A 144,179-nucleotide genomic window follows, 5' to 3' on the forward strand; every position below is an offset into this window, starting at 1 on the left:
TTTTGAGTTCTTAGTTAACACAGGGGCAGATAAATCCAGCACCATTGGGAAGAAGGTCTGAGAGGTTTTAGAGGTGAAGGGAAGGCCATTCAAAGCATCTATAGCCAAAAATATAAATATCAAGGAGAATTCTAGACAATTTTTGGCAGACTTTACCTATCTGCCAAATTTAAAAAGTAATCTCTTAAGAAGAGACTTGCAAGTCCAAAAAAAAAAGGGTAAGGATCATCCCACGAGATAAAAAGATAGGAGTTCAAGTTGTGAATTGACCTACTGGGGAATCCAAGGTTTGTACGACCACTTTTTACTGGAGAATTTATGTATTAGTGTGTATGACCTGGCAAAAGCAGTCACAAGAGGGTGTGCGATTTGCCTGAAAACTGACCAAAAGGTAATTAGAAAAACAACACATGGGGGAGGAAAACTTGCTTTAAGACCTTTCCAGAACATACAAGTAGATATCACTGAAATGCCCTCTGTGCAGAGGTACAAGCATTTACTAGTGATCATAGATCATCTCACTCACTGGGTGAAGGCTTTCTCAACCAAAAAGGAAACCACACAAAAAGTTCCAAGAATAATCTTAGAAAATATCATACCTCAATGTCGGCTAGTCAATAAGATTGACTCGACCAAGGTCCACATTTTGTTGCTCAAACTTTGCATCAAGTAACAAAAAGCCCTGGGGATAAGGTGGTGATTGCACACCCCATGGCATCCTCAGAGCTCGGGAAGGGTAGGAAGGATGAATAAAACTCTTAAAAATGTAATAACCAAATTAATTGAAGAGACAAAAATGAATTGGCTCAAGCGTTCACCTCTCGCTCTCTTGCGCGTCAGAACAAGACCTCGGTCCGACATAGGGGTTTCTCCTTATGAAATGATGTTTGGACTCCCTTTTCTAATCACCCCTTTCAGTACGGCAGATTATTTAGAAGGGGAGGCAGCAACTCAGAAATATTTAAAAATCATAGGAAAATCCCTAGAAGGCCTCAGAAAGAAGGGGTATCTTCCCCAGACCTCCCCTCTGGATAGCAATGCCCACAACATCAGTCCTGGAGATTATGTGTTAATAAAATCCCGGAACACCACCACTCCACTAACCCCCAAATTCGAAGATCCTTTTCAGGTGTTACTCACCACACACACTGCGGTGCGAACCCAAGAAAAAGGCTGGATCCATATCCCCAGAGTAAAAGGACCAGTGCCACCCCCAGATGCCAGACCAGACCCAACAAGGTCACCCACCTCCTCTTGTGCATAGATGGTAATTAAGGGACTAGAAGACTTAAAATTTACTTTAAAGAAGACTTGCTAGAAGCTGATATACGGTAAGGTGGTAACCGCTTCTGAGTTAAGGTACCATGGTCAAAGTTTAAGTACTTTGTAACTATTTAATAAGTATCCTTTAGAGGGTCACCCAACCCACCTCCTCTTGTGCATAGACAGTAATTAAGGAACCAAAAGACTTAAAATTAGCTTTAAAGAAGGCTTGCTAGAAGCTGATATACGTAATTAAGAGAATTACCCAAAGAAGCTAACCCTCAAAAGCCAGAGACTAAGTTGATGCGGGCTTAAGCCCAATCAAAGAAATAGAGAAGGGATTTGTTATGAACAAAACAGCCTGGCTGGGACACTTGGCTCGAACTAAGTACTGACATTGAAGTGTTAATTACCTAATTGCTCCTGGGAATCACCTACCCCCACCCAAACTAGGACTGGGATGCAAAATAATCCAGTGGAATCATGGGAAGGGGTTTTGGGGATGAAAAACATCCCAAAATGAAAAAGAGGTGCACAGTGGAGGGGGCTAGATGGGTGTGCAGGGTGAGGAAAAGGGAACCCCATCCCTAGTCTGTGTTTGACCTGTCACCATGACCTGCAGAGAACCAGATTGGACTGGGCTGTGGGAAGCAGGCACAAGGAAGACAGACACTCTTCCTGGTGTTACCAGGAGGGAAGGAGAGGGATAGCTGCTGCTGGACCTCGGCAGCAGGCTCTGCACATTCCCCCACCCTTCGGCTACCAGTGTGCCAGGAGGAAAGGAGAGAGGACGGTCTGCTGATTGGGACTTCAGATACAGACTGGACACCTCTTCACCTCCAGCTACCAGTGTGCCACAGAGACTCCAGGGACAGACTCTGCACGCCTTCTCACCCTTCGGGTACCGGAAGAAGCTACAACACCCCCCTGCCGAGCTGAATTTTTAATAAAGAGCTGAACACGAATAAAGGCATAGACCCTCTCCATGTCATAGACCCTGTTCATTTCAGCCACCATGAGGGGGAAGAACCACACAAACTCACTGGGAAAGGTGGTATCCCTTGAAGTGCCCACTTTTCTCAACACAACACAGCATACAACACTTCAGCACCTATCCACATCATCTTCCTCTGGTCCCCACACACTCTGGTCACAATCAGAATAACAGCATGCGGTAAAATTCCAGGAATCAGCTCCAAACCACTGGGGCAGAGGAACCCCCTAAGTTCGTCTAGTCACGGTCTACACAGATCACCACCTTTAAACACAATAAATGTCCTCACCCACATTTCTCCACTTGTTTCACTTCTCCGTGGGGCACTCCCTGCCCCCACAGCTTGTCCCAGCCGGCGCCTCGGGCCTCATTTGGCTGGTTCAGACACGAGTAGAACTTCCCTCCCTCTGCACCGCAGGTACACTCACTCGTTCGCTCGTTCACTCTCTTTTTACACCACGCATTTACACGATTACAAACACATGAACCACAAAATGTCCGGACACCACAAGCATACAAACTTCGGGGTCATTTGACTCACCACCAGAGTCACTCACAGTCACTCTATCGAACAATGAACCCGTCTCTAGCTTCTCTATCAGCTATAGAACCCATCTCCAGCTGCCCTATTGGCCGGGCTGCCTACAGGCCCAGGAACAAGGCTGTGCAAGGCTGTGCACTCAGACGTCTCTGAGTGTCTTACTCAGCAGTCCTGTCTCTGTCTCCCCCGGGGTCCTTTAATATACATATTGATTATCCGCACACCAGCAGGTTGTTGTCTGTCTCTGGAGGTGGCAAGCCAAGACAGAGCGGAGCCCCCTCCAGGGAAATTCCCCAGGGTGTGCTAAGGAGGTCCGTTCTCCCCTCTGTCCCTGCGAGGACAGAAATTTTCCTGGCTGGCACGTCATAATGAAACATGGATGAAAAATCAAACCCCCACAATCCCTGTAAAGATTTGCAGGGACGGTATGTTTATTACAGCACTGGATGTATGTGGGGGATTGTTCCCCTTCAAAGGACATGCGTGCCCCTGAGGACTCCTGATCCATTTTTATCACCCCTTACTAGTTTACATATGCATAGAATTTCACAATAGGTTCATGCATATTCATTGTACTGATTTCATTTTACACTTCCAGCTAGTTACACTTGTAGCCAGTTTTTTATCAGAAAGTACAGAAAGAACTCCTGGGTCACCCTGCCCTGTCTCTTTCAAGGTTTAAGGAGCTTCTCTTAGCTCTTCAGCTTGGAAAAACACATTCTTTCTCCTTAGCTGGGGCAGTTTTACTAGTGCTGCATAGTTACCAGGCTAAACAGCATATTTTACTTATGCTAGCAAGCTCAAAGCTGCACATTTCACCTAAATCCAAATGGATTTCTACCCTGTTAAATTTTCACTATTTCACTGTGATTAATAATAATTTGCAAAAGCCAATACATAATAGCGAAAGCCAACAACTACATAGTTATTTATAACAGGTTTATCTGTCTGGGGCTGAAGAACTCTGCCATCACCTCTGCCTTTGCTTTCACCTTTTCCTCATCCCTTCCTACATACACTTTTTAACCAGTTCATCCAGGGCCTTATTCTGCCCTTCCTCTTGCGGCCCCTGTGGGTGCTAATTCTCCCACAGCTCAAAATCACTAATTTCTCTGGTGACAAACAAAACCCCTCCGTGTATCAGGCCAGGCTTTGGTGATTCATTGTCTCTTACACTACATACCAAAGTGTATACCTTTATACAGTGTATACCAAAACTCTATCTTTACACTGCACACCAAAGACACTCCCTGTCCAGTCACAGCATCCAGACACCCCCACAGCACACCCATCTGGGCCCCTGGGCCACTCTCACACCACCACAAGCTCTGTAAAGCACCAGGTTCTGGCACAACTCAACAGATGGGCACAGCCGAAGGTGCTACAGGGACAGGCAGGGGGCTGGGGAGTCTTGCAACCTCATAGGGCCAGAGAGCCACTGCAGCCCCTGCCCACGGGGCTGGCAGCATTGGGCACTGACCAGCACTGAGTCCTGGCTGTCTCACAGCCTCAGCTCAGTCCTGCACCTCTCCCACAGGTCCCCCAGCTTGTGCTGCTGGTTGCACCTGGCCTTGGACAGAAACGCCCCTAAGTCCTGAATATCAAGGAAATAAACCCAAAGCCTCCACTGTGGCTCCATAATAACGCAGGGAGGGGTGGGGTGTAGGAACAATACCTCCCTGTTTTCCCTATCATGGAAGCCAGGAATAGAAAAGACTTGCAACGGGCCCTGTATTAGACTACAGATTTTTAAGATAAAGCAGGGAAATTCACAGTCCTCACTGTTAGCCTCCCACTGCTTAACGATATTTCTCCACACTCCCCTTCAACCTGTGAAAAACGCTAATCACTTATTTTTTTAAATTTTAAAAGCTTATTAGTAATAAAATAGTTATAAAAATAGTAATAAAATTAGAGTAATAAATATTTGGACAATAAGGATTAGGACACTACAAGACAATAAAAAGCAAAGAATTACGGATGTCTGGATGTTTTTGGGCACTAAGCTGCCAAAAACATACCTTGCGAGCAAAGGAATAACTCTTAAAATCAATAGCCTGTTGCATATTCATATATCTCATACATGATACATAAATTCCTTGCGAATTAAGAATTTTTCTGTTTTTTGTCAACTTCTTCCCCTTAATCCTGGTGGTTCCATAAAGATAGAGAGAAGAGGGAAGAATGTTTGTCTTTTCTGATAAGGAGGCAGTAACTCTTAATGTGTCCATCGCTGTTATCTCTGTGTGAATAATTTCTTGATTATCTCTTCTCTTTCTTGAGCTAGTACAAAAAATCTTACATTGCATAGTTTCTATTTTAACATTGTGTTATAACCTAAAACTATATTTAACACACTACTTTAGAAAATTAATACAGCATAACCTTCTAACATTACACATATAATATTCATTGTAATATCTGCAAAAAGCCAATCATAAAAAATGCATTTTTCACAATCCCTCCTCTTATTCTGGTAAAAGATTTACAATAGTACAGCCAGGATGAAAAAAATCCCCCCTACTGGCTGGACAATACCCTTACCTACAGATAGGTCCAAAAGTCAAATGGACTGTTCCATCTCAACCCCCAAAATGTATGGTTCATCCCACACCTGTAACCCTCCCCTGAAACATCAAGTGTCTGTAACCCCATTGGCCCAAGTCTTGTTCCAGCCCACCTTGAAGCCCCCTGATAAGGGTTCTCTGAGGGGCCAGACACCCTCTTGGAACTCCCCTCTCTTGGATCTTCCCCCCTCTTAGAAATTCCACCCTCTCCTAGAGCATCCTCTCTACCCCTTGTCTCTCCCCTCCCCCATCCCCTCAGGCCTTGCCATGTGCTGCATCTGGCAGCTCCAAGCAAGACCTTTCACCATCCCTTATAGACCTTATATTCTAAAAGCAGCCTTCAGAGATCTCTCGTATCCATTCATCAAAGCCGTCCTGGAGCACAGCTTTCCCTACACCTCCCTATCCACAAAGCCAGACAGAAATTTTTTTCATTTGAATAGAAAAGCCCTAAAAGAGGACTCAAAACCTTGTTCACATGGTCCATGTGCCTCAAAGCTTCAAAATTTCCCACTCTATTTAGAGAACAACTTGCAAAGATCCAGAGCCTTGGGAAATTCCACAGGAAGAAGGAAGAAGCCTTTCAAATTTCCTATAACACCGAAGATACAGGGTATTAAAGAAAAGGCACAGGCATGGCAGGGTGGTGCCGGGTGTGTTCTTATAATTACAAATTGTTTGTCAGACAGAGATCTCCAATGGACAGAAGAAGCCACACGGGCTTTTCACCAGTTAAAGAGTGCCCTCATATCAGCTCCAGCTTTGGGATTCTCCCATGTGGCTCAAAAATTGTATTCATACCAGAGAGCAGTTGCTTCCAAGCAACTGATGCAATGCCAAAGGATGGCCAGACTGCCTCAGAGGTGTAGGACAGTGTCGCTGTCGAGGCAGGACGGGAATGAAGAGGAATATGATTCAGAAGGCTGTGAGAGTAAAACTCCGGTTTATTCAAAATACACTGCTCTTTTATACAGAGCTCCACAAAGACAAAATCCATTGGTTCTGAAGTGAAAACAACCCACCACCATTGGTGCAGAGTGCTTGATGCACAGTGATAGAACTTAACTATAAACAATGTGAAAAACAAGATATATAAAGAATTATTTACATTCTTTCCCAGCTCTTTCCCAGGCCTCTGCCTGGATAGAAACTCTCAGTTTCTTTCTTTGACTGAATCTGAGTCCCACAGGACAGTCATGCTGAATAGTCAAGAAGCACGCAAGTTTACCCAGGGACAGAAATTGACTCTACTAGTGTCCCACACAGTGTCCGCAGTACTGGAAGTAAAGGCTCACCACAGAGGTTCCTGAAGTACCAGGCCATCATGGTAGAAAAAATGATATAGGGACAGTGGTAACTAACATTGTCAATCCAGCTTCTTTTCTCAGTAGAAATCAAGGAAAAGCAGTACACCACGATTGCCCGGAGACTACTGAAGCTACTTACTCCAGCTGCCCAGACTTAAAGGACACTCCACTCCTTTAGGCAATGCAGAGGCCTGATTCACTGATAGGAGCAGCTACATTGCCAGTGGAAAGTGACATGCTGGATATGTAGTCACTACCTGCAGAGAGGTAATAGAATCCAGACCCTTACCAACAGGCACCTCTGCGCAGAAGGCCGAGATTCTTGCACTGCCCCATGTCTTAGAAATGGCAAACAGGCTCTAGATATGCTTTAAGAGTTGTGCACATGTTGCAGATGATAGATAGATATGATTGTTCCCTTAGCTAGTCAGATGTCACTTCTGCCCTTGGATGAGTCCTGGAGTGAAATGGACTGTTCCATCCCACCCTCCAAAAGATTGTATGGCTCATCCCACACCTCTGTACCTGCCCCTAAAACATCAATGTCTGTAACCCCATTGGCCCATGCCTTGTCCCGGCCCACCTAGGAGCCCCTGAAAAGGGAGCTCTGAGGGGCCGTGCGTGCTCTTGGACTTCCTCCCTCTCTTGGACTTCCTCCCCCCCTGGGGCTTCCCCTCTCCTACCTTTTGTCTCTCCCCTCCCCCGTCCTCTTAAGCCTGGCCTCGTGCTACGATAGCATGAGGCTCAGACCTTCCTACACCCCCAATAAACCTCTTTCCCCAAGAGCAAGCTTCAGAGATCTCTGCCTCCCTCCACCCCCACCGTGCTGGAGCATAATCTTCTCACAACTGACACCCAACGTGGAAGGAAAAGGATTCCACGCATCTCGACACCTCTCTCCATGCACGGTAATTACCTGTGATAGCCTCCTCTTCACACTGAGCACAGGCTGTCGTTGCTAAGCAACGTAGAAGCCTTAGCTCTTTAAAGATTTGCCGAGGCAATCTACCCTTGAGCACCATAGCCAGTGAGTAGCTGGCTTTTGGAGCTCTTGGAATTGCCTCGAGCATCTGGTGGCATGTGGCCACGTTAAGAGAGCGTACTGAGCACTGCCTAGCACTGCCTGCACTGGAAGCCCCGAGGGGGGAGGTCTGAAGGTCCCGAGCACGGAAAAGACGTCCTGAGAGACATCCGAGCTCTGAGGGGACCTGTGCAGAGCCCTGAGGAGAGGGTCTCTGCTTTTGTGAACTCGAGGTGAGCTACACAGGTCTAAAATATGGGACAATCCCACTCTGCCCTAGATAGAGATCTCTATAAGCAACTTAACCATCTTTTACGTAGTCATAACAGTACTTTGCCTAAGAAAGAGTTAAAATCCCTCCTGGAATGGGTCCTGCCCAACTTCCCTCATGCGGATCGGTCAACCGCCTTTACCAAAGAATTCTGGGACTCAGTAGGTGATAAGCTTTTTATTGACATTTGTAGAAGAGACCCAAAAGCTTGCGATTTGCTCCCAGCTTTTAGAGCTGTGTCCGAACTGTTTGTTCCGCGAAAGCCGGTCCCGGCCATGTGGCCGGCCTGCGCGGCTGCTGATGACCCCGCCGCGATCCCCTTCCGCCCTGCCCCTCCCCCACCCGCCTCTGCCGCGATCCCACCCCCTACCGCCGTGGTTGACCCCTGCCGTGCCCCATCACCCACGGCCGCCGCTCCTGTCCCGGCCCCCGCGGCCGCCCCACCCCCCCCACTGGCCGCGGAGCTCGTGCCCGCCCCGTCTCCCCCCAAAACGCATCTGGTAGCAGCGGTTGCTACTTTCACTGGCCTGTTACAAAGCAGCTTTGCCGCGTTTCTACAAACATTCGAACCGGCGCTTGCCGCCGCCGCCTTGCTGCCGCCACCCGCGCCGGGAGAGCGTGTGGCCACGCCTCCAATCCCGGCCACGTGGGGAAACCCATCGGGAAGCCTGGCGCTCCCACCCCAGCCAGAGCTGCGGCCGCGGGGCGACACCCCGGGGCCCCGCGCCACGACCCCGCCACCCCCTGCCCCTCGGCAACCTCCCCGCGGCATGGCCCCAACCCCAGAGGGCCCCGGCGGCGCGGCAGACGCAGCCGCCATCTTGGCTCAGCCGGCGGACCACGTGGTGCGCCCCGCGAATGCGCAGTTCGCGGTGCCCCCGGTTCGGCCGCTCCCCGCCGCTTCTGCCGAGCCGCCGATGGAGCCCGCCGCTCCCTCCGCACCCCGTGCCGCGGTCTGCGATCAGCCAGAACCCCCGAGACCAGCGACGGCGGCGGTGGGACCCCCAGAGCTCGCGGGTGGAGCTCCACCGCCGCTGCCGAGGCCGGGGACTCCTGCGTCACTTCTGGGTTCGCCACCGGATTCCTCCGTGCCGCATATATGCCCGGACCTCCCTGCATCCATGCAACAAATAGTTCCCTTCACACCGCCGCCGCCCCGCAGCTCCTGGACGCCTCCGCTTCCTCTCCTACGCTGTATCCACACTCAACAGCTGCAGCCTCATCCTCGATACGTCCTTCCACACGTGCCGGTTCCTCCCTGGTGGCTTCGCTTACAGACACCTCTCCTCCTGCCCCTCCACCCCAGCTATCAGCAGCTGCTGCATCTGACTTACAGCTTAGCATGCAGCAAGGGAGAGAGGAACAGAACCTGGCAGCTGCTTTGACGAATACAGGACCCACAAAGAACTATACTATCCCTACCAATACCACCCCGGCTACCCCAGTTTCCCAAAATTCCCAGAAAAGCATTGATAACCTCCAACTGATAGACAGTCATAGATTCAACCCGGATAGTCCCAGAGAATGGACAGCTGTCCCATCTCAGGACGAGAGAAAATTCCTAAAAGCAGCAAAAGATAGTAGTTTCCCTTTTTCCTATGGTTACCAGCTGTTGGGAAGTACCATGGAAAAGACATCTGAGGCCCTAGAATGCAGCTTATTAAAACAGAAGAGGGGAATGTATCAGGCCACACCCCAAAACAGGTTCAGCAAAGCCCCATATGCATACAATTTTTCAAATTGCTGTATAGGAGGGCCTGACATCTCGATTTACAGACACTTTCTGAACAACAAAAAAGCAAAAATAAAAGTCTTAATCAAAACCTCAGTCACAGGACGAATAGAAAGCCCATGCAACCTTGTAACATGGGAGAGAGAGTTTGCTTGTGTTTTCACAGGCGAAAGATCCAAGGTGGTCCCAGAAAAGAATGTAAAGTCCTACCACGCACCAGAATCTAGCAGTACCCTCACAGATAACGGTGACTCTGCAGGTGCAAACCAAGAAGCAAGTGCTCAGACTTCAACTGTGCTAAGCTGAAATGAAAACTGCCCGCCAGAAACAACTCAAGACTATGGACATTCGTTTACACATGTGTGTTGCTTTTGTTCGCTTGTTGTTACATTTGTTCTCTTGTTTCAAATTTTGTATTGAATTTTCACCTATAGGTTAACCAAAGACAAATGCCTGGGTTACTCTGGCCAAGACTGCAAGCTCTGGTACCATATCTCTAACTGATACAAAGCCCTAATAGACTTTTTCAACCTAGTCAATTATAGAACCTTCCCCAAAAGGTTTTGATAACACTACCTCAGTTAAATTCTTCCATTAGACTAAAGCAGTTAAAAGGTTAAAATGCTCAATCAGTAAAGAAATAAATTCCATCTCGATTACAATTAGTAATCTAGCTAAACAGTTTATCTAAAGGTTTGAGCTCTGCATCTTGGCTGAAGGAACTCTGTAAAGTAAGCTTGATTGTTTTGAGAGTAATAAGTATAGTTTCAGTGCCAATATGTTATATACCCCAAGTTGTGCAAAAATAGTAATTAAGTCAGTATTTACCTTTTAAAAAGTTTAACGAAAAGGGGCAATTGTTGCAGATGATAGATAGATATACTTATTCCCTCAGCTAGCCGGATGTGACTTCTGCCCTTGGATGAATCCTGGAGTGAAATGAACTGTTCCATCCCACCCTCCAAAAGATTGTATGGCTCATCTCACACCTCTGTACCTGCCCCTAAAACATCAATGTCTGTAACCCCATTGGCCCATGCCTTGTCCCGGCCCATCTAGGAGCCCCTGAAAAGGGAGCTCCGAGGGGCCATGCGTGCTCTTGGACTTCCTCCCCTCCTGGGGCCTCCCCTCTCCTACCTTTTGTCTCTCCCCTCCCCCACCCTCTGAGGCCCAGCCACGCATGAAGCTCGGGACTTCCTAAACCCCCAATAAACCTCTTTCCCCAAGAGCAAGCTTCAGAGATCTCTGCCTCCCTCCACCCCCACCGTGCTGGAGCATAATCTTCCCACATGCACACACATAGAGCTGTCTAGAGAGAGAGAAGGGACTGCTGACCCCCTAAGGAAAGAACATCTGACATGCACAAGAGATAATCCGGCAGCTGGAAGTATGCATATTAAAGCACAGCAGAGAGTGAGCTCAGAATTGGGAAAAAGAAATGAGCTAGTGGATAGAAAGGCAGAGAAAGCAGTAGAGGGTGAAGTAATTATGGACAGATTTCCCATAAAGGTAAGCCAGAAAAGAATCATACAAATCAAAAGGGACATATAACCAAGAAGGATAAGCTATAGATTACCATTGAAGGAGAGCTAGAAATCCCTTCCCATACGTGTGGTCACTAGTAAGGGAAGAGCACCAGAAAACACACTGGGGCTTAACTACTTAAAAGCTTTTATAAAGTGTGGCTCCTTTCCCAGAATGACCAAGGTTGCCAGTGTTACAGAGTGCATCGAAAGTAAGTGGTAGCTTCCACAGGCTTTCTATAACACATATCTGATTTAAAGGATAATTTCCAGGAGCTTATATGCCAGGTGAACTGACAGTGTGATCCCAGCCTCCAAACTAACCCCAGGAATACCCCAGACAAAACTTAGTCAGTATGGGAAGGGCCATGGATCTAAACAGCAGTCGTAAATTGGCTTTTCAAAGCCCCCATGGAAAGGGGGGTGTCAGTATTTATGAATATTAGCAAATACATTTTCAAGGTGGCCAGAAACATTCCCCACCAGAACTGTCAAAGTGACCAGACTAAATAATACCGCTTTTGGAGTTCCAGTCACAATATTACATGTAACTAGAACTCAGAGCTAGGAGCTAAATGAACCAATACATAACATAGAGCCTAGGAATTAAGTCTACCTTAAGTCTCTTACAGAAAAGACTTTAGAACCACAGTGAGAAAACACCATTCCAGATGCTTCTCACCACCCTCGCCGCAATCAAGATTAAAAAGCAAAATGCCTAGATCCACCATGCTTGAATGAAGCAGACCCCAGAAGCCGCTTAGAAACTGACACCAAGAGACAATGAACTGAGACTAAAACTTATTCAGGCAAAATAAGTGTATTGGGGAAGTTAGTTTATAATTTTATTTATAGAATTTCTTTGTGCATAATTATAATTGAAATCCTAGAATACCTCTATCCAAAACAATGCTCAATGGCCTTAGTCCCAAGTTCTAATCAGTATACTGGATCTATGAGAGAGCTGGCCACTGCAGCAGGTAGACTGGCAAAGTTAAAACAACCCCTACAGTTATCCCTAAAAGGCCAGGGTCCAAAATCACAAGTTAATAGTAGAAGTGCTTAGTATAGTTCAAGATAACGTCTTTAGCTTTCAGTTTTAAACAAGTACAGTTTTAAGTACAAGCAACAGCAGCTTTGGTCATACAGGAGGGGGTGAAAAGCATCTGTGACCTATGATCCTGCTTCTAATGTGGCCACTGCCTTGGTACTTACTGCACACAATGCCACTGTTTATCTGCCAATTTGAGATTCATCCAGTCACTGATCAGAAAACTGTGCTTGTATATACTGGTAAAGATTGTGTATGCTTGAAAACTCCATGTACTACTGTAATTATGCCTAGTAGGTCAAATGTACATAGTAAAGCACTAAAGGGCACTTACTAATGTAAAGATTTGCATTAAGTAAAAGAATTTACTTATCATCTTAGGCAAAGAGGGGAATGAGACAGAGTGAAAATTTAACAGGGTAGAAATTCATTTGGATTTAGGTGAAATGTGCCACTTTGAGCTTGCTAACATAAGTGAAATATGCTGTTGTCTTGGTTCGACAAGACAGGAGTCTGTGAAAGAGGGCAAAGCCTCCTGTGCAATGGAGAACGGCAACCCCCCCTCCCTCTGAATTACCAGGATCTTTAAATTAAAAGGCTCTCAGGCAAAGATATGGGAATGGGAGTAACAATTCTTTACTAGGAGAAAACTAGACAACAATTTAAAAAGGCAAATGCAATCGGTACAAACAAAACCAGTGAAAAAGTCCAGAACCTGAGGATTCGGGGTGCCAGTAGCAGTCCTGCTGGGACGCTTGTTCCCCTTGCAGTGGTTGATGAATTGCAGCTGAAGTGGTGATCTTTAGAAGGGTATAGTTTTCCTCTGAAGATCTGGTGGCAGTGGGGCCGGTCTTCCTCTGTGCCGGGGTTGCCTCCGAGCTCCGCCGCCGTCGCCTCAGCGCGCTCCGGCTGCTTCGCTGCGAGTGCCGCCGAAGAGCTGCTTCTCTGGGAATCCCGCGAAGAGAGAGAGCCAGCTGCCTCTCTCCCCAAAAGCTACCCCTTTAAACAATAATAGAGTGCTTGGCTTCCCCCTCTGGGTGGGACCCCTCACAATAGGATGGTGTTACATTTACCAGCCCGGCAGTGAGTCAGTCAATAGTGTATAAACAAACCATTGCCTCTACGGGGCAAACCATTGTCTTTGGGAGAGATAACAAAACCTGTCCAACAGGTTTGCCTTCAACAGATGGCAAATAGAATACAAGTTTATCTTACAACCCAGGACATTATCCACCCCTTATTCTATTTCCATCTGCACACCATGAAATCTTACACCCAGTTCTCTCTTAAGACCAAGTTTCCCTGTGGTACACAGCGGGTATCCCCAGCTTTCTGCATTACCCACCAAGTGTAACCAGGTCCTTGAGCAAAGACAATCCCACGAATGGGTTGGTCTTTGCCTGAGGTGGGATTAATCCAAACAGTTTTCCCTAAAATACCTTTCATATGTACTACAGGGACCTTATCTCCATCTACTGCGTGTAAGGGTTCTGACTGAGCAGGGCCAGCTCGATTGACAGACCCCCGGGTGTTGACCATCCAGGTTGCTTTTGCCAGGTTAATTTCCCAGTTTCTAAATGTTCCCCCACCAAGTGCCTTCAGGGTAGTCTTAAGGAGTCCGTTGCACCGTTCAACTTTGCCGGCAGCTGGAGCATGATAGGGAATATGATATATCCATTCGATACCATGTTCTCTGGCCCAGGTGTTGATAAGGCTGTTCTTGAAATGGGTGCCGTTGTCAGACTCAATTCTCTCAGGGGTGCCGTGTCTCCACAGGACTTGCTTTTCCAAGCCTAAGATGGTGTTCCGGGCAGTGGCATGAGGTACAGGGAAAGTCTCCAGCCATCCAGTGGTGGCTTCCACCATGGTCAGCACGTAGCGCTTGCCTTGGCGTGCCTGGGGCAGTGTGATATAGTCAATCTGCCAGGCCTCCCCATACTTGTACTTGGACCACCGCCCACCATACCATAGGGGCTTCACTCTCTTGGCCTGTTTGATGGCAGCACACGTCTCACAGTCATGGATAACCTGGGAAACACTGTCCATGGTTAGATCCACCCCTCGGTCTCGTGCCCACTTGTAGGTGGCATCTCTGCCCTGATGACCTGAGGCATCATGAGCCCATCGAGCCAGGAACAACTCCCCCTTATGGTGCCAATCTAAGTCTATTTTTGACACCTCTATTTTTGCTGCCTGATCTACCTGCTCATTGTTTCGGTGCTCCTCATTAGCCCGACTTTTGGGGACATGGGCATCTACATGACGGACTTTCACCGTCAGCTTTTCCACCCGAGAGGCAATGTCTTTCCATATATCAGCAGCCCAGATTGGCTTTCCTCTACGTTGCCAGTTGGCCTTCCTCCACCTTTCCAGCCAGCCCCACAGAGCATTGGCTACCATCCATGAATCAGTATAAAGGTAGAGCTTTGGCCACTTCTCCCTTTCAGCAGTGTCCAGAGCCAGCTGAACGGCCTTGAGCTCAGCGAGCTGGCTTGATCCACCTTCTCCTTCGGTAGCTTGTGCAACTTGGCGTGTGGGGCTCCATACGGCTGCTTTCCACTTCCGGTTCATCCCTACAATGCGACAGGAACCGTCAGTGAAAAGAGCGTAGCAGGTCTCCTCTGCTGGTAGTTGGTTGTATGGTGGAGCCTCTTCAGCCCTTGCCACTTGTACCTGCTCCTAATCATCAGTGAGACCAAAGTTTTCACCTTCTGGCCAGTTCGTAATTATCTCCAAAATCCCAGGGCGATTCAGGTTTCCAATACGGGAGCGTTGAGTGATGAGGGCAATCCATTTGCTCCATGTGGTGTCAGTGGCATGGTGGGTAGAGGGAACCTTTCCTTTAAACATCCACCCCAGCACCGGTAGTCGTGGTGCCAGGAGGAGTTGTGTTTCTGTGCCAATTACCTCCGAGGCGGCTTGAACTCCTTCAAAGGCAGCCAAGATTTCCTTCTCTGTGGGAGTGTAGTTGGCTTCAGACCCTCTGTAACTTCGGCTCCAGAATTCCAGTGGTCGGCCTCGAGTCTCCCCAGGCACTTTCTGCCAAAGGCTCCAGGACAACCCATGGTTCCCGGCTGCAGAGTAGAGCACATTCTTGACCTCTGGTCCCGTTCTGACTGGGCCAAGGGCTACGGCATGAGTGATCTCCTGCTTGATCTGGGTGTAGGCTTGTTGCTGCTCAGGGCCCCAGTGGAAATCATTCTTCTTTCGGGTAACCAGATAAAGAGGGCTCACAATCTGGCTATAGTCAGGAATGTGCATTCTCCAGAAACCTATGGCACCCAGGAAAGCTTGTGTTTCCTTTTTGCTGGTTGGTGGGGACATAGCTGTGATCTTGTTGATGACCTCAGTGGGAATCTGGCGCCGTCCATCTTGCCATTTCACTCCCAGGAACTGGATCTCTCGGGCAGGTCCCTTGACTTTGCTCTTTTTGATGGCGAAGCCAGCTTCTAGTAGTATCTGGATTATCCTCTCACCTTTCTCAAACGCTTCTGCCACTGTGCTCCCCCACACAATGATGTCATCAATGTATTGCAGGTGTTCTGGAGCCTCACCCTTTTCTAGTGCAGCCTGGATCAGTCCATGGCAGATGGTGGGGCTGTGTTTCCACCCCTGGGGCAGTCGGTTCCAGGTGTACTGCACGCCCCTCCAGGTGAAAGCGAACTGAGGCCTGCATTCTGCTGCCAGAGGAATGGAGAAAAACGCATTAGCAATATCAATGGTGGCATACCACTTTGCTGCCTTGGACTCCAGCTCGTACTGGAGTTCCAGCATGTCCGGCACAGCAGCGCTCAGCGGTGGAGTCACTTCATTTAAGCCACGATAGTCCACAGTCAATCTCCATTCTTTGTCAGATTTGCGCACAGGCCAGATGGGGCTGTTGAAGGGTGAGTGGGTTTTGCTGACCACCCCTTGGCTCTCCAGCTCCCGAATCATTTTGTGGATGGGGATCACGGCATCTCGATCCGTCCGATACTGCCGGCGGTGCACTGTCGAGGTCGCAATTGGCACTCGTTGCTCTTCCACCCTTAGGAGTCCTACTGCAGAGGGGTTTTCTGACAGTCCAGGCAAGGCGTTCAATTGCTTAATGTCTTCTGCCTCTACAGCGGCTATTCCAAAAGCCCACCTGAGTCCCTTTGGGTCTTTGTAATAGCCGTTCCGGAGGAAGTCTATGCCTAGGATACACGGAGCATCTGGGCCAGTCACTATAGGAGGTTTCTTCCACTCCTTCCCAGTCAGGCTCACCTTGGCTTCCACCAGAGTCAATTGTTGTGATCCCCCTGTCACACCAGCAATGGAAACCGGCTCTGTCCCCACATGTCCCGATGGTATCAGAGTACACTGTGCACCAGTATCAACTAAAGCATCATATTTTTGTGGCTCTGATGTGCCAGGCCATCGGATCCACACTGTCCAGAAGATCCGGTTTTCCCGTGCCTCTCCCTGGCTAGAGACAGGGCCCCTCTAACACTGGTTATCATTCCTTTCCTGTGCATACATACTAGAGGTCCCTTCAAGGGGGTCTGACAGATCGTACCCACAAGCTTGGTCACGGGAGGTTGAGGCTACCTTCACTTTGGTGGAACTCCCCCGGTTAGAGTTTCCCTCCTTGAGTTGACGGACCCGTGCTGCCAGGACAGAACTGAGTTTCCCATCCCACCTCCCCATGTCTTCCCCATGGTCACGCAGGAAGAACCACAGATTAGCCCTTGGGGTGTACCCTCTCTCTCTAGCTGGGGATTGTTGGGCGCTTCTTCTTGGGCCTGTGACTCTCACGGGTGCTGTATTAACCTTCCTTATCTCCTCCCTCATCTCCTCTTTAAACTCCTTAATCACAGCTGAGATATGAGCCTGCATTGGGCCATTAATCATACTCTCATAATTCCTAAGTTTGTTGGCAACAGGACCTATTGTCTCCCGGTGGGCGTCAGCATTGATTGTTGCAATGAAGGTGGTGTATTGAGATGGCCCAAGATTTGCCAGACTCCACAGCATTTGTCCCATACACCTGACCTTGTCAGGGTCATTATTGTGTCGTCCATCCCTCCCAAAGAGTACCTCCAATACTGCCACTTCCCTCAGCTGTTGGATCCCTTCCTCGAGGGTCTTCCAGCGCATTCTATGATGGTGCTCTTGCATTCTCTCTCTGTGGACAAACCTCTCCCTGACACTCATTAAGAGCCGCTCCCAGAGAGAAAGGGACCCTGGTTCCCTTACAAAAACCTGATTTATACCCGAGTCCTGGGTCAAGGGTCCCAAGTTCCTTGCCTCACCACCATCCAGCTGCACGCCTGTACCCATAAGATCCCAAACCCGGAGTAGCCAGGTAGCATAAGCCTCACGCCCTCATCGTACAATGTCTTTATGCAGATTACGAAGACTTTCGTACGTCAGGGACTCGGTGATGATAGCAATCTCTGGCTCCCCTGTGGGTTGTGAGGTTCCTCCATTCCTGTCCCTATCTGCAGGGTGCTCTGCTTTCACCTTAGACTTCCTTGTTTCTACCGGGGCCACTGCTGCTGACCGTGACTGCCTTTGTGGTTCAGCTGGAACCTGGACAGATGTAACATTAGTGGGTTCCACAGCTGTACTATTAGACTGTCCCTCCTCAAGGCAAAGGGCCGGTTTCTCACCAGCTGGGGAAATGCACTCCTTCAGCATCTCTCGTATCTCCTTAACCAGAACCCTCACCCACTCTGGGCGGTTCATTTCTGAGGTCGGCTGTGGGGCAGGGTCAGGCTCTGGAGCAGCAGCATCTCGAGTCTGTGGTGTAGGTGTGAGGGTAGTTATCCAGGTTAATCTTCCCTTATCTCTGAATGCTAAATATAACAGGACTATCAGCAACACCACCCATTGTATGGTATCATTAGCACTTAGAAAGGATCTTAACCCTTTGAGAACTGGTGGAGCAGACCCAAAAAGATGGTTAAAAGGTTGGGAGAAAGTTTCCCCAGGTGCTATTTCCTCGCAGTAGGTACCGTTATTAAAGTAACCCCAAAAACATACAGTTAACGTGTGATAGCTATGAATCCATGTACCTGCCTTCCAGAGGAAATTAAAGATCCATGAATTCCTCACCCAATTAACCCAGAAGCCAAACTTGATAACAGACACAGTAGCCTTAGTTATAGGACCCATTTTTAGATAAGGGTCTGCAAATGGGAAAAGTATAGCTACGATCACATGCCACCCAAACCAAGGTAAACTAGACCACATGGTGATGCTGAAGATGTTTTTACACACAACAAAAAACCAAATTACTTAAGAACTGTTAATCCTTTTTCCCTCTCAATGCCCTCGGGCCTCACGTTGATGCGCCAAAATCTGTCTTGGTTCGACAAGACAGGAGTCTGTGAAAGAGAGCAAAGCCTCCTGTGCAATGGAGAACGGCAACCCCCCCTCCCTCTGAATTACCAGGATCTTTAAATTAAAAGGCTCTCAGGCAAAGATATGGGAATGGGAGTAACAATTCTTTACTAGGAGAAAACTAGACAACAATTTAAAAAGGCAAATGCAATCGGTACAAACAAAACCAGTGAAAAAGTCCAGAACCTGAGGATTTGGGGTGCCAGTAGCAGTCCTGCTGGGACGCTTGTTCCCCTTGCAGTGGTTGATGAATTGCAGCTGAAGTGGTGATCTTTAGAAGGGTATAGTTTTCCTCTGAAGATCTGGTGGCAGTGGGGCCGGTCTTCCTCTGCGCCGGGGTTGCCTCCGAGCTCCGCCGCCGTCGCCTCAGCGCGCTCCGGCTGCTTCGCTGCGAGTGCCGCCGAAGAGAGCTGCTTCTCTGGCAATCCCCCAAAGTAAAGAGCTGCTCTGTCCCCAAAAAGGTACCCCCTTATATCCAATAAAAGAGTGCTTGGCTTCCCCCTCTGGGTGGGACATCTCACAATAGGATGGTGTTATGTTACCAGCCCTGCATTGAATCAGTCAATGGCCCACTAACAAACCATTACCTCTTAGGAGCAAAACCGGTTCCTGGAAAAGATAACAAAACCTGCCCAACAGGTTTGCCTTCAACAGATGGCAAATAGAATACAAGCTTATCTTACAACCCAGGACACCTTCAAAAGCCCTTTTAGCATTTTGTCCTCGGGGTGCTGCCTATTTTATTCCCTTGATTATCAAATTACAATAATCATTCATATGTTTCCTCCCCTTCTCATCATTTTGATCCCATTAGGAGTTGCTATTGGCATTTTCTGATCTCCTGGGGGGCCCTGATGGTTTTCCCTTTTCCAAAGTTTTATTCCAGCAGCCCTGATCAATTGCTTTTCTTCCTGAGAAAAAATACTATTTTCATTATAGATTGCATCTCTTCCCAAACATAAGTGTTCAGACCTAAGAATTGGTCTAATTGCTCAGCGTTGCCTATGGGATCTTCTATTAATCCTTTAATTTCCTTTTTAAAATTTATGACTTCAAAAGAAGTCAACGGGGCTTTTATGAACTCAGTTCCACCTCTTCCCATTGCACCTTCTTGTATTGGGAATAAACAAATCTCTCCATCCCTCTCTTTTTGTTTTTTATCCTTTATAAGTTTTCTCCCTTGTTTTGAGGAAAGATCAGATCAACCTCCTGTTGCTTTGTGAAGCCTCAGGTTTCTTGAACTTATTAAAGTTCTTATTTGTTTCATATGATGGTGCTGGTTGGTTTCTATTTTTTTTTATTTTTTTTTTTATTTTTTTTTTTGTAATGGCCCTGGTCTATTCTAACTTGACTAAGATGGCAGTGCTGGTGATCTGTTTGCTTTTATACTTTCTCAAGCACCTATGTCCATAATTCTAGCTTTAGTTTTTAGCTTTTTCTTCTTTCCTCTTTAAATATACTCTTAGGGCTTCTAGGTGTTGGTTTAACTGGTTACACATCTATTGATTTCAGGTTCCATACCATGGCCACTCTCCCTTTAATTTTAACTTCGGCCTTACTTCTGTACTCTTGTCTAGACCCTTTGTGGTCTCGCAAGAATCCCATTGGTCTAACAGTTGCCTTAAGGGGCTGTTAGGGGTAATTCTCTTTGCTTTTTCTTTTGAAGGATCCACTCATTTGCTATAACCTGTTCCCATTTCCAGGTCTCAAAAAGAAAAGAAAAAAATATACTTTAAATGGTTCCTGCCTCTAAAATGGAATATACATATATGCAACTAAAGTTCATCTGGCTTTTTTCCACATCTTAGTATTTTAAATCTCTTGACTGAACTTAATCTCTTTTAGCTAAACTCCCACTCTTGGTACTGCTTTCTGGACACTTCACACTGTCTCTTGGCCAGGATAACTACTAATCACACTCATATCCACTGTTTTCTGTTCTCTTGTTCTTTGGTCTAAGTTTTTTGGACTTCTTGCTGGACTTTCTAGGCTTGGACCCCTGCTAAGTCTCACCATAATTTTTACTTGGCCTTTGGCCCAACCTTCTTACTATGCTTAGGAAGCTTGGTCTCCCTGCCGAGGTAAGGTCGAATGTCCTGCCAAGCCTCACACTGGAACTCCCACCAAATTCCCCTCGCCTGACTCCTACTAGGCTTAGCCTGCTTGCCTTTCTACACGCTTCTTTACTTGCTTACTTATTCTGCCTGCCAGGACATGCCCCCTTCTTGCCAGGACCTGCCCCCTGCCTGTTAGGACATGCCCTGCCTGTTAGGACATGCCCTGCCTGCCAGAACATGCCCCCTGCCTGCCAGAACATATCCCTATCCTGCCGGGACCTGCCCCCTGCCTGTTAGGACATGCCCCCTACCTACCAGAACATGTCCCCTTCCTTCCAGGACCTGCCCCCTACCTGCCAGGACATGTCCCCTGCCTGCCAGGTTATGCCCCCTGCCTGTCAGGACATGCCCTGCCTTCTATGACCTTCCTCCTGCTTGCCAGAACATGCCCTGCCTGCCAGAGCATCCCCCTTTCCTGGTGGGACTTGCCGCTCCTGCCTGCCAGGACATCCATCCCCACCTGCCTGGGACATCCCACCTGCCCTGCTGTGGACAATCCCCTTGCCCTGATTGCCAGGGACTTACTTTATTCCTCGAATCTCCACACACCCAGAGTAGGGCCTTTACCTCTAAGGAGAGGTCTCAGTCACTGCTCTGTTCCACTCGCTTCCCCCCATTCCCGGCCAGCCCCTTCGCAGGAGTCCGGAAACGCGGTACTAGCGGGTCTCTTTCACTTTGGGTGCCCGAGCTGCCAGCCCCCGTCTCACTGACTCACTCACTGGTCTCCCGGTTTTTCTCACCAATCCGTTGTCTCTCCGCGTTGCTCCTCTGCGTTGCTCGTCTCACGCTGATCCTAGGGTCCGGTCTGGAGGTAGCCAGCAAATCCCGAGGGTCCCTCGAAGCTGGTGGTCGAGCTGTCCAGCTGTCCGGGCATCCTCTGAGGGTCCCTCAAAGCAGGTGGTCGAGTTGTCCAGCTGTCCGGGGGTCCTCTTCGGGTGTGGCTATCCCCAACCAAGCCCCCAAAATTGTAATGAACAGGGTGTATGCCTTTATTAATGTTCAGCTCTTTATTAAAAAGATCAGCTTGGCAGGGCGCTCGACACGGAGCTTACCCCCGCTGTTGTAGCTTTTTTCCATTTGCCGAAGTGGGAGAAGGCATGCAGACTCTTTCCCTGAAGTCTTCATGGCACACTGGTAGCCGGAGGGTGAGGGGATGTGCAGAGCCTGCTGCCTAAGTCCAGCAGCAGCTGTCCCCTCTCCTTCCCTCCTGCTAACACCAGGAAGAGTTGCTCCTTTGTTCCTGCTTCCCACAGCCCAGTCCAGTCTAGTCATCTGGAGGCTAGGGTGACAGGTCAGACATAGACTAGGGATGTGGTTCCCTTTTCCCCAACCAGCGCACCCATCCAGCCCCCTCCACTGTGCCCAGCCTTCCATTTAGGGGTGCTTTCATCCCCAAAACCCCCTCCCATGATTCCACATGCTCCTCTATTTGCATCCCAGTCCTAGAATTGCGGTGGGGGTGGGGATGTAGGTGATTCCCAGGAGCAATTAGCTAATTAACATTTCAGTGTCAGTACTTAGCTCAAGCCCAAGTGTCCCAGCAAGGCTGTTTTGTTCATAACAGTGACCACAAACCTCGTGACAGGCGGGACCCCCCACACGGCCAGTGGAGTGGCCACGGGCCAGGTGGCTGGGACTGAGGAAGACAAATTCACCAGCGGGGCCGGAGCCGGCAGAGGGGCTAGATTGAGTGGTGCAGCCGCAAACGGTGGGGGAGCAAGCGGAAACGGCGGAGGCAATACATGTAAGGGATTCCAAACTTTTTCTTTCTTTTTTCCTCTTGCTCCCAGCCCTTTTCTTTCCCCCTTTTTCTTTTCTTGCTTTGTCTCGGGGGTTTCTGATATTTTAAAGATTTTTATTATCCTACGATTCCTCATCCAGCCCTTCTAGGCATGCGTGATTTGCTGTGGTGGTCTTGAGGGGGTCTTCTGGTGGTCTTCCTCATGGTTGAACTTTTGAACATTTCTCTTTGAACGTGTGCTTTTGGTCCTTTGGTGCTTATCTGAGTAGTCAGTCAGTCTTGATAGGCTTGGAGACAGGGGAGTAAGATAAGTGGAAAATAATTTGTTCACTGTGATATACTCGCTTACCTTGGTTTGCATAAGAATGTACTAGTGTGTCTTTGAAATGCTTATTTGCTTACAAGGTGATAAGGAGGTTGAGATTAGAGCCCTGGGCGTGTGTATCTGGTCTGCTCACTGTATCTCAAAAGAAGAGACTTAGAAGCTATCACAACGACCAGACTCAGACTACAGCTGGAGAGTCACGCCTGCAAGGAGAAGGGGGGGGATAAAAGGAAGGTTGGGACAGAACATTTTTGCGCGCCGTTGGTGGAGCAGGAGACTCCCCGGCCGCCCAGCGCTGTGCTTTGCCTGCCTTACTCGCTTGCTATTTTCAATAAAATTGCTTTATTGGATTAAGACACTTCAAATTGCCGTGTCACAATTTATAACAGGGAGCTTCTTTATCTGGGTTCTTTGCATCCCTAGGCATTGTTCTTTATGCAAGAAGCTCCAGAAATTTGCATTTTCTTATGCCCTTTGTACCATGGCAGAGGTTTCTTAAGTAAAAGGTTAAAATTCAACACATAACTCTACAAGCTAGAATATAAATGCTAAATTCATTTTGTTACCTTAAGTGAACTCCAAAAATCTCTATTTCATCTTGGCCAATAAAAGTGGTCAGGTCTTATTTCCTTCTTTGCCCATTCTATCATGCAAAATTGGATCATCTTTACCTTGTCCTTTCTCCTTGTACAAGGATTTGCATCCCAGTTATCTAACATAACTCACAGAGGGCTATCTTGGGGTATCTTCACTGGTACACTTTTACTCCCTTTTTTTCCCCCTGTACCCACCTTGCTGGTTTTCTGTCCCATTTTTCAATATCTTATCTATTTGTCCCCTGCCTCTGTTTCCCACTTTCTCTAACAACTTAAATACCACCTTCTTTCCACAACACAAAAACCCCTTTCTCTCACAATGCAATTCAATACAATACACCTCCCTCCAAGGAGATAAAGTGAAGCTTCAAATAAACAATCTACATTACATATACTTTAATTCATCTACATTTACTCACTTTTATTTCTCACTCACTCTCATACACAAGACAACAATAATTTACCTTTTACTTTCAAATCACTTGTTAAAATCTCAGATGTTATTGGCCATTTCAAGGTGCTCTTGGACCTCACATCCTGAGTCTCTAGCATTTCTACTCTCAACCTAGCAGCTTTTAAGCCTAGATGCTCTTGAGTTTGGCACTCCCTAGTCTCTTGTGTGTTTTAGACCCTCAACCTGGCAAAATTTAGAGAGGCCCCTCCCTTTTGTCCTGTTTCCTAGTGGATTGTGCTAGGGAACTCCTCTGCTCCCTTCCTCTGAGGGGTCCAACTCCTCCCTGGACCCTGTCCCAGTCACCCCGGGCGTCTCTCTCACTCATTTTTCATTCACTTTGTTTCCTCGCTGGCCGCATTTCTTGCGAAATAATGGAACCGCAGCACTCAGAAACTCTGCACCACTTCGCAGGTCTGGAGTAGCTGGCCCACATCTCATTTCCATATCTCACAACCTCCGCTCCCCCGCCCCCCCCCTCCCGTATCCACCCCCACAAAAAGTGCTTGAAATCCTTTTTTCTTTCCGGGTGTTGTGGTTTGACATGGAAGGGAATTTTCTTAGGAAGCTGGTAGTCAAACCAATCAGTGTCACGTTTAGATATTAGCACCTGGAGTGACCACTGAAGGCTGGACATGCCTCTGAGAACACAGAGGGTTAAAAACTAGAACTCCCAGGAGAACTGTCTCTTTAGTTCTGGTCATCAGAGAGTGCAGACTCTCCCCTGCCCAGCCACGGGCTGGGCGGGGGAGGGGAAGCCATGCGGGCTGGCTGAGGTAGGCTGAAGGGTGGGAGGACTGGAACTGGGCCAGCTCCTGCGGACAGAAGGGTGGAGGAAGGCTGAGATGTCTTTGTTACCCCCCTGCCCCCCAGAGGGGAAGAGATAGAGAGCTTAAAGACACCTGGAAATTCTCTGGATGTGGAGGAGAAGGGCGGGGGGGGGGGGGGAAGGTTCCCAGCATGGGAGCTGGAGTCTGGGATGAGAGTGTCCGGGGAGTTGGGACTTTTAACCCTTCCTTAAGAAATGAAAGCTTTGTGAAATATTACTCCTCCTCGTTTTGAAAGAGAAGAAGAGAGCCTGGGACCTGAGATGTTGGGAAAAGAAAGTTGGGGTGGGAGATGATGGAGTGGCTTTTGGCTGGACTTTTCTTGTTAGCCATAAACTGAACCAATTTCTCCTCCAAGAGAGACTGCATTTTAGGGGGATGCATAGTGAGCCAAGAGACCTACTTCAACAACTACCAGTGCAGGAATGAACAGAGAAAGAAGATCTCTGTTCTCACCCTCAGCCCCAGGGGAGGAGGAAAATGGGGGGGACTGTGGTCCCAAAATAAGACACTAAACTGTTGTTGCTGTTAGTCCCTGGCAAAGCATCCTTAAAGGAGCCCTATGAGCAGTCTATCCATACATGGTAGTGACAACACTGTGACATGGAAACACAAGAAGTGTTTCCTGGTGGGTCTATAGTGCAAGAAAGACTCCTCTCTCCCCTAATAGACTTAGTATTGATTATATTGAAGAGTGATAACTTGATTAAGAGTCCAAGTTGTGTCTCACTGTAGTTTGTTAGAGTTGGGTGGGGGAGGAAGAATTTTTTAGAAAGTTTTCATTTTAGATTTAGTGTGTTTTTTCTTCCCATTTTTTCCCCCTTTATCATAGTAGTAGTTCAATAAAGTTTTCTTTCCCTTTATTATTAAGTTTAAGCCTTCTCTACTCTGTTCCAGATCACATCTCACATCAGTTATTTAAGAAAGTACATTTTCATAAGAGCATTAACATTACACTAACATCAAATCATAACACCGGGTCTTCGTGTACACTAGTCTTAGGGGGCCAATTACCATGGTTTTAGGGAGCCTTTTCCCTTTTTTTTGTTTTATTGTCTCTTTTTGTCCACCCAGTAGGAATCTGCATCTGCCAATCATGCCAGAAAAAGAAGAGCGAAGCTGCCAAACTTGACAGGGCGCGTCTCCCTTACTGGGAATCCTCTGAGGTTTTGGAAGCAAGGTGTTAGATCCCCGTACGAGCCATCAATCGTGAAAAATGCCATTCACTTGTGTTCAAATTTTAGAAGTTAAATAGAAATGAAAATAGTAATAAAAATTAGGACAATAAGAGAAAATAAAAAGCAAAGAATTACAAACATCCGGGTGTCTCCCACTCCGCTAAAAAGCACACCTTGCTAACAAAGGATTCCCCCTTAAAAGCAATACCCTATTGCATTGAAGCAATACGCGGAATAAATAAATAGACTCCACAACTCGATGTAGTTATGAAGTGGGTATGTATGTCAGCGCCCGGCACAAGGGAGATAGCTCTCCAAAAACTTGTGCCCCGAGCCGCAGTCTGTCCTATATCTTTATTCACAAAGGTGTTCCATATGCAATACATTACACAACTTTTTTATGCATATTCAACCCCCGGCCTCGCCTGTCCTCGCCTCTCATGCTAAATAGGTCCACGCCCTTCTGGACATGCGTGGTTTGCTGTGGTGGTCCCGCGGGGGTCTCTGGTGGTCTTCTGAGGCTGAAAATTGTAGTCTTCCTCTGGATTGAACTTTTGAAATTTCTGCCTCTGCGCATGCGCTTTTGGCCCTTTGGTGTCTTATCTGAGTATGTCTGTTAGCCTTGATATGATTGGAGACAGAGGGGTCTCTTTATCTGGGTTCTTTGCATTCAGGGAAACAGATGTGCCTTTGTCTGGGTTCTTTGCATTCCCTGGTCTTCTCCGGTATTGTCTTTTATGCAGGAAGCTTCAAAGATTTACATTTCCCTATGCCCTTTGTACCATGGCAGAGGTTTCTTAAAATTCAACACAATTCTACAAGCTAAAAGTTAAATTTGTTTTGTTAGCTCAAGTGAACTCCAAAAATCTGTATTTCAGCATATTCATATATCTCATACATGATTCAATCATTCCTTTCAAACTAGGGTGCTTCTGCTTAATTTTAGCTACTCCCCCCCCATCTTGTAAATCAACCTTCTTGGTTCCTCGAAGTGTGAGCTTTCCCGATAAGGAGGCAATAATTCTTCTCTTGGAATTTTGGTGTCTGTTGCTGTTATCTCTATCCAAATAGGGTAATGCAAAGAATTTCTTGATTATCTTTTCCATTCCTTGAGCTAATTACAAAAAGTATCTTTGTCCTAGGGTGATATTATGATGCTTCTATCCCTAGTCATTGTTACAGAATGACAGAGAGCATGATTTATGTCTGGAGTGAGACTTGAGCTACCCAGTCAGACTAGGCCCTGATAAGCGGCCTTGATGGGGCCTGGAAGCCTTTGATACAGTGAGAATTCAGTTGTGGCGCAGTCAGAAGTTATGCTAAGGTAACTACAAAGTAATCAGCTATCCGAGCATAAAATAGAGTAGAGCTGCAGTGTGAAATGTCTGACCACCTTAATGCAAAGGTAAACAATGTTAGCTTGCCAATCAGAATGCCTTTGTAATTTGTAAACTATGTAGAAGCTTATATAAACTACCATCTTATCTCAAATAGAGGGAGAACATTTGATTAACCACATTGGTTCAGATCTGCGTTTGTCCTGTCCAGTTTCCCGTTTTCCTGAGATTCCCTAGCTTTTAGTCATCTGTCCTGTTTATGCTGGATATTATGTTCTGTGCCTTCAAGACTGGCTCTGAAAAGCAAAGTTTTGTTTTATTATCAGCCTGCTCACTCTCCCACAGTCTGCTGGACAGAGACAATGGTACATAGTGCTGCTTTTGCTTTTTGCTTTTTGCTTTTGCTTTTGCCTTTGCTCTTGATCCTGCTTGCTTTTGCTTTTTTCTTGTTAGTTTAGCTGGGCAGTCCGTATTTTCCCTGGACTGTCTTTCTTTCCCATTTCCTTGGACCTCCTCTGAACTGGTCCTGGGAAACACCGAGAGTTTGCACTTTGTGGCCTGCAGCAGCCATTCCCAGCGCCAGAAGGACCGATAACAGAGCGACCACTCCCAGGAGAGACTTTCTGAATTTGTCATCTCTTCAGAGCAGTGAAAGAGTTTTGTCATCTGGTGTTGTTAATTTTTTTTGTGCTGGGGAGTGCTTTGCCTGTTAAATAAACAGGATTTTTTCCACTACTCTCCAAGGAAATTCTTCCCTAACCAGGTGGTAGGAGGGGCTGTGGGGGTTTGCTTTCTAGGGGCTCGTTCCAGAGGTTTTCTCTCAAATTTGCCCTAAACCACGACAATCTTACATCACATAGTTTCTATTTTACTATTATGCTATAGCCTAAAAACTATATTTACCACACTACTTAAAAGAGACTAATGCAGCACTACTTAAGAGATTAATACAGCATAACTTTCTGACATAACACATATAGTATTCATCTTAATATTTGTGAAGAGCCAATCATGTAATATGCATTTTGCACATAAACTCAGAGTTTTTTTTCATGGGTTGTAGCTCAGCTTACTCAGTCTCTTATCAGTCCCTCTGGTGCTAGAAAAATGCCATGGCCCAGGCCAGGCCCCAGCGGGGCCACAGATGTGAGCTGCCGGTGCTTTTTTGGGTTTTCAGTCCAGAGCAAGTTTGAACAGTTCCAAGAAAAAGAAAAAAAAAAAAACCCAGTCCAGGGAACTTCTCTGCCTCAGCTAGCTAAAAACTAACTAAAAAGCAAAGGAGACCTCTGTCCCACTGTCTGTCCATGCTTCAGACAACACAGTCCAGAAGGAATGTGGAGGAGGAGTGAGTGCAGTTTCTGATAACAAACTCCACGCTTCTCTCCCCCCTTCGCTCTCGGAACCAGTCTTAAAGGTGCAAAACTTATTTCTGGGCTAAAGAGATGAATGGGGATACGAGCATCATAAAGTCACCCCAGGACAAAATAGTTTAGGAAAACATACCTATTAAGGACTACAACCGTTAATGAGGAACTTTGCTAAAGCAGACATATGGGTATTCTCAGTTCAGTCAGAGAGAAAGGAGAGTTTCTGCCAGGCTAGAGCCTGGGAAAGAGTTGCAAAAGAATGTAAATAATTCTCTATCTCTCTTGTTGTTCACATTGTTTATAGATATGTTCTGCCACTGTGTGTCATTCACTGCACACCAATGGTTGAGATGTTTTTACTTTAAGACCAATGAAATTAGTCTTCATTATGCTCTCTATAAAAGAGCGATGTATTTGAAATAAAGGTAGTTGGGTGTTCACATTGTCTAGCCTTCTGAACTGGAGTTCTTTCATTCCCATCCTGCCTCAACAGTGACACAGACATGCTAAGGCTAGATTAAGCAGGAAAGTGTGCACCATACAGGTTAAAAATCCCCATCAATAACTTCCGACCAGGTATCCATGAAAACCAACGAACTTTACCGTTAGGAACTTTACACATACCACATATTGTTAGGGCAGAAGTTCTTAAAATGTAAACGCTAACCTAACAGAACGCAGTTCAATAACTTCAAATTTTCTCAGTACTAGGAATATATATATATGTGGACTCAATGATCTAAGAGGTTTTTTGAACCTTAATGATTCTATGATTTGCACATTTTCATAAATCTAAATGAGAAAATGGAACAAAACTGAAGAATACAAATCAACAGATATTAACAGAATTAAGCCTGATTTTTATTTGGATGTAAATAAAAACCATTGTGATAATACTGTTGATGACACTCCTTAATTTTTTTTCCTCCTCAAAAGACTAGGTGTATGTTTCATTTTAAAAAGGCTGAGAAATATCACAGTACAGGAAAAGAGAACTCTTGAGAAGATTTATAAAAGTATCTCTCAGAAGAAATCTAATTTGCTAGCCTTTTTTGCCTAGGAAAGCTCTTTGGCTTACAGCTTTCAGAGGAAAAAAAAAAAAAAAAACCACCCAGAAGGAAAACATGTTCTGGTTGAATCTAACACTGTACTTTGTAAACCTATAAGAAGAAAAAAGAACAGATTGAAAATTATGCCTCCCAATTTCTTTTTTTTCCCCCCTCTCTATTACTAGTGGTATGCTGATAAAATCTGTTTGGAGAGTGCAAACAAGTCTTGTTTAATAAAGAAATTAATTTGGCATTGTACAAATTCTTCACAGACCCATCATCACCAGATATTCATCAAGCAACAGGAATGTTAAATATACATGAAAATAGCTGTAGGAATATTTAAAATAGATTTCAACTATCAGAAAGTTTCTAGGTACAATTTTAAGTAAATTTTAAATCACTTCTGAGTAGTGAAATAGGTCTAAAAATAGAAGCAGCAAATGAATCCATCACATTCAATAGCACCATAAGGTTAACAATTCATATAGAATTCTATAATAGGGTGAGATGTTGATGGAATGTATCCAACAGACTTGCATTTCTATCAATGCCCCTATAGGAACCCATGTGAAACCACAATGCTCACAGACAGCACATACTTAAAAATTAGGCAGACAAGTCAAAGCTTGAAAATACTTCAAAACAGAACAGCTCTCATTTTACTAAATTGTTCCTCTGAAGTGAGCACTGAGGGGAAAATTCTTGCTGTGTACATTTCTTTTTTGTGTATTATGACTATAGTGTCTGGCACTTTGAGATTTAACACACAGCATTGCTGAATAAGAAAGGCAAACACTGTTTATTAACAAACCAATAGCATTATTAAAACATAGGGTATTAAAATGGTTATTTGTTTGTAAATTGATTACTTGGTCTTAACTTTATCTTCCTAAGCACACAATGTAATATTTAAAAACAAAGCTCACGCTTTACTTTTTAAAACCTGGTTTTTCCATTATTCTTAGCTTAACAAGAATCAGGAGTTACATAGTTAAAATAGCCCATTAAAATGGGCAGGTAAAACAGAAATAATCTGCAAATTCACTCTTCACCACACAGTACAAAAATCATAGTCACAGCTTCATATTTAATGTGGAATCACTTTAAGTATACAATAGTTCAAAAGACCCAGAAACTGGTTAAGAATTAAAAGCCAGTAGAACAAAATCACAGGAAATCCAAAATACATCTTTGACCTTTTTAATCCTAAATTTTAGGGTCAATCACATGCCCAAATAAACATGTTTATTTTATGGAGAAAGAAACTTTGGTATGGAGTTGAACTAGCTGCATGAATAGCACCTGTAGCTTTCAAAATAAACAGTAATGGTTTATCAGACATCATGGCAGCAAGATATCCCTTTTAAAAAACCAACCAACCAAAAAAACCCAAACAACCAATACCTACCAAGACCAAGCACATGCTTGGAGCCACACATCAAGGCCATACAAAAGAAACTAGCATAATCCTTTTTAAAAGTAATTTTAAAGCATGCATTAATTATTGCATTTCTGATTGGTAAGAAATCTTTCCTACAATGAGAAAGCCTTCCTTTTATTTGATAACCACTAATAGCCACTCCTTTTAAAACTGCACTCTAATGCTTGAAGAGTGCTATTAATATATTTCCTTAAGGTTCTATTTTTCTAAAATACTGTATATTTCTATTTTACAGGCCCATGCTGTTAGTAGTAAGCATTGCAAACAAAAACACCCCCCAATCCTACTCCAAGAGGTATTTATTAAAAAGGTCAAAGATAAATTCAACCTCAAAATGGAACAAAAAGGTTTTTTAATTGTACCAGAAATAACAAATGATCTTTGTAATGTGTGATGCACTCCTACAGCCATCAATAGTTACCAGAATGTTAGTCTATGTTTATCTGCAAGTTTTATGGGTTTGCAACAAAGCATAATACACACTGAATAGAATGAGGGGAAATTTCAGTTTCAAGTGTATAATGAATTTTAGTAATTTCATAAATTTTAGCTCTTATTTGCATATTCCACAGTAGTTCTGTGACAAGAAATCACACCTGTGTACCAGAGCATACATCAACAGTATGGTGTAACATTACTACACCACTGCTATACTTAGCTTTTTGAAAGAGACATAAGCATACATCAATTTTCAGGGTTACTTTTTTCCTTTAATAATGTTCACTTTTTCAGTTATACTTCACTTTTTAAAATTTTAATTATTGAAAAAAAAATCAATGAGAGTTTATACAGAAATACCTATAAGGAATACCCTTACAGGCACTGATATGACAAAAAATTATTTTAAGGGCTGAGAGGCATTAATATCAACAAAGTGGACTGAAAAGAATTACTAACTTTGTCTAAATGAAAAATGCCTGCTTCTGCTTATATGTTGAAAAAGGAAATTCAGAAAGTTATATTTTGACCTTCCTATGTCACAAAGTCAATCATAGAAAGACCTACGCATTTAACCTAAAATGATAGTTTTAAGAGCCCGTATATTAAATAAACTCAAAACATCATGCAAAACTTTGATCAATTATGCAGCTGCTTTAAAACTGTTGCAAGACCATACTGTATATATTAGCTTTTATACTGCTAATACACAACTAACAGCAAAGTTGATTAGATTAACAAAAATTTGTATTAATATCACACTTTATATCACACTAAAGAGACAAATGCCAAAAGATTGGCAAAAACTTTTAATTCTGAGCACTCACATGGCAGGATAATTAGGTGTTGCAACTCCTTCACATTTAGTAAAACAAAAGCAAAAACATAATCCTGCAGTCTCACTTTACAAAATGAAGTTTAGTAAACTATTAGTTGGGAGGGCAACAGTTTATGCTAACACAATGTAACTTATACAACTAATGTCAAAGGCAAAGAAAAAATACCTTCCAAATAAAAAAAATAATCAAAATACACATAGGAACAGAAGCGCAAACACTGCATTAAATACAGTCAAGATACAACAATTCACAAGAGAGAGAAATGGAGACTAAAGTTAGCAACACATTTAAAGAAAATGTAATGAGGAAAAAACACTATTTTTTCCAACAGCAGTTTCCATTTGCACTCTTTCCATTCATAATCTATCTGATACAGTATATCATTAAAATATTCACAATCTCACGGAAGAGCTATATTTTTTACTTCCAAATCTAATTACTAAGTTGTTTTTGGATATTTTAAACATACATTATTATGTCCATTTAAAAGCAAGGCAACAAATTGACTTTTTATTACCTTCAATCTTAGCACTAATGACAAACATTTTTAAAAGTTATAATCTTTTTTGTCTTTTTTTCCCTCTGCTTCAAATCCATCAACCCCATCACTGTCCCTTCTTCTTTTACGATTATTATGGATGTTGAAGCATTGATTCATCTGTGGTAATGGATCCATTCCTAAAACTTTGTGTATTTGACGGAATGCAAGGAGTCTCAGAGCAAACTAGAAAAAGGATAGAAAGAAGATATTTCTGTTAGAAGCAAATGTCAATTTAAAATGCTTTATCAAACAATTAATGAAGAACATTAGTGGTATATGATATAGTTAGCTCTTATTATCCTCTCTTTCTTCCCCCAACAAAGTCAACACAATAAAATTTGCTGCTTCGATACAAAATACAACATATTAACTTAAAAATAATATACATGTGTTTTAGCTTCTGGATTTGCACTGAAGCAGCTAAGGCTTGTCATGTGTCCCAATATGCATTAGCAATCTTTGGCAAAAGGATTGAATTAAGAGGTAGGGGCAGTAAACTCTTAAGCTGCAAGCATGAATAGCCAATACTGTAAGTAGATACAATAAATATTAAAATTTAAGTTTTCACAGATTTCTTGGGGTGACTTTATGATGCTGTGTCCTGGGTTGTAAAATAAGCTTGTATTCTATTTGCCATTTGTTGAAGGCAAACCTGTCGGACAGGTTTTGTTATCTCTCTCAGAGACAATGGTTTGCCCCGTAAAGGCAATGGTTTGTTTATACACTATTGACTGACTCCCTGCCGGGCTGGTAAGTGAGGGGGGTCCCGCCCAGAGGGGAAGCCAAGCACTCTATTATGGTATAAAGGGGTAGCTTTTAGGGAGAGAAGGGGCTCGCTTTTTCTCTCTTCGCAGGATTCCCGGAGAAGCAGCTCTCTTCGGCGGCACTCGCAGCGAAGCAGCCGGCGCGCGCTGAGCCGACGGCGGCGGAGCTCAGAGGCAACCCCGGCGCAGAGGAAGACCGGCTCCACTGCCATCAGATCTTCAGAGGAAAACTATACCCTTCTAAAGATCACCACTGCAGCTGCAATTCATCAACTATTGCAAGGGAAGCAATTGTCCCAGCAGAACTGATACTGGCATCCCTCAGGTTCTGGACTTTTTTCTTTCACTGGTTTTGTTTGTACTGATTGCATTTGCCTTTTTAAATTGTTGTCTAGTTTTCTCCTAGTAAAGAATTGTTACTCCCACTCCCATATCTTTGCCTGAGAGCCTTTTAATTTAAAGATCCTGGTAATTCAGAGGGAGGGGGGTTTGCCGTTCTCCATTGCACAGGAGGCTTTGCCCTCTTTCACAGACTCCTGTCTTGTCGAACCAAGACAGAATTTGGCGCATCAACGTGAGGCTCGAGGGCATTGAGAGGGAAAAAGGATTAACAGTTCTTAAGTAATTTGGTTTTTTGTTGTGTGTAAAAACATCTTCAGCATCACCATGTGGTCTAGTTTACCTTGGTTTGGGTGGCATGTGATCGTAGCTATACTTTTCCCATTTGCAGACCCTTATCTAAAAATGGGTCCTATAACTAAGGCTACGGTGTCTGTTATCAAGTTTGGCTTCTGGGTTAATTGGGTGAGGAATTCATGGATCTTTAATTTCCTCTGGAAGGCAGGTACATGGATTCATAGCTATCACACGTTAACTGTATGTTTTTGGGGTTACTTTAATAACGGTACCTACTGCGAGGAAATAGCACCTGGGCAAACTTCCTCTCAACCTTTTAACCATCTTTTTGGGTCTGCTCCACCAGTTCTCAAAGGGTTAAGATCCTTTATAAGTGCTAATGATACCATACAATGGGTGGTGTTGCTGATAGTCCTGTAATATTTAGCATTCAGAGATAAGGGAAGATTAACCTGGATAACTACCCTCACACCTACACCACAGACTCGAGATGCTGCTGCTCCAGAGCCTGACCCTGCCCCACAGCCCACCTCAGAAATGAACCGCCCAGATTGGGTGAGGGTTCTGGTTAAGGAGATACGAGAGATGCTGAAGGAGTGCATTTCCCCAGCTGGTGAGAAACCGGCCCTTTGCCTTGAGGAGGGACAGTCTAATAGTACAGCTGTGGAACCCACTAATGTTACAACTGTCCAGGTTCCAGCTGAACCACAAGGGCAGTCACGGTCAGCAGCAGTGGCCCCGGTAGAAACAAGGAAGTCTAAGGTGAAAGCAGAGCACCCTGCAGATAGGGACAGGAATGGAGGAACCTCACAACCCACAGGGGAGCCAGAGATTGCTATCATCACCGAGTCCCTGACGTACAAAAGTCTTCGCAATCTGCATAAAGACATTGTGCGACGAGGGCGTGAGGCTTATGCTACCTGGCTACTCCGGGTTTGGGATCTTATGGGTACAGGCGTGCAGCTGGACGGTGGTGAGGCAAGGAACTTGGGACCCTTGACCCAGGACTCGGGTATAAATCAGGTTTTTGTAAGGGAACCAGGGTCCCTTTCTCTCTGGGAGCGGCTCTTAATGAGTGTCAGGGAGAGGTTTATCCACAGAGAGAGAATGCAAGAGCACCATCATAGAATGCGCTGGAAGACCCTCGAGGAAGGGATCCAACAGCTGAGGGAAGTGGCAGTATTGGAGGTACTCTTTGGGAGGGATGGACGACACAATAATGACCCTGACAAGGTCAGGTGTACGGGACAAATGCTGTGGAGTCTGGCAAATCTTGGGCCATCTCAATACGCCACCTTCATTGCAACAATCAATGCTGACACCCACCGGGAGACAATAGGTTCTGTTGCCAACAAACTTAGGAATTATGAGAGTATGATTAATGGCCCAATGCAGGCTCATATCTCAGCTGTGATTAAGGAGTTTAAAGAGGAGATGAGGGAGGAGATAAGGAAGGTTAATACAGCACCCGTGAGAGTCACAGGCCCCAGAATCAGCACCCAACAATCCCCAGCTAGAGAGAGAGGGTACACCCCAAGGGCTAATCTGTGGTTCTTCCTGCGTGACCATGGGGAAGACATGGGGAGGTGGGATGGGAAACCCACTTCTGTCCTGGCAGCACGGGTCCGTCAACTCAAGGAGGGAAACTCTAACCGGGGGAGTTCCACCAAAGTGAAGGTAGCCTCAACCTCCCGTGACCAAGCTTGTGGGTACGATCTGTCAGACCCCCTTGAAGGGACCTCTAGTATGTATGCCCAGGAAAGGAATGATAACCAGTGTTAGAGGGGCCCTGTCTCTAGCCAGGGAGAGGCACGGGAAAACCGGATCTTCTGGACAGTGTGGATCCGATGGCCTGGCACATCAGAGCCACAAAAATATGATGCTTTAGTTGATACTGGTGCACAGTGTACTCTGATACCATCGGGACATGTGGGGGCAGAGCCTGTTTCCATTGCTGGTGTGACAGGGGGATCACAACAATTGACTCTGGTGGAAGCCGAGGTGAGCCTGACTGGGAAGGAGTGGAAGAAACACCCTATAGTGACTGGCCCAGATGCTCCGTGTATCCTAGGCATAGACTTCCTCCGGAACGGCTATTACAAAGACCCAAAGGGACTCAGGTGGGCTTTTAGAATAGCCGCTGTAGAGGCAGAAGACATTAAGCAATTGAACACCTTGCCTGGACTGTCAGAAAACCCCTCTGCAGTAAGACTCCTAAGGGTGGAAGAACAACGCGTGCCAATTGCGACCTCGACAGTGCACCGCCGGCAGTATCGGACGGATCGAGATGCCGTGATCCCCATCCACAAAATGATTCGGGAGCTGGAGAGCCAAGGGGTGGTCAGCAAAACCCACTCACCCTTCAACAGCCCCATCTGGCCTGTGCGCAAATCTGACAAAGAATGGAGGTTGACTGTGGACTATCGTGGCTTAAATGAAGTGACTCCACCGCTGAGCGCTGCTGTGCCGGACATGCTGGAACTCCAGTACGAGCTGGAGTCCAAGGCAGCAAAGTGGTATGCCACCATTAATATTGCTAATGCGTTTTTCTCCATTCCTCTGGCAGCAGAATGCAGGCCTCAGTTCGCTTTCACCTGGAGGGGCGTGCAGTACACCTGGAACCGACTGCCCCAGGGGTGGAAACACAGCCCCACCATCTGCCATGGACTGATCCAGGCTGCACTAGAAAAGGGTGAGGCTTCAGAACACCTGCAATACATTGATGACATCATTGTGTGGGGGAGCACAGCGGCAGAAGTGTTTGAGAAAGGTGAGAGGATCGTCCAGATACTACTAGAAGCTGGCTTTGCCATCAAAAAGAGCAAAGTCAAGGGACCTGCCCGAGAGATCCAGTTCCTGGGAGTGAAATGGCAAGATGGACGGCGCCAGATTCCCACTGAGGTCATCAACAAGATCACAGCTATGTCCCCACCAACCAGCAAAAAGGAAACACAAGCTTTCCTGGGTGCCATAGGTTTCTGGAGAATGCACATTCCTGAGTATAGCCAGATTGTGAGCCCTCTTTATCTGGTTACCTGAAAGAAGAATGATTTCCACTGGGGCCCTGAGCAGCAACAAGCCTTCACCCAGATCAAGCAGGAGATCGCTCATGCTGTAGCCCTTGGCCCAGTCAGAATGGGACCAGAGGTCAAGAATGTGCTCTACTCTGCAGCTGGGAACCATGGGTTGTCCTGGAGCCTTTGGCAGAAAGTGCCTGAGGAGACTCGAGGCCGACCACTGGGATTCTGGAGCCAAAGTTACAGAGGGTCTGAAGCCAACTACACTCCCACAGAGAAGGAAATCTTGGCTGCCTTTGAAGGAGTTCAAGCCGCCTCAGAGGTAATTGGCACAGAAGCACAACTCCTCCTGCCACCCCGACTACCGGTGCTGGGGTGGATGTTTAAAAGAAAGGTCCCCTCTACCCACCATGCCACTGATGCCACATGGAGCAAATGGATTGCCCTCATCACTCAACGTGCCCGTATTAGAAACCTGAATCGCCCTGGGATTTTGGAGATAATTACGAACTGGCCAGAAGGTGAAAACTTTGGTCTCGCTAATGATGAGGAGCAGGTACAAGTGACAAGGGCTGAAGAGGCTCCACCATACAACCAACTACCAGCAGAAGAGACCTGCTACGCTCTTTTCACTGACAGTTCCTGTCGCATCGTAGGGATGAACCGGAAGTGGAAAGCAGCCGTATAGAGCCCCACACTCCAAGTTGCACAAGCTACCGAAGGAGAAGGTGGATCGAGCCAACTCGCCGAACTCAAGGCCGTTCAGCTGGCTCTAGACATTGCTGAAAGGGAGAAGTGGCCAAAGCTCTACCTTTATACTGATTCATGGATGGTAGCCAATGCTCTGTGGGGCTGGCTGGGAAGGTGGAGGAAGACCAACTGGCAACGTAGAAGAAAGCCAATCTAGGCTGCTGATATATGGAAAGACATTGCCTCTCGGGTGGAAAAGCTGACGGTGAAAGTCCGTCATGTAGATGCCCATGTCCCCAAAAGTCGGGCTAATGAGGAGCACCGAAACAAGGAGCAGGTAGATCAGGCAGCAAAAATAGAGGTGTCAAAGATAGACTTAGATTGGCACCATAAGGGGGAGTTGTTCCTGGCTCGATGGGCTCATGATGCCTCAGGTCATCAGGGCAGAGATGCCACCTACAAGTGGGCACGAGACCGAGGGGTGGATCTAACCATGGACAGTGTTTCCCAGGTTATCCATGACTGTGAGACCTGTGCTGCCATCAAACAGGCCAAGAGAGTGAAGCCCCTATGGTATGGTGGGCGGTGGTCCAAGTACAAGTATGGGGAAGCCTGGCAGATTGACTACATCACACTGCCCCAGACACGCCAAGGCAAGCGCTACGTGCTGACCATGGTGGAAGCCACCACTGGATGGCTGGAGACTTTCCCTGTACCTCATGCCACTGCCCGGAACACCATCTTAGGCTTAGAAAAGCAAGTCCTGTAAAGACACGGCACCCCTGAGAGAATTGAGTCTAACAACGGCACCCATTTCAAGAACAGCCTTATCAACACCTGGGCCAGAGAACATGGTATCGAATGGATATATCATATTCCCTATCATGCTCCAGCTGCCGGCAAAGTTGAACGGTGCAACGGACTCCTTAAGACTACCCTGAAGGCACTTGGTGGGGAACATTTAGAAACTGGGAAATTAACCTGGCAAAAGCAACCTGGATGGTCAACACCCGGGGATCTGTCAATCGAGCTGGCCCTGCTCAGTCAGAATCCTTACACGCAGTAAATGGAGATAAGGTCCCTGTAATACATATGAAAAGTATTTTAGGGAAAACTGTTTGGATTAATCCCACCTCAGGCAAAGACCAACCCATTCGTGGGATTGTCTTTGCTCAAGGACCTAGTTACACTTAGTGGGTAATGCAGAAAGATGGGGAGACCCGCTGTGTACCACAGGGAAACTTAGTCTTAAGAGAGAACTGGGTGTAAGATTTCATGGTGTGCAGATGGAAATAGAATAAGGGGTGGATAATGTCCTGGGTTGTAAAATAAGCTTGTATTCTATTTGCCATCTGTTGAAGGCAAACCTGTCGGACAGGTTTTGTTATCTCTCTCAGAGACAATGGTTTGCCCCGTAAAGGCAATGGTTTGTTTATACACTATTGACTGACTCCCTGCCGGGCTGGTAAGTGAGGGGGGTCCCGCCCAGAGGGGAAGCCAAGCACTCTATTATGGTATAAAGGGGTAGCTTTTAGGGAGAGAAGGGGCTCGCTTTTTCTCTCTTCGCGGGATTCCCGGAGAAGCAGCTCTCTTCGGCGGCACTCGCAGCGAAGCAGCCGGCGCGCGCTGAGCCGACGGCGGCGGAGCTCAGAGGCAACCCCGGCGCAGAGGAAGACCGGCCCCACTGCCACCAGATCTTCAGAAGAAAACTATACCCTTCTAAAAATCACCACTGCAGCTGCAATTCATCAACTATTGCAAAGGAAGCAATTGTCCCAGCAGAACTGATACTGGCATCCCTCAGGTTCTGGACTTTTTTCTTTCACTGGTTTTGTTTGTACCGATTGCATTTGCCTTTTTAAATTGTTGTCTAGTTTTCTCCTAGTAAAGAATTGTTACTCCCACTCCCATATCTTTGCCTGAGAGCCTTTTAATTTAAAGATCCTGGTAATTCAGAGGGAGGGGGGTTTGCCGTTCTCCATTGCACAGGAGGCTTTGCCCTCTTTCACAGACTCCTGTCTTGTCGAACCAAGACATGCTGGTATCCCCATCATCTGTCTTTTTGCTCAGAAATGGGTCCTGTAGTTTTAAGCTAGGCCCAGAGAGACAGAGAGGGCGAAGGGGAGGGGGGAAGAAGCAGCACGCAGTTTATCTGCAGAAGCTTCACTTTACTCCCCTGGAATTCTTTCTCACAGACTGTGCTGCCTAGCTTGGACAGCAGGAGACAGATAAGAGATCAGTGCTCTCGGAGTTCTCAGCTTTTGCAGAGAGAGAGAGAGAGACAAGGTGGTTTTCTTTGCTTTTTTCACTGGTTTTCCTTGTTAGTTAAGGCAAAAAAAGTTTTCCCTGGACTGTGCCTTCTTCTGGAACTGTTCAGCTTCTCTCCAGTCCAGGACATCAGGAGAATTGCCCGGGAGCCCCCCAAGCTGAACGCCAGGCCTGGCACACTGGGCCCAAGCCCCAGAGAGACTGAGCCACATCCACAGAAGAACTCTGTGAATTTGTCATCTCTTCAAAACAGCAAGAGGTTCCATTGTTTAATATTACTTATTTTTTTCATGCTTGTGAGTACTTTTCTTGTTAAATAAACAGTTTTTTCCACTTCTCTCCAAGGAGATTTTTTACTCACAAACCACTTAGGGGAGGGGCTGCTGAAATTTGCTTTCTAGAGGAGATCCCTTTGGAGGTTTCCTCCCAAAATTTGCCCTAAACCAGGACAATTTATAAAGTATTAAATGCTGGTGCAATTTTAAATCTAATAACATACTACTGTAGAGTAAGCATCTTTACGGAGATTATATATATGTAGATGGGAGTGCTTCAAACTTTTCAGGAAAATATGTTAATTTTCATACAAAAATGAACACTATTATACATTCTCTGTTGTGACATTTTTATTGCCTAGCTTAAGACTGATCATTTGAATGACTGGACTACATTCTAAGAAAAGAAAATTCATGTCCATCATATAGTTCCATTAATAAAAACACCCAAAAAAATCCCCAAATCAACCAATCACTCACACATAAAAACTATCCATCAAATTTAGTTACTTAACACATATTTTCTGTTACGTGGGGTTGTGGGTTAGAGACAGACACATGACACAACACACCAATCGTCATCAGCAAACAGCCCTGAGTTTAATATGGCTGCCCTTTTTATGGGGGCTTTGAATTGCCCAGGTCCAGATAGCTGATTGGATGGGACTGCTTTCTGCCCAGCTCTCTGGCCAGTGGTTTGCTTGCATTTAAACTTGAACAGGGTTGGCTGAGGGTCCCTGTATCGTACTGTGACACTTTTCCTTACCTGTGCACTTGAAGTAATATCCTCTCGTTGCTGATCTGTCATTACAGCAAGTGTATCAAAAGGATCTTTCTCACAAGGGTCCAGAAGGCCAGGACCACCTAAAACAGGCTAATTAGTAGCACATCTCCATCTTATTTCAATCAAGATGACAGATTTTACATTACTTAAACATAAGTATACAGACACTGATCAACTTCAACTTGCCTTTAAGGATGATTCCTGAAGATATACACTCAAAAACTCTTCTTAGTGCATCCCCAGGACTCTGTGGTCCAGTAGCACTGCTAATTGCTTTTTCCACAAGCAACTCCATAGCCTAGAAGAACAATAAGAAAATCCAGACAATTTAGAAGATTGATTTAAAAAAAAAAAGCTACTACTGTTGTTCAGTACAGAACTTTTGATACTGAAATTTTGAAGGATATTACACATCACAGAACACTTTCAATAAAAATTTTAAAAATCAGATGTTTGTTAACAATTAATAAAAAGAAAGCTACTGTAAGATTAACATTGAATGTTGAGTACCGATATGCTGCTTCTAATGACAAGTTGTCCAAAGATTTTCTTAGAAATTTATACAGTAGTAGCCTACTTGGAGAACTTGTCCAGTCATTTTTTGAGAGCATGAAACGTGGTAGGTCACTGGAATATGTTAGCCATGGGAATAAACAGCACACAGTATGAAATTATGAATTTGATTAATCTAATGAAATTAACAGGATGTTACAGAGAAATGATTTTTTTTTTTCCTACAAGAATACAGAAACTTAAAGTATCCAACATTTAATTACCTTTTAACATTTAAGTGGTTACTAGTTCTTCAGTTTTGTAAAACTGAAGTTCACTGCAATTTTTGTTTTCTGGGTATACGCTAACACTAACTTAGATGTTAAACAAGTGTAAAAAAAAACCTTAATGATAAACAGGTTTTCTAAAATTTACACATTTTTTTCTGTGAATATTTCCATTTTTTGCCTTTATTAGACACTATTTTAAAAAAACTATAAAATTTTTTTGCAAAAGTAAGCATTAAATAGATGTTTCAATACCACCTCCTTGGCAAGTTTTATTTTTAAACAATATGTCTCTCTTGTTTTTTGGTGGGATTTCTGGGAGTTTGGTTTTTTTGGTTCCTCACCCAAGTTTACAGTTACTCTAATGTTGCCTTCTCTTTCTATTTTTCAATAATAAATGTCCATTCTAATGCATGCAAGTAACTACAGGCAGTGCTGATTACAATCACTCCCTAAGGTGTGGGAGGGGACTTGGGAAACTGTCCCCCCGAATTACCCTGGGAGGTGACAGGTGTGTAGTTCCCCGCCTCCCCTGTTATCAATCAGTATGTCTGTCATCCCTTGGTGCTAGAAAATTCTTTGTTCTTTATACCTCCATTGGTTCCTTCCCTGAAGCCGCTCCTTCCCCTTACCCTCATTGGTTATAACCCTGCCACTCGACCCTGACTCTGCCCCCGAAGCCTTCCTTCACTGAACGCTTCATGCCTGGACCCTCCCTCTCTTGTCCCAGTTATAATCCCGATTCCGCCCCCTGTTCGAGGCTCTCAGAGCGAGCTCCCTCCCGGAGAAGTTGTTTTCCCTTCGCTCCCTGAATTGCTGTTCCTCAATAAACCCTCCTGGAAATAAAGCCGCCTGTGAGCCGTCCCGCCTTCATAGAGGAAGATTTCATTACGCTATCCGGCTTTCGAGGACTCGGCTCTCTGACAAGCAGAGTGGTCAGAGACCCAGAAGCCCTCAACTGGCACCCGAACAGACTGGCCCCTCTCAGGAGTCAGCCGCAGAGCGTCTCCTCGGCTGCCTCGGCTCTGTGATCCGGCTGCCCGAGGACTGAAAGCGCCGTTCGCCGCCAGTTCCACGAGCGGCTGCTCTTCGTTGAAGAAGATCGCCTACCTCGCGGGCTGCAGACACCTCGTCCTGGTTCGACTTCGAGTTTGGGAGCAGACTCCGAACGGGACGAGATCTGCAGCGCTTCCTCTCCCCCTCAGAGGCTTTTTCGTTTTGACAGCGGTCTTCTTTGTGGTGAGTTCCTGGTGCCCTGTCTGGCACCCGACCCTGTCTCTTTTCCTTTTCGTTTCTCTCTTTGTCTCTTTGGGGATTTCCTTTTTTCTGCAGTGAGAATGGGCAACCGCCTGTCTCCTGCCCGGCGGGATTTTTACCTCCACGTTAAATCCTCCCTTGTTTTGGGTAACATTTCTTTTAAAAAGAGGGACCTTAAGGCTTTTGTTAATCTTATTTTCGATAACTTCCCTGACACCTCCAGGGATGATTTTTCTTCTCTTATTTTCTGGGGAAATATTGGGAAACTGTTATACGCATTACAAGTAAAGGGGAATTTTTCTGTGGGGCATTTTTTTCCACTTTTTCATTCTATTTACACTTTATTTAAACAAAAGGGTGAGAGTTGGGTCCCCGGTTCTCCTAACCTTCATCCCGCCCCCCCCACTCCTAACTCGGTTTCCCCTAAGGGTGGGTCGGGCAGCAGACCCTGCCATAACCAGGCACAGGGCTGCCACCGTCTCCCTGCTGCTCCCCGCCCCACTCTGTCCTCTCCTCGTCCTGGGACTGGCCATCCCAGTGCGACTCTTTCCTCTCCCCAAAGCCCTCAAACCCCTGTACCCAGTTTAAAACCATGTTATTCGATTCCTGATCTCTGTCACCACACCTCACAAAATGGCGCCGGCCACATGGCCGAGCAGCCCGCCACCGAGGGACAAAATGGCGCCTCCTCTCCACCTCCTCACTCCCTTCGGGCCCCTGCCAGTCCCCCTCAGGCTCCACCCCCGTCGAGTGCCGCCCCTGCGTCGGGTCCCGCCCCTACCACCGCGTCGATTGTTACGTCGTCGGGACCCGCCCCTCCAGCCCCCATGGCCACACCCCTGGGTGGGCCCCCGGTGGGAGGGACCGGCCTGCAGGAAGGGCACGCCCCTGTGGGAGGGAACCCCCTGCCGGAAGGCCACACCCCGGTGGGTGAGCCTGGCCACGCCTCCCCTCAGGCCTCTTCTGGTTCCCACTCCACCGGAACCGGAAGTCGGCCTGGCCGGAAGCAGGCCATCTTGGCCTGCCGGGCTTCATGCCACCGAAGCCCACCGGCCAAGGGGAAGGTCCGAGCCCTTGCTCGTCCTGCCTCATCCTCCGATGAGGATGAGGACAGCGACAGCCCCCGGCCCACACCTAGGCCGGGAGGTGGGTGGGCCCGGATCAGGGCAGAGGCAATTAAGGATGGGGATTTAGAATTCGCAAAAGATCTGGGGCCGTTCGCAGCACCTGTGGTGAGGACCAGGGGGCAGCGGCCACACTGGGAGCAACTCCCATATGTGGAGATTAAAGAACTGAGGAAGGCTGCCAAAGACTATGGTCGAGACTCTCCTTTCTTTAAGAATGTATTGGACCTCACTTTCTCGGGCCATACATTGGTCCAGCATGACGTTAAATATATTGCCAAGTCCCTGCTCACTCCCACCGAGCTTTTATTGTGGGACATTCAATGGAGAAAGCTCCTCAAGCCTCTTCTGAAAAAACACAATTTAGCAGAGGCAATTGGAGAGGGAGAGGAAGCCATAGAAGCCCTGGCAGGGGAGGGGGAGTTCAGCCAGCCAGAGGACCAAATACTGTTACCCACGGAGGTCCTAGATGACATCAAGGAGGCTGGCCGAGCGGCACTGTTAAAAATCCCCGATGGGAAAACCCCGCTCCAGAACTTTTCAGCTATTACCCAGGGCCCAGAGGAATCTTTCATAAAATTCGTGGACCGGCTGAGGGAGGCCATCGACCGGCAGATAGACCATCCTGCAGCGAGGGAAGAGCTCCTGAGAAAGATGGCCATGACCAACGCGACAGCCGAGACAAAGAAGATATTAAGGACTTTACCTCAAGACCCCGAACCCACCATCGCACAGATGGTGGAGGCCTGCACGAAAGCCGCCTCCACCGAGACCACTGTCGCCCTTGCAGTAAGTAAGGGGATTGGGGAGGCGATGTTGACGATGAACACCATCCGGTGCTTCGGGTGTGGCCAGATGGGCCACATACAAGCCAACTGCCCATACTGGCCCCCGGAGCAACCACACTACTCGTACACACCCTCCCCAAGACCAATACCCAGGAACCCGATGCCCTACCATCAGCAGGCGGGAAACGGGTCGCGGAGCGCGGGGAGGGGCCGCGCAAGGACAACAAGTGGCCCCTCACAGCGCCCAGGCCTCCCCACCATCCAAGAGGACCGGTGGCCCAGCGGACAGTTCCGGAGGGTTGGCGGAGCCACGACGACGGGCTCCGCCTCTTCCGTAGAATCCGCAACTTAGATTCAGACACTCACCGGGTCCTCAAAAGCTCCATCACTGTGACTCTCCAGGATGAGGACCTGGTGAGAGTTCCCGCTGGGTTCCTGGAACCCCCTTACCGTAATTGTGAGGTAACAGTGTTAATACTCGGAGATTGCAGGCTCACACCAGACCGTGTTACCGTCGTTCCTGAAGTGGTGTGTTTTCAGCCGGGGTCCGAGGTCACCGTCTCAGTCGTCTGCCATCAACCACCTTGCACCATCACCAAGGGGCTCCCCTTCGCTGCCATGTACCTCCTCGACGTGGCCGACCTCACCGATCCACCAGTACAGGACTATTTCGCTGGACATGACTCCGGGGAAGACAATTTTGTCTTCCTCACACAGAATGTTTGCAAATCCAGACCAATGATTGAGACTGTTTTATCGCTTCAGGGAAAGTCCATCAAACTGGACCTGATGGCAGACACCGGGGCAGACGTCACCATCATACCCCGGTCAAAGTGGCCCCGCGACTGGGAGTTGGTGCCCCCTTGTGGCACAATCTCCAGAGTGGGAGGAGCTGTCAACTCCATGCGCAGCAAACACCTGGTAAGTGTGGAGGGCCCTGAGGGACAGATTGCCACCATTCGGCCTTTTGTTGTTTCATCTAACATCATGTTATTAGGTAGGGACGTTTTGTCCCAATGGGGTGCCCGCCTCGATATCCCTAGCCCTGCATGGGATTTTTAGTATGGGCCACTGCGGAGCGCACCTCCCCACCGCTGAATTGGAAGACCGATGTTCCAGTGTGGGTGGACCAGTGGCCCCTTGTGGAGGAGAAATTAAAAGCGCTCCATGAATTAGTAGAGGAGCAGGTCCGCCTGGGGCATTTAATACCCTCCACCAGCCCCTGGAACACTCCTGTCTTTGTTATTAAAAAACCTGGCAAAGACAAATGGCGCCTGCTCCAAGACCTGCGCAGGGTCAATGAGGTAATCGAGGACATGGGCCCCCTGCAGCCTGGCCTTCCCTCACCCTCCATGCTTCCCCGGGATTGGCAGCTCGCAGTCATTGACATCAAGGACTGCTTTTTCAACATCCCATTGTATCCCGGAGATGCCCCCAGATTCGCGTTCTCCGTCCCTTCCATCAATAGGGCGGAGCCTTATAAGAGATACCAATGGGCCACTTTGCCCCAGGGAATAAAAAATTCTCCAGTGCTCTGCCAAACTTTTGTGGCCCAGGTGCTTTCGCCGATCAGGAAGCTGTTCCCTGAAGCGATCATCCTGCATTATATGGATGATGTCTTGATCTGCGCTGAAACACAAGCTTATCTGCAGATCACACTTTCCAAAACTGTTAAGGCCATTAAAGCTGCAGGGTTTGAAATTGCTGAAGAAAAGATCCAGCTGTCAGCGCCATGGAAGTATTTGGGCTTTCACATTACGGGAAGGACTGTCGCGCCCCAATCTGTCACCGTCAAAGACGACCCACGGACCCTGCGGGATCTCCAGCAGATCTGCGGTACCATCACGTGGATCCGACCTCTCCTGGGACTCACCACGGAGGAGCTGGCGCCGCTCTTCAACCTGCTACGAGGAGATGGCGACCTAGCTTCCCCTCGCGAGCTAACACCTGCCGCCAAAGGAGCCCTGGAGAGAGTCGCTGAGGCCATACGATCCCGTCAGGCCCACCGTGTGGATCGGCTCCTTCCCGTCACCCTTGCCATACTGGGTAAGTGCCCAAACTTCCATGGTCTGCTTTTTCAATGGGACGCTGGGCGGAAGGACCCACTCCTTATCATTGAGTGGCTGTTTCTCCCGCACCAGCCAGCGAAAACTATTTCAACTCCTGCAGAGTTAATGGCTAGGATAATAATAAAGGCCAGACAACGCCTCCGGACCCTCGCAGGGTGTGACCCGGCGTGCATTTACTTACCTCTTAATTTGGAACAATTGGAATCCCTGCTTCAGACAAACGAAAGTTTGCAAATTGCTTTAGACAGTTACCCTGGACAGATTTCCATTCATTACCCTAAACATAAAATATTCAAAGACACGTTATATTTGGCCCAAAAGTCATTCAAAAATAAAACACCTATTAAAGGTGCTCTCACGGTGTTCACCGATGGGTCGGGAAAATCCCACAAATCGGTGATCACTTGGAAGGACCCGGAGAGTCAGAAGTGGGAGTCTGACATCCAACTGGTTGAGGGTTCCCCCCAGATCGCAGAACTTGCTGCGGTCGTGAGAGCATTCAAAAAATTTCAGCAACCTTTCAATCTGGTAACAGATTCGGCTTATGTTGCCGGGGTAGCAGAACGGGCAGAACACGCCCTGCTCAAAGAAGTTCAAAACAAACAGTTATTCGATTTGCTCACGGAATTAATCTGGCTGATCTCCCACCGAGAGCAACTCTATTATATTATGCACGTCCGGGCTCACACAGACCTGCCAGGAGCTATTGCAGAGGGGAACCGGATGGCCGACCTCCTTGCAATGACATCTCATTACTCTGCACCTGCACTTTCATTAACCTTACCAGACATTTTTGCACAGGCAAGGCTCAGCCATGCATTTTTCCATCAAAATGCACCTGCCCTTGCCCGACAATTTAAAATATCAAAAGAACAAGCCAAAGCCATACTAGCCACATGCCCAAGCTGTCAGTCCTTCGCCCTTCCACCGCTGCCAACGGGGATAAACCCCCGAGGGTTGGCAGCATTGGAGCTGTGGCAAACAGACATCACTCACTATAATCCTTTTGGCCGCCTGAAATACCTGCATGTGTCCATAGACACATTTTCTGGGGCCGTGTTCGCGTCACTCCACACTGGTGAGAAAACAAAAGATATCATCAAACATCTATTCATGGCATTTGCCACATTAGGAGTCCCAAAAGCCATCAAAACGGACAATGGGCCTGGATTCACCTCGACAAGATTCGCACAATTTCTACAACAATGGGGAATTGCCCATTCCACCGGCATTCCCCATAACCCCACAGGACAGGCAATAGTGGAACGCTCCCACAAAGAGTTAAAAAGGCTGCTAGAACAACAACACGATTCGGCTCTGGCCATGACACCAGTTGAAAGATTATGCAAGGCACTTTATGTTCTTAATTTCTTAAATTGTTCTGACCGGGAGCCGAATCCCCCTGCACTCAGACACTTTTGCAATAACACCAGGGCAGTTTTGAAAGAGCGTCCGCCAGTCCTCATCAGAGACCCAGAATCAAAAATCATCTCAGGGCCGTACCCTCTGATAACGTGGGGGAGAGGGTACGCTTGTGTTTCCACAGCCCAGGGTCCCAAATGGATTCCTGGAAAATACGTCAAACCGTACCTGGAGAGCACTACCACAGACCCCCCAGCGAGGAGCAACCCAGCGACCCCATCACAATCACCACCAGATAATGCAGTGGCGTGGCGACGGAGAAAAAAGAAGAGGACCGGAAGACCACCCAACATCGTCTCCCGGGTCCTCATCACAAGGACATACCTACCTCTGCAAGACTTAACAACTTCCGCCACCCCATCCCCTCCTGTGCCGTTCCCTCTACCCTCATACCTAACCCGTCATCCCTTTACCCCTCCGTCCTGAAATTTATTTTTATTTTAACCCAAAAGGGGGAGCTGGGGGAGGGGAGGGAACCAAATGTATGTTGGTAATATTGTTTTGTTTAATTTTAGTACTAGGATGGCTGCCAGAACATCATTCACCCAAAAGAAACAACAGAAGATGTCCCACTGCGCCCAGCTGGTTGCAGCCACGCTTTCCATCCTCCTGTGGCTGCATGTAGCAGATGGCTGGGTGGTACCACAGCCGAAAGAAAACGTCTGGATCACGCTGGCAAAGTCCTTGCAGCAGGATAACCTATGTCTGGCCATGGGCAACGTGGACAATCCCCTGTCCACTTGCCTGGTAGGGGTCCCCTTGGTAGCTGATGATTGGCCGGTATCCAATTCCGACCTGCTCCGAACCACGGGTAGGAGGCCTAACCCGGTCGATACTTGGGATGAGTGGACCAAAATTTTGCCCAACAGCAAAGAGGAACCCCAAGAATTGGACTTACTGGGGTCCTCCACAGCTAGATATTGTGTCAAATTTTATTATAGGAGGCCAAGTCAAAATTGGCACGGAATTGACTTGGCCAAAGACACATACCGGAAAGATGTAACACCTATCAGTAAAAAATATAACAGCCAAACCTGGTGCAATTATACTAGCCAGGTGATTTCAGTTTCATCCACTCATCCCAAGACATTGCCCAGGGGGATGTTTCTTATCTGTGGGGACAGAGTATGGTCGGGAATTCCATCTCGGCTCCAGGGAGGCCCATGCAGCCTTGGCAAGCTTGCTACCCTCACTCCAAACAGAACTCAAATTCTAGATTGGAAAAAAGAAAGACAATTGGCACGCACCAAAAGATCATATGCTCAATTCGACGAAAATTGTGACTCCGAAATTTACGATTGGGGAAAAACAAAGAGGGTCGCTGTATCCATCTTTTTACCATGGTATGCAGCAGCTAAGGCCCTCGGTGAGCTTTCTCACCTGGAGTGTTGGATAAGCAAGCATGCCAACGCCTCGTCTGCCGCCCTCTCCGATCTTCTGGCAGACCAGCAAACCACCAGGCAAGCCACATTACAAAACAGAGCGGCTATTGATTTCCTGCTGCTCGCCCATGGCCACAGCTGCGAGGACTTCGAAGGATTGTGTTGCTTCAATTTAACATCACGGAGCACTTCCATCCAAGCCAACATCCAGCGGATCCGGACCGAAGTACAGGACATCAAAACGGAAACTTCGGCTGTGGACCCCGTCCACAAACTATTGATGCAGTGGGGCATTCCCGGGTGGGCAGCCTCCATTTTAAAAGGACTCTTTTGGATTTTCATAATTGTCCTTCTCATTTCAGTTGCCTTAACCATCTTCAAAAAGACGCTTACCAAGACTTTGGCAAATATTTATTTAATTAACAAGAACGGGGGAGATGTGGGAGGGGACTTGGGAAACTGTCCCCCCGAATTACCCTGGGAGGTGACAGGTGTGTAGTTCCCCGCCTCCCCTGTTATCAATCAGTATGTCTGTCATCCCTTGGTGCTAGAAAATTCTTTGTTCTTTATACCTCCATTGGTTCCTTCCCTGAAGCCGCTCCTTCCCCTTACCCTCATTGGTTATAACCCTGCCACTCGACCCTGACTCTGCCCCCGAAGCCTTCCTTCACTGAACGCTTCATGCCTGGACCCTCCCTCTCTTGTCCCAGTTATAATCCCGATTCCGCCCCCTGTTCGAGGCTCTCAGAGCGAGCTCCCTCCCGGAGAAGTTGTTTTCCCTTCGCTCCCTGAATTGCTGTTCCTCAATAAACCCTCCTGGAAATAAAGCCGCCTGTGAGCCGTCCCGCCTTCATAGAGGAAGATTTCATTACGCTATCCGGCTTTCGAGGACTCGGCTCTCTGACAAGCAGAGTGGTCAGAGACCCAGAAGCCCTCACTAAGGGTGCCTATTCCCTTCTATTTTAGCTCAATTTAACTGAAAAATTTCAATTCTTGAGCATGATATTTTAATACTTAAACTGTATCACTCAGTGTCAAGCTTTTGAGTTTTAGCAACAATTTAGTTGTTTTCGAGTATGAAGCAAATTACAGCAGGAAAGAAAAAAAGCAGATCACATTATTTATTCAAGTCTAGTTCCTTTGGATCCTCATACAATACACTAAAGTCTTCAATTTCATAATAGGAAAATGTGAATTATGATGCCCCAGTGTTTATGTGCACAAATGACTAGATTTCAAGTTTGGAAAATAAATAAAAATAAATCAACCTTGAATATTGGTTCCTTCTAACTTGTAGGAACTTGACACAATTATTCTAATTTAGTTTTTATTTCTAGGTATATAAAGAGACTGATACTAATGTGTATGTTTAGATTTCCTAATATTTTCTATTATTAAAACTACTTAGGCTCTTTCTGAAAAGCTCTGGCATCTCTGGCTTGTAACAGGCTTCTAGCATACAGGTCAGAAGTTCTGTGTCTAGAAAAATATATTTCTTCAATCTACAAAATGTTATCTGTAACTGTCAGAAATCATATATATTTTAAATGTCTTTTTTTTTTTTTTTTTTTTTTGTCAGTAGGACTTTGCCAACAAGCCAAAAGAACTGAATACGCAAACTTCAATGGTGATTCGTGGCACTGGCAATGCATCGGGTACAAGACTGTCACTGAACAAGTTAAATTTCTTTAATAAAAAGTCTATGCAGCATTGGAGGCAAATGTTGGAACATTCTTTAACTTTAGCACAATAGTGTATGATCCTTGTATTCGTGGTTAATGTTTACTTTTGTACCATAAAGTGCTTATGCAAATACCAGAGATGATTGTGGCCTTGTGTTAACTCCCTATATCTGTGACTAATAAGTCTTCTGCCAGCTAATGCTTCCTTGTTTACTTCTATTAGTGATTAATATGTATTAGCTGATGCCTTAGTTTTGAGAACAAGGATTGTGTGTCAAAGAATCATAAGTGAAGTACATTATGACCTGATGACATATTTGAGATACTCTGAAAGAGAAAAGATTAATCAAAAGATCTAGAACCATATCCAAACAAATCCATGGAAATAATTAGCATATATGCACGTATTCAGGAAATGTGATGAATATGCATTAGTTTCAGGAATATAACCTGGTCTGTTAGGTTGCTGCTCATGCATGCTTTGAGAAGAATCCCCCATGTATCCAGCACTGCTAATAAAGTAATGTTGGCTTTCTAACCTAGCAAATTGGTTGGAGAGTTTATTTCCCATTTTTCAGAGACAAGAGCAAGACAGGAAGCACTTTTAGAGAGAACTGAGACACACCTAGGCCTGAAATCTTTTATGAAATCCTCATAGGCAAACTCAGGAAGTATGGACTGAATGAGTGGACAGTGAGGTGCATTGAGAACTGGCTGAACAGCAGATCCCAGAGGGTTGTGATCAGTGGCACAGGGTCTAGTTGGAGGACTGTCACTAGTGGTGTTTCCCAAGCTTCTATACTGTATCCAGTATTGTTTAATGTGTTCATCAATGACTTGGACAAAGGGGCAGATGCCTCCTCAGCAAGTTTGCTGATGGCACAAAGCCGGGAGGAGTGGCCAACACCCCAGAGTGTTGTGCTGCTCTTTAGAAGGACCTCGATAGGTTGGAGATATGAACAGAGAGGAACTGCTTGAAATTCAACAAAGGCAAGTCCAGGGTCCTGCATCTGCGGAGGAATAACCTCAGGCACCAGTACAGGCTGGGGGTGACCTGCTGGAAAGTAGCTCTGCAGAGAAGGACCTGGAGGTCCTGGTGGACAAGTTGTCCATGAACCAGTAGTGCCCTTGTGGCCAAGAAGGCCAATGGCATCCTGGGGTGCATTGAGAAGAGTGTTGCCAGAACATCGAGGGAGGTGATCCTGCCCTTCTGCTCAGCCCCTGGTGTGCTGGAGTGCTGTGTCCAGTTCTGCACTCCTCAGTACAAGAGAGACATGGAGCTCCTGAAGCAGGTCCAGTAGAGGGCTATGAAGTTGATCAAGGGTCTAGAGTATCTCTCTTAGGAGGAAAAGCTGAGGGAACTGGGCCTGTTCAGCCTTGAGAAGAGGCAACTGATAGGGGACCTCATTAATGTCTATAAGTACCTAAAGGGTGAGTGTCAGAGGATAGAGCCAGGCTCTTCTCAGTGATGCCCACCAATAGAACAAGAAGTAATGTGCAAAAACTGATGCACAGGAAATTCCACCTGAATATAAGGAAGAACTTCTTTATTCTGTGAGTGACCATGCACTGGAACAGGTTACCCAGAGAGGTTGTGTAGTCTCCCTCACTGGAGATATTCCAGATCCATCTGGATGCAGTCCTGTGCCATGTGCTCTGAGATGACCCTGCTTGAGCAGGGAGGCTGAACCAGATGACCCACTGTGGTCCCTTCCAACTTTACCCATTCCGTGATTCTGTGACACATCGCTTCCTTTCTGGCTGTGCCTTAGAACAGATATTATGAGAAATAAGAAACAACATTCCTTGTCCTTCATCTATGTGCCTGCTGTGTGTTGCAATATTTTAAAGGAGGCTTTTCTAAAAGTATGCCTGGGTTTATTCTTTGGCTACTTAGTCAGTAATATTGAGGGTATTTACATACTTCTGTGCTTCTGTTAAACTATATTTGTACAGTATATCTTTCATGAAGTATAGCACAGAAACTGGATTTTTTTTTACTTTAAATATTTTAAAAAACAGAAATAATCGCTCCACATTTTTTCTGGTCAGCAAACTTATTACAATTGTAAAACATTTCTCATTGCAACAATGACAACTATTATAACTGTCTCGACAATGTTAGCACTCTTCATGCCAAAACTGAAAAGTCTACATTAGGAAGCAGCACAGTGCAACAGGATTTGGTCTATGAAACAAAAAAGTCAAAGTTGAATTTACCTCCACATATATACGCTTCAGAGATTTTGGTTCAGACTAACTTTGTGCAGTCCACAGATTGAACATTTATTAATATTTGGAACACAAGTTGCACTCCTGGAGAGCATCATTTAAGATAGTCAGTGTAAAAGAATGCTCCAAAACCATTCAGCTGCAAGAATTGAAATAGGTAACCAGTTACAACCTAGAGAGCTGTGTCTAAGTGACACTGATTAAAATGCCAATGGCTATGCATCCACAGACTAGTACTGTGGTATTTAATCTTACAGAAACAATATATTAATGATTGAAGGAATTGCTGTGAATTATTCTTTCAAGCAGCTTTTCTGTTATCACAGAGCTATCTGGGCACAGCTGACATTATTTTCTACCAGTTTCAGTAAATTCTAAACAATTCAGAGTAGGCTGTAAGAAAAAAATAGATTCTTTGATACAGAGTAAAGGAAAAAAATGCTAAAATATAGAATAAGAATGCTAATCTCAAAGAATTCCAAACAAGAAAATTCCTTTTGAAAAAACATTTTCAGCTCCACATGGCAAAACCACAGAAAATTACAATTTTAGAGGTAATCTGGATCATTTGTTGGGGAAAACCAAAAAATCAACCAACCAACCAACAAACCCCCCAAGCAAAACCCTACATTACTCCTTTTAAAAACCCAAATTTTAAAATGGTAGTAACACACTCCCATGCTTTATTTGCAGTGGATTAAAAAAATCCCAATGTGCATTAAAAACTCATTCAGAAGAACATTACTCACCCAGCTTGGAAAATCAGACCAAGTTGGAACCCGCTGACAGAGGTCACGAAGAATACGTATGATAACCACACAGGACTGCAGACCATTAGCTCTAGCCTTGAGAACAATGCAAAATCAAATTAATCCCAGCATATACAGCAAACAGGACTTGTTGAAAGACTAAAAAACACCACTGTTAAATGGAAGCTCAGATACAAGACCGAAACAAATAATTCTACAACTTTATTCTAAGAGCTGCCATTTACAGTAGTATTTTATACAGGGTTAGTAATTTAAAGTGATAGAAGTCAAAGTGCACAGGTTATACAAGAATAACCTTTCTTGATCTCCTATACACTTTGACCTATGTTCACCTGCAACAATAAATACAGTATTTTTCTATATTAGAAATATAAATAATGGTCTAAGAAATAGGTATAGAGACGGAAAGGTGAAGTAAATCTGTTTGGTTTCTTTATTGTGCCTTTGCCAGAATGCAAAGTCACTAAACCAAACAGTTGCTTCTTGCCTTTCGTTCCCTACACTTAAAGAAATAGGAAAAAAGTCTTAAATCTAAACACAAAGCTTTAAACACATATTTCATTATTTAAAGCAAAGTTACTCTGCAGCCTTATTGAACACATAACAAATATACAACATATGATCACCCCAAGTGAGTTAAGCTTTCAACATTGCTTTCTCGATAACCAGAAAAAGAAAAAATAAGGTCAAATGAACAATAACTGCATAGAGCAGTTCCTCTCTAATCAACCTTCTACACTTAAATTCAGGGACCAGAAAAATATTAAGCATTATTATCATGAACAACACTGAGTGCTTTCACACAGTTAAACATTTATATTGCAACTGAACTAATCTCTCATAAGGCTACAAGAAGAAAATAAAATTATGTTCCGAACCTGGAACCACTTAGCGTGGCGTAGAGCAGCCAGAGCGTCAAGGCATTTTTGCCTGTCCAAGACGTCCGGTGGGTCTTTCACCATACCCGAGATTACATCTAAAATGGATTGAATTGGCAAAATGCAGTGAGGAATGGGTGTTTGACCATTTAAAGTAGCTTCAATGTCACACATGCCATTTAAAGCTTGAACCCATGAACAACAAATGCAATTGTTCAATAAAAGTCATTCAATTAGTATTAGGGCATTAACCCAGTATGAAGATTGTAGAATCATATTAAACTTCAGCTGTCACATTATTTTCAAATGCATTGCAGATTATGCAATACATAGTATTTCTTTCTTTAAGCTAACACCGTAAAAACATATATGCCCTAAAATTAAATAGCAAAGGAAGAATGGTTGGACACAGTACACCAGCACAGAGACCACAAGACAGAAGTAACACTAAAAAACCACTTTAAGAAAGCAGAAATATTCACACTTAGTTTCATGAAAATTTTAATGGTCACATGCTATTTGGGACCTACTCTTTTTAAGAAAAGCTAAGAATATTTTAAAAAATCCACTTAAAAGCACTAGATATTTTGTAATGTTATTTTTATCATACCTTAAACTTGAAATGGAAATTATGCATTTTAAAAAACTGACTAAAGGAATGTGAAATCTCTTCAGTTTTAAGAGTTCCATTACTTTTTAATATCCTCTCTTACTCATATAAATTCCTCAATCCATGATATATGTGCTTTAATAACATTCAGGATGCAAGGAAGGATCTGAATAGGGATAGCTTTACTTATGATTCGGCAAGAAAAAGAAAAGCCATAAAAGAAAAAAAAAAAACAAAGCAGACTATCTGAAAGAAGGGCCAGAAGGAAAATCTGGGGAACTACAGGCCTGTCAGCCTGACCTTGGTACCAGAGAATGTCATGGAGCAGATCATCTTGGGTGTCATCATGTGGCACATACAGGACAACCAGGGGATCAGGCCAAGCCAGCATGAGTTTAGGAAAGGCAGGTCCTACTTAAATGACCTTATCTCCCTCTATGACAGGGTGACCCACTTAGTGGATGAGGGAAAGGCTGGGGATCTTGTCTACCTAAAATGCCTTTGACAGCATTTCCCACAACATTCTCCTGGAGAAACTGGCTGCTCATGGCTCAGACAGGTGCACATATTCTTGAGTAAAAACTTGTCTGGACAACCAGGCCCAGAGTGGTGGGGAATGGAATTACATCCAGCTGGTGGTCAGTCACTAGTGGGGTCCCCAAGGCTCACTACTGGGGCCAATCCTGTTTAATATCTTTATCAATGATGTGGATGAGGTGATTGAGTGCACCCTCAGTAAGTTTGCAGATGACACCAAGTTGGGTGGGAGTGTTAATCTGCTCGAGGGTAGGAAGGCTCTGCAGAGGACTCTGGACAGGCTGGATTGATGGGCTGAGGCCAATGGTATGAGGTTCAACAAGGCCAAGTGCCAGGTCCTGCACTTGGGTCACAATAACTCCATGCAGCACTACAGGCTTGGGGGATAATTGGCTGGAAAGCTGCTTGGCAGAAAAGGACCTGGGGGCAATGGTTGATAGCGGTTGAACATGAGCCAGCGTGTACCCAGGTGGCCAAGAAGGCAAATGACATCCTGAATTGCATCAGCAATAGTGTGGCCAGCAGGACAAGGGAAGTGACTGTCCTGCTCTACTTGGCACTGGTGAGGACACACCTCAAATCCTGTGTTCAGTTTTGGGCCATTCAAAATAAGACAGACACTGAGGTGCTGGAGTGTGTCTAGAGAAGGACAATGGAGATAGTGAAAGGTCTAGAGCACAAGTCTTATGAGGAGTGGCTGAGGGAGCTGGAGGTGTTTATCCTAGAGAAAAGGAGGCTCGGGAAGGACCTTATCACTCTCTATAACTACCTGAAAGGAGGTTGTAGCAAGGTGGTTGTTGGTCTCTTTTCCCAAGTAACAAACAATAGGACAGGAGGAAATGGCTTCAAGTTGTGCCAGGGGAGGTTTAGATTGGATATTAGGAAAAATTTCTTCAAGGAAAGGGTCACCAAGCATTGGAAGAAGCCACCCAGGGAAGTGGGTGAGTCACCATCCCTGAAGGGATTTAAAAGAAGTATAGATGTGGCACTGTAGATGCAGTGGACTTGGCAGCGTTAGGTTAACAGTTGGAGTTGATGATCTTGAAGGGCTTTTCCAACCTAAATTATTCTATTATTCTAAAATATGGTATATCTTTTATATTTAAATGTTCAGAAAATTATTAATTACAAAGCAGATTGCTTTGTTACCAAAATGGAAAAGACCACAAGGCCCTTTTGGAAATGGTTTAAATCAATGAAACTGGAACCACTGAACAATATGAAATGGTACCTTCAAGTTTCTTTAAAAATTGTAAGGATATAATGTAATGATCACTTTTTAAAGTATTTTGTTTTACTAATTATGAAAATGGCTATTGTGACTAGTGACAAAGTATACTGGTAGCATAACTGGTGATACACCAGACGATGAAAAAAAAAGCCTTCACTCAATGGCACTCATTTCACAGGAGATGGCTGAATGGAATACAATTTACTACAGCAAGATATAAAGTTAGGTAACTCCAAGAATATAGTTATATATAGTTATATAATTAGTCACATGAAACATGCCAGCAAGTAGAGATGCTGCAGAGAGACAGCCCAGAAACCACCTATTTATACACAAATGCAAAATAAATAGTAGGATACTTTAAATAGTAGGATACTTTAGAGAGAACTAAAAAGCAGTGAATGAACATGGTTCTATAACTTTGCAAAACTTAAATCTGAAGTACTCCATTCAGATTTGGGCATTTTTTATAGGATAATCCCATTGCTCTGCACAGGGCTAAAAGGGGGAAGATTTCAAAATAAGAACAAAGCTAAGAATATAGGTATCTTCTCAAACAGATGTTTAAACATATGGACTCTATGTTAAAGTGGAAAGAAGAATAACTGAACCAACAAGGTATTTACACAGCAAATGAAGACATTTAAAGTGGCATTTCATTTAAAACAAAACAAAAATCAAACCAACACCTATATAAGAGGGGTGCCAGGTAAGATAATTGATAAAATAAGTAAAACTTGGATATAAAAAGACAAGGAGTTTATTTAAAGAAAATGCACAGCAGGAAAATAAGAGGCAAAATAAGGTTGAGAAATTAAAAATGTGTCTCTTCTGTCCAGTAGCCTAATCAGTCCATTTTTTACAGTCTTTTAAATCTACTATGCAAATAGATTATACTGTGCAAACTTTAATCACAGTTACTCACTACATAATTTGAAACTCCAATTACTTCTAGTTCCAAAAAAATTCAATTTGGAAAACAATTTTACTAAAAAGAATTACAGTTTAAGTGCGCAGAAGGAAATCATACACAGTGCTGGAAATGTCAATCTAAAATGTGCTACTACTAGGTATCATATGAATATCCCTGAAACTTAAAAAGACTAAGAAGTTGTAAGACACCTAATTGCACTGAGAATATATTGACTGGAAAAAATGCATCAAGGAAACTCTTGTAATACTTAATCTGTGAATTTTTGCATCTGTTTTACAGTTTAGGATCAACCCCTTAAAAAGTCTTTAACTAAATTCAGATGCCTAACCTACCACCCTGTTGAGCTAAGACAAAAAAAGTTGAACTAATTTACAAAACACAATCACAAATTCTTACCCTATATAACATAATTTATTAATACCCTAAATATAAGGGGTTAATCTCCAGTTAGACGTGCTGTGTCCACACTACTTTGTCATTAAAAGTTAACAGGTGTATCAATTTTACTAAGTTTTATGACACAGAATACATTTTACCCAGTCAACTATTTGAAAACTAGTGTGAACACTGCTTAATTCTAGGATAGAGACAAAGACAAAAAGAAAAAAACCTAAAGTAACAGTAGGTCCTAGGACTATGTGTCCAAACACCTCCTTTGTAAAGTATGGCAGGTGTGACACTGAGCTTTAGAAAACCTTGGTCAAAAATCCTTCCGATGTCTTGGTAGCAACCCCTGACAGGACTCAAGATGCTTTGCTAGAAAGCTTAGGACTGGGGCTGTTAGCTAAGGATAAAAAAATAAAGACACACACATATATAGACATGCTTTTATAAATATGTACACTTTGCTGAAGGAAAGACTCCACAGCTGGGTTAGAGTCTTTTGAATATATCCAATTTGGTAAACTGTCAATGCACAATACTGTAAGGAACATTAGCTATGTGGTTAACAATTTTATTTCACACTGGTTTTGGTTTGGTTTTTTTTAGCCTTTTATCATGTAATGGGATTATTCAACATCAAACATGTTTCTATTTCTCATGCAAGTCTCAGTCTCATCTTTACTCAAACTGCAGGCTAAAAAAAAAAAAAAAAAGAAAACTTTAAATCATTGTAAAACACAGAGCATGAGGAAACCAAACACATACTATTACTCTGCAGCAAAAAAAGCAGAAGTCTTCATAATAAGGCCTCCTTTGCTGCAATAATTTGCAATTCAGTCTTCTATTTGCTTTAGTTTCAGAAGTGAACTTTTTATACTGCTCAGTGCCTTGAAAAGAAATCTAACTTGATTTTGCTTGCCTAGAGGCAGTACTTCAGCAGTGAATAAACTCATTTTAACTCAAGTGTGGGTCAGACAAAAGTATAGATTTGTTTCCTTTAGGGGGCATAAATTAAGGGTTTGATCATAATAATTTGAAATTTTGTTTTTAGTCTACATCATAGAATTTTAGGTCATAAAATGGAAATTTAGTATTGTGGCAGGATCAGTATTGCACTTTTTCACAGTATGTTAATAAATAAACATAGTGTTTAAGGTTAATTTAATTTAATGCTTAATGTAATTTAAGAATCAAATATTTTAAAGCATTCTTTATGAGCTTAAATAATACATGAAGTCTGATTCATCACAGACAAATTAAAAGCCATGTTACACTTAAGATTTTCAAAAAACAAGTAAACTGGTTGAGTGTGACAGTATATGTACAAAGACTTTATAACTAGGAATAATATGTAAAGCTCAAAAGTCATGTACAAAGCACTCTTTAAGACTTCAGAAGTCATCCAAACTAGAGAATGTATCTTGACATTTTTCTTTCTGATTATGTAGGATGACTTTATTAACACAGCTTGCTTACAATGCATTAGTCATAGCTACAGAATATTTACTAATGCAATATAAAAATCTCAAGTAATTTAGAGGACATGTAATGATGAGATGAAATTTAAGAAGTCTCTGTGGCTGATATAAATACATATATACATGAGCACAAGTATACATACATACAATTCTTTTTCAATCTGCATAGAAGGGTTGACTGCCTCAGATTTGCTATACATAAGTTCACTGTCAAACACCAGAACCCTGTTTGCCGTGATCTCTTCAACTATGAAAATACAGGATTAAAAGGAAACAAAAGTTAATTTTATCTGACCCGTAAACAAAAGGAACCAATGTACCGTAAACATTAATCATGCTTCTTGGCTTAAAAGCTTTTAAAGCTTGGAAAGCATTACAAAGCAGACCATAAAGCAACATTGCTGGCACCAGAAAAACTGTGAACTTCAGAAATGTAATTTTATTTACAAACTTCACTTTCTGCTGCAGCTGAAATGACAAAGCCATTTCTTATTTTTGTAGTCTGAGTTTGCTAGTTGGATAGAAAACTAGTTGCAATATCAGGAGCCTGAATATATTCAAAAATAACTCCAGGCCAAAAAGCAACCTCAGAGTGCTGGAAAAAAATTACATCATCTTTTAAAATTATAAGCACTGTTACCATCAAAAATACTATAAAAGTAAATTTTAAGTGGTGCTGCTATTTGGAATATGTAAATGATGGTAATACTGATCTAGCTAAAACTTGAAAATGTGATCTTACTTTTAGGGCAGGACTGCATTAGAAAGGCAGTTTATAGCCACTTGTTATACAATAATTAGTTTTACCTGTAATTTTATAAGAGGGGGGGAAAAAATAATCAAGTTTGTACCTTTTCCAGAAAGCTGAGGTTGGACTTCAAGTTAGAATTTTTAAAAATTAAATGCATTGTATAAGCATTTTTTATAGGAAATTGTTCTCTACTGAGACTGCTTGTTGAAAAACAAGGTTTTGATCAAGTACATTAGGTATGCCAGCATGTTGCCTTCTAGGACCTCCATGTCATCTTAAGCAGAATAGATAGAAGTAACATCTTTAACAACTTCCCAACCTCCATCCCTCATGTTCTCCTCCCGAATGACTGGAGATGTCAGTGTGATTGTAACTTGCATTTTGGGTTCCACACATGAATTTAAAATTATTGCTGCTTCTGGGACTGCACATTTGATATCATATTTCTCGGGACTTATTACCTAAATATCAAGAAACAGAAACTTCTATTAGCATGTGGCCAAGAAAAGGGAAGAAAATGGATTTCAACATAGCCTTTTTTAACAGAAAGACAGAAACGCAATATAATTATATGAAGCAAATACCTGTGTGTTCAAAGAAACAACAGTATACACAATTAATATATATATATATGGACTTGCATACTGTTTCCATATCATTAATGAAAACACACAGCAGCTGCCAAGCATGTAAACGAGAAAAAAACAACCAAGTGAAATTCATATAGATAAGTAAATTACATAACAAGAATCTTGACAACATTTGAGACAAATAAAAGCCTCAGTGCCACTTTAAATGCCAGTTGAAAGTTTTTCTCATTGGAACATAGGAGCCTTTAAAAAGCACCAAAATGCAGAGGTGGTTCTTCAAGCCTGCAATTACAAGATGAGTACTGCAAGTCACATTCTATGCTTGGCTATCATAACATCCTCTGATGAGAGCAAAGGACAAGATTAACACCAGGGGAAAAAAATAGTAAGAGTAACAAGGTGGTTACTCAGAATTGCTTCTTGTGACTAGATTTAATAACTCTAAATACCCCCAAAATAAAGTTGTAGGCACCTCTATCACCTTATTCCACAAACTAGAGGGACAAGTGAATTCTCCACAAAGCCAGTCCAAGATGCACAGTTTTTAAGTTTTCTTCTGTTATTTCAAACAAGAGCAAACCCAGGATTATTTTCTAATTAATCTGATCCTGTTAATGTTTCTACCATGCCACTGATTCTGTTGAGCATTTTACCAGACTGCATTGAAGTACTAATGCTGTGAAAAGCATCCTATAACAATAGTAGACAGGCTTTGTTCAGTAGAGAGTACTCAAGCTAAAAACTTTATTCTGCACTTTCATTTATTGTAGAAATACAGCAAATGGTTTATATTAATTTTGCTGAATGGTTTAAGACTACATGTACTTTTTTTTTTTTTGTGCCAAATTTAAAAAAACACATACAAGACTTAATTAACTACTTCTGGGACTACAAAGCACTGACACATACAAACTGGAAACAAGACAAGTACAAAGAGACTGGCATTAATGAAGAACTTTGACCTTCAGGCAGTGCAAGCTTCCTGTAACACCACACAAATTACATCTATCACTGCTAGTAACTGGATAATAGTCTTTTTTCTGCTCATTTCTATTTCCCAGTTGAAGGAAATCTATTAAATGATGATTGAAACTACACTGCTAGCATAAGCGCCTAGACACTTTTATGGATTTAATATACAGAAAGCAAAACATGCAGCATAGTCCCTGAATTCAGACACAGTCAGAAAATGAAAAGAAACTGTACCTGAGCTATGAAATGTAGCACAGTCAGCCCTACAGACATTTAACTTGAGGACAGACTTTTACAGTATTTTTACCAAAATTCAGATCCAAAAATCTAAATATTACTTACTGCAAGTTGTTTGGGAAGACTTTCAGCAATAAAACCAAGTAACATCTTTGAAGGCTTCTCAGCACATAACAAAACAAGATTGACATTTCGGTCTCCACGGAGTAACAAACCTTTAGCCAAAACGCCCACCCGTAAAACTCCTTTCAAAGCTCTGTGAATTATAGTTAAAAGCTGCATTTAAAATACTATAAAAATCATAAAACTAAATATGAAGATAGAAAAATTAAATAAAATAGCAGCATTCCATATACTCTTGAGGACACAGTGACATATGCCATATTAAAATCCAAACGGAACAGAATTCCTGAAAGCACTGATAACAGTACAAGGAAAAACATAAAATGGCTTCAGAAAGAAGTAATAAAATTCTTAAAATATAATAAGGAAAAAAAAATACCTGTCTTTACTGCTGTCTTTTTTGTCATCTCCCTCTTTGCTCTTGCTTTTTTCATGGTCAGTCATATTGTCAGAAACAAGTTTCAAAGCACGCTCAGTAATAGAGACAATTTTTTGGACTGCTTGAAGTTCCTCCTCTGTTGGATATATAGCTGCATGTTTGGTCATCACATAGCGGTCATCAGAGGAGTCAGGGCGGCGTAGAGGCTAAACAGGTGAAAAAGCACATTTCTGAAATTTAAGTACACAACAGGTCAAGGCAGGTGACTGTTCTGCTCTCATGAGGCCCCACGTGGAGTACTGCATCCAGCTCTGGCAATCTCAACATAAGAAGGATGTGGACCTACTGGAGCAAGTCCAGAGGAGGCCACCAAGATGATCACAGGGCTGGAGCACCTCTCCTAGGAAGACAGGCTAAGAAAACTGGGGCTGTTCAGCCTGGAGAAGTGAAGGCTCTAGGGAGATCTTAGAGCACCTTCCAGTACCTAAAGGGGGCCTACAGGAGAGCTGGAGAGGAACTTTTTACAAGGGCATGTAGTGAAAGGACAAGGGCTTTAAACTGAAAGAGAATAGGTTTACATTAGATATTAGGAATAAATTCTTTACTGTGAGGGTGGCGAGGCCCTGGAACAGGTTGTCCAGAGAAGTTGTGAATGCATCATCCCTGGAAGTGTTCAAGCACAGGTTGGATGTGGCTCTGAGCAACCTGGTCTAGTGGAAGGTGTCCCTGACCATGGTAGGGGGTTGGAACTAGGTGATCTTTAAGGTCCATTCCAACCCAAACTATTCTATAATTCTATTATATACTTTCAAGTTCACAGGTGATGTGTGACCAAAAACCAAACGTGGCTAAACAACAGAATATTCAAACCTCAAATTATTGAGATGTAAGGAAACATGAACTGAAGTATCCTTAATAACTTACACTGATCACAATCAATCATATCTGTAAAAAACATGAGATGCATTAAAAATAAACAAATTGGGAAATCCCAGGATCAAAAGTACCTCCCCGACATAAATATATATTGTCTTTCTGTTAACTAGGAAATACTTGCATACTGCCGCAAAATAAAGTATCCATGATTGCTTTCATAGAATCAGAGAAGAATTCAAATTGAAAGAGACCTCAGGAGGTCCTCTAGTCCAGCCTCCTGTGGAAACCATGGTCAGATATAAGACTATATCATGTTGCTCAGAGCTTCATCCAGTCGGTTCTTGAAAACAGCTAAAGATGGAGCTTCACAACATCTGTGTGGAGAAAAAAAAAAAAAAATCCTGTATTCAGTTTGCACCTTTTTTGTCTCAGCTTAAGCTGGTATAGGTCACCCTCTCACTGTAAAGAGCCTGGCTCCATTGTCTTTATAACACACAGGTATTAGAAGGCTATTACATCCCACTGAAGCTCTCTTCTCCAGGCTGAACAGGCCCAGATCCCTCAAGTCTCTCCTCACAGGGCACACTCCAGACCCCTGATCCCAGTAGCCACACCTGCTATAGTTTATCAGTATCTCTCTTGTACTGGAAAGTCCAAAACTGAATGCAGTATTGCAGTTTGGATCTCATGAAAGTGGACCACGTCCTTTTATCTACTGGTTATGCTCCTGTTAATATCACCAAGGATGCTATTAGCCTTGCTTTCTGCCAGGGCACATGGTTGGTTCACATTCAGCTTACCATCTGCCAAGAACCCCAGATGCCTTTCAGCAGGGCTGCTACCCAGCCCTTCAGTGCAAGTGGTTATGCCCTCCCAAGTGTAGCATTAGGCATTTGTCCTGGCAGAATTCTATAAAGTTCCTGTTGGTTCATTCTTCCAATCTGCCTAGGTCATGCTGGATGGCAGCCCTGCCCTCAAAGGTATCAACTGTTCTCCCTACTCCAACCAATTCAGTTTCATGTCAGCTGCAAACCTGATGAGCAGTGCACTCACTCCATCATCACCTTTCAGATCACTGATGAGGCGCTAATGAGACAAATCCCAGGATAAACACATGCAGCACTGCACTTGTTTACTGACCTCTAGGTAGAGTCCACTAAACCATTATCCTCTGGGACTGATGATCCAACCACTTTTTATCCATACATTTGTCCACAATTAGATAAATAAAAGTATAATGCAATTAAATAAGAAGTAGTACACAAATCCAGAGTGACTTGTATTTCAGAAGAAACAATATTTGTCTTCAAGGCATCCTTTTGTCATATAAGTGGGTTTATTTTGAAAGACAGGTCCAATTACAGAGTTTCATTAGTATATAATTTTTTCTTCACTTTTCCATATCCTTTATTAAGAAACTCTGGAGACAACTGAAGTAGCACTGAATAATTTATAGTTCTTAACTGTGCCTCTTGGTAAGTATTTTTTCTTTTTTTCCCCTCAAGCTAAGAAACTCACGGCTGGTCCTTGGGACTGAGGAGGCATTCCTGGTCTAACTCCCAGCAGGCCTAAAGATCCTGGAGGACCATGAAGATATCCTCCATCTGGTATTCTGCGACGGTCATCCCAGTGATGCTGCTCTTCCTCCATTCTCCTCCAGTACATGTCCTCTTCATATCGCCTGAAGTGCATCAAAATGTCCTCTTTATATAGCAGTTAATATTTCCAACCACTCTAAATAAATTCTTGGATGTTCTCACTAACTCATTTTTAGTAATCAAGAACAAATACCAATGAACTCCAGAGGATACCTAAAATTAATGGTTATTTTGAAAGCAGGTCTGAATTCATAGCAAATAATTCTAGTGAGTCTGCATTCCTCAGAAAGATTGAACAAAAACCCCAAAACAAAACAAATCTTGAGAGATAATGACAATTTAAAACAAGACAGTATAGAGCTCCGAAAACAAGTATTCAAAATAAGTAATTACAGAAGAAGAGTTAATTTTACATAATCTGACTGCAACTTTGTCTCATTTGCTGATAAAACAGAATGCATTACCTCATTTCCATCCTCCAGCGCTCTTCCTCTTCTCGCCTTCTCCAGTATTCTTCTTTCTGCATCTGTTTCCTCATCTTCTCTTCTTGAATTTTTCTTGCTCGAATACTGGGCTTTACTTCTACTTGTAAATCTGGGTTTACTTTTTTCTAGTGAAATGCGGACGAAAAATTAAAACTTTACAATTCTTATAAAGATTTGTAGGGACAGTGTGTTTATTACAGCGCTGGATACATGTGGGGATTGTTTCTCTTTAAAGGACATGTGTGATTCTGAGAACTTTTGATTTTTTTTATTCTTTTTTACTAGTTTACATATGCATAGTGTTTTACAATAGGTTTATGTATATTTATTTTACTGATTTTGCATTACACTTAAAGCTAGTTACACTTGTAGCTAGTTTTTTATTAGAAAGTACAGAAAGAACTCTTGGGTCACCCTGCCCTGTCTGTTTTAAGGTTCAAGGAGCTTCTCTTATCTCTTTAGTTTGGAAATTTGCATTATTTTTCTTTAGTTGGGGCAGTTTTACTAGTGTTGCAGAGTTACTAGACTAAACAGCATATTTTACTTATGCTAGTAAGCTACTAATGATTCAAAGTGGTACATTTCACTTAAATCTAAATGGATTTCTACCTTGTTAAATTTTCACTCTGTTTCACTAGTTCAGAAAAATAACAAATGAAATGTTGGTTTGCCTCTTATCATCTCAACGTTATGGATTTCTTCTGACATGTTTAGCACACACTACTGGTCTATGATAAAATCAAGGTGAGTAAAATGCAGTTTTAGAACTGCACTGAATGAACAGCTGAAGAAAAATCTGTGTCCGGTATTTTAAAGGAAAGAAACAGCAATGTACTACATATAGCATGAATTCCTTTTTCACCTATGTGAGAACAAAACAATCTAAAATTAAAATGCTACATGAAATACTAAGTAATTTGCTGTTCTTTCTGTAGCAGGATGATTAAAATATAGCCTGAAAAAAAACCCATTTATTCTGAACTACAGTGTGCTTCCTGATGCCCTGTTCCTGAAGGGTCCCTCATACTGGAGTATAATCATAAGCCACTAAATATATTTTTCTGGCAATTTTTTCCTCTTCTTTCATCCCTTTCATGATTATGCAGGCCCATTGTATCTCCTGTGACCACAGTAAATTCTTCTTATATAATCTTATAATAACGAAAATGCACACCATGTGTCACTATAGATGTCTCTCCATTCATGACTAAAATGTCTGCAAATACTTGTTTCTCAAATGTCTCCATAAGGGGTTTATGTGGTTTATCCTGCCAAAAACACTGACCATTTGAAATTTACAGTAAACAACAAAGCACCTACTATTGCTTGCACACATTGTGCAATATTTTAATATTGAAAAAATGCCTGAAAGAAATGATCAGAATGTTTAAAGCAACACCCAAACCAAAATGCAGTTTCAGTCTGCATTACAACTTTAAAGGCTATACTCTCTCAGAAATATTTCTCTAGATTTTTTTATAAGCTGTTTACTCAGAGCACCTACTTCTGATTAGTCTTTAAATATAAGAACATGTAATCAGTCAGCTGACATCTGGTAGACTTCCAGATAAAAGTATTAGCATTTTTACCAACCTTATACTGAAGTCTGTGCCGCCTCCCTTTTAAGTGCATCTCTTTGGCATTAGGATCATTAAAACTGCATTCACAAAGTTTACAGTGAAAGCGAATCACCTTTCCTTCATCATTTCTTACCTGGAAAATTAAAGTTATAAAACATATTTACTTTTTTTTTTATTTTTTTTTAACAAAAGCTGATTTAAAAATTAATTCAGTGACACTGGATAATGTCTACTCATCTCAAAACATGCTTAAAACTTCACACAGGAACTGAAAAAAGGCAAAATAGAACTTTCAATTGTGACAGACACACCATTGTATTTGGTAAGGAACAAAGATCTTTGACAGCTTTAAACTTGAGCCCAAACATAATGAGTTGAATAATTACAAACTATGAAAAATTTACATCAGATTTCATCCACATATCTCATTCCACCAACATGAAGAATGCCCCACTGAGGTCAAAAGAAACATGCACAATACAAAAATGTAAACATATTCACAAGCCTTTGCAGGTTCAGTGCCTTGTCACTCTTATCTTCAAGAAGGACCCAGGGAATTACAGGCCAGTCAGCCTCACCTCAATCCCTGGGAAGGTGATGGAGCACCTAATTCTGGATACCAGTTCCAGGCACATTAAGGATAAGAAAATCATCATCAGTAGTCAGCATGGCTTCACCAAGGGAAAGTCACGCTTGATCAACTTGATAAACTTCTGCAATCAAGTGACTGGCCTTGTAGATGAGGGGAGAGCAGTTGATGTTGTCTACCTGGACTTCAGTAAGGCCTTTGACACAGTCTCACCATAATATCCTCAATAGACTAGCTGTTGATGTAAGGGCTGGATAAACATAGTGAGGTGGATCAAAAGCTGGCTGAATGGCAAGGCCCAGAGGGTGGTGATCAGTAGAATGAAATTTAGTTGAAGGCCAGTAGCTAGTAGTGTATACCAGGGCTCACTGTTGGGTCCAAATTTGTTTAACATATTCATTATTGATGTGGTGATTGGGCAGAGTGCACCCTCAACAAGTTTGCTGACGACACAAAACTGAACGCAGTGGCTGATATGCCAGAGGGTTGAGCTGCCATCCACAGAGATCTCAACAGGCTGGAGAAACGGGCTGACAGGAACCTTGTCAAGTTCAACAGGGAGAAGTACAAAGTCCTGCATCTGGGGAGGAACAGCCTCATGTGCCAATATATGCTGGGGACCACCCAGCTGGAAAGCAGCTTGACAGAAAAGGCCCTGGGGGTCCTAGTGAACACTAAGTTAAACTTGAGTCAACAATGTGCCCTTGCTGCAAAGGCGGCAAATGGCATCCCAGGCCGCATTCAACAAAGTACTGCTAGCAGGTTGAGAGAGCTGATCCTTCCTCTCTAACTCAACACTGGTGAGGTCACACCTGGAGTCTTGTGTCCAGTTCTGGCCTCCCCAGTGCAAGAGATAGATGGACATACTAGAGAGAGTCCAATGAAAGGCCACAAAGATGATGAAGGGACTAGAACCTCTCTCCATATAATAGTTAAAAAATAATCCATGTTTTCATATCAATACCTCCTCCACATAGTCATGGCCCACTGGCTGGACATCACTTTGCAAGGCAGCAAGAGTCGTAGGTGTCACTGGTTCAGCTGCTGTGTCTGGTTTTACTTCCTGTGTTTGTATTGTAGCAGCGGTTGTTGCTTTAACACTTTCAGCTGATTTAATTTCTTCCAGTTTACTTCCTGTTGTCTGAAGTTTATTTCCACCTACAAATCAAAAAAGTTAAATCTTTAACTTTCATAAAATGAGAATTATACATGATGTGCAAACTGAAGAGTTTATTTGCAAGTATCAATGTTCTGGTCAAAGCATTATCAGTCCGAAAATTAGTTAAACCAAACATTTTTAAATACTAATAAAGTTTTTTTTTTTAAAAAAAGTTAAACAAAAACTTATTTAAACACCTAGTTTTTTATTTTAGTAAGAAATCTTTTGCTTTATATAGTTGCAATTGTCATCATTCATTTTCATGCTTTTTCAAGAGATAGGAGTGAATGGGAACAACTCAGCAAATATATTTTAAAATTTTTTGTCATCAGATTTGTTTTCTTTTTGTTAATGGATCCAAGAAAGTAGAAACATTAAAAGGTTTTGATATACTAACAAAGCCAGCATACTTTCAGAGTTGCAACTGCATAGGTCTTTCCTTTGAGAGCAAGTTAGCTTACTGTTGAATAACTGCTTTGTGTCTCTAAATGCCTGTCATGCTTATTTCAAGTTTCCACTGTTAAATTTCCAGTGTTACAACGTTTCAGTTTCCCAGTTACCAACTGCCAACCTACTGCAGGCTGTCTTAATAGGCCAGGCTGTGAACTGAAATTAGAAGCAGCTGGACTATAATTTGCAATACTCCAGCAGCTACTACATAAGACACCAAAGGTGGGAGGCTTTTTCTGAAGGTGGGAGAAGCCTCCAGGAGAGGTCAGGTGAAGACAAAAGGGCAGAAAACAGTATAAACTGTGAAGCAAAAATTTTATATAAATTCTTATTTTCTCCATTAGTAATAATTCCCATAAACACAACAGAATTACTCATGCAGAAGTTAATTAAATATATTTGTACTTGTTGCACTAAAATATTTTAAAAAATATAGAATAGATTAGGTTTAAAATAAAGACTGACTTCTGTACTTGCCAACAAAGTTTATTTTTGGTGGAGATATTTTCTTTACAGCTATATTAGCAGCAGTTGAAGATGTTTTGTTGTTGGACACAGTGTTAAGTAGTGGATTTGACGTGGGAGTAAGAATTTTCACTGTAGAGGATGCAACAGAGGAGTTCACAGTACTGCTGCTAGTTGCTGTATTTGAAGCAGAAGCAGTTGGTTTAGAAGCAGATGTGGATGTTGAAGTTGCAGCTTGGGTAGCCACATTTGGTTCAGTTGAAGGAATAGGTTTGCCAAGTTTTGTGTGCAACTTTACCACCTATAAAAATAACAAGAAATTAATAATATTATCTCCTTGGGGTAGCTATAAAAAATGGAACTTGTTATAGATTATTGAAGCTTTAACAGAAACATCAATATCACCAGTGATATTGATATTTTTATTTTATTTTAAAGTTATTGCCTCTTTCCTAAAAGCAATCTCAGGAGGAAAAAAAAAAGGGACATGCAAAAGTTCTTATCATCTGTAAAGAGGAAATAGTTAATAGTTATCTCAGGTTACTTATTTCCCCTAGAAGTTCAGACATTTACTCCAAAAGCTGTGTAGATGAGAACAGAAAGTCAATAACCTCACAAGCCAGTAAAACTCAAAAAACAGTTTGAGCAAAATGTTTCCAATGTGACTGTTTTGCTGCCTGGTTGCTTTTTATTGTCCCTCCAAAAACTGTAGTACGTTGAACTATTTTAGTTCCAAATAATATTTGTAAATATATTATTTAATTCAGATTCAACACTGTCTCTTCATCAGTACATTTTAAGAATATTTATACTGACTTTCCAGGTTACCTAGCAAAACGGAATATATTCCTTAGACAAAGGCTTTATTTTCTTTTTGTTAAAGCACATTTGCAGAAAGAGTTAAGGAGGATGCAAAAGGCATATTTCAGAGCTCTTTATCTCCTTGAAAGTTAAGAGGTATGTGCTTATTCTTAGAAGTAATAAGCAGAGGCCTTTTTACAACACACTTGAGATAGAATAATACTTCTTTTTGGTGACAGCTAACCATCACTTGAAAAAGCAATACATGTAGTCTATAAGAACAAAACATGCAGAATGAAAACTGGAGACTGGGTTTGAAAGTAGCAGTAAAAAAAATACAAATCTGCTAGATATCTCTTTAATGCAAATACATGTACACAATCAGGTTTAACAAGGTGAAGTACCAGGTCGTGCACTTGGGTCACAACAACCCCCTGCAGTGCTACAGGCTTGGGGAAGAGCAGGTGGAAAGATGCACGGTAGAATAGGACCAAGGAGTGTTGGCCAACAGCCAGCTGAACATGAGCCAGCGTGTGCCCAGGTGGTCAAGAAGGCAAATGACATCCTAGCCTGTAACAGAAATAGTGGAGTCAGCAGGATGAGGGATGTGACTGTCCCTTTGTACTTGGCACTGGTGAGGCCACACCTTGAATCCTGTGTTCAGTTTTGGGCCCCTCAAAACCACAGATGTTGAGGTGGTAGAGTGCATCCAAATAAGGGCAACAAAGCTGGTAAAAGGTCTAGAGCACAAGTCCTATGAGGACCAGCTGAGGGAGCTGGGGCTGTTTAGCCTGAAGAAAAGGAGGCTCAGGTGAGACCTTATCACTCTCTCTCTACAACTACCTGAAAGGAGGCTGTAGCCAGGTGAGGGTTGGTCTCTTCTCCCATGCAGCAAGAGCTAGGACAGGAAGAAATGGCCTCAAGTTGTGCTGGGGCAGGTTTAGATTGGATATTAGGAAAAATTTCTTCACTGAAAGGGTTGTCAAGCATTGGAAGAGGCTACCCAGGGAAGTGGCTGAGCCACCATCCCTGGAGGGATTTAAAAGTCGTGAAAGGCATGTAGATGTGGTGCTTAGGGACATGGTTTAGTGCTGGACTCAGCAATGTTAGTTTACCGGTTGGAGTCGATGAACTTGATAGTAAAAGGGTTTTAAAATCACAGGGATTAAGGGTTAAAAGGAAAAATAAGCTTAGTAGGCCCTGGAAAAACAAACACTCTAAGCACATGGAGAACTCGTACTTGCTAGAACTGCACCGTGTAGCTAGTACATAATACTTGATATAATTGTTAGATGTGATGATTGTTTAGTAATTAAATATAATTACTGTTTAATCATAAGAATAATAATGAGAAACTCTGGTCAGTGACCTAAGAAAGATCATGAGAAACTCATGTCAATGTATACAATAGAACAGTGTAAGTTTAATAATTAATATGTGAGTTGTGTAACGATAGAATATAAAACACGTTCAGCTCGAAAGCCATGTTGGAGTCAGATTTGGGTCTGTATCCCTGATTCCCAGAGCTCTTAATAAAAGCACCTGCATATAATCATATCCCGTGATTATGTGTTTTTCCGAACGCTAACAATCTTAGAGGGCTTCTACACCCTAAATAATTCTATGATATGTACATAAGTGTATACATACACCTCTTAGCTTTTTATTCTTATTTTAAGCATGTTCCTCATCAGAATACAGACATATTAATGTCACGTAATATTACAAATTTAAGTTCAAGCAACTCTTCCAGATTACTTTTCTCCCACTAGAATGCACAAGATTCTTCAGTGTACCAAAGAAAGAGTCCTTTATGATTTCATTTTTACACTGATGACAACCTAACTTAGCATTACTTAGCAACTATCTATGAGGAAGAGAAAAGAACATCCAGATATACAAAGATAATATATTATCATACTCCATATACTTATGGAGTTATTGGGCACAACCCAAAAATTTAATGACTCAACTTTATTAATGAAAGAACAAACACTTGGCAAATCTATGTAAATTATAATTTTTGTTCTTCTACTAACAAAATAATATTTGGAAAATTATTTTAAATTTGCTATGAGATTTATTTACTTGAATAGGAATGATATTACTGATGCCACTTTGTACAGTGTTCTGAGATACAAAGATTTATAAAAGCTGAATATTATTACTTTGTTACTTACATTAATAATTCCATAGCTTTGAGGAAAATCTGTAATATCGGTGATGAAGAGAGACAGGGAAGACTTTGAGATGATCAAAGAATCCGATTTTATTGTGGGATACAAATGCTTATATAGTATTTTAGGAATGCTAGTAATGTTTTACTACGATTGGGTTAAAAATCACATAAACAAACATGCATTTTACAACATCTCATGCTTGCAGAGTTTGATGTAATTTTCTTTTTCTGGTAAATCCGTCTGATTTAATCTTCTTGCAATCTTGATTTAATTTTCAAAGTTCTGTTTGCTCTTGCCAGGGCATTTTATTTATCAGATCTCTTATGCTAATAAGGTCCAAAGTACTCTCTGTTTTGTGTACCCCAATACTGTAATATCTAAACATGCATTCTACACTGCACCATTCCATTTATTGTCATATGACCAAATTTAGAACACAGGTCACAGGGGTTCACAGTGCAGCTCGCAGTCCCTATTCTAAAATGCTCACCTAACTGCACACAGACAATAGGGAAAGTATGCTTACCAAAACTCTTTAAACATACTCATAAATCTACTACAGGACATTGTTCCTTGTTTCCATATGCCTTATTTTTTTTGCAAGAAATACCAAAAAGTGACACATAATAATCCCATTCCTTGTCACTGATTCAGTTTACAGTGTTTCAAAGCACAGAGTGCTTCACAGTGTCAAATAAGAATGTCAAGAGAAGTCTTGAAAAGTGTTAGGGGGCACAAGCATGCTACTGCATGTCCTCATTGGCACTTTTCCCCATTTTACTCTATACTTTCTTCCTACAATTTGCATACCTTTCCCAACACATCCTCTTCTCCTTGATGCTGTGGCAATATGTTTTCCCCCTTTCTCCCAACAAGGCCCTTCTAATACTGAGCTTAAAGATAATTTTGAAACAAAAAGCAGAACTATCTTTAAACAAAATTCTAATTATAGTCTTTTTGCATATTTTCTCCTAAGATGAGAAAAATGATGGAAAGAAATATATTAATTACTTGTATAATATAGACAAGAGAAAGTTCTTACTTTCTGATGTTTGGCTCCACGGATATGGGCAGCATAAGCATCTGCTCCTGTACAAGACACATCACAAAGCTCACAGCGCAACTGATTCTGAGTTCCACGAGCAGAAGTACTGTTGTTATTGGTGTTCTGGGAAGCTTTTAATGCTGCTTCTTTCTTTTTGTGTTTCTGGCCTTCTAAGTGTTCTTTATAAGTCTATTTAAATAAAAAATACACACAGCTGGTTTTGTACTGTTTGTTCATCATTCATTTGTATACATGTAAAATAGAGCATAGCATAAAACACATGCTTTGTATTAAAAATACTTCCTACACTGAACATGGTTTCCCTATGACATGTTTTAAGGCATAAGCAGGCCACTTCCAAAACCAAGATATTTTCTTCACCACCAGGATTCCACTCTTAGGTAATACAATATGGTCTTTACTCCTCTACCTTCTCACTTCCTTAGTCAAGTACTGGTCAACATACTGAAAGACTGATAAGATCAGAAAACTGTCTCAGTTGCATTTTCCTACATTGCATTGAATTATTCTTGATTTTGAATTTTTGTCAAACTGCAAGACCACGGTTATTAAATGTATCCAGATAACTAAAAAAGTAAATTCAAAAAAAGGTAGCGCATAAATAAAGCTACGCTGAAATTAAAATACAGAAGTTGCTATTTGTTCCTATACTAACACTGGCAATCTATGGAGCAGACAGGGTGGAAAATAATGACAAATTTACCTAAAGAGTAAGAACCATTTTGCCAAACACACACACAAACATTTAATTAATTGATATCTACTTTTTATGCACTTGTATCCCCTTTGAAACTAAACAGGGATGCTGGAATAAAATTAATACATTTTAAGGATTACCGTTGTGTTTGTTTAACACAATATGGCTTTTAGTAGGGGCAGAGGAACCCACAGAGGCTGCTTCTGAGAGAGAAGCTCCTCAAAACTTCAATGTCCAGCAGAGCAAATCCCTGAAGACTCTGACAATGGACATATTGGCTGGCCCAATTAGAGAAGTTAGTAATGCCTCTGTGATGACATATTTAAGAACAAAAAAAACATGTGCAAGCTCTCTTTCTCCCTCCCCTCAGAGGGGTGGTGAGGGGGCCTCCGGGCCCCTTTCTGGCGCAGCCAGGGCTCTTTTTCGCATGGCCGCTGAGGCCATGCCACTGGGGGACTATCCCGGCGCCGTGAGCAGCCATGGCCCCGAGGCCATATGGCCAGTGCCTGGAGCGCTCATGTCGCCGAGGGCAGCCGCCGCCACCCCAGCACCAGGAGCAACTGCATGGCCGGGATTGGTGCAGCTGGGACAGTGCCACGCGGCAGCTGCTATCTCAGCATGGTTCGCAATGAACTTTACTTGCTTAGCCACTTTCAGCCAGCCATGCTGTGAACAGGACGGCAGAAGTGGCAGCAGCAGTTTTTCCTTTTTGGCACCCCGCATGAGGAGAGGCGCTGACTGGAACCAGTGGCTGGAGCGGCTCATGCAGTGCCAGCGGGGACCATGTGACCAACAGTGAGAGGCATGGCAATCAATTCTCCGATGCGATGCGGAGCCTGGAAAGGCTTAACCTTTGAGCGCTGTGGAACTCTATAAAAACTTTTCAATTGATAGAACATGAGAACAAATGAACCTACAGACACCAATTTTCTCACAAGCCAGAGAAAAGGAAAAGGTGAAGACACATGAGTGTAATGAACAAAAGAGCCTTCCTGGTTCCCATGGCAATACTGGGACACTAGCTAAGTACCGATATTGAAATGTTAATTAGCTAATTGTGAAATAAGAGATTTTTCAGAGATCACTTGAGCTAACAAAACGAATGTATCAAAAATGAATGTATCAAAAATGAATGTATCATGTTTGTAGAATCATGTGTTGAATTTTAAGAAACCTCTGCCATGGCACAAAAGGCATAGGGAAAACTAAATCTTTAAAGCTTCTTGCAAAAAGACAAATACCAGAGAAGACCAGGAATGCAAAGAACTCAGATAAGGAGGCCCCTCTGTCTCCAAACATGTCAAGGATGATAGACTTATCCAGATAAGATAGCAGAAGACCAAAAGCGCATGCGCAGAGGAGAAGAGTTCAAAAGTTCAATGCAGAGGAAGACTATGGTTTCAGCCTCAAAAGACCACCAGAGACCCCCCGCAAGACCACCACAGAAAACCACGCATGCCCAGAAGAGCGTGGACCTATTTAGCATGAGAGGTGAAGACAGGCGGGGCCAGGGGTTAAACATGCATAGAAAAGTTGTGTAATGTATTGCATATGGAACACCTTTGTGAATAAAATTGTGAGACAAACTTCAGCTGGGGGCACAAGATTTTGGAGAGCTATCTCACTTGTGCCGGGCGCTGACATACATACCCACTTCATAACTACATCGAGTTGTGGAGTCTATTTATTTATTCCGCGTATCGCTTCAATTGCTCTGTTTTCTCTAAACTGCCTGGAGACCACCTAACCCCCCCCACACACACACACACTGCCATTCTAAGACTCGAGATGCAAATAGGGAAACCCATGGAACCATGGGAGCATGTTTTCAGGGATAAGGACACCTCTAAATGGAAAACTAAACAAAGAAGAGGGAGCTGGACCGGTGCACTGACTGAGAAAGAGGAAAACACACCCCTGATCAACGTTTGACCTGTCACCATAGCCTACAGAAGACTAAACTGGACTGGGCTGTGGGAAGCAGAAACAAAGAGGAAGCTCTTCCCTACCACGAGGAAAGGGGAGAGGACAGTCTGCTGATCCGGACTTCAGCAACAGACTGCACACCTCTTCACCATTCGGCTACCAGTGTGCCATGAAGACTTCAGGGACAGACTCTGCACACCTTCTCCACCTTTGTCTACCTGGGAAAAGCTACAACAGTGGGGGTGAGCTCCGTGTCGAGCCCCCTGGCCAGCTGATCATTTTAATAAAGAGCTGAACATTAATAAAGGCATAAACCCTGTTCATTACAATTTTGGGGGCTCGTCTGGGATAGCAACACCCGAAGAGGACCACCGGACAGCTGGAGAGCTCGACCACTGGCTTCGAGGGACCCTCGGGAGCTGCTGGCTAGCTCCGGACCCTAGGATCAGCATGAGATGAGCAACGCAGAGGAGCAACGCGGAGGAGCAACGCGGAGGGGCGACAGATCAGTGAGAAAAAAAACAGGAGACGAGCGAGTGAGTGAGACGGGGGCCGGCAGCACAGACCCCCAAAGTGAGAGGGACCCATTAGTACCACATTTCCGGACTCCTGCGAAGGGGCCGGCCGGGAACGGGGGGAAGCACATGCAATAGAGGAGTGACTGAGGCATCTCCTTAGAGGTAAAACAGGCCCTCCTCTGGGTGTGGGGAGGTTCTCTAGGAGTAAAGTAAGTCCCTGGCAATCAGGGCAAAGGGAATGTCCACAGCAGGGCAGGTGGGATGTCCCTGGCAGTTGGGGCAGGATCTCCTGGCAGGCAGGAGCAATAAGTCCCAGCAGGCAGAGGGCATATCCCCGGCATGCAGGATGGGATAACAGGGCAGGTGGGATATCCCTGGCAGGTAGGGCAGGATGTCCCTGACAGGTAAAAACCAAAAGTCCCCGGCAGAGCAGGTAGGGAAGATGTCCCTGGAAGGCAGGGCAGGATGTCCTCAGCAGAGCAGGTAGGGGCAGGTCCCAGCAGGCAGGGAGCATGTCCTGGCAGGCAGGAGGCATGTCCTGGCAGGCAGGGGGCATGTCCTAGCAGGCAGGGGGCATGCCCTGGCAGGCAGGCACAAACCTGAGTAAGCAGAAAGCCAAAAAGGCAAGTAAGTAAGTGTGGGACTCAGATTCAGTCAAAGAAAGAAACTGAGAATTTCTAGCCAGGCAGAGGCCTGGGAAAGAGCTGGAAAAGAATGTAAATAATTCTTTATCTCTCTTGTTTTTCACATTGTTTATAGTTAAGTTCTATCACTGTGCGTCAAGCACTTTGCACCAATGGTGTAGATTGTTTTCATTTCTGAACCAATGGAGTTGGTCCTCATGAAGCTCTGTATAAAAGAGCAGTGTATTTTCAATAAACCGGAGTTTTACTCTCACAGCCTTCTGGTCAGTCTCTTCATTCCCATCCTGCCTCGACAGCGACAAGTAAGCAAGTAAAGAAGCGGGTAGGAAGGCAAACAGGCTAAACTTAGTAAGAAAAATCAGGCAAAGGGGGACTTGGCCGGAGTTCGAGTGTAAGGCTCAGCAGGACATTCGACCTTACCTCGGCATGGAGACCAAGCTTCCTAAGCATAGTAAGAAGTTTGGGCAAAAGGCCAAGTAAAAATTATGGTGAGACTTAGCAGGGGTCCAAGCCTAGAAAGTCCAGCAAGAAGTCCAAAAACTTAGGCCAAAAAAGAAGAGAACAGAAGACAATGGATGTGAGTGTGATTAGTGGTTATCCTGGCCAAGAGACAATGTAAAATGTCCAGAAAGTAGTACCAAGAGTGGGAGTTTAGCTAAAAGAGATTATGTTCAGTCAAGAGATTTAAAATACTAAGTTGTGGGAAAGAGCCAGATGAACTTTAGTTGCATATCTGTATATTCCATTTTAAAGAGAGGCACCGTTTAAAGTATATTTCTTTTCTTTTTGAGTCCTGAAAATGGGAAGAGGTTATAGCAGAGGAGCGAATCCTTCAAAAAAAAAAAAGCAAAGAGAATTTCCCCCTAACAGCCCCTTGGGGCAATTGTTAGACCGATGGGATTCTTGGGAAGCCACAAAGGGTCTAGACAAGAGTAAGATGATACATTACAGCATAGAAGTATGGCCGAAGTTAAAATTACAGGGAGAGTGGCCATGGTATAGAACCCGAGATCAGTGGATGTGTAATCAGTTAAACCAACACCTAGAAGCCCTAAGAGTATATTTAAGGAGGGAAGAAAAAAAAGCCAAAACTAAAGCTAGAATTATGGTCACAGTTGCTCGAGAAAGTATAAGAGCAGATAGATCACCAGCACTGCCATCTAAGTCAAGTTAGAATAGACCAGGACCATTACAAAAAAAAAAAAAAAAAAAAAATAGAAACCAACCAGCACCATCATATGAAACAAATAAGAACTTTAATGAGTTCAGGAAACCTGAGGCTTCACAAAGCAACAGGAGGTGCTATTACTATGGTGAGATAAGACACCTTAAAAAGAATTGTAAGAAGTTTCAGTTTGATGAGGCAATGCATAGAGAATAAAAAGTCTAAGAAGAGATTTCAAGGGGAGACGACTAGGGGTGTCAGGGGCTCTATAAGTTAGGGGATCCAATGAACCATCAAGAAGAGCCCTTGGTAAACTTTGAAGTAGGTCCCCACTATGAAAATTTTTGAGTTCTTAGTTGACACAGAGGCAGATAAGTCCAGCATAAACATGTTACCAGTAAGAGTCACCATTGGAAAGAAGGTCTGTGAAGTTTTAGGGGCAGAGGGAAGGCCATTTAAAGCATCTATAGCTGAAAATATAGAAATCAAGGGGAATTCTAGACAATGTTGGCAGACTTTATCTATCTGCCAAATTTAGGAAGTAATCTCTTGAGAAGAGACTTGCAAGTCCAATTAGGGGTAGGGATCATCCCACGAGATGGAAGGATGGTAGTCCAGGTCATGAAACTGACTGTCCTGGTTCAGGGCAAATTTGGGGAAAGACCCCCAAAAGGGTTCCTTCAGGAAAGCATATTCAATTGGCCCCTCCCCCCAACCAGTTCGGGAAAGATACCTCTTTGGAGAAGTGGAAAAAACCTGTTTATTAAACTAACAAACTTAGACAATATTAAACAACAAAACTTCTTGCCACTCCAAGAGAGAGACAAACTCAGAAAAATCCCCCGGGTTGTAGCTGGGCTCACTCAGTCTCTGATCAGTCCCTCCGGCGCTGGAAATGCCACGGCCCAGGCCCGGCCCGCTGGGCCACCGGCGCTGCTGCTGCTGCTCTCCTGGTGTGCAGTCCAGAGCAGGTCCAGAGAAAGGGAAAAAAACCACAGTCCAGGGAAATTCTTTGCCTCAGCTAGCTAAAACTAACTAGACTAGGGAAAAAAACCCAAAGGAGAGCTCCGTCTCCTTGTCCATCTGGATGCAGACAACTCAGTCCAGGAGCAGGAATGTGGAGGAGTGAGTGCAGTTCTTGAAAACAAACTCCGCGCTTCTTCCCCCCACTCCTTCCCTCCTGGAAAAAGTCTTAAAGGTGTAGAACTTATTATTCAACATGAACAGGGCAGACGATTGGGGATAAAGGCATCATACCGTCAACCTAGGACACTGACCCAGAGAGACATAGAAGAAATAGACCCCAAAGTATGGGCGGAAGAAAGTAAGTGTGGATATTTAAACATCACACCAATAAAAATAGAAATGCAAAGAGATACACCCCCTATCTGAGTCAAGTAATACCCAATATTTCCTGAAGGCAAGAGAAGATTAGCCCCAGTGATTGAACGGCTACTAGAGCAAGGTATTCTAGAATCATGCATGTCCCCCCATAACTCTCCTATACTAGCCATAAGAAAAGCAGAAGGGAAATACTGGCTAGTTCAAGACTTAAGGGAAGTAAACAAGAAAACTATTACCAGACACCCTGTGGTATCCAACCCCTATACCCTTTTAAGCCAAATTCCAAGAGAGCATGCCTGCTTCACAGTTGTAGATTTGAAAGATTCCTTCTGGGCATGCCTGCTAGCAGAAGAATGTTGTGACTGGTTTGCATTTGAGTGGGAAGATCCTGACAAAAGAAGAAAGCAGCAGGTAAGGTGGACATGTCTCCCACAGGGGTTTACAGAATCCCCAAACCTCTTTGGGCAAGCACTAGAGGAATAATTAGGGAAGTTCACCCCTGAGGAAAATGTTCAGATCTTACAGTACGTAGACGACTTATTAGTATCTGGAGAAAAGCAAGACCGGGTCAAAGACACTAGTGTTCGACTCCTAAATTTCCTAGGAGAAAACAGCCTAAAAGTATCACAAGAAAAACTACAATTTGTGGAATCTGAGATGACCTACCTAGGTCATATAATTGGAAAAGGGTATAAGAAACTCAGTCCTGAGAGAATCTCAGGTATCCTGTCTATCCCAGCTCCCAAGACCAAGAGAGATATAAGGAAGCTACTAGGCCTGTTTGGTTATTGTAAGCTGTGGTTAGATCAATACACCAAAAGTGTGAAGTTCCTTTGTGATAAATTAGTAGACTCTGAGCCTATAAAGTGAACAAAAGAAGATGAGGAACAACTACAAAATTTGAAAAATAAACTATCCTCAGCACCTGTTCTAAGCCTGCCTGACCTTAAGAAGGAGTTTAACCTGTTTGTGAGCACAAAAGGGGGAATTGCATATAGGGTATTAACTCAGGAGTGGGGAAGACATAAAAAGCCAATAGCCTACCTCTCAAACCTACTAGACCCAGTAGTCAGAGGATAGCCAACTTGCCTACAAGTAATCACAGCAGCAGCTATCCTGATAGAAGCCCAAAAGTTGACCCTGCAAGAGTAAATTAAAGTCCACCCCCCCCCCACGATCTCAAAACAGTACTAAGCCAAAAAGTTCAGCAGTAGTTAACTGACTCTACAATATTGATGTACGAGATTGTCTTAGTGAACACAAGTAACTTAGAGTTAGTCACTTCCAAATGTCTAAACCTTGCAGTTTCTTGCCGGAGAGCATGTGGCTGGTCTAGAGCATGATTGTGTTAAACTCATGATTCTACAGACCAAAGTAAGAGAGGATTTAAAAGATGTACCCCTGCCATACAAGAAATCCCTTTTTATAAATGGGTACTCAAGAGTAATGGGAGGTAAAAGAGCCTCAGGATATGCTGTCATAGATGGGGAAAACATGAAAGTTGCAGAAAAAGGGAAACTACCCCCAAACTGGTCAGCCCAGTGTTGCATAGTCCATGCTTTGAAAAGAGGATTAGACCTGTTAGAGGGAGACCAAGGAACTATTTACATAGACTTGCAATATGAGTTTAGGATCAGTTCTGTCGTGGTTTGACACGGAAAAAGAATTTTCTCGGAAGGAAGAGGGTCAATCCAGTCAGGGGTCAGGGTTGGATATTGACACTTGGAGTGACCAATTGAGGGTGGACACGCCTCTGAGAACACAGAGGGGTTAAAAGCAGAATTCCCAGGAGAACTTTCTCTCTTTGGTTCCGGTCAGAGTGCAGTGCAGACTCTCCCCCGCCCAGCCAGGTGGCTGGGTGGGGGAGGGGAAGGCCCGCAGCCTGACTGCAGTAAGGCCGAAGGGTGGAAGGACTGGAACCGGGCTGGCCCCCTGCAGATGGAAGGGTGGAGAAATCTGGGATGTCTGCGTTCCCCCCCAGAGTCTCTCTCTCCCTCTAGAGAGAAAGAGACAGTGACAGTTTGTTAGCAGTACACCGCAGGAAGGAGAAGAGCAGGGGGACGAAGGAAGGTGCCCAGCCATGGGAACTGGAAATCCGGGCAGAGAGCCATCCAGAGAGTCGGGACTTTTAACCCTTCCTTGAGAAATGAAAGCTTTGTGAAAACATTATTCCCCCTCGGTTTGAAAGAGAGGAAGAGAGCCTGGAACCTGGGATGTTAGGGAAAGAAGATTGGGGGCGAAGATGATGGAGTGGCTTTTGGCTGGACTTTTTCTTGTCAGCCATAGACGGAACTGACTTTCTCCTCCAAGAGAGACTGTATTTTAGGAGGATGCCGGTGAGCCAAGAGACCTACTTCAGCAGCTGAGAAAAGACAGGAGTGGAGGGAACAGAGAAAAGTTGGGGAGGTTTGTGGTGGTGCCCCCTGTCTTCAGAGAAGAAGAAAAGAAGATGATCTCTGTTCTTGAGACCCTAGGCCCCAGGGGAGAAAGAAAATGGAGGGGACTGTGGTCCCAAATAATGAAAAACTGAACTGTTGTTTTTTCCCTTGGCAAAGCATCCTTGAAAAGAAAAATCCTAAAAGCAGTCTGTCCATGCATGCACTGTGGTGAGAGCACTGTGCATGGAAAGGAGAGTTGTCACCATGGCAAATTCTTGTCCGGGCGGTGCCATGTGTGACATGGAAACAGAAGAAGTGGCAGCTGTGTTTCTTGGGGAGTCTAAGGAACAGGAGAGACTCCTCTCGCCCTTGATGGACTGAGTATTGATTATCTGAAGGGTGAGAACCTGATTGGGGGTCTAAGTTTTGTCTCACTGTGGTTTGTTGGAATTGGGGAGGGAGAGGAGGAATGTTTTGAAAGGTTTTAATTTTGATTTTTGTGTGTGTTTTTCTTTCTTTTTCTTTTATAGTAGCATAGTAGTAGTAGTTGAATAATATTTTTTTCCTTTGTCATTAAGCTTGGGTTTGCTCTGCTCTGTTCCTGACTGCATTTCACAGCATTCAATTGAGAGGTTGCACTTTCATGGGGGTGCTGGCATTGTGCCAGTGTCAAACCATGACAAGTTCCTAAATAAAGCCCTAGTTCAAAGAGTGCTAGTAGAGTTACATGAATTGACCCACTGGGGAATCCAAGGTTTGTGCAACCACTTTTTACAGGAGAATTTATGTATTGGAGTGTATGACCTGTCAAAGGCAGTCACAAGAGGGTGTGCGATTTACCTGAAAACTGACCAAAAGGTAATGAGAAAAACAGCACATGGGGGAGGAAAACTTGCTTTAAGAACTTTCCAAAACATACAAATAGATTTCACTGAAATGCTCTCTGTGCAGAGGTACAAACACTTACTAGTGTTGGTAGATTACGTCACTCACTGGGTGGAGGCTTTCCCAACCAAAAAGGAAACCGAATAAGAAGTTTCAAGAATAATTTTAGAAAACATCATACCTTGATACGGGCTAGTCAATAACATTGACTCAGACCAAGGCCCACATTTTGTAGCTAGAACTTTGCATGAAGTAACAAAAGCCCTGGGGATAAGGTGGAGGTTGCACACTCCATGGCATCCTCAAAGCTCGAGAAGGGTAGAAAGGATAAATAGAACTCTTAAAAATGTGATAACCAAATTAATTAAAGAGAGAAAAATGAATTGGCTCAAGTGTTTACCTCTTACTATCTTACGCATCAGAACAATACCTCAGTCTGACATAGGGGTCTCTCCCTATGAAATTATGTTTAGACTCCCTTTTCTAATCACCCCTTTCAGTACAGCAGATTATTTAGAAGGGAAGGCAGCAACTCAGAAATATTTAAAAATCATAGGAAAATCCCTAGAAGGCCGGAGAAAGAAGGGTTATCTCCCCCAAACTTCCCCTCTGGATACCAATGCCCACAACATCAGTCCTGGGGACTGGGTGTTAATAAAATCCAGGAACACCACCCCTCCACTAACCCTCAAATTCAAAGGAACTTTCCAGGTGCTACTCACCACACACACTGCAGTGCGAACCCAAGAAAAAGGCTGGACCCACATCACCAGAGTCAAAGGACCAGTGCCACCCTCAGATGCCAGACCAGACTCAACAGGGTCACCCACCTCCTCTTGTGCATGGATGGTAATTAAGGGACCAGAAGACTTAAAATTAACTTTAAAGAAGACTTGCTAGAAACTGATATACAGTAGGGTGTTAATAACTGTTTCTAAGTTAAAGTACCATAGTGAAAGTTTAAGTACTTTATAATTGTTTAATAATAATGTGTCCTTTAGCAAAAAAAAAAAAGTTAACTGAAGAATTTCTAGTTAGAATATTATTAAGCCTTACTTAGTTTCTAAAGAGTGGGAGAATTTCCATCAGACATAAGTAAAAGCATACAAATGCCAAAAGAAGTTATCCCTCAAAAGCCAAAAATTTTAAGTTGATAAGGGCTTAAGCCCAATCAAAGACATAGAGGAGGGATTTGTAATGAACAAAAGAGCCTTCCCGGTTCCCATGGCAATACTGGGACACTAGCTAAGTAGCGATATTTAAATGTTAATTAGTTAATTGCTCTGTTTGTTTTCTCTAAACTGCCTGGAGACCACCTACCCCCCCCCCCACGCTGCCATTCTAAGACTCGAGATGCAAATAGGGAAACCCATGGAACCATGGGAGAATGTTTTCAGGGATAAGGACACCCTTAAATGGAAAACTAAACTCAGTAATGGGGGCTGGACAGGTGCGCTGCCTGAGAAAGAGGAAAACACACCCCTGATCAACGTTTGACCTGTCACCATAGCCTACAGAAGACTAAACTGGACTGGGCTGTGGGAAGCAGAAACAAAGAGGAAGCTCTTCCCTACCACGAGGAAAGGGGAGAGGACAGTCTGCTGATCCGGACTTCAGCAACAGACTGCACACCTCTTCACCCTTCGGCTACCAGTGTGCCATGAAGACTTCAGGGACAGACTCTGCACACCTTCTCCACCTTTGTCTACCTGGGAAAAGCTACAACAGTGGGGGTGAGCTCCGTGTCGAGCCCCCTGGCCAGCTGATCATTTTAATAAAGAGCTGAACATTAATAAAGGCATAAGCCCTGTTCATTTCAATGAGGAGAACAACATGGCAACACTAAGGATGGTGAAAAATGAGGGAGGAGGAGGAGGTGCTCCGGGCATTGGAGCTGAGATTCTTCTGCAAGCCATAGTGAGGACTATAATACAACAAACTGGGTTTTTTCCCTGTAATTCATTAAGTGCATGGGGGGGTTGTAGAAGTTTTTTCACAGCCCGTGAGAAAAGATACTCACACTGGAGCATGTGGATGCTGATAAGCTGTAATTTAGTGACAAACTTGAACAGAGAGAGAAGACTCTTGCTTCCAGGAATAGAGGAAGAGGACCCTTGCTTCCAAACTAGAACAGCTCATCCTTAAAAGACTATACCCCATGAACTAAACAACCCATGCAAACAGTTGTGGGAAGACTGTTTGCCCATGGGAAGGACTCACGTTGCCGCAGGTTGGGTGGGACTGCTACTCGTGAAAATTAGAACCATATTGGAGAAGTTCCCAGAGGACTGTCTCCTGTGGGAAGGACCCCACAGCACAGCAGAAGAGACTTCTCTCCCTAAGCGAACTGAAGAAAGATTTTTAGACGTGACAAACTGACTAAAACCCCCATGTTTTGTCTCCCTGCGTTGTGGGTGGGGAGGAAAGAAGAGGGGGGGTGAAATATGTTCTAAACGTTTATTTTAGTTCTCATTATCCTCTTTTATTTCTGTTAATAAATTTTTTTTATACCTTTTAAGTTTTGAGCCTGTTCTGCCCTTAGAATGTTTTCTCCTAATTCTTATCTCACCCTATGAGCCTTTTAGTTTTTCTTTCCCCCTCCTCTGCTCAACTATAGCAGAGGAGAATGAGTGAATGGTTTTCATGGGTGCCTGGCTTCTAGCCAGTGTCAAATCCTGACAACCATTCACAAAGTTTTGAAAAAAGTATTTTCTAAGAAGTTTACTATGTTAAAAAGAAAATAAAATTCAAAGTTTAGAATACTTCTGGAGTCCAAAGCACAGCTGAAGCTTCTCTGTCCAAGCTAAGGGGATGCATCTTTTTGTCTTCTCATATGGCCTCTTTCTGTCATAGCATACATTTTCATTTAATTATTACTTTAGCATAAGTATAGAATCAGGTGTTTAAAAATTAACAAATATTCTTAAAGGGGCCATTATTTAGCCAAAAAAATTATGACTAAAGCATATAGCAGGATATTACAAAATACAGGTACCTGTGGTCCGGCACAGCTGATCTTGCAAACATCACAGTAGTGGATCTGAGGTGGTTTGGGAGGTTGCTTTGGTTTCATTTGCTTATTTTGGAATGGTACCTTTTTAGTAAAGGTGGTCCCTGTCCAAGCAGCTGTTGCAGCAGCAGCAGCTGCTGCCACTGCCTGTTTCTGCTGCTGCTGCTGCTGGTAATAGGATGATGCAGCTGAATATACTGCAGCTTCATAGCCAGAATAAGAGGTACCTCAAAGATTAAAAAAAAATAAATGTTACAACACTGTGCATCATATATCAATTACATAATACACTAATTCCAAGCATATTGCATAATAGAGTAGGCTATAAAAGACATACTGAGATCTTGTCAGGCATTCTGAATTTTTCTTGATGTTTCACAGTACACAAATACATAGCATACCATTTGTATCAGGAGTATATTTGATTTTAGACAAAACTTTGCAGACATGCTGTTCTGTTAAATATATAAAAGCATTCCTAAAGGTTATGCGAAATTTCCTGGTACATCTGGTATGACTGAGTATGATGCAACAAGAATTTTAATAAAAGATTTATCAAAGGTCACTTGAAAGAAACAGTCTTCCAGAGCCAGATTTACTGTTCAAGTTCCAAACAGAAAAGGACAGATATTATGTAGACCAAGGAAAAAAAAAAAGAAGATAAAAGATAGAATGCAATAGCAATAGCCGTTCTATTTCAAATGGGTTGCAGCAGACCCTGTCTAGACACTCCTTGATTTCTAGTATCAAACTTGAGTAAATCAAGGAAATTGAGCTTTCATAACTTTTGAGCCAGTTTTCCCATAAACTTTATATATCTACTCGTTCAACTATTTTAATCCTCTAATCAAGCTCTGTTTCAATGAAGTTTAAAATCCCTTTTTAACTGAAAATAAACCAAAACAAATAGTTCAAGGTAGCTATAATATGCCAGTTGATTACCGTCTGGCCATAAAATTAACATGTTCTCACCTTTAACTACTTTTTGGATTTCTAGTGTTTGAAAGAAAGTCTTTCTTTGTAGCACCCATTCTCCTTCCATCTTGGGTTGAGACAACGCAAACTTAAAAGTTTTATATTCGACTGCTCCTCGTCTCTGTAATTGCTGCTTGATGGCAGCATGCTCCAAATTTCCCTGGATTATATTTGTGTTTCCTTATTGTTTCTATCCCTCATCTTTTCTCTCCAAACTTTACAGTAAATCACAAAACACGTGTGCACGTAGTAATGCCAACACTTTGTATATTCTCACATGTAAGAAAATAGGCACATACAAGCATCAAACCTCTTTTAAAGATACATAAAACTATTTTGCCATTATTATTATTTAACTGGTTGATATTTCTCAGTGGAATATGAAGTAGTTGAACATAAACTGCTAAAATGCTGAGTATTTAAATCCTCTCCTGTGACAAATGCAAAGATCCCAGCAATATAATATGCAAAATTCTTACCAGAGTAAGTAACCGCTGTTGTACTGTATGTTGCACTTTGAGTATAGGATGGAACAACAGTAGCTGCAGCTGCTACCGGCTGCACAGTAGAGGATACTGGATATATAGAAAATGTAGTTGTTGCTGGACTTGGGGTTGCAGGTTTTATAGCTGTCACTTGTCGTGTTTGCTGGGCTTGGGTATATTGAGTTGCCCCTTGGCTATATCCTGCTTTTGGAGCTAATTAGGATAGAAAATAGAAGTGTACAAACATTTATATGCTTTAGTTGAATGAAATGCAAAGCATAAAAAGTGATACTTAATGATATGCTAGGGAATAAACACATTAACAAGCGGGTTTTGTTTTAGTTCAGTTGGTTTTTGCCTTTTTTTGATGGGGTTTTGTTTGTTTTTCTTACAGTAATGGTTATGCTTCCATTACCATATATCCCACAATGGTTTAATCACATCAAAGCTCACACTAGCAAGCCTCAGATTTATTTACATATTTTTAGCTGTGCTGCCATGTTTTTAAACAAACTTCTCCTTCAATGGTTTTACTAGAGTACACACTAAACCAAAGTACATCTAAACTTTGCTATTATGTCTAATTATAGTAAAAAAAGTAAATAGGATTTATGTTTTGTAACATTTATGATACCAATAATTAAAGAACTATATACATTAACTAAAGAATTTTTTTTAAAAAGCCTTTCTAACCAAGTAAGCATCTGAAACCAACACTGACTTTTTCAACCTACTTCAGCAAAAGTTTTTGCCTAGAAGTATGTTTTGAGTGTATTAATAACAATCCAAACCTCAAAGATAGTTACTTATGGCAATGTCACAATAATGTTCACGTTCGTCGTGGTTTGACACGGAAAAAGAATTTTCTCAGAAGGAAGAGGTCAATTTGGATATTGACCAATTGAAGGTGGACACGCCTCTGAGAACAAAGAGGTGTTAAAAGCAGAATTCCCAGGAGAACTCGCTCTCTTTGGTTCCAGGCAGCGTGCAGTGCGGGCTCTCCCCTGCCCAGCCCGTGGCTCGGTGGGGGAGGGGAAAAGCCATGTGGCCTTCAAAGGTAGGCCCAAGGGTGGAGGGACTGGAACCGGGCCTGGCCCACTGCAGATGGAAGGGTGGAGAAATTTGGGATGTCTCCATTCCCACCCCCCCAGAGTCTCTCTCTCAAAAGAGAAAGAGACAGCGGCAGCTTGTCAGCAGTTCACTGCGGGGAAGGAGAAGAGTGGGGGAGCCGCAAGGTGCCCAGCTGCCTGTGGGAGCTGGAGCCTGGGCAGCGAGCCATCCTTGGGAGTTGGGACTTTTAACCCTTTCCTTGAGAAATGAAAGCTTTGTGAAATTTTTCTCCTCCTTGGTTTGAAAAAGAGGAAGAGAGACAGCTTGGACCCTGGGATGTTAGAAGGAGAAATTCTAGGTGGGAGGAGATGATGGAGTGGCTTTTGGCTGGACTTTTTCTTGGTAGCCACAGACTGAACCGATTTTCTCCTCCAAGAGAGACTGTATTTTAGGAGGATGCCAGTGAGCCAAAGAGACCTGCTTCGGCTGGGAAAAGACAGAAGTGGAGCGAACAGAGAAAAGTCAGGGAGGTTTGTGGTAGTGCTTCCTGTCTTAAGAGAAGAAGAAGAGAAGAAGATCTCTGTTCTTGGACCCTCGGCCCCAGGGGAAAATGGAGGGGGACTGTGGTCCCAAAAATGGAAAACTGTTGGTTTTTTCCCCTCTTGGCAGGGCATCCTTGAAAGGAAAAATCCTAAAAACAGTCTGTCCATCCATGCACTGGTGGTGAGAGCACTGTACATGGAAAGGAGAGGGTCACCATTGGCAAACTTTTTTCTCCGGGCGGTACCATGTGTGACATGGAAGCACAGGATGTGGCAGCTGTGTTTCTTGGGGGGTCTGTGGCACAGGAGAGGCTCCTCTCTCCCTCGATGGACCGGGTGTTGGTTATCTGGAGGGTGGAAACCTGATTGGAGTCCAGATTGTGTCTCACTGTGGTTCGTTAGAGTTGGGTGGTAGGAGGAGGAATGCTTTGGAAGGTTTTCATTTTGAATTTTGTGTGTGTTTCTTTCGTTCTTTTTTCTTTTATAGTAGCATAGTAGTAGTAGCTTAATAAAGTTTTTTCCTTGTTATTAGGCTTGGGCCTGCTTTGCTCTGTTCTCGATCGCATTTCACTGCATTTGGTTGGGAGATTGCATTTTCATGGGGGCACTGGCATTGTGCCAGTGTCAAACCATGACAACGTTCTAGGTGCATCAAGTTTTTTCTACACATTGACAGGTATTACATGTCAAAACGATTAATAAATCTGATATGAAATATTCAAAGAAATTTTAAGCTATTAAAATAGTATACAGACTGTATATAACAACAGGAGTTTGAATCATGACACCTACCTGTCTGGTAGTATGACTCAGCCACTGAAGGTTGAGGCTGTGCAGAAGCAGCCACAGCCGCAGCAGTTGCTGTTGGTTGTTGATAATATTGTTTGTTATCATAAGCTACAGCTGAGGCAGTAGATCGAACATAAGAATAGGAATCCTAAAAATTCAAAAAAGAAAACCCATCAAATTTCTCCTTAGCTATATATCTGGAATAATAAAAATAATTAGCAAAGATTTTTCTTCTATTCTACTTAAGTAGATTTAAAAAATATTTACAGTTTCATTATATTCCAATATATGCATTACATAAATTAAATTTATGTTTACAGATACTTCAAGCCTGAAGAGAACCCTGAATGTTTTTTCTCAGACATAATATAGGAATTAATCTCATGCTATTAAACTACTTTTCCCCTTCCAAATTATTTTTGTTGCCATAAAGCAACTCAATGCACACTTGATTTTTATAATAACTATATCAGACTGAATTCCTCTAAAATATGAAGTAAAAAAACCCACCACAGATCTCCACAAACTACAATATATTCACAAGTTTAAAAACATGGAACCATAGCTTGGCCCTCCCTAAGACAGGAAGAGCCACCAGAAAAAAAATCAATAATAAGGAGGTCCTATAATTTTCCCTTCGGGCAGATAGAAGGCAGTACCTCAAAGAAAAGGGGTGAATGGAGGCAAGTCCTTGCTTGGGGCAGCAGGTGAATCCCCTCCTTGCCCACCTCATCCTCCTAGGTGCCTCTGTACAATAGGTACAAAGATGTAGAAGGCCAGTCAAAGGATGATGAGGATGGAGGTTCATCTACCCCAGAGGTATTGCCAGAATCAGAAAGGCCTACCCTCTGTATAACAACCACCTCCACGAGGAAAAGACAGGTTGCAGCTGTAGGCAGTTGCCTTCTAAGGTGAACAGAAGGTACAATATGCTGGATGGATACTCCTCTTATGGAAGTGTGCTGCCTCCCTGGGGCCTGGGTTAAAGACATGACTGGGAAAATTCTCTAGCCTAGTACAGACCTCAGACTACTACCCATAATTGGTCTTCCACATGGGTGGTGATGAAATCACAATATGTAATCCAAGGGCGACCAAAAGAGACTTCAGGGCCTTGGGATAGCTGGTAAGGGAATATGGAGCACGGGTTATTTTCTCCTCTATCCTCCCAGTTGTGGGCAGAGACATTGGAAGAAACAGATGAGCCCAGTCTAATACATGGCTCTGTGGCTGGTGTCACTGCCACAATTTCACGTGTTTGTATAATGGGATGGCCTACATGACACCAGGCATGATGGAATCAGATGGGATTCCCCTTTCTCAAAAGGGCAAGAGGGTCTTTGCTCAGAAGCTAGTAGTGCTCATTGATATAGAGCTTTAAACCAGACATGACGGGGGAGGGGGATAATATCAGGCTTGTCCTTGACAAGCTGTGGGACAACACATCAAGATTAGAGGGATGGAGTGGTAGCGAGGGCCTTCAGCCAGTGACTCTGAGACGTGTTAGCCACACTGAAGCACACTTGGAAGACTTACAGAGATGAGCCAGGGGCTCTTGAGATAATAGAAGTTAATAGGGAAACACCGCAGAGGGGTGTTCTTATAAAAAAGGTGATATGCTGACAGCCCAGCTGAGATATCTTTACACCAATACACACAGCATGGGCAACAAACAGGAGTTGGAAGTCTCCATGCTGCTACAAAGCTACAACCTTATTGCCATTACTGAAACTTGGTGGGACAAATGCCATGACTGGAGTGTGGTTATCAATGGCTACAGACTGTTCAGAAAGGAAAGAGAAAAAAAGAGGGGTGGAAGGGTTGCCCCCTTTGTCAAGAAATGGATAGCTTATGAAGAGCTGCCTCTGAAGAACATCCATGATAAAGTTAAAAGCTTATAAGTGAGAAATAGAGACAGAGCTGAAAAAGGGAACCCTGTGGTTGGTATTTACTACAGGCTGCTCAATCAGGAGAAGCCTATTGACAAAGCCTTCTTGCTCCAGCTACAGGAGACATTGCAATTGCAGATTCTTGTCCTGCTGGGGGGTTTCAACCACCCCAACATCTGCTGGGAAAGTAGCACAGCGAGCTGTAGGCAATCCAGGAGACTCCTGAAATGCATGGAGGATAACTTCTTAAGCCAGGTAATAGACAGCACTACCAGAGGGGATGCAATATTGGACCTGATGGTCACCAATGGAAGTGAGCTAATGAGGGTCATCAAGATTGGAGGCAGCCTGGACTGCAGTGATCATGCACTCAGAGTTTGCAGTCCTGAGGAATATAGGTCAGGCTGAGTCAAGACCCAGAATTTTAGGAAAATAAGCTTACAGTTGTTCAAGGAGTTAGTCAATAGGATCCCCCAGAGAAATTGCCCTCAGGGTCAAGGAGCAGAACAGAGCTGGCAGATCTTTAAGGAAGTCTTCCATTGAGCAAAGAGAGCTTGCCATCCCCCAGCACAAGTCAGACAAAGAAGGCAAGAGACCAGCATTGTTGAGTCAAATAAAAGGGCAAGAGGGAAATGCACAGGCAGTGGAATCAAGAACAGGTGTCCTGGAAAGCATATAGGGACACCAGTTGTATCAGGATGATATGTGGAAGACCAAAGTACAGCAGGAGCTGAACTTGACAAAGGAGGCAAAGAATAACAGGAAGGACTTCTACAGGTATGTCAGCCAGAAAAGGAAGGGCAAAAATGATGTACCACTCCCGATAAGCAAGACTGGCAAACTCTCAATAATAATGAGGGAAAGGCTTAGGTACTCAACAGCTTTTTTGACTCAGTCTTCAATGGCAACCTCTCTTCCCACATTTCTTGAGTGGATAGACTGCAAGACAGACTGGGAGAGCAAAGTCCCTCCCACTGTAAGAGAAGATCATGTTCATGACCACCAAGCCATTCTCCATCATATTTGAAAAGTCATGGCAGTCATGTGAAGTCCCAGGTGACTGGAAAAAGGGAAACATTGCACCCATCTTAAAAAAGGGTAGAAAGGAAGACCCTGGGAATTACTGCCCTGTCAGCATCACATCTGTGCCTGAGAAGATCCTGGAACAGATGCTCCTAGAAGCTCTGCTAAGGCACATGGAGGACAGGAAGGTGATTCAGGACAAATCAGCATGGCTTCACCAAGGGCAAGTCTGACCAACCTAGTGGCCATCTATGATAGAGTGACTCCATCAGTGGACAGGGGAAGGGCTACAGATGTCCTTTATTTAGACTTCTGTAAAGCCTTTGACACAGTCCCCCACAACATCCTTCTCTCTCAGTTGGAGAGAAGATTTGATGAGTGGGCTGTTCAGTGGATAAGCAATTGCTTGGATGGTTGCATCCAGAGTGTATCTGTCAACAGCTCAGTGTCCCAATGGACGTTGGTGACAAGTGGTGTCACTCAGAAGTTCGTATTGGGACCAAGTGCTATTCAATGTCTTCATCAATGATATAGATGAAAGGATCGAGTGCACCCTCAGCAAGTTTGCAGATCACACCAAGCTGAGCAGTACAGTTGACACTCCTGAAGGATGGAATGCCATCCAGAGCGACCTGGACAAGCCCAAGATGTGGCCCATGGGAAACTCATGAGGTTCAACAAGACTAAGTGCAAGGTGCTGCACCTGGGTCTGGGCAATCTCTTGTATCAATACAGGGTAGGGAATGAAGAAATTGAGAGCAGCCCTGCCAAGGACTTGGGGGTGCTGGTGAATGAAATCATAGAATCATTACAGTTAGAAAAGACCTCTAAGATCACCAGGTCCAACAGTTAACCGAGCACTACGACCATGTTCACTACTAAACCATATCCACACATTTTTTTAACATTTCCAGGAATGGTGGCTCCACCACTTCCTTGGGCAGCCTGTTCCAATGCTTTAGAACCCCTCCCATAAAGAAATTTTTCCTAATATCCAAACCAAATTTTCCCTGGTGCAACTTGAGGCCATTTCCTTTTGTAGTGTCACTTGTTACTTGTGAAATGAGACTGAGATCCACCTCACTACAATCTCTTTTCAGAGCAGTAAGATCTCCCCTTAGCCTCTTCTTCTCCAGGCTACACAACCCTAGCTCCCTCAGCCACACCTCAGAAGACTTATGTTCCAGACCCTTCACCATTTTCACTGACCTTCTTTGGACACACTCCAGTGCCTCAATATCTTTTTGTAGTATTTTTCTTTAATTTAGGGGACTATTATCTATCTGAATGCATCTAATAACTAACTAGTTTAACAACCTTATAATTATGTGTAAACATGCTACTGGAAAGACTCCTACATTCATTACCATATGTAACAAAGTACAAAGCCCTACAAAGGAATTAATAACATACAGCAACAGTATAGTAGCTTTAAACAAATAAAAATGCAAATTAGAGTCTAGATAATGTAGCAAAAAAGTTGCTAAAAATACAAATAAAGTTCACATTTCTAATAGGAAATTACCTGGCCATGTAAAACTGCTCATCTTTCTGCATCTAAGCTGTCTGATTGAAACCAATGGGCTAGGGTTACTGATGTGTATATACCCTTACATTGTGTCAATCTAGACAGACAGACAAGACTGAAACTTCTCACTCTTTGGAGTAAACACTTATCTTAAATAAGTCCCAAGATAACCACTACATACTGAAATCTTCCAACTGCAAAACTGATGCAGCACTGATTTGTACTTCTAAGTTTCTTTATTTTTGAAAAGTAATACCCGTCACTGACAGGATGTTATTTCATAAGACATTTAAGCCAGTGTAAGAATGGGAAGTTGTCTGAGGTACCATCACATCTCTCCTCACCCTACATGATCCCACATCCATCTCTTGCATTGGCACAACTGTGCAGAACCAAGGAAATTCTGCAGAAGTCTCAATGCCATGGAAAGATGCTGCTCCTTTTTAAGTTGGTTAACCTTCTGTGGAATCCTGACCCACCCAAATGCTGACAACTTCTAGATTCAATGCAAAGAAGTGTCAGTAAAGGTCAGAGCAAGATGAAAACACAACAGTTTCCTTTTGTAAAAGCCTGTAGCCACACAAAGGTAAGCTGTAGTCTCACCAAGAGTACCCAAAATCTATTCAAAAGACAGTTCCTCTCCTTGAGTAATCTTCTATCCTCTTACATTTGGTGCTAGAGCTCCTGTGGCAACCAGGAATCTGACAAGGGAACTACTATCTCCAACTGAAAATTTTTATTGGAACAGTTTTTTCATCTAAATCAGTTCCATGACCCATTTAACTGCATGCCACTTGGACAGTTAGGCTAGCCAAGACAAATATTTCAGCAGTAGTTCACAAAATAATCTGGAGATAAATGTCAATACATTGTTTATTGTGTGAATGTCTAAATCTTATCAGTATTACTGCTGATAATACTCTATACGCACCATACAGGACAGCAGTCACTTCACATTCTATCACAGTTTTAGCTGTGAGCCATGGAAGAAAAAATATAAATATCACCACATTCTCTTATCCAAACAGGCCTCCTCCTTTTAACATATCATTTAAAAATTACACTTTTTTTTTTTTTTAAACACACCTGGTAATTCTGTGTAGTGACAGGAGGTGGTGGTGGTGGAGCTTCTTGTTGCCTCTGTGTATAACCATAATCTGTAGCTGTGTGCGCTGTAGGATAGCCTCCATAAGCAGCAGCTGTTGCAGCAGCTGCAACAGCTACTGGAGCAGGCCTGGCTACTGCAACTGTAGCTGCTGCTGGAGCATAGGCTGCAGTGACAGTGTGCGCAGCAACTGGTGCCTGGTGGACAGTGTAGCTGGCAACTGTAGTTGGATGGGAATAAGCTACGCCCGAAGCTGGCTGCTGGCTACATTGGAAAAAGACAGTAAGTAATTAGATTAATCCAACATACTCATCTAATGCCTAAATATTTCAAACTCCCAGATTTGATTCATACTTGTCTGTTCTACAAACAGACCTGGAACAGCTATCATACACTGTAATTACTTTTATTACCTCCTATCCACCCCATTAAAAAGGCTGTATTGTTTTGAAGTTTCTGTGAATGGAAGTATATCATGCAGGCAATGACTTTCTTCTTAGCAAGGAGTGGTGGTAGCTGTGTTCCACTGCTTAAAAATAACCCAAGCCTTTAATTCAAAATAATACAGAAGTCATACACAGTTATCTTTTCATGACCAATAAGTTTTCAAGTGTTTTAGTGGTTCTTCAATAAAACTGATATACCTGTCAAATTAAGAAAAAATACTGCTTTTCTGTGAGAGCTCATTACTGATATGCACTTGCATTATGTTTTTCAGTAAATCATATTAAAGTAATGAGATTTTAAAGACTTCTGTAAAAAATAGCTCAGAACTCTTAAATTTAAGGAAGAGACAGTTTAAATATTTCTGATATGGGAGTTTTCCCACAAAAGTTGAAAATTATAAAAGCTGGCCCCACTCACTCATACAGAAGTCCACTGCCTCACAACATGAAGCATCAAAAGAACAGGCAGTTAAATCAAGCAAGAAAACTCCTACCAGAGGTTTGTCAATCTTCCAGGCACATGCTGAGACTAATTTACTTCTCTTTAATGTGCAGGTAAAACATTACTATGTAGCTATCTAATAAAAATAAGTACCTATTAATAGTGGAAATAAAAAATTATGGCTTCTAAGACTTAATTATTTGAACTAAAACTAATATTGTTGTCCTATAACGATTTATAACTTTGCATTATTATTAAAATCCTATAATAGCTATTTTTTTAAAAAATAAAGTGAACTGGGCAAAATATCACTATCTGGAACAATTATATGAAATAGGGGATTGAGTGATTATTATGAAATTTTTAGTATACTTCCTTTATTGATTTTCAATATTTTAGAGTCTCTATAGAGTTTCACATCTTCATATCACTATTAAAAGATTATTCAAAAACAATTCCATACCTATCAAGGAGGTAGTATCCTCTAATTTTTAGAAAAAATAGATAAATTAAATCTTGTTGGAAGCAAACACTCAAAGTGGAATTTCAGCACGATTATGCTCAAAACCAAATGGAATGTGTTACAGTATTTCTTTCCTAAAGACTGCAATATTCTCTCTGACAACTATCAGAAACAAAGCACCTTTAACTATAGTTACTATTATTTTTGCAAAAGACATTTCCATAACTCCCTTTTGCTTAATAACTTTTATTTTAATAAAAACTGATTTTGTAATTTTAATTGCAGCAGAACCCATTAACTTCAATATATTTTAAAAAAATTCTTACAGCAAAAACAGACAAAATATTATTATTGTACTTACACACCTGGACTCCACCTTCTTCCCATGTTAGGCCCCTGTTTGCTTTAAAAGCCACTTGCATTTCATCCAAATTTAATTCAGTTGTGAGTTGTATTCACAATTATGTTTCATTTCAACTTCTTAGCATAACAGTGGAAGGAAAAGACCTGACTCACTCTGGTGTAGCTCCCACCACTGCTTGATGTATATAGATAGTTTATCTATTTTGTCAGTTTAAAATGAGAAATCAAATTCCATCAGAAAATTCAGGAAGACTATTTTATGATGGTAAAAGTGAATGACAATTTATAAAATTAGGCTGTATTATCTACATAACCAACAGTACAAAAGTGTAAAATATTCATACGTTCTGAGGTAATTTGCATTATCATATGCACCTGCTAAAAATACATTACATTGGGAAAACAGGCAGTAAACTATCTCAGACTGCACTTGAACACATCAACAGTCTAATACTGCCAACAAGGAAAAGTCTTCTTCCCCACTCTGATTCCTCCTTCCTCCCATATACTAAACCTGGCTATGCCATCCTATTTCATCTCTAGTGCTAATTCTGCTACTTGTCAAGCTATTTATTGCACTGATTTAACTCATTAATCTAGCAGAAAACAACAAGATTTTTTAAATTATTTTTTTCCTGAGTTCATTTTCTATCATAGTGGAAATGTTAGAAACACTGTAGCTCACAAAACAGTCTGCTGAGTGCTAGAACGCACATAAGTTATACATATGGAAGCAAAGAAAAATAAATAATGGAAGAGAGAGAAAGAACAGGGACTTGCCCAGGAAGCATTAATCTGTCTCAAGTTTCATGAAACCATGCTTAAGTTACTATTACAAAATATAATACAGTGTTAACAACACACTATGAGGTAACAGTATCAGTCTATCAACAAAAATACTTTTGTTCTCAGAATATATATATATATATATATATATATATATGATTAAAGCTGCCTGACAGTTTTCAGTGCTTAATACTGTGAAGAGATTGTGATCATTATGAGCAGGACTATTAACAAGACTCTGCTGAGTTTAATTTCTTCTGTGCTATTTTTGTACCAAACTTCCATATCATGGTATAGAATTAGCAGCTCAAATAATTTGAGTTCTAAGGCTAATATAATTCTATGACCATATTTATTTTAGCAAATGTTCCCCTTGCTTCTGCAACACCATGCAGAGCTAGTGACCGAGTTTGCAAGACCACAAGAAAAATATTCTAGAATTGACTGCTACTTCATTTTAAAAAGTTGTTATGCTATGTTACAGAAATTCATATCAACATTTTTTCTAAATTTATGTTTCTTTTTTTCCCCGTGGTCTTACTGAGAACCTTTTAGCATAAAGATGACCAGATACTTTCAGGTAATTGATTTATAATCAAAATATTTTTGTGTCACTGTCATTTAACTTACAAGAGTTTTTAATCCTTGTTTGGTGATTAGTGCCTCATCATATGAGCCAAGATGAACTTACCTCCCTCCGGACTATTTTGCTAGCTCCCTCTTCCACCAATCTTTCTTGCAATTTTTCATTGCCCATATCCTAGTATTATCTATTTTTTCATTACTACAGATGGCAAGAACTGTATGGATCATTTGAGATGAAGTTTCGGCTGTGCCACTCACTCTGCTCCAGACTTTTTTTCCAAAGAATCTAGCTTCCTCAGAGCAGCTTCTTGTAAAGTTACCTGTGTATTGACAATATTTCTCTTGCATCAAATATCACAATGCACCATAAATAATAAGACTCAAGATCAATCCCTAGAGTACTCCACTGCAACTATTCCTCTGATAATCACTCTTCTAATTCTACTAACGACCTCTACCCTCTCCTTCTCTACAATTCTTTTACTAATTTCAAGCTTAAGTAATAATTTTCCATATTGCACCCCATCAGGTATTTCAACTTAGTCCTAATAAATAAGACTCAAAAACAGTCATTTAATCACGTTATTAGAGCAACAATGAAATACGGTATGTCAATTGAGCTATGGTAACAAACTACATGTGCTCTTTACTGCAACAAACAAAGTAATTCAATTTAGCTTAATCCCCTAACACAGTGGGGGAAAAGTTGAACCAAATTAGCAGACAGAAAAGCTAACTGATTGACCTGGTACCTTAGTGAGTTTTCTTTGTAGATCAAGTCTCCTCTTCCCCCAAATAAATTCTAATATTTATTCTCTGTTATTTATTTTTATATTTATTCTAATAGTTATTCTCTGTCAATTTGACAGTTTTCTTTATCTCTTCCACAAACCAATCCTCCCTCTGGGAAATATCTTCTGTTAATGGGCCATTGAGTCTCACTGCATGACTGATATGCTCCACCCAGGGAGCCAAGCATTCCTACCTGGATATAATCTGAGATTTTGGAACACCAGAGCAGCCTTTTCCCACTGGATTCCCAAAGGAGCAGCTGTCTTCTCCACTGGATTCCCAGAGGAAGATCAGGCCCATTTACACCACACTTCAGAGGAAGACTACACCCTTCTACAGGATCACTGCTTCAATGGAACCACATCTGTCACCCCAGGACTGCAGCCACCATTTAATCAGACTGCTAACCAACACCCTGACCCACAGGGTGTCAGGTCGTATTCTGACTCAGTGCTGTTTTGTTTTCTTTTTTTGTACTATTGCATTTGGATTTTTAATTTTCCTAGTAAAGAACTGTTATTCCTATTCCCATATCTTTGCCTGAGAGCCCCTTAAATTAAAAACTGTAATAATTCGGAGGGAGGGGGTTTATATTTTCCATTTCAAAGAAGGCTTCTGCCTTCCTTACCAGACACCTCTCTTTTCAAACCAAGACATAGGTCATTTCCAGCACCTTACTTAATGTTTTACATCACTCCCTACCTGCCCTAAACTACTACTTGCATATCCCTATTTCCCCATGTGTTGGAAATGATATAACTTTCCTATCTAATAATTTTAATTAACTTTTTTATTAATTGCTGTAAATAATCTTAAGCAGTATATTACTCTTAAGCAGTGTAATTTTCCATTTTAGCCAGCATATAGCTGATTTGTTTTTTTAACACTGTTATTGTTAAGAGCTTGATTATTAGATCATTGAAACTTTAAGTTTTGCTAAACTAACCCTTATAAGCTTCAATGAACAAAGCCTGAGGGAGTTAAAAGCTGGATACCTGGAATCCAGAATTTAGAGCTTTCCAAGGACATGTTGAAGTAACCAGAAGATAAAGATGTGACTAAGAAAGATGATCTAAAATGTGCTGCACACTCCCTGTCTGGGAAAAAGATAATAAAAATACTTAAATTGTGAACTAATGAGCATGAGAAGTGGGAAATCAATAACCCACAGAAGATAGAATACTAATTAATGAAGAGAATTATGTAATTTAGAACCAATGAACATTAATTTGTTTATTAATAATGTATAAATAAGTAAAAAGTTTTCAAAGTTGTGTGCACCTAGGTGTAGCTATCCCCTTATGCACCTGGCCTGGAATAAAGTAATGCCTACTCCTTAATACTAAAAAAATTGTGTTAGAGAGTTTAATTTATCCCAACATTTTCAGGGAGACATGCTCTTTGCTTCCTCCTTCCAAATAAGCTCACTTCTATTCAGAAGTTTTAGACCCTGTCGTGGTTTGACACGGAAGGGAATTTTCTCAGGAGGTTGGTAGTCAAACCAATCAGTGGTCACATTTGGATATTGGCACCTGGAGTGACCACTGAAGGCTGGACACACCTCTGAGAACACAGGGGGTTAAAAGCAAGAACTCCCAGGAGAACTGTCTCTTTGGTTCCGGTCATTGGAGGGTGCAGACTCTCCCCTGCCCAGCAACAGGCTGGGTGGGGGAGGGGAAGCCATGTGGCCTGGAGAGGTAGGCCAGGGATGAAGGATCTGGAACCGAGCAGCTCCTGCAGACAGAAGGGTGGAGGAAGACTGAGATGCCTGTTCCCTCCCCCAGAGGGAAAGAAACAGAGAGCCTCAAGACACCTGGAAGTTTGCCAGCAGAGGAGGAGGAGGGGGGGAAGGTGCCCAGCGTGAGAGCTGGAATCCTGGGCCGAGATTTCAACTGTCCGTCCGGGGAGTCTGGGAATTTTAACCCCTTCCTGGGGAATGAGAGCTTTGTGAAATATTGCTCCTCCTCGATTTGAAGGAGACAGCCTGGGACCTGAGATGTTAGGAAAAGAAGGTTGGGGGGAGATGATGGAGTGGCTTTTGGCTGGACTTTTCTTGTTAGCCATAGACTGAACCAATTTCTCCTCCAAGAGAGACTATATTTTAGGGGGATGCATGGTGAGCCAAGAGACCTGCTTCAGCAACTACCAGTGCAGGAATGGAGTGAACAGAGAAAAGCTGAGGAGGGTGTGATGATGCCCTCTGTCTTCAGAAAGAAGAAGATCTCTGTTCTTGGACCCTCGGTCCCAGGGGAAAATGGGGTGGACTGTGGTCCCAAAATGAGACACTGGACTGTTGTTCCTGTTGGTCCTTGGCAAAGAATCCTTAAAGGAGCCCTATGAGTAGTCTGTCCATGCATGGTGGTGAGAGCACTGTGACATGGAGAGGAAAGTCACACTGGCACATTCTCTCCGGGCGGTGCCATGTGACATAGAAACACAAGAAGTGGCAATTGTGTTTCCTGGGGGGTCTATGGTGCAAGGGAGACTCCTCTCTCCCCTGATGGACTTAGTATTGATTATATTGAAGGGTGATAACTTGATTAAGGATCCAAGTCATGTCTCAAAGTGGTTTGTTGGAGTTGGGTGGGGGGAGAAGGAATATTTTGAAAGGTTTTCATTTTGGATTTAGTGCGTGTTTTTTTCTTTTTTTTTTTTCTTTCTTTCTTTTTATCATAGGATAATTGAATTTTATTTATAGTTTAATAAAATTTTTTTTCCCTTTGTTATTAAGCTTGGGCCTGCTCTGCTCTGTTCCAGATCGCATCTCACAGTATTCATTTGGGAAGGTGCATTTTCATGGGGGGCGCTGGCATTGCACCAGTGTCAAACCATGACAACCCCAATGTATACCTAGCTTCCTCTCATCTTTCATATCTTACCTAAAAAACCTCAAGGATCAAGGGAATTAATTCTTTACATAGAATTATTGTACTACAGTGCATGAGAAAAGTTTGGGCTTTTTAAAAACACCTTTGACTCAAATCTTTGAATAACAACTTGTCCTGGTTTAGGGCAATTTTGGAAGGAAACTTCCAAAGGGGTCCCTCTAGAAAGCAGATTCAAGCGGCCCCTCCCCCAACTGGTAGGACACAACTGCACTAAATTCTACTGACATTAGTGATGGAAAATACTAATGTTTGTAATAAATTAGTATCAGAAAAAGTGTCATATATTATAAAATACCACTATAAAAAACCTTCTAGATAAGGCTGATTGCAGCAAGTTGTGACCATGTATTTTTCTCCACACTAATCTTCAATTCTAATGTCAATCTGATTTTCTGTGAAGGGCCACACTGGCTCATAATCTTGCAGATTTCATCCATCTACTTCTCTTTACTTTGTTGCACACCATTGACAGCTCATTATCAAAACATTGATGTTATTCAAGTCTAGATAACAGCCATGTTCACAATGATAACACATGACAAAAAGAACTGAGCTTTAGATGTTATGTCTGCCTGAAAACTATCAACCACTAACATTTTCCTTGTCAAAATCACACAATCAAAGAATAGCGGAGGTTGAAAGAGACATCTGGAGGGTCCAATCCTGTTCAAGCAGGACCACCAAGCCAGGACCATGTCCAGACTACTATTTGAACATCTTCAAGGAGGGAGACTCCAGAAGGTTACTCAGCAACCTGTGTCAGTGCTGTCACCCTCACAGTTTAAAAAACATTTTCTGATGTCCAGAGGGAACCTCCTGTGTTTTGGTTTGTGCCCATTGCCTCTGGTCCTCTCACTGGGCATCACTGACAAGAGCCTGGCTCTGTCCTCTGCACTCTTCTTTTAGGTATTTATATACATGAACAAGATCCCCCTTGAGCCTTATCTCTAGGCTAAACAGTCTGAGCTCTCTCTCTCAGCCTTTCTTCAGAGGTGAGAGGCTCCAGCCCCTTCATCATCTTTGTGGCCTTTCATTGGACTCTCTCCAATGTCTATGTCTCTCTTGCACTGGGGAGCCCAGAACTGGACACAAGACTCCAGGTCTGATGGGGCGTAACTGGCTCAACTGTGCTGATGTGAGAGGCAGATGCCATGTCTTAGAAGGTGTCATAAACCATCAAAGACCCCCAAAGTTCCCCCAGACTAATTTCTGAGGCCTTCCACCAGAAGACTGAAAGCTTCCCCCCAGGGGAGGTACCTGGATGTTCCCACACAGCCTGAGCATATTTTAACCCATTGGACTTTGTGTTTCAAGGGTTTTTTCCTCACCCCCAATGGATCAAGACAGTGATCACTACGGTGACCAAGACATCGAAATTGCATCAACTCTCATTGCAGATCCATGGGTAGTGATATGTTCCCTTACTCTTATCCTTTCTTTCTTTTCCCTTATACATTTTCTTAAATGATATTTTCATGTTTTTATATTGCTATATTACTATAGATAATAATAACCCAAATGGCTACATACCTGCTTTCCATTGCAACCAAATTGTTCTAAAATAAATCCTAAATGTATATATTTACAAACATCAATCAGTGTCATTTCACTCTAATCCACCCCAAGGGATTAACAAGAACCTAGGTTACCCTTGCCTTCTAGGGCAGGTCATAATACTTCTGTACAAGTCTCGAATATCTGGTAACATCATACACTGCACTTGAATAGAAAACTAGCTATAACTACAAGAGTTCACTTCCATATGGCTACCTAGAAGACTGCATCTTAATCTAAACTCACAGGCATTGTGATTGGCTCTGGACCCTATTTACTGCAATTAATTGCCTTTACCTGCAAAAACTCACCACACTTAGCAATTCAAAGTTAAAAATTCACTCTTAACTACCCAAGAATATCACATCTGTGACATGTCTCATTAGAGTAGGTACATGGTATGAACATAATTATGTAAGATGAAACTCAGATGCTCAAAGGTTCTTTATCTTCTTAACAGGAACCAAAATCTTGAAACAAGATAGAAACCATCACATTTGCACACTTCTTTGTCCAAACAATTCTCACATTTCAGTCAGCCAACTTTAAAATAAAAGCATAATTATGCCTCTTCTCCAGCAGTGAATCAAGAATGCTACTATTTTTTACACATGAAAAACAAGCCAATATTAGGTTGTTCATGTCAAACTGAATAGATACACAGTGGTTAAGGTGGCCTACAGAATGCACACACACACATACAAACTAAGGAGGACTAGTATCACCAAATTTCACATTTATTTCAGGCTTGTAAATAAATTGATTAATAGTTACTTAAATAAGTAACAGAGTTTTGCATTGCATGCAGATTTATAACCCTAGGCCAAATACCACTACTAGCACAAAGGTATTGCAATATTCAGAAAAAATTTCTGTACTGGTATTTGCATAATCTAATGCTTCTCTCATTAAATCATTATGTCATTACATTAAGATAAACTCCCTTTTAGAAACCGACTCATGTGTTTTCTGTTCAAAATATTAAATTCATTCTTATGAAAGGACTGCGTTAACAGTGATTGCTTTGTCTCTTCACTTTCAGACATGGCAAATATACAAACAATTTATAGGATAGTCTTTTACTGATATGTAAATGGAATAGTATCTTGTACTTTCGATAGCAAAAGAAAAAACTTTCAATCAATCAGTCTTTTCATTTTCTCAAGAATACATTTAGGATTAACTACGAAAAGAGTTTTGAACTTGAACTATATTCCAATTATATGCTTTTAAGGAAATTTCAAATTAGTTGTTCAGGTTCTTAATTCTACAGACCACCTCAGCTCCACAATAAAAGAACTAACAATTTTAAAAAATGAATCGCCACTTCAAAATTGCATTTATATATGGATCTCAGTTTATTATTCAATCAAATATTGTTTATTTATTTACAAAAAATATCCTCTATGTTATTTAAAACCTCCTTAATACCCATGACAACACACTTTCAAATTTCACAACTGTCAAGTAAAACATAAACATACTGTGAGCACCTAATTAAAAAAAAAAAAAAGAACAAAAAGATTAGCTAAATTTAATCCTCTCCTTCAACTATTATACATTGGAGTAAATGGAAATTAATTTGTTTTATATCCATTTCCAGAAAAGAATCACTTGGGAGTCATTCCAAGACCCACATAAAACTGCATATTCCTGAAACTATGTCGGGTATGCAATTTTTATTAGATCGATAACAGTAGCACACATCTGCATTCATTTGCCAATAATCCCTCATATTTCATATATTTGCTTTATCCTACTATTTTCCAATTAACTAAGACTTAGGAGTCAAGGAAGGCCTTTATTATAAATTTATGAAACTAATAACAAAGATTCAAATATGAACTTCAAGGTGCTACTCCAACACAAGCCAAAAATGTGATGATGTTCATGATTGTATCTGGGTTTTGCCAAATTAAGTAATTTGATTTCAGAAAAAGTGAGATAATAGATGTTATCAATTACTTTTTAACAGTCTGACACACAATTTGGATGCACAAAGATGCAAAAATTTAAGGCAACATACCTATACAAAATATATGGTTACAGGTCCCCAAGCTCCACTATAAGACCTGCTCCTGATCTTAGATACCTAAGTAGAAAATCGTTTTAAAAGGAGAATGGCTCCAAAAGTACTGTCTCTACTTTCTGATACATTATTTATAACATTGCTTTAGTTGAATGGGACAGTCCCCTGTATTTTCTGGTGTTTCTATTCTTCCCTTATCTATCCTATAGGTTAGGTTGGTGAAATTTTAACATGTGTTAAAAACAATTCCATCCTTCCACACTGACATAGGGGGAAGCAAAGACTTGGGGAGCAAGCCCCATCTTCACTGAAGGAGAAGTGTCCGGGGGGCAGCAGACAGTAATTGTTGGCGTTGTTGACTCTAAGTGGCCATTTTAATTTAAGAACCTTGGGATTTAATGCTGCCTCCTCCGTGGTGTCCGGCTCCACCTCCCCACCCTCACACCACTGGGGATACAGGGAGGTCCTTACCAGGAAAAGAAAACACACCTGCGGGAGAGGCAGATAAGTAGATGGGTGTCAAGCACAACTATCGCGGAGTAGCGTGTTGCGGAATCAGGCCCTACACGGGGCAGAGGATGGGAGCAGTCCCGAGCACTCACCCCGAGGGGGCGGGGAGATCCCGATCAGGGACACGAAACCGGAGGCGAAGAGGGAAGTGACTCCGGGCAAGAACAGAGGGAGGGAGGGAGGGGTCGCGGTGGTTACCTATACTGGGCAGCAGCCCCGCTATGAGTGAATCCAAAGTAGTTGCCGGTGGCCATTTTGGCATCTTCTCCCAGGCGGCTGGGCACTGTGGCGAAGATAACCAAGAGGCGGCAGCGGTCGGAGCCATGACAGGAGGCCCGGCAGGAGGAGGCGGGGAGAGAAAGGGACAGACAGACAAGAGACAGAAGTGCGCGCGAGCGCCAGGTCAGACACGGCGCCTCAGGACCACCGTTCCTCCGCCCCGCGCGCGGGCCGCATCTCCTCCCCCTCGCCGCCGCCCCCCTCCCCCCACGCTCACGGACATACAGAAACATCGAGGGCCATTACTTACCATAGGTGAAAGAAACTACCGGGCATATAGGAATCATGAGTGCAAGCTAGCAGGGACAACGGCGGTTGAACTCTGAACTCTCACCCCCCTCCTCACCGCCGCGTTCGCTCACTCCCTTCCCCCCTCCACACACACCTACGGCGACAACGGCAGTGTAGCCGGACCAAGGCCGTGCGCACGCGCGAGATGTGAGAAGGGCTGCTAGAAGTTGTAGTTCAGCCAATGGCTACGCCCCCGCCCGCAGAAGAGCACCCTCGCTGTCGCGTAGGCTCCCACCACACTTGAGGCGTGAATCCTCCTGCGCTTGATGTTGCAAAGGCTCTTGGGAGTTGTAGTTCCCCTCGCTGAGGCCCGGGCACGAGGAAGAGCTGTTCTTAAAGTAACGCTGCACGTACCACTCCTCCTGCCAGTCCCTTTTCTCCCCCCTTCCATCTGTGAAAAAAGCCAATCACTTGTGTTAAAATTGTTAAAGTTTAATAGTAATGTTATGTGTAGTAAATATAATTCGCGCCATTCCTTGTATGAAATATGTAATATTAGATACTTGTTAGATTATGCCCGTTTGTATTAGTTCCCCCCCACCTTTGCAGGCGAGACTGGGTGTATATTGTAAACTGCTTTACAAGTAAAAGGATGTGGCTCGGCCAGGAGATGGGCCATGTCTGGACTCCATGGGACTCCAGGTGTTGATCATCAGGTGCTGATCATCGCATAAACAGCCCAAGATGGATATCATGGAAATCCTCAGACAGATACATGTGAATGCAGCCTTCCTGTAAAATCTCATCAGGGATTCACCTACTCCAGACACTGAATTATTTCTCCACATTACCAAAAAAGAAAATCTCATTAACCTATAGACTCTGAATAGAAGAAAAGACTGATTGCTAAAATCTTGGCCTCAAGCGGACTTTTCCCTATAAAAACCGCTTGGGCCAGGATGGAGGTGTGTGGGCATAGGGGAAGACCTCTGCTGAGGCTGACTCCTTGTTGCACACCCAGGGCCGACCCCGGGCTCGTCTCTGTTCTTTCCTTGTGGCTGCCTAGATACAATTTGACAGCAAATAAAACTATTTTTATTTTTTAATTTGGCTGAATAAATTCTCATTTATAACAGTAATAAAATAGTTATAAAAATAGTAATAAAAATTAGAGCAATAATAATTTGGACAATCAGAGTTAGGACAATAAAGGACAATAAAAAGCAAAGAATTACAGACGTCTGGATGCTCTTGGGCACTAAACCACAAAAGCATGCCTTGCTAACAAAGGATTTCCCCTTAAAAGCAATAGCCTGTTGCATATTCATATACCTTGTTGCCCTGATTCTTAAGATTTTCTAAAGCCTTCTGAGTTTACATTCTTGTAGAGAACTTTCTCACAGAAGTCTCTGTAAACAACCTATTGTTTTGCATTCCTCCATAGAGGTGGAGAAATTTGATGTACTAGTAGTTTGTCCAATGTCGTTGGAGAGGTGGCACATTCACCCTCCAATCCACTGTCACCTTTGGAAAAGTATAAATGCTGGAGTCAAAAAATAAACTTCCTCTTTTTCACCTTTGCAATAGCAGCAGCTCGCATCATGCTTTCACGTGTCCCATAGTGACATATCTCATACATGATTCAAAAATTCTTTTCAAAAAAGGATGTCTTCTGCTTAGTTTCTGCCCCCCCCCCCCCTTCATCTTGTAAATCAATTTCTTGGCTCCTAGAATTCTGGAAGAAGTCTGAACAGTTTCGATAAGGAGGCAATAATTCTTCTCTGGATTTTGGTGTCTTGTTGCTGTTATCTGTATGTGAAGAATTTCTTGGTTATCTTATACATTCCTTGAGCTAGTTACAAAAAGTATCTTACATCACATAGCTTCTATTTTAATATGGTGATATAGCCCAAAAACTATAGTTACCACACTACTTAAAAGAGATTAATACAGCATAACTTTCCAACATAACACATATAGTATTAATTTTAATATTTGCGAAGAGCCAATCATATAATATGCATCTATAACACATCATTCCATGTCACACCGTTCCTGTACCTGTGGACTCATATTGCAAAGATAGGGTCAGTTTCTCATTCTTTCCTGCAAACCTACAACACACCACAGTAGTGAGAGGGAAGATGTCTAATGTCTTTATAAACAATTCCATGGGTGAGGGTATGGGTGTTAACGTCTTTGAAATGGGTCTGAATGTCTCTACCAACTTCAAGTGCATGTTTGTTACAGAACCCCCACAGTTTGACTCCTGAAACAAACAAATGGGTCCGCAAAAGTCTGAGTTTCTGAACTTTGGGTGAAAATTACAGGATCGGGGGGGGGGGGGGGGGGTATGTGATAGGTGATTCGGAAAGGCTGTACCTTCCTAGTACCTCAGCTGATGGGGAGAGGGCAATATGTGGCCGTAAACTTTTCATTTGTTTTTCTATCACATGGACATCACCCAGATCTTGCCCATAATCTGTTACCTATTTCACGGATTAATTCTCCTTTCAAAAATTTACTCCCACTGCTGCCTAGGCTCCTTTTTAAAGAAATATAACTTGTTTGGTAACAGGTGGATGCACCCAAAGGACCTGTGACCTCATGGAGAGTCCATGCTGGAGGAGTTAATGAAGAATTGCAGCCTGTGGAAAGGACCCATAGTGGAGAAGTTTGTGGAGAACTGTCTCCTGTGGGTGGGACCCCACAATGAAGCAGGGAAAGAACATGAGGAGGAAGAAGCAGCAGAGAGGTGTGATAGTAACTGACTGCAAATCCCATTCCCCATCTCCCTGCCCTCCTGCGGGAGAGGGCAGGGTAGACGTATCAGCGAAGTTTAGCCTGGGAAGAAGGGAGGGGTGGGGAATAAGTTGTTTTAAGATTTGTTCTTATTTCCATTATCCCACTCTGTTGTTAATTGGTAATAGCCATTGGTAAAAAATTAAAATAATTTCCTGAAGTTGAGTCTGTTCAGCCCGTGATGGTAATTACTGAGTGATCTCTCCTTGTCCAAAAATATAATGAAAGACTCATGAGTCTTTCATTATATTTTCTCTCCCCTGTCCAGCTGAGGAGGGAAGTGATAGAGCAGCTTTGATGAGCACCTGGTGTGAAAAACACCAATCACTTGTTTTAAAATTTTAAAAGTTTAATAGTAATAAAATGGTTATAAAAATAGAATAATAAGAATTTGGACAATCAGAGTTAGGACAATAAAGGACAATAAAAAACAAAGCAATACAGACTGTCCAGGTGCCTTCCTAGAGCAATTAAGCCCAGAAAGCACACATGCTAACAAAGGATTACCCCTTAAAAGCAGTAGCCTGTTGCATATTCATATATCTCATACATGATGCATAAGATGGAGAGGAAGTGGAAGAATGTTTGTATTTTCCAAAAAGGAGGCAGTAACTCTTCAGGTGTCTTGTTGCTGTTATCTCTGTGCAAAGGATTTCTTGATTATCTCGTCCCTTTCTTGAGCTAGTTAAAAAAAATCTTACATCACATAATTTCTATTTTAACATTATGTTATAACCTAAAACTATATCTACCACACTACTTAAAAAGGATTAATACAGTACTGCAAAATAACTTTCCAACATAACACATATAGTATTCAATTTAATATTTGCAAAGAGCAAATAATTTAATATGCATTTTTCACAATCCCCCCTCTTATTCTTTATAAATCATTTGGCTTGAGCAGCATTTCTTGTCCACTTGCATTCTTTGAACTATGCTGGTTGTGAAAAATGCATACTTTATGATTGGCTTTTCGCAAATATTACAATGAATATTATATGTGTAGTGTTAGAAAGTTATGCTGTATTAATTCTCTTAAGTAGTGTGTTAAGTGTATTTTTAGGTTATAACAGGTTATAATAGAAACTATGCTGTGAGAACCCCGGCCTTGCTCTGGGGTCTCATGTGGTGGTGAAATTCCTCCTCCAACCTGTGTTCCAAAGAAAAACTCCGCAGGCTTTAGCTGTTCGGTCTCAAGGCAGTTTATTGCTAGTTATCTAACAGATTATGTTCTTGGACTGCGCTATTTGATCAGCGGCCTGGTTAGAGGCACACACACACACTGACATCCTCTCTATCTGCTGTCTTCTTCGTCTCTCTCTCCGCCCAGGGCTGCTGCTATCTTTTATAAGATATATTGCGTATAACATGTTTACAATTATTCCCCAATACCTACTATTAACGTTGCCAAGTGTTTTTCTACTCTAAACCAATCTGTGAGTGCCAACATCACCAAGAACATGGAGATAAGGAAAAAGATGAAGGAAGAACAGGATCAGCCCACTTTCCTCCATCTTAGAACTTCTGACCCCCATGTACAAAGTGAAAACCCCCCTGTACATGTGTTAAAACCCCCCTGTACAATACTAAAAAATTTCCCCTCTATTTTGTAATTACTTATACTATACTATCTAACCTTTTGTGACTGCTTGTTCCACCTCCAAAGTTGGTAATTCATTCCATGGCTCAAACTCAAAATCACAGCTGTTTTTCAGCTGTCTGCCAGGGTCTAGAATGCCTCTGACCAAGGCCTGGAACCTCTAAAAATGTCTGAGAGACATTTTGAGTTCCCACACTATGCTATGTAAGATACTTTTTAACTAGCTCAAGAAAGAGATGAGATAATCAAGAAATTATTTGCACAGAGATAACAGTGAAAGGGCCCATAAAGAGTTATTGCCTCTTTATCGGAAAATACAAACATTCTTCCACCTTCTCTCCGTGTTTATGGAACCAGCAGGATTAAGGGGAAGAAGTTGATAACCAGAGAACACCCTTTGTTTGAAAAGAATTATGCATCATGTATGAGATATATGAATATGCAACAGGCTATTGCTTTTAAGGCTATTCCTTTGTTCACAAGGCATGCTTTTTGTGACCTAGTGTCCGAGAGCATCTGGACGTCTGTAACTCTTTGCTTTTTATTGTCTTGTAATTGTCCTAACTCTAAATTTTTGTATTACTCTTTTTATAACCATTTTATTATTATTAAACTTTTAAAATTTTAAAAACCAAGTGATTGTCTTTTTTACACTGGTAATCAAATAAAATATGGGATTAAACAAGGAAGAAACATCAAAACAGTTGTAACACATAAAAGGAAGAATCCTAATTTCTTCCACCATCCTATCCTCAATACATTACCTCACTAGCTAGTTTCTTAACATTGCTTTCAAATTTTGGACCAGTACCTGGGTTACTTTTCTGATATCTTTTGTTTTTTCCAAGATGACATCCCCATTGTCATCTATTTTCAACAGTCTGATATATTAAACTTTCCACAAACACCCCCTTCTTTAGCCGATAAATAATCTAAAACCAACTTATTCTGATACACTACAGTTTTTGTTTGGCTTTGCCAACTTGATATTAATTCTAATGCCTGAGCAGCTTTGTTTGTTATCTTCTCTATATCTGCTTGAAGTCTTATAATACAATTCAGCATATAATTTGGGACCAATACAAAGTTAGATTGCTGTGCTGGTTTTACCTTTTTGTTTGCAAATTGCTTTTTTACCAAATCTTGGACTATATCTCTAAGATCAAATGTAAAACAAATCCATCTCTCTCCTTTTGGACATTTAGTGCCCCATATATTACCACTTTTTCCTAAGTTCCTTGTAATCCAATATTTTTCCCCATTTTGCCTGCAGGTACTTAATTTGGATGGGTTATAACAGTGGCTGTTGACATGGGTGTGTGTAATAAAAGAGGAACTTTGGTTTCTTTCCATGTAATGCTTTTTATATCATTTGTGACATGATCTTGCCGGTATCCCAAAAGGGAAAAGACAACAAATGAGTGACAGAAACAGGAATAACAGAGGTCTGGTATGGATTATACCCCCACCTCCCATGCCTATGGAGTTGCTTACCATAGCAGGTGTATATGATCTTCTTGATGGCGAGTACAGTGATCAACCCAGGCTTACCCTCTTTTTCTTTTGTCACTTTTTTAGTAATTTTTAGGCAAATCATTTTTGACACTCCTTAACTGTGATTTTCTGCCATTCCTTGGGTATCTTTCATTCAACAGGCACTAATAATTTCCATCCACAAAACAAAGTTATTATTACAGTTTTTTTGGGTTCTATCTGGATATGATAGATTTAGTACTTGACACTTCTTGCAACGAGAGTAAAATTTTTTGAACTATAATACCAGCTATTCCCACAATTTAAACATTTATTTATAACCCAGCTAAGGTGTTCAGTATTGGTTTTGTGAAAAACACCAATCACTTGTTTTAAAATTTTTAAAAGTTTAATAGTATAAAAACAGTAATAAAAATTAGAGATATTTGGACAATCAGTGTTAGGACCATAAAGGACAATAAAACAAAGAATTATGGATGTCCGGATGCTCTCGAGCACTAAGCCACGAAAAGCATGCCTTGCAAACAGAGGATTAACCCTTAAAAGCAATAGTCTGTTGCATAGTCATATATCTCATACATGATGCATAAATTCTGTTGAAACAAAGAACTCTGTCTGATCAGTGTCAACGTCGTCCTCTTAATCCTGTGGCGTCTTCAGGGCTGAGTGAGGCAGGAAGAAGTTAATTTCTTCTGATAAGGGAGCCATAAATTCTTTTTGTCTGGAAGATTTAGGTGTCCTGTAGCTGCTATCTCAATGTAAGTACCTCATTCCTTTCTTCTCACGTGCATAGTTTCTATTTTAACTACAAAAGCTCCATTGTAACTACAAAACTACATTTACCATACTATTAAAATATTAATACAGCACTACTAATCAATATAATGTAATACATAGAGTAAATATCTGTGTAGAGCCATGTCATGGTTTGACATGGAAAAAGAATTTTCTCGGAAGGAAGAGGTCAATCCAGTCAGGGGTCAGGGTTGGATATTGACACCTGGAGTGACCAATTGAGGATGGACACGCCTCTGAGAACACAGAGGGGTTAAAAGCAGAATTCCAAGGAGAACTCGCTCTCTTTGGTTCCGGTCAGGGTGCAGTGCAGGACTTTCCCCTGCCCAGCAACGAGCTGGGGGGGGGGGGGGGGGAAAGCCATGTGGCCTTTAAAGGTAGGCCCAAGGGTGGAGGGACTGGAACCGGGCCTGGCCCACTGCAGATGGAAGGGTGGAGAAATTTGGGATGTCTCCATTCCCCCTCAGAGTCGAGAGAGAGAGAGAGAGAGAAAGAGACAGTGGTTGCTTGTCAGCAGTACACCATGGGGAAGGAGGAGAGTGGGAAGGCACAAGGTGCCCAGCCACCTGTGGGAGCCAGAGCCTGGGCAGAGAGCCATCCAGGGAGTCGGGACTTTTGACCCTTTCCTTGAGAAATGAAAGCTTTGTGAAATTTTACTCCTCCTCGTCTGGAAAGAGAGGAAGAGAGACAGCCTGGACCCTGGGACGTTAGAAGGAGAAATTCTAGGTGGGAGGAGATGATGGAGTGGCTTTTGGCTGGACTTTTTCTTGGTAGCCACAGACTGAACCGATTTTCTCCTCCAAGAGAGATTGTATTTTAGGAGGATGCCAGTGAGCCAAAGAGACCTGCCTCAGCTGAGAAAAGACAGAACTGGAGCAAACAGAGAAAAGTTAGGGAGGTTTGTGGTGGTGCCCGCTGTCTTCAGAGAAGAGATCTCTGTTCTTGGGCTCTCAGCCCCAGGGGGAAATGGGGGGGGACTGTGGTCCCAAATAATGAAAAACTGAACTGTTTTTTCCCTCTTGGCAGAGCATCCTTGAAAGAAAAATCCTAAGAGCAGTCTGTCCATGCATTGGTGGTGAGAGCACTGTGCATGGAAAGGAGAGTGTTACACTGGCAGATTTTCTCCGGGTGGTGTCATGTGTGACATTGAAACACAGGATGTGGCAGCTGTGTTTCTTGGGGTTCTTGGGGGGAATTTGTGGCACAGGAGAGACTCCTCTCCCCTCAATGGACTGAGTATCGATTGTCTGGAGGGTGGAAACCTGATTGGGGTCCAGGTTGTGTCTCGCTTTGGTTTGTTGGAGTTGGGTGGTGGGAGGAGGAATGTTTTGAAATGTTTTCATTTTGAATTTTGTGTGTGTTTTTTCTTTCTTTTTTTCCGTTTATAGTAGTACAGTAGTAGTAGCTTAATAAAGTTTTTTTTTTTTCTTTGTTATTAACTTTGGGCCTGCTTTACTCTGTTCTCGATTGCATTCCACAGCATTCAATTGAGAGATTGCATTTTCATGGGGGCACTGGCATTGGGCCAGTGTCAAACCATGACAAGCCATATAAAAAGCACTTCTCACAATCCTCCCTGCCGTTGTGCTAATCTGAAACCCCCTGGCTTCTCCTGCCCGGCACAGGCACAGTCAGCTGTGGGGGTCACTCCCCTGTATCTCGAGGAGAGTCAGGGAGCGGCTAAGGCAGAAATTTACACTGTCTGCCTTGTTTGGAGGAGAGGCGGCATCCAAAGAGGTAATAAGGGAGTCGACTCAAGACTGCAAAAACAGTTTTGGTTTTAATCCAGGCTCTGGGCAGCTCAGAGCTACAGAGTATCCAGCAGCCAAAAGTGGACTCGAGGCTTTTGCAACATCTTAAATACTGGGGCGGTAGCAAGGGGAAGGGAACATCCATTGACCAATGGGGGGATTTGGGGGAGTGGAAGGTGAAAAGATAGACAGATAAAAAAACCAAAGGGGGAAACTCAAGGGAGGGACCCTGGGCCCTCATCCAATCCCTTGACATCCAGGGTAGAAGATTCTGTAAGAATGGGATGGGGAGCCGAGTGATGGACAAGGTACCAGGGAGGGGAGGGAGAAGTGATTAAGCATTTTCAGGGAGATTGGCACTGAAGGAACGGTGGGAAAACTTGGGGTGAAACCATTGGGAGAAAATGGGGGGTTGAGGGGCAAACCATTACAGAACTGTTACAGAAATATAAAAACACAATAAAACACCTCCCTTTTTCTTTTTATAATTAATTTGGCTCGAGCAATATTCATTGTTTTCTAGCCTTTATCATTTGCTCATTTTCTTCACAAATCAATATTGCTTCTTTGAAGGGATCCTCTATATTATTTTCTTTCTTTAACACCATAATCCTTTGCACCATTTTTGTTGTAGCCAACTTTTGATCCATGGTCACTAACTGCATGCCTTAGACTACACTGATGATGAGCCAAATGAAACAGGGGCTCAAACAAGGAAGATATATTACACCAGCTATAGTGCATAAAAGGAAGAAGCCTAACTTTTTCTGCCATTCTGTTCCCAACACATTATCCCATCAGCTAGTATTTAGCATTGATTCCCATTTTTTAACTGGTACATGGGCAATTTTTCTGATATCATTGACTATCCAAGACAGCCTCCCCATTGTCATCTATTTTTAAACAACAATGTGATGTATTAAATTTTCCACAAACACCCCCTTCTTTAGTTGTCCTGGATTGTAAGATAAGCTTGTATTCTATTTGCCATCTGTTGGAGGTTGGGCACGTTTGTTATCTCTTCCAAGAACAATGGTTTGCTCCGAAGAGGTAATAGTTTTGTTAATGGGCCATTGACTGACTCACTGCAGGCCTGGTAACGTAACACCACCCCATTGTGAGATGCTCCACCCAGAGGGGGAAGCCAAGCACTCTATTATTGTATAAAGGGGTACATTTTGGGAGAGAGAGCAGCTCTCTCTCTTTGCGGGATTCCCAGAGAAGCAGCTCCTTCGGCAAGACTCCTGAGAGAAGTGGCCGGAGCGCGGTGAGGCGGCGGCGGCGGAGCTCGGATGTGGCCCCGGCGCAGAGGAAGACCGGCCCAACTGCCACCAGATCTTCAGAGAAAACTATACCCTTCTAAAGATCACCACTTCAGCTGCAATTCATCAGCCACTGCAAGAGGAGCAGCTATCATTTCAACCGGACTGCTACCAACACCCCGAATCCTCAGGTTCTGGACTTTATCACTAGTTTTGTTTGTACCAATTGCATTTGCCTTTTTAAATTGTTATTTAGTTTCTCCTAGTAAAGAATTGTTACTCCCATTCCCATATCTTTGCCTGAGAGCCTTTTAATTTAAAAATCCTGTTAATTCGGAGGGAGGGGGTTTACCTTCTCCATTGCACAGGAGGCTTTTGCCCTCCTTCACAGACTCCTGTCTTGTCAAACCAAGACATTAGTTTATAGTCCAAAGCCAACTTATTCTGATAAATGCCTGCTCTTGTTTGGGTTTGTTGCTTTGATATTAATTCCATTGCCCGACCAGTTTTGTTTGTTATTATCTCTACAGTGGCTTGGAGTCTTATAATAGGATTCAGCATATAAATTTGGGTTCGATATCCCCAACTCCCATCTTGTGCCCAGGTGGCTGGCCCATATGTTTCCAATATACATTCAGGGGGTCACTCCTCTTTTTCCCATTTTTTGAACCCTCTAATCAAATATCTTTTGTTTCTCTTTAGATCCTCATAAACCAGTATCCCTAACTGATCCTCCTCAGGTCCTGGTAAAAGAAAAAATCCTGGCTGTATCATTCCCAGAGTAGATCTGCCTTTCCACTGAGAGGGGAGTTTTGGGTATGCTCTTTTTCCACATATCCAGAATAAGCCATCTGGAGCTTTCCAATAGTCAAATTTTTGTTGATCTATATTCTCCCAAAATTTGGAAATTTTCAGGATGCCAAAGTAAGGATTTTTGCCTGTATCATTACATTGAAAAAGTCTGATGTTACGATTATATTTACAATTTCCTTTTTTCACTTTTTCCTGGGTCCAGTACATGGTAGGTTCTTCTGGGACCCACCATACAGAAGTTCTGTTACTAACCTTTTATCTTTTACAGAGTTTTTCCTACTTCATGAAGGAACTTTTTCCCATTGTGCCAGAGACATTCTTTCCCTATGACTACTGAACTCAAAATCCACCCCTCTGGTTGGTTTTCTCCACTTACACTTGTTTGGTTCCATTTAAGGAGCTCAATTGAACCTAAGCTGCTGTCTTTCCTTAGCCATTCTTCTGACATTAAAGCCCCTCCACAGTCCCAAAAATTGATTGTGTTAACTTCTTTACTTATTCTTTCCCCAATTCCACAAACTGATTTTTACGCATCCTTGAGATATCTATTTCCTTTTCTAATTGCTGTTCGAGTTTCATATACAAATCGTCAAGTGAGATTGGCACAGGTTTAGGTGGTTGTGCTGGCTTGGCCTTTTTGTTTATCAATTGCTCTTTTACCAAATCTTGTGCTTTATTTCCAGTTGTGTATGTGAAACAAATCCATCTCTCCCCATTTGGGCATTCACTTCCCATCCTGTTACCACTTGTTCATAAATTCTCCGCAATCCAGTACTTTTTCCCAGTGTCCATGCTGTTGACTAATTGGATGGGTTACTGTGGGAATCCAGGGCGTGGAGTTGTGTTTGCACTGTATATCCCCTCATAATGGTTTGTCCCTCCATATCCCCTCTTTGTATCCGTTTGGTTCATCCCAGCTTTCCCATCAGTACCTGTTTGTCCATCAAACCCCAAAACCCCTGACTCATCCCCGTCTCCTCCCAGGTGAGGTGTCCATCACCTCGTGACCCTTCCCCTTTGTCCAGAGCCTTCTGTCAGGGTCACCAGGTAACTGGACCCTGGCTTGGGCTCTTTCCCTCCCCCCTCCTCAGTGGTGACTCTGAGGCCTTGCCCCCAGAGAGCCACTCCCATGTCCTTCCCTCATTGGCTGTTCGGGTTTCCCCGCCCTCCCTATATCTGGCTGCTCCGGGTAGGGACTCCCTCTTTTGTTCGGGATGTCCTTCGGGTTCAGATGTGGCCTGGGATCTCTCCAGGCCCTCATTAAATTTCAGAACTAATCCTGAGGAGGAGCGCCTCTTTCCTTTGCTTGTGGGACCAGCTCGTCTTTGGACTCACGAGGGAGCTTCTCAAAGCCCCCCGGGATCCAAGGAGAAGTTCCTTCCCTCTGCCCGCCTCGCCCCACTGCCCAGCTAGCCGGGGTACACCGGGGACTGATCCCCGTGGATTTGAGGGTGAGACGCAGCACCAGGGCATCACTCTGGCTGCCCTGGAAGGTCTGGGATCCTGGCAGGGGGTCAGAAACCCCCCTGTACAGAGCCCCATGGGACACTGTCTCTGATCTCTGTCCATGGAAAAGTTTTCAATCTTACAGAATGAATGACAAGCTCTGAGTGTTTGATATAAGTAATAATTAGTGTGGCACGAGTGCAAAAGTAGAATTTTAGGATTCTAGATTAGGGGTTCAAAGGAGGCAAGATGGAGGAAATTGGGTGTGCCTTGTCCTTTTTCTTCTTCTTCACGTCTTACTGTAGTGTTGGCATTTTTCTATTGGTTTAGGCTGGGGACTCACTGTTCAAAGTAGGTGATAGATATTGGCACGTTATTGTAAATATAGCACACTTAGTTTCTGGTATATAATGTTTGTAACATCCCCCTGTCCCACAGGACAGACCTTCAGCAGGGCAGCAGAACATGTTATAGATAAGCAAGAATAAACAACCTTGAAAACCAGCACAGACTATTTATGACTTCTTCTTTGGCAGCGGGGCTGAAAAACAGACTTTCTACAATCTCGGAATCATTTAAATATCACAGATTTCATCAGGTTATAACAGTGACTTTTGACATGAGTGTGAGAAATAAAAAAGGAACCTTGGTGTCTTTCCATATTCAGCTTTCAGTAACACCTGTGGCATGGCTTTGTAGATGTCACAAAAGGGAAAAGATAAAAAATGAGTGACAGAAGAAGGAATGACAGAGGTCCCACCTCTCATGCCTATCAGGTTGCAACCCACAGCAGGTGTATTTGCTCTTCTTGGTGGCGAGTACAGTGGTCAAACCAGGCTTGCTCTCTTTTTCTTTTGTCACTTCGTTTTTACAAATTTCCAGGCAAATAGTTTTCAACACTCCTTAACTGTGGTTTCCCACCGTTCCTCAGGTATCTCCCCTTCAACAGGCAGTAATAATTCCCATCCACAAAACAAAGTTATTCTTTCAGTTGCTTCGAGTTCTACCTGGATAGGGGATCTATTTGGCACTCGACACTTCCTGCAACAAGGGCATTAATTGTGTGAACTACAATACCAATTTTTTCCACAATTCAAACATTTACTTTTAACCCAACTAACATATCTGGTATTTGGGTGAATCAAACAGGATATATGATATGGCACTGATTGAGGTTGTAACTCATCTTCCTCTTTGTATAAATCACAGGTTAAGGCCAAAATACAAGAGTTTTCTATCTGAAACAGTCCTGGTCCTACTGTTTGAAGTGGCAGTATTACTCCCCAAGGAGGGTACTGGAGGCGTCTCAAAGCTTGTCCAGGCGGTACTTGAAACCACTGATAAAAGCTCAGTATTATTTCCCATTTAGGTGTGATCCTGTGTATGTTTCTTGGATCATTTGGGTCTTCCCAGTTCATTACCACCCATTCCCCGTTTAAGAGTCAATTTTGTATCACCCAGTTCAGATGTTATAGTCCGCTCCTTAGGTTCTTCCATGGGTCCTTTGATTCTGCTGGTGTGAATCCACCCTCATTCCCTGGTCCAGATCACAGCCTTGGTGCCTTGGTTTTCAGCAATACCTGAAAAGGACCTTCCCTTTGTGGAGTTAAAGATTGTTCTTTCCAAGTTTTTGCTATCACCTACTCCCATGGATGAATATTATGGATTTTAAAGTCTAAAGGTGTGGTTTGAGGGATTATCCCTTTTAACCATAAATTTTCAAGAGTTTTTGCAATGGTGTTAACATATCCTTTAACACTCGTTTCCCCTACCTCATAGGTAGCATTTTCATGTTGGGTGGTTAGAAAAGGTAACCCAAACATCATCTCATAAGGTGACACTCCCAAGTCGGACCTAGGTTGTGTTCAGATCCTCAATAAGGCTAAATGTAGGCATTGTACCCATGACATTTGTGTTTCCACTATTAATTTAGTCAAAGTTCTCTTTAAAGTCTGGTTCATCCTCTCTACCTGGCCAGAACTCTGTGGGTGCCATGGGATGTGTAACTCCCATTTTATCCCCAAGGCTTGAATTATTTGTTGTAACAATTTGATGTAAAATGCATTCCTCTGTCCGAGTGTGTCCTATTAACTAGTCCATATCTGGGAATAATCTGTTCCAAAATGGTTTTACTTACCACATTGGCTGTGGCATTAGTAGTGGGAACTGCTTCCACCCAATGAGTTAGATGGTCTGTCATTACTAATAAATACTTCCATCTTTGTACTTGAGGAAGTTCAGTAAAATCTACTTGGATACTTTGAAATGGTCGAAGAGCTAACTCACGACCTCCTAATATCGTCTTTCTCATTACCTTTTTATTTATCCTTTAGCAAGATATACATCTTTCAGTTACTTGCTTTGCTACACAAAAAATCACAATGCACCCATAGTTCCTTAAAAAATGATCACACAAAGCCTGAGTACCCCAATGGGTTTTCTGATGCATATCTTCTAATATTTTCCTAGTAAACATTTTATTAAGTAATTGTCTTCCATCAGGAAGTTTCCATTTCCCTGATTAATCTATTTTGTTTAATTCTTTTTTCTTTGCTTCACTAAACTCTGGAATTTACAATTTTTCCTCATTTGGATTTAATATTAACATAACTCTTTCAGCTCCATTTTCTGCTGCATCCTTAGCTTCCTGATCTGCCAAATTATTTCCTCTTATTTCTGGGGTTACTCCCTTTTGGTGTCCCTTAATGTGTACTATAGCTATCTCTTCAGGTAATTTTAATGCCTCTAAAACCTCTAAAATGAGCCCCTCTGTTGCAGTGCGTTTGGGGGGACCCCCGGAGTGTCCCCGGGGGGCCCCCCAAGCTGTGAGCTTGCTGGTAGCAGCAGTCAGGCAAGGAGACTCCACACGGCTTCTGAGGGTACTAATTAGGTGAGGGTTTATTGGGGGTCCTACCCCCGGGAAGAAGCATGGTTTCTGAGGGAGGGAAGGGGGAGGAAGGGGAAAAGGGGAGGGGTAGGAGGGGCCAGGAAAGCACTGGTCAAGAGAGCGGGATAACAGCAGAAGCTTGGTCCCACTGGCACACTTAACAGGGAGATTCAAAGTGGGCACAGAATAAGATTTGGGCCAATGGGTTTACAGACACATGATACTTCAGGGGAGGATTACAGGCTTAGAATAAACCATACAGTTTCTAGGGGTGAGACAGAGCATACCATTTAACTAAAATTCAACACCACACCCCTCATGTACTAATCCTTTTCCTCTTGAATTAAGTAATCCCCTTTCTTCCCAAACTTTTCCAAAGGTATGTACTACCCCGAAGGCATATGTTGAATCAGTATACATAGTTCCTTTCTTGTGTGCTAAATATTCCAGTGCTCTTTTTAGAACATATAATTCACAGGTTTGAGCTGACCAGTTTGAAGGTAATTTTCCTTTTTCAATACTTTGCATGTTTTTTCCATCAACTATTGCATACCCTGACATTCTTTTTCCTTGTAGACATCTAGAGAAACCATCCACACAGATTATTTCCCTTCTGAAAGGGCTTGTTCTTCAAGATCTTCTCGAACTTTTGTTTTATATTGGATAATTTCTAGACAATTATGTATTAAGTTATTTGCTGGTTCTCCATATAAGAATTGAGCTGGATTTAAACTTCTGTTTACCTCTAGTGTCAGGTCATCACTGTCTATCAAGATTGCTTCATATTTTAACATTCTAGCATCTGTCAACCATTTTTCAGCCTTCTGATTTAACACATTTCATACTGCATATGGTATGCACACAGTTTATTTCCAAAAGTAAGCTTACGACTTTCTTCTACCAGGATTGCAGTAGCTGCTATAGCTTGAATACATACTGGCCAGCCGTGGCTCACTGGGTTCAACATCTTTGATACTCCTCCCCACTCCTGAACCAGAACTCTATGAGCTACCCTCTTTTCCTCATTCACGTACAGGTGAAAGGGTTTTACTAGTGAATGTAAGCTTAAAGCTGGTATTGAGCCCAGTTTTAACTTCAGTTCCTCTAATTTATCATCTTCCTTGGTCCATTGTAGAAAATAGCAGGCTCCAGCATGGTGTAGGTGGATAGAGGCAAGAGATCTCTGAAGTTTGCTCTTGGGGAAAGAGGTTTATTGGGGGTGCAGAAAGGTCCTGCCTCATGCTCCCAGATGCAGCATGTGGCCGGGCTTGAGAGGGTGGGGGAGGGGAGAGACAAAAGAATGCTCTAGGAGAGGGGAAGTTCCAAGAGGAGGGAGGAGGTTCCAAGAGAGGGGAAGTTCCAAGAGACCGTGTGGCCCCTCGAAGCCTCCTTATAAAGGGGCTTCAAGGTGGGTTGGAACAAAGCATGGGCCAATGGGGTTACAGACACTTGATGTTTTAGGGGAGGGATAGAGGTGCGGGATGAACCATACATCTTTTGGGGGGTGAGATGGAACAGTCCATTTGACCCCAGGACCCATCTGAAGGCAGGGGTGTCATCCGGCTAGCTGGGAGAACTGTTCTCATCCTGGCTGTATTATTTATGAATAATCATATTTGTCCATCCTTCCCAACAGTCCATGTTATATCATCTCCCTCTGTCAATTTTTCATACAAAAATTTTACTGCCTGTGTGTACCCCTCAATCCATAATCTACAATATCCCAATAATCCAAGTAGTTTTCTGATTTCCCTCTTTGAAGAGGGAGGGGGAAGAGATAAAATTCCTGTAATTCTCTCTGGGTTGAGCTTCCTTCTACCCTTACTAATCAAGTGTTCCAGAGATTTTACCTCTGGTTCTACAAATTGCAACTTACTTTTTGATATCCTTAATCCTTTTTCCCTGAGAAAATTCAAAAGTTTTGTAGTAGCCTCTCCAACTTCAGCTTCCCCAGATAGTACAAGAGCATCCACATATTGGATAATTTGTATTCAAGGGGGAGTGGGGAAAGCTTATAGTATTGTTTCTAAAGCTTGCCCAAATAAGTTTGGAGATTCAGTGAACCCCTGTGGTAATTATGTCCGTCTTAATTGCTGCTTTCTCCCAGTTTGTGGATCCTCCCATTCGAAGACAAAGATATCTTGGCTCTCCTTGGCTAATGGAAAAGCCCAAAAAGCATCTTTAAGATCCACTGCACTAAACCACTGATGCTGGGGAGGGACCTTACTTAGAAGAGTATAAGGATTTGATACCACTGGGTAATGACTCTGAGTTTTTTTGTTAACTTCCCTTAAATCTTGTAGAAGTCTATAACTCACATCAGCCTTCTTTACTGGGAGAATAGGGGAATTATGAGGAGACATACAAGGTTCTAATGTCCCATCCTTTATTAAGCCTTCTATTACTGGCTTTAAACCTTCCCATCCTTCTAAGAATATAGGATACTGACGTACACGTATGGGACAATCTCCTCTCTCAATTGTAACCCTTATGTGTTGCAGCATTTCTGAGAGAGTGAGGGCATGATTTATGTCTGGAATGAGATTTGAGCTACTCCAGTCTAGGCCTCAGATTTGGGCCTTGTGAGGCCTTCAAGCCTCAGATGCAGTTAGAAATTAAGAGTTTGTGGTGCAGTTAGAAATTATATTAAAGTGTGATATGAAGCACTGGGCTGTCTGGGTGTGAAGTAATATGGGTTTATAGTGTGAGATTTAATCCACCTTAAGACAAAGACAATGTTAGCTTGCCAATGAGAGTGCCTTTTTAAACTGTAAACTATATAGAGGAGTATATAAACTGCCATCTTCTCACTAATAAACGGAGAACATTTGATTAACCATATTGGTTTGACGTGTGTTTTGTCCTGTCCAGCTTTCCTGTCTTATGAGGACCCTGGCTTTGAGTGGCGCCCCGAACCAGGGACCCAGAATGCTCCGAGAGCCCCCAAATTACTTATAGGGTAACGGGGAGTCGAGTTTTAGACGCGACGAAAATCAGGTCCACATCGCTTTATAGCGATGGAGACTGGGATACTGAATTTGCTCTATTGCAAATGAGGATCAAGTGAATGGAGCGGGGAAGACTCCAGAATCCAAATCGTGCTGTTCACGATGGGAGGAAAAAGGCTTTCCGTGTCGCTGTTTGGAGGTGGGAACCCGCTGGAGCACAGAGGAAAGAGTAGACTCCGGTGTTCACGAGTGGCCTGAACGGCGGGTGTAGACATAAGCCGGAGCCGGGAGCTGGAGCGGAGGTGCTGCCGCGACGAATAAAAGCGAACGGAGCCTCCCGCAGAGGTGGACGTAAGCCGCAAACAGAGAGGGTGAAAAGTCATCATGGATGGGGATCTGCAGCCCTCATCGCGGCTGCTTGTGCATATTCTCTCAAAGAGAGCTGAAAAAGTGAAAGAGGTTGATTTAGAGCAGGTGGTTTTGTGGGCAAGAAACAAAGGCAAGTTACAAAAGCCTTCGCTGATTTTTAATGAAACCGAATGGCAAGAACTAGGGCAGTTGCTTTGGGACGCTGTGGTGGAGGGCGGAAAGGACAAGAAAATGGTACTGGAGTTCGGAGGCATTTGGAAAAAAGTTTTACATACCTTGAAGAGCATGGCCACGGAGAAAAAGGCCGCAGAAGCCGCAGTTCAGGCATTTGAGCAGTCCACACCAGAACAGATAGAGGTCCAGAAGCCATCTCAAGTTGAAAAATTCTTTAGTGTTTGTAACATGCGGCCAGTGCGAGGGCAGAAGGATCCAGTCAGTCCCTCTGTTAAAAAATTGTCGCTCGTATAGACGCGGGCGCACAGCCGGGCAGCGTGGGGCCGGCCAACGCGAGACCAGGCAGGCCAGGACGCGCAAGCGCGGCAGGGGCTGAAGTGCGCTCGCAGACAGCGGATGTTAACAGCTCGGCAGTCCTGCGGAGTGAGGTGAACCCGGAAGTAGCCTCGCCGTGTCCTTCGGGAGGCGGGGTGACACCTGAGGAGGCAGGCGAAGTTGGTGATGAAACGGGGCTGAGTCAGGAGGCAGAACACAGGGGCGGAGATGAAGGCGGAGACCAGGGCGGAGACGGGAGCAAGGCGGCGCCGGCCCCTTGCCTCCTGCGGACGCGGCAGTCGTGGCGGCGGCACGCATGAGCAGAGGCGTGGCTCGGCAGTACCCGGCGGCAGCGAGCACCCTGGCGCGGGTCGGGGGGGGCTGAGCACAGCCGTCCTTGTGGGATGGCAGAAGCAGCTACACAAAACAACAGCAGTGCAAACCCCCGACACAGGCAGCCCCCACCCCTCCACGGTAGTGCTGCGCTGCCCACTTCCACCAGGCTCCCTGATGTCAATTGTAGGAGGAAGAAGCGATCACAAAATAAGATACAAAGACCAAATATGCTAGAGCAAAAAATAGCCCAACTTGCCACCCTTTCAAATCATCAGGTTCAAACAGTGGAACCCTCCACTGAGCAGCAATTGCCAGCTGTGGGAAACCACAGACTGAGGTATTGTTTATTAAGATATATATAAAAGTTAGGAAACGGATTTGTGAGAAATCACAGACTGAAGATAGGAAACGGAGGGTGAGAAAATACAGACTGCGGACACAACATTTGCAAGATAAGGAAACCAAACACTTACACCTGGGGACTGACGATACAAGATAAAGATAAGCACAATTACTCACAGACTGCTTACGTAAACAAAAGGAAACTGCAAGCTTAAACAAAGGAGACCCCTTGGGAATTCATGGAAAGAAATGGGATAAAAAGAGGACTGTTTGGACAAATCGCCACGGCAGAGAGGGAGCTGAGACTCCCCGGTCGCCCAGCGCTGTCTTTGCTCATATCCTACTTGCTGTAATTAATAAAATTCTAATTGGATTATGATCCGTTGTGGCGTAAATTTATAACACAGCTCTTTTAAAAAATCCATTGCAGGCGCGATGGGTGTCAGTGGTAAAGGATGCTATTTTAGATGGTGACTGACAGGCTGTCAGCTCCCTAGCCTGTCCTGTCATAGTATCTAACAGGAATGCCGTGTGGGAGCCCCATGAGTGGAAAATCCTACAATCAGCTAAGCAGGCAGTCACCACTTATGGGATCAGGTCAGAAGCAGCAAGGAACATCATTCAATATATATTTACAGCAGATGTGCTTTGTCCTGGTGATTCATCTAATATTGCCTCCCTGCTACTGACACCCTCCCAGTTTCTCATGTTTGAAAGGGAATGCTGATGTTTGGCAATTGAGGAGGCCAACAGACATACAGTTGTGGGGGATCCTTTCTATGGAGTCCAGCCAGATATGCTGACTGGGCATGGACCATATGCAACCAACAGAGTGCGACTTACCTACTCCATTGAAATGCATCAATTGTCACAGCAGCTGGTCCATCAAGCTTTGCTTTTAGTACCCGATAAGAAGAAATCATCATCTTATGCGACCATAAAGCAAGGAGCCACTGAACCATTTGGACAATTTATTGATAGGCTGTCAGCTGCTTTGAAGAATGCTCCTGATGTGCCACCAGATATTCAAGAACATTTATTCCGCTCACTTGCTTTTGAAAATGCTAACTCACAAACAAGAACCACCTTAGCCACCCTTCTTCAAGGCTGTCCAGTCGACGAGATGCTTGTCAGAGCCACACGTGCAGAACAAAGCAACCAAGCTGCGTCATTCACAGCAACTATCCAGGATGCTATGCAACAACAAGGACACATGATTGCAGCTGCCTTGTCAAGCAGGAATGGTAACAACTCTCTTTGTCGCAGCAAAAGTCAACCTAATCTTAGATCATCTAAAACCAACTGCTTTCGGTGTGGTGGAACAGGTCATCTCCAGCGAGACTGCCAGAATACTGTGTGTTGTCACAGGTGCAACACTGACAGTCATGCTACAGAAGCTTGTTGCAGAGCGGGAAACGGCCAGTGCAGCGTGTCAAGGTACCGCGTCAAGAAATAAATCGATGCCCCGACCCCACAAACTCGAATAATGGCTTCCTGTTGAACAACTTGCCTGCTACCTGGGGAAGTCTTGGAGTCGATGTGGCCACAGCAACAGAAGTCACTCTGAATGACACAAAGGTAACCTTAATTCCTACCAATGTATATGGTCCAATGGTCCAACTTCTCTAGCTGGAGGTTTGTTGCTGGGGAAATCTTCCACAAGTAAACAAGGTGTGATCGTGATTCCAGGCATCATTGGTGCAGAATTCACTGGTCAAATGAAAGTAATGGTTCATGCCTTGCAACCACCTGTGACAATTCCTAAAGAAAATAAGATTGCCCAAATTGTAGCAATTGAAAATTTCCTGCCACATCAGCAGCGCCCAAAAGAGCCAACTGAATCTGAAAGACAAGACCGTGGCTTCGGATCCACTGGCCACAATGTCTTCTTTACAATTAACCTGAAAGATCGTCCATACAAGAAAATACAACTACAACGTGGTTCACACTGCGTTCGATTGGAACCAATGCTTGATACAGGAGCAGATGTCTCAATTATCAATTACCGGCCATCCAACTGGCCTTTGAGAGCTCCAAGTTCCCACATTGTAGGAGTGGGTGGAATGAAGATTTCTTCAGTAAGCAGAGATCCCATCAGCATCATTTTTGAAAACAACCAAGTTATTGTGACTCAAGTATATGTCATGCCTTTGCCCAAACTGCTTCCAGGACTGATAGGCAGAGATGTGCTTTCCCAGCTTGGGATGGTTTTGACCACCGATCAGCATTTTCCATGATGGCCACTGCAGAGCAGCTGTCCATCCTCAAAATTATCTTGTTGACTGAAGCACCCGTGTGGATTGAGCAGTGGCCAATGTCAGAAGAACGGCTGCAAATTGCTGAACAATTAGTACAAGAGCAACTTGAAGCTGGACACGTTCAGCCCTCTGTGAGCCCATGGAACCCCCTGATTTTTATCATCCCCAAGAAATCAGGAAAATGGAGATTGGTGCATCATTTACAAAAGGTGAATGAACAGATGCAAGCAATGGGTGCTTTGCAACCTGGGCTGCCAGCACCAACCATGATTCCACAAGAATGGAGCATTGTTGTCATCGATCTAAAGGACTGTTTTTTTATCATTCCTCTTCATCCACAGGATACCCAGTGATTCACCTTCACCGTGCCATCTATCAACAGAACAGCACCGGCAAAATGGTATGAGTGAGTTTCTCTCCCTCAAGGAATGCACAATTCTCCAACCATGTGTCAGCTGTTTGTTGACTGGGCCCTGCGACCAATTTGTCAACATTTTTCCAACGCGGTGATTTATCACAACATGGATGACATTCTCATTACCACCTGTTGGGGTGTGTTTTAAGTTTCCCCCCAGTTACGGTTGCTCCCTCTCCCCCTCTTTTTGTAAAATGGTCCAGCCTCACTTCTCCTTCCCCCTCCGTCTGCCTGTCATTCCTCCCTCCACCCAGTTCACTGTATTCCGGCTGAGTTATCCCCGCCAACCCCAACCCGGAGCCTGTCTGTCTCTCAGAGACCTCTCCCTTCCACCTAGAAAGTTCCATCTAGGGCTTCGAGAGATAAGCTGGTCTCCGGGGTCCCCTCCCTCCCTCCTACCTAATTGGAAATTTCCCCTGCGTGTCACCCCTGTCACCACCCCCAGGTGTTATCCCATTGGTTGGCTGCTCTTTCCTCCCCTTGTTACCACCCCCCTTTAACAAGCAGGGCACACGGTGCCCATCGCCTTTTGGTGCTTATCTTCTTTGAGCCAATAAACTCGGAAACAGATACCCAGAAGGATGGCTCCTTGCTTTTGTCAGAGTCGCTCTGCGTGTCTTTCAGTCTGGTGGCTTTGTGTTCCCACTGGCCATACCTCGTGCCCACAGCGGCACATGAGAGTGGCCTTTGCTGCCGCAGTGCTACAGATACTGGGCTAGCCGAGACTTGGGAATCTAGCAACAGTCCTGGTGGCTCAGCGGTAGAATTCTCGCTTGCCATGCTAGCAGCCTTGGTTCGATTCCCGGCAGCGGCACTAGTGTTAGCTGAGACTTGGGAAGGCACAGTGACACTACCAAACAGCTGTTGGCAGATGCAGACTTGAATTTGCTTTTTTCACAACTGAAGAAGCATGGATTGACAGTGTCCCCAGAAAAAATACAGCGGTCAGCCTCCTGGAAATACTTAGGCTGGCTGATCACAGATGCACAAATTCGACCCCAGAAACTTACCTTACATGTTAACATTTCTACTCTACATGATGCCCAGAGACTCTTTGGAGACCTGCAGTGGGTTCGTACCTTTGTAGGAATCACCAACAATGATCTGCAACCATTTTTGCTATGGTTCCATGGCAGTGATGCCAACAGCCCTCGAGTCTGCACCCCTGAACAATAAAAAGCTTTGATTTGGGTTTCAGAAAAATTACGTGGTTGGAGTGCTCGTCGCATTGAACATTTGCCGTTGTCACTGTTCTTCTCCAACGCTGATGCTTCTCCACTTGCCATTGTCTTTCAATGGCAAAAGAAAAAGAGGGAGTCCCAACGTGGTTCAACAGCGATCCTTCTTGAGTGGGTGTTTTTACCTGTTCAACCAAGAAGTTGTGTGATGGGCAGGACAGATGCTCTTGCTGCATTGATACAAAAAGGCAGAGACAGAATTTTAGAAATTGATGGAAAAGGACCAGCAGACATCAGTGTTCCTGTGAAAAATGAAGATCTGGAATGGCTGCTCAGACACTCTGCTGCGCAGCAGGAAGCATTGTTAGGTTTCACATGAGTGGTGCAGAACAAACCATCAAAAGGCCCGATGTGGCATTTCATCAGTCGTTATCAGTGGTTGGAAAGACCCTTGTGTTCATTGAAACCAGTGGAAGGAAAAACAGTTTTTACTGATGCCGGCTGAAAATTAAAAAGAGCTGTGTGCATTTGGCAACAACGAGGGAAATGGCTGAAACATCTAATCAGAGGTGATGTGAAAGATAGTCTACAAACCCTTGAGTTGAAGGCTGTGTGTTCAGCTTTCCAGACCTGGAACAAAGAACCACTCAACATTGTTTCAGACTCATTATATGTAGTGGGAGTTGTGCACAGAATTGAGGATGCACTCCTCAGAAGAACCCAGAACCAATGTCTTGGAGAACTGTTCCCGCAGTTGCTGAGCGTGTTGAAACAACACCAGCATGTCTTTTGCATCATGCACATTCAAAATCATCAATGTAACAGCGGTTTAGGAGAAGGCAATGCATTGGTGGATGCTGAGGTCAGTTATGCTGTCCATGTTCTCCCAGAGAATAGCTTTGAGAGAGCTTGCAACAGTCATGAGACATTCCACCAAAATGCGAGAGCCATGCACCAACAATTTCAGATTCCCATGAATGATGCACAGGGGATTGCTTGAGCCTGCCCTCAATGTAGACATTATGGACCTGGCCTTGGACTTGGCACAAATCCAAGGGGTCTGAAAGCTTTAGAGCTGTGGCAGATGGATGTAACTCATGTTCCCAAGTTTGGTAGGCTGAAATATGTCCATGTCACTTTAGATACTTATTCTAGATTTATTTGGGCCACAGCACAGACAGGGGAAAAGGCTCTGCATGTGAAAAGTCATTTATTTGCCTGCTTTGCAGTAATGGGTGTACCTGTAGAAATCAAAACTGATAATGCTCCATCTTATGTTAGTCAGCAAATTGCTACATTTATGCAGAGGTGGGGGGTGAAACATACTATAGGGATCCCTCACTCATCTACAGGTCAAGCCATTGTACCCTGAAAGAATACCTAGTAAAACAAAAGCAAACTGATGAAACTGATGTGATTAATTGATTGTCAAAGGATTTTTTAATCAAAACTATTTTTGTTTGGCAGAAGGTAGGGAAGAACCTGCAGTTGTAATATACCACCAAGCAGTGTGTCTTGGTTTGACAAGACAGGAGTCTGTGAAGGAGGGCAAAAAGCCTCCTGCGCAATGGAGAAGGTAAACCCCCTCCCTCCGAATTAACAGGATTTTTAAATTAAAAGGCTCTCAGGCAAAGATATGGGAATGGGAGTAACAATTCTTTACTAGGAGAAAACTAGATAACAATTTAAAAAGGCAAATGCAATCAGTACAAACAAAACTAGTGATAAAGTCCACAACCTGAGGATTCGGGGTGTTGGTAGCAGTTCAGTTGAAATGATAGCTGCTCCTCTTGCAGTGGCTGATGAATTGCAGCTGAAGTGGTGATCTTTAGAAGGGTATAGTTTTCTCTGAAGATCTGGTGGCAGTGGGGCCGGTCTTCCTCTGCGCCAGGGTTGCCCCCGAGCTCTGCCGCCGCCGCCTCACCGTGCTCCAGCTGCTTCTCCGGGAATCCCGTCGAAGGAGCTGCTTCTCTGGGAAATCCCGCAAAGAGAGAGAGCTGCTTCTCTGGGAATCCTGTAAAGAGAGAGAGAACTGCTCTGTCTCCAAAAAGGTACCACTTTATACAATAAAAGAGTGCCTGGCTTCCCCCTCTGGGTGGAGCATCTCACAATGGGATGATGTTACGTTTACCAGCCCTGCAAGTGAGTCAGTCAATGGCCCATTAACAAACCATTACCTCTTCGGAGCAAACCATTGTTCTTGGAAGAAATAACGAACCTGCCCAACCTCCAACAGATGGCAAATAGAATACAAGCTTATCTTACAAACAAGGACACAGTGAAAGAAGGAAGACCGCAAGCAATTCCAGGACTTTACATTTATCACAAGGACATGCAGACGGGCAAATGGCAGGGGCCAAGTCCAGTGTTGTTTAATGGTAGAGGTTATATGTGTGTTTCAACAGGTACTGGTCCAGTCTGGGTGCCGAGCTGATTCACCCGTGCGTGTCCACAGGCAAAGATACCAACCCGCAGTGATAATAACATGGACGATGACAATTTGCCTGGAACATCCCGTGATAAATCCAGTTCTGATGAAAATTAACTTTGTAGAGTACAGAGAAATAACTTAGGTTATCATAAGTGTGAAGTTAGATTTATCAGAAGTTAGTTTATTGGAAGTTATAGTTTATGTTTGGAATTAAGTTTGTTCCTTTTATGTTAAACAAGGCATTCAAGAACCTGAGAAATATGTGGTGGATCACAATGTTTCTATTAAGTAATGTTTTGGTAATTGAAGTATTTGGAATCCTTGACATTGACAAGAGAGAAAACATGTGGATCACTTGGGCCAAACAAACTAGGCAAGATTCATTCTGCCTGTCGTTAGCCACACCATCTAATCCTTTTCGTACTTGTTTAATTGGAGTTCTGTTGGGTCCCATGGCAGAGTTCAAAACTTGGACCTGATCTCAAATAAATCCAAAAAGCACACTGGGAGTGCAAGCTGTTGCATTTGTGCAGAATCTTAAATTTATTGATGCCAATCATCAAGAATTTGATTTTTTGGGTTCTGTCCCAGGAAATTACTGCTTGATATTTGGACCTTATTCTATCAAACCAACTCAAGAAAAAGGACAGTTAACAGATGACAACACTTCGTTGTCTTCCAGATCACCATTGTATTATAATTATTCAGAATATTGTAACAATTGGACTCAATCTGTGACACCGTCAAGAGGTGGTGCAGGAAAACTGCCCCCAGGAACCTTCCTCATTTGTGGGGACAGAGCCTGGTCTGCAGTACCTCAAAATGCTAGGGGAGGCCCATGTTATATTGGTAGATTAATGCTTTTTTGCTCCCACCATACATCAGGTTCTTGGACTGCCTCAGAAGACTCAACGAGCCAAACTCAGTGTTCCCCAAATAGACCCCAATTGTAATGATCAAGTGTCATTATGGAGGCACACTTATGTAGTACTAGCCTCATTTTTCACCCCAGGAGTCGCTTCAGCGCAAGCTCTCACACAATTGAGAGCCCTAGCCTGTTGGACAGGAAAACAAATTAATATCACATCTAAAGTGATAAGTGAGCTTGCTGCAGGTGTAGATAATACCCGTCATGTAGTTCTGCAAAACAGAGCTGCCATTGATTTCCTTCTTCTAGCACAAGGACATGTGTGTGAAGAATTTGAAGGCATGTGTTGCATGGATTTGTCTGACCATTCTCCATAGATTTATAAACACTTAATGCAATTGAAGGACAACATGAAGAAATTTGTAGTAGTAGACACTCCATTTGATAACTGGCTCAATTCTTTAGGTTTTTCTGGTTGGATCAAAGATTTATTTTGTTTTGGTATTGTGTTTTTTCTTGTCTTTATAATTATTTTAGTTTGTATACCGTGTTTATTGCAATGTATGCAGAAGATAGTGCACCACGCCTTCACGTCAGCTTGGGTAGCTCAAAAAGAAAAAGAGGGAATTGTTGCAGCATTTCTGAGAGACCGAGGGCATGATTTATGTCTGGAATGAGATTTGAGCTACTCCAGCCTAGGCCTCAGATTTGGGCCTTGTGAGGCCTTCAAGCCTCTGACGCAGTTAGAAATTAAGAGTTTGTGGGGCAGTTAGAAATTATATTAAAGTGTGATGTGAAGCACTGGGCTGTCTGGGTGTGAAGTAGTATGGGTTTATAGTGTGAGGTTTAATCCACCTTAAGACAGACAAACAATGTTAGCTTGCCAATGAGAGTGCCTTTTTAAACTGTAAACTATATAGAAGTGTATATAAACTGCCATCTTCTAACTAATAAACAGAGAACGTTTGATTAACCATATTGGTTTGATGTGCGTTTTGTCCTGTCCACCTTTCCTGTCTTATGAGGACCTTGGCTTTGCTTATGGGGTCAATATTTAATCCTCCCTTATTTCCTTACCCAGCCCAGACTTCCTTGTGAATTTTTTCTTCATCCTTTTGGCCTAATTTTAAAACTCTGTCATTTTCCCATCTTCCGGTATAACCCCTATTCCTAATTTCACTTGTAAGTCTCTTCCCAATAAGTTGCTACCTGCCCCAGGAACCAATAAGACATCCCCCATCCAGATTTTAGTTTCCCCCTCAATTACCACATCTTTAATGACAGGAACTGTGGAACTCTCCCCTTTTGTACCTGTTACTTTTACAGTATCTTTGCTTACACTATAATCTTTTGGAATATTTAACAGGCAGGTTCTTTCTGCTCCTGTGTCTACCACAAATTCTAATTCTTCTTCTTGAGGACCCACTTTTAAGGTTATCACAGGCTCCATATGGTATTTGTACCCCCCAAAAATATGACATCCCTATTCTTCCTCATTTCCCATCTCTTTGAAGATTTTCAGATCTTTTACCCGCTTAGGACAATCTTTCTTATAATGTCCTTCATCCCTACAGTAAAAACAGACATTTCTGGAATACTCCTGAGACTTGGTTCGTATTGGAGTTCTATTCTTTTTCTTTCCCCTGTCTCTACGACCCTCATATCTAGGAGTAGTGCTTGTGTGTTTTTGATTTTTTGGGAAATTGTTTTCTTGCATGGTGGCTGCCATATTTTCTGCTTTCAGTTTAACTTTTTTCTTCATCTCTCTGAACATAAACTTTCTGAGCTTCCTTTAATAAATCATCTAACGATCTATTATGGCAATCCTCAATTTTTTCTAATTTTTTTCTAATTTTTTTCTAATATCTGGCCAAGCATTAGTAACAAAGTTAATCCTTAACAAACCTTTTCCCACATCAGTTTCAGGACCTGTTCTGGAATATTGTTTCATATTCCTCCTAAGTCTGTCTAACCATTCAGTTGGAGATTCTTCTTTCCCCTGCTGTACCTCAAAAGCCTTTTTAGCATTTTGCCCTCAGGGTGCTGTGTCTCTTATTCCCTGGATTATTAAATTACGATATTCATTCCTGTGTTTCCTCCCCTCCTCATTATTTTGACCCCACTCAGGAGGTGCAGTTGGCATTTTCTCTTCTCCGGGGGGCCCCTGCGGATTATCTTTATCCCAGTCTTTTATCCCAGCTGTTCTGATTAATTGCCTTTCTTCCTGAAAAAATATTATTTTCATTATAGACTGTATTTTTTCCCAAGTATAAATGTTCGGACCTAAAAATTGGTCTAATTGTTCAGCTGTGCCTATGGGATCTGCCAAAATCCCTTTGTTGTGTGTATTTTGGATAATTCATGCTTATAAAAATAAATATATATAAAATATGTTATGTTGGCGAGAAATATTCTTATAAGGTTTTAAGCATGCAAGCCAAAGTTGGGGGATTGCTTCAATTGTCTGAAACCACTGCTGACAAGAAAGAGGAGGACCTAATTTGCAAACAAATGAAATTTAGCTCCCCTGGAGATGGGTCGTTTCCCAAGGTGATCCGAGGAACTCCCAATCAATGTTCGACTTGATAAATATCTAAGATTGAGATAGCTGGAGCCATCGGAAAGATACATCTCAATGCCAGGTTCCAGTAACTCAATCATAGACATACATCACTCTCCAGACAAGATTTTGTTCAGCTCAACGTGGAGAAAAGAAACTACATGAATATGTGGGACTCTGAAAGGAAGAAAAGCTGGATTGCTGAAAACTCTGCCTCAGGCAGAATAGACTGTATAAGAACTTCTTGGACAGTACAGTCGGTGTGAACATAGGAGAGCCTATGCTGTAGTAGTCGGACCTGTGTCTCACCCAGCGCCGATCCCAGGCTCGGCACTGTCTTTTTTATTGTTGCTGGCTCAGACTGAATCTTGATCTAATCTTTTACTAATTACTAATTTGACTGAATAATTTTTACCTATAACAATCTTGGTGACACCGACGTGATCTTATTTAGGAGTCTAGGGACTCTCGGCCCTTGGTCCGGGTGGCACCCTTCTGATTTCAGCAGCCGAACAAGATTGGGAGACCCTGTGGAACCAATCAGCTCTTGAACTAAGAGCCAGAGCCACAATCAAAAAGGGGATAAAAACAGACCCAGAGCTCTGAGGTACTTGGAGTGGGACCTCCACAGCCACAGCAAAAATTTTTTCACTCACAAAATCTACATGCATGAAGAGTCCACATGGGAAAAGGACCGTAAGTATCGCGTGGTTGAGTGAGGTGTGATCGAACATATGTGAGACGTGACATTGTCACGAGGTGAGTGCAGGCCCCAAGATTGCAGTTCCACTCTTCCACAAGGAACGTGGTCGGTCACGGGGGAAGTGTACAAAACTGTGTAAACTCATTTCACCCGTAAAGCCTGTAACTCAGGGAGTTCAGGGGTTCAATTATGGGTGGATTGAGGAGGGAGGGTATGTTCTCGGGTGTTTGAGAACTGGTAAACCTCTTCGATCCAGGACTTGGTAAGTCCGGGAAAGAGAAAGGTAAGAGAGCTCATTATCAGCCGAAAATCCACAGATCGGTTCGTTGTGTGATTAATGGGCTGGTAATATTCGATCAGAAAAAGGGACTAGGTCATAACATGGTAACGGCTAAAATTGTTTTGAGGACTTTGAGACTCAGTGCAGAGGTACGGTAAGAGGATTCTAGAAAATGGGACAGAGGAAGAATAAGATTCAGGGGAAAAGCCAGGGTAAACCTGTAACAGAACAAAAGAACTATTTACCCGAAATCCCAAGGGATAGCCCATTGGGATGGATGCTAGAGAATTGGGAAGATTGTCCTGAAAGACAGAGGAAATCTAAGGAGAAGATGATTCACTAGTGTGTGTAAGTATGGGGGAACAGAGAAATTGGAAAATACCTATTCTGGCCTATGTTTGGCACTTTCAATAAGAGGATGTGCCAAGCGTTACATGATTATGTGTATGAAGAGAGTGGGCTAACTAGCGAGGAAAGGGACTATGCCAAATTGTGGGAATATGCCAATGCAAGACTATTCCCGGTCAAAACTCATGGAGGTGCAATAGACCAGGGCGAAATATGGGAACCTTTAGATAACCTCCCACCCCCATATCAGATTCCTCCCCCTCAAGCTCAGGCTTCTTTTCCCACACCTGCGGATCACCCACCCCAATTCGTACGGGCTCAGGCACCACCACCTCTCACACAGCCTTCGGCTTCAGCGGTGCCAAGCACACAGGATCATTCCCAGCCCCCACTCCCACTGCAACAGGCAGAGAACTCAAGGTACATACTTCCCACTGGGGACCCAGCAGAATGCAGCGCAAGATGCACAAGGAGAATAATGATGATAGTGAGGATGAGGGAGATAGACATAATCTTTACCCGCTAAAGGAGGTACCAACCACTCCTGGGATCATCGGGTATGTAAACGTGCCAGTTAACATGGGGGATGTGAGACCTTTTAAAAGGGAAATGGGAAAATTGATGGAAGATCCACTGGGGGTAGCAGAGAGGCTGGATGAATTCTTGGGAAATAGCATCTATTCATATGATGATATCAGTGTTATACTCAGGTCGTTGTTCAACGCCGAGGAACAGGACATGATAAGGCAAGCCGTGATAAGGGATTGGGAGCACAGGAACCCTCAGGGAGGGAGTGGCAACCAAAAATGGCCCAAACAAAGACCATCCTGGAACACACAGAGGAAGACAGGCATAAAATGATAGAATTGAAAAATATGGTGATACAGGGTATCTAAGAGGCAGTGACAAAGGGGCAGAATATTAGCAAGGCACTAGGGGAATGCCAGGGGAAGGACAAAACACCCACCTAATGGTTAGAAAGGCTGATGAAAAGCATCCAAATGTACTCGGGGATGGATCCCAATTCTCCAGTGGGGAGAAGTTTATTAAAAACCCAATTCATGGTTAAATCATGCGAGGACATGCAAAAAAATCTAGAAAAAATAGAGAATTGGCAAGAGAAAAGTTTACAAGAATTGCTCAGGGAAGCGCAGAAGGTCTATATGAGAAGGGATGACGAAAAACAGAAGGCGCAGGCTAGGATGTTGGTAACCACAGTGAGAGAAGCACAGAAACAGGAGTGGGCACAAAGCCCTAGAAACCCAACACAGGTACAACAGCCTCAGGGGAAACTGAACCCCTCTCAGAGGAAAAAAACAAACAAGAAGGTAAATGGCCCTGAGTGCTTTTACTGTAAACAGAAAGGGCATTTTAAGAGGGAATGCAAGAAGAGAATGAAAGATGAAAGGATCTTCCCGGAGGATTAGAAGTGTCAGGGGCTTTATAATTTGGGGTCCAGAACATCCAGAGAGCCCTTGATAAAATTGAAAATAGGACCCCAAAAACAAGAGCGATTCAGGGGCAGAGCGGAGTACTGTTAAGCAACTACTGCCTGGGTGCACTAAAAGTAAGGACTCAATGGTGGTCATCGGGGCTAAGGGGGAACCTTTTAAGGTACCAGTTCTAAAAAATGTAGAGATAGAATCAGAAAATAAATTTTGCCTAGGGAATATGTTACTAGTCAAAGAAACAGATTATAATTTACTGGGAAGAGATTTGATGGTAGTCCTGGGGATAAGTCTGATTGTGTAAGATTCCCAGCTCATGGCAAGTTTATATAAACTAACCACTGAGGATGAGAACAAGATAGATCCTAAAGTCTAGCACACTCAAGAGGAGGCGGGAAGGCTAGACATGGAGACAATCCACATTAAGAGACTGGAGGATCCTATTAGGATTAAACAGTACCCCATTCCCATGGAAGGTAGGAAAGGATTAAAACCTGTAATAGAGGACCTAAGAAACAGCACACTGGAGCCTTGCATGTCAAGGCATAACACACCTATCTTAGCAGTACAGAAAATGGATGGTAGTTGCAGGTTAGTTCAAGATATAAAAGCAGTAAATCAGAGGACGAAAACCTTATTTCTTACGGTCTCAAATCCTTATATGTTGCTGAGTAACATCTCTCCCGAGGACACCCGGTGATGCTGTTGAGGCAGGACAGGAATGAAATTACTCCACTTGAGAAGGTGAGAGAGTATAACTCTGATTTATTTCAAAATGCATCGCTCTTTATACAGAGCTTCGTCCAGGCCAATTCTATTGGTCCTGAAGTGAAAACACCTCACCCATTGGTGTGCAGTGAATGACGCACAGTAGCAAAACCTAACGATAAACAATGTGAACAACAAGAGAGATAACCTTATTTACATTCTTTTTCAGCACTTTCTCAGGCTTCTACCTGGTTAGAAAATTTCCGTTTCTCTCTTTGACTGAATCTGAGACCAACACACCTGGTACAGCATAATAGACTTAAAGGATACCTTCTGAACTTGCCCGCTAGCCAAAGAGAGTCGAGATTATTTTGCATTTCAATGGGAGGACCCAGAAACAAATAGAAAACAACAACTTAGGTGGACATCTTTGCCTCAGGGCTTTGTAGATTCACCGAACCTATTTGGTCAGGTCCTTGGAAAATTATTGAGTTTGTGCCAGTAGAAGGGACTAAGTTACTGCAATATCTGGACAGCCTACTGGTGGCCGGTCCCAAAGAGAAGGATATATGGGCAGGTACCATAGCATTATTAAACTTTTTGGGAGACAAAGGATTAAAGGTCTCAAAATCTAAGTTACAGTTCATGGAGCCTGAAGTTAAGTACCTGGGACACTGGTTAACAAAAGGTAAGAAGAACTTAGATCCAGACAGAGTAGCAGGCATTATCACCTTACCCCCTCCACGAACAAAAAGGGAGGTTAGGCAGCTGCTTGGACTTCTAGGTTACTGCAGGCAATGGACTGAGGGATACAGTGTGAAGGTAAGGTTTCTTTATGAAAAGCTTACCACAGGTAGGCTAAAATGGACAGAGCAGGATGAAGAGGGTTTCAAGGAGTTGAAAGAAACCCTTATGGCAGCTCTGGTGTTGACTCTCCCTGATGTAAAAAGACCATTTCAGCTATTCGTGGATGTCAGTAATTACATTGCCCATGGAGTGTTAATTCAGGACTGGGCAGGGGCAAAGAAACTAGTGGGGTATGTATCTAAACTTTTAGACCCTGTGAGCAGGGGGTGGCTTACTTGCTTGCAAGCAATCGTGGCAGTGGCAATATTAGTAGAAGAAGCCAAAAAGGTGACTTTTGGGGCACCGTTGGTAGTTTACACTCCCCACACTGTAAGGAGTATTTTGTAGCAAAAAGTAGACAAATGTCTCACTGACGCTAGGCTTGTAAAGTATGAGGCTATATTAATACACTACTGTGATTTGGAATTACGAACAACCACGGCACAAAATCCACATCAGTTCCTGTTTGGGGAAGCCTCAGGAGTACCTATCCATGATTGTGCTGAAGTGATGGAGCTGCAAACCAAAATAAGGCTAGATTTGGAAGAAGAGTTAGAAAAAGGGGAGAAATGGTTTGTGGATGGATCAGAAACAGTCATAGATGGGAAAAGGAAATCAGGATATGCAGTAGTGTGTGGGTCTCAGATTCAGTCAAAGAGAGAAACTGAGAGTTTCTATCCAGGCAGAAGCCTGGGAAAGAGTTGAAAAAGAATGTAAATAATTCTTTATCTCTCTTGTTATTCACATTGTTTATAGTTAAGTTCTATCACTGTGCGTCAAGCAGTCTGCACCAATGGTGGTGGGTTGTTTTCACTTCAGGACCAATGGAGTTGGTCCTCACGAAGCTCTGTATAAAAGAGCGGTGTATTTTGAATAAATTGGAGTTTTACTCACAACCTTCTGGTCAGAGTCTTCTCATTCCCGTCCGGCCTCAACAGTGACGTCTGGTGACCCCTCGTGAAACTACAGCCTGGGCTGGCGACCTGAACTTCAGCGTTGTCCTGGGTTGTAAGATAAGCTTGTATTCTATTTGCCATCTGTTGAAGGCAAACCTGTTGGACAGGTTTTGTTATCTTTTGCAAGAACCGGTTTTGCTCCTAAGAGGTAATGGTTTGTTAGTGGGCCATTGACTGATTCAATGCAGGGCTGGTAACATAACACCATGCTATTGTGAGATGTTCCACCCAGAGGGGGAAGCCAAGCACTCTTTTATTGGGTATAAAGGGGTAGCTTTTGGGAAGAGAGGCAGCTGGCTCTCTCTCTTCGCGGGATTCCCAGAGAAGCAGCTCTCTTTGGCGGCACTCGCAGCGAAGCAGCCGGAGCGCGCTGAGGCGACGGCGGCGGAGCTCGGAGGCAACCCCGGCGCAGAGGAAGACCGGCCCCACTGCCACCAGATCTTCAGAGGAAAACTATACCCTTCTAAAGATCACCACTTCAGCTGCAATTCATCAACCACTGCAAGGGGAGCAGCTATCATTTCAACTGAACTGCTACCAACACCCCGAATCCTCAGGTTCTGGACTTTTTTCACTGTTTTTGTTTGTACCGATTGCATTTGCCTTTTTAAATTGTTGTCTAGTTTTCTCCTAGTAAAGAATTGTTACTCCCATTCCCATATCTTTGCCTGAGAGCCTTTTAATTTAAATATCCTGGTAATTCAGAGGAAGGGGGGTTTGCCGTTCTCCATTGCACAGGAGGCTTTGCCCTCTTTCACAGACTCCTGTCTTGTCGAACCAAGACAAGCGTCTTGCAGGGGGGTCTCAGCGGCGCGTCACCGTGCCACCAGACTGTGGATGTGAACGGACTCCTTTGCCTTCTTAAGAAAGGTAACGCTGGAACTGCATGCCTTCTGTAGATGGCTTGGTCCTATTTGGACTGCGGATCGGCTTTTAAAAGCCGGAACTATTATAAATTGAGGTGAATAATTTGATTCAGCCTTTTAAGATCAATTAATAATTTTATTAATTACAGCAAGCGATAGCAAGCAAACAGCGCTGGGTGCAGCTGGGGAGTCTGGCTCCGCCAAGAGCTGACGACCTTCCTTCTCTTCAGTCCCTTTTTATACCTTTTTTTTTCTTCGTATCTTCTCTGCGTTGTACCAGGCTTGCAACAATTGGTTTCACAAGTGGGGTTGATGGGTCTCCTTCCGCTGCGGTTATCAGTTCCAGCAAGTCCTGCAAGATCTTTCACAATCTTTGTTTGCGGTTACCAGCCTTGCCCAAGCCTGCAAATTCCATGCCCCGACCCCCCCCCCCCCCCTTTTATCTTAATTTCATACTTTTGATGAACAAACAAGTCAA

At 43.2% G+C, this 144,179-nt stretch overlaps 3 protein-coding genes, 1 long non-coding RNA gene, 1 other non-coding gene and 1 pseudogene across 8 annotated transcripts; 3 read left to right on the forward strand and 3 right to left on the reverse strand.

Annotated features, from left to right (window-relative positions):
* Nucleotides 1-30,399: 30,399 nt before the first annotated feature.
* Nucleotides 30,400-108,838, reverse strand: LOC146762985 (zinc finger RNA-binding protein-like). Of its 4 annotated transcripts, none has more exons than XM_085571315.1 (20): nucleotides 108,654-108,838; nucleotides 108,188-108,272; nucleotides 97,113-97,395; nucleotides 91,590-91,734; nucleotides 89,200-89,418; nucleotides 87,731-87,972; nucleotides 75,155-75,346; nucleotides 71,132-71,432; nucleotides 70,022-70,215; nucleotides 68,482-68,601; nucleotides 66,868-67,013; nucleotides 66,324-66,486; nucleotides 63,930-64,135; nucleotides 63,533-63,683; nucleotides 61,948-62,089; nucleotides 55,704-55,801; nucleotides 54,805-54,900; nucleotides 41,507-41,618; nucleotides 41,303-41,400; nucleotides 30,400-33,069 (listed from the first exon to the last, which is right to left on the reverse strand). In XM_085571315.1, exons 2-20 carry the CDS (start codon nucleotides 108,241-108,243, stop codon nucleotides 32,893-32,895), a joined length of 3,141 nt encoding a protein of 1,046 aa, XP_085427441.1. In that variant the 5' UTR covers nucleotides 108,244-108,272; nucleotides 108,654-108,838; the 3' UTR covers nucleotides 30,400-32,892. The 4 variants fall into 4 exon arrangements, with proteins under 4 accessions (XP_085427441.1, XP_085427440.1, XP_085427439.1 ...); XM_085571314.1 differs by having other exon boundaries at nucleotides 71,144-71,432; nucleotides 108,519-108,739; XM_085571313.1 differs by having other exon boundaries at nucleotides 108,519-108,739.
* Nucleotides 42,060-46,115, forward strand: LOC146762986 (uncharacterized). The gene is made up of 2 exons (XM_085571317.1): nucleotides 42,060-45,269; nucleotides 45,753-46,115. The coding sequence occupies exons 1-2, from the start codon at nucleotides 43,437-43,439 to the stop codon at nucleotides 46,008-46,010; spliced, it is 2,091 nt and encodes a 696-aa protein (XP_085427443.1). The 5' UTR covers nucleotides 42,060-43,436; the 3' UTR covers nucleotides 46,011-46,115.
* LOC146762987 (uncharacterized) lies at nucleotides 49,240-50,782 on the forward strand. The gene has a single exon (XM_085571318.1). The coding sequence runs from the start codon at nucleotides 49,240-49,242 to the stop codon at nucleotides 50,638-50,640; it is 1,401 nt and encodes a 466-aa protein (XP_085427444.1). The 3' UTR covers nucleotides 50,641-50,782.
* LOC146762988 (small nucleolar RNA SNORA66) lies at nucleotides 99,913-100,047 on the reverse strand. The gene has a single exon (XR_014952690.1). It is a non-coding gene; the product is annotated as a small nucleolar RNA SNORA66 (small nucleolar RNA).
* Nucleotides 108,839-122,763: 13,925 nt separating the features above from the next.
* LOC146762989 (uncharacterized) lies at nucleotides 122,764-127,194 on the reverse strand. The gene is made up of 2 exons (XR_014952577.1): nucleotides 126,945-127,194; nucleotides 122,764-126,742 (listed from the first exon to the last, which is right to left on the reverse strand). It is a non-coding gene; the product is annotated as an uncharacterized LOC146762989 (long non-coding RNA).
* A 7,376-nt stretch (nucleotides 127,195-134,570) lies between these two features.
* Nucleotides 134,571-135,663, forward strand: LOC146762990 (uncharacterized; annotated as a pseudogene).
* The last annotated feature ends 8,516 nt before the right edge of the window (nucleotides 135,664-144,179 follow it).

Source organism: Lonchura striata, chromosome W (genome assembly GCF_050655825.1).
Source record: "Lonchura striata isolate lonStrDom1 chromosome W, ASM5065582v1, whole genome shotgun sequence".
Classification (NCBI taxonomy): domain Eukaryota; kingdom Metazoa; phylum Chordata; class Aves; order Passeriformes; family Estrildidae; genus Lonchura; species Lonchura striata.

Bases quoted from the DNA above. Each gene is read 5' to 3' on its own strand.
- LOC146762985 (XM_085571313.1), bottom strand. From the start codon at position 108,555: ATGATTCCTATATGCCCGGTAGTTTCTTTCACCTATG. The intron at 97,396-108,187 runs GTAACCACCGCG...TTTCCAATGTAG, and splicing joins GGGGCTGCTGCCCAGTATAG to CCAGCAGCCAGCTTCGGGCG. The intron at 87,973-89,199 runs GTAAGAATTTTG...TTAATCTTTGAG, and splicing joins AACAGCGGTTACTTACTCTG to GTACCTCTTATTCTGGCTAT.
- LOC146762986 (XM_085571317.1), top strand. From the start codon at position 43,437: ATGGGCAACCGCCTGTCTCCTGCCCGGCGGGATTTTTACCTCCACGTT. The intron at 45,270-45,752 runs GTAAGTAAGGGG...TAATACTCGGAG, and splicing joins AGACCACTGTCGCCCTTGCA to ATTGCAGGCTCACACCAGAC.
- LOC146762987 (XM_085571318.1), top strand. From the start codon at position 49,240: ATGTATGTTGGTAATATTGTTTTGTTTAATTTTAGTACTAGGATGGCT.